The sequence below is a fragment of the Equus asinus genome, chromosome 23, assembly GCF_041296235.1.
Source record: "Equus asinus isolate D_3611 breed Donkey chromosome 23, EquAss-T2T_v2, whole genome shotgun sequence".
Lineage (NCBI taxonomy): Eukaryota > Metazoa > Chordata > Mammalia > Perissodactyla > Equidae > Equus > Equus asinus.
This window is the reverse complement of record NC_091812.1, coordinates 67,735,528-67,859,015: the sequence shown is the minus strand read 5'-3', so window position 1 is coordinate 67,859,015 and position 123,488 is coordinate 67,735,528. Positions and strand designations below refer to the sequence as shown.

Sequence of the window (123,488 nt, the reverse complement as noted above, 5' to 3'; positions counted from 1 at the left end):
AGCACGGCTCTCGCGGGGCGCAGGGTCCCCTTGCGATGGTCGTCCCGGGCGCAGACCCCTTGAGACGAGGCAGACACCCTGCCGATCCTCAGACTTCCCCCCTCGCTGGGTTTCGTCGGCGTTTCTTGGCTAAATGAATGGCCATCCTCCTGCTTTTCTGTTCCCATCGTCCCTGCTCCACGCGCTAGCTGTGTGGTCTGGCGAAGGCTGCGTTCGTTAGCCTGCGGATCCGTGGATTCCTGTTTTACTCAGTCCGTCACTCTCCTCGTTGACTGACATGCTCAGATGGCGGCGCGTTTAGCCGGTGGGAGCTCCTCCAAGCGGGCTCCGTGTCCTTGCAACAGGTCGCAACTTGTGAGCACTGCCTTACTTTCTAGTACCACTTGTTCCCGGATCGTCTTATACTGTCTGTATCCCAGACTTGGAATCAGCCGTTTCTCCAAGGAGCCCTGGTTCCTTTTACTGGTTTAATGTTTTATTTGTATGAGAAGAATGTGTCATAATTTTACTTGCGAAATTAAAAAATAATTTTTAGAGCATTCAGTCACAGTAGGAGTAGGACTCCCAACCAGCTCAGTTTGCCTGGGACCGTCTTGGTTTTAGCACTCAAAGTCCCAAGTTCGGAGAAACCCTCAGGCCTGGGCACGCCCTTCAGCCTCAGTGGGAGAGATGTACCGACAAGAAGGGAGAAGGAACAAGCGACCTATTGGCTATTCACGATCCCTTGAGATTCCATATGAGTTTTAAGAGGGGTTTTTCTATTTCTGCAAAAAATGCTGTTGGGAGTTTGATAGAGATTGCATTGAAGCTGTAGAATGTTTTGAGTAGTATTGTCACCTTAACAATATTGTTTTCCAGTCCGTTTACACTGATTGTCCTTCCATATTTATGTTTTCTTTAATTTCTTTAAGCAATGTTTTGCAATTTTCCCTGTACGTCTTTTGCCTCATGGTTAAGTTAATCCCTAACTATTTTTTCAAGTTATTGTAAATGGAATTGTTTCCTTAATTTCCTTTTCAGATTCATTGTTAGTGTATAGAAATGCAACTGGTTTTTGTGTGTTGATTTTGTATCCTACGCCTTTGCTGGATAAACTGTTTATTAGCTCTAATAGGTTTTTTTGGCATTAAATCTTTAGGGTTTTCTGTGTATAAGACCATGTCATCTGTGGACAAAGATAATTTTACTTTTTCCTTTCCAATTTGGATGCCTTTTCTTTCTTTTCTTGCCTAATTCCTCTGGCTAGGACTTTCAATACTATGTTGAATAGAAGCACAAAAATGGGCATCCTCGTCTTGTTCCTGATCTTATGGAAAAAGTTTTCAGTCTTACACCACTGAGTATGATGTTCACCATGGGTTTTCATATATGGCCTTTATCATATTGAGGAAGTTTGCTTCTATTCCTAGTTCATTGAGTGTTTTTATCATGAAAGGGCATTAAACTTTGTCAAAAGGTTTTTTGCATCAATTGAGATGATTGTATGGGTTTTTTTTACTCTTCATTCTGTTAATGTGTTGTATTACATTGGTTGATCTTTATATGTTGAACCATCCTTGCATTCTGGGAATAAATCCTGTTTGGTCATGATGTAGAATCCTTTTAATATGCAGCAGAATTTGGTTGGCTATTGTTTTATTGACAATTTTTGCATCAATATTCATAAGGGATAATTGGTCTATAAGGAGGGTATTTTTAAAGGTATATGAAAATCATCCCACTCCCCTGGTTAAGATGATGGGGCTGCATAGAACTGAACATGACACAATGTTAAGAGGGGGAGGGAACAAGGGAGAGTCCCTGTGCTTGCGACTCTGGAACCGAGCCCTGCACACTCCTGCAGAACTGGGAGGGGAGAAGTGCGATCACAGGGGTTTGAATGGTGGTGGGAGTGTGGGGAATTTTTTTCCTTGAAGATTTTTTAATAAAGGAATTATTGTTAATTTTAGGTGTGATTATGTAAGAAAATGTCTTTTTGGGTAAAAACACATCCTGAAGTACTTATAGGTGGAGGACATAATGTTTGGCATTTATTTTGAAATACTCCAGAAAAAAGGAGAGATGGGGATAATGAAACAAGCAGAAGTTGTTGATGGTAGTTGAAGCTGATTGGGGCGGGGGTGGGGGGGGCGCACCCTACTACATTGTGCTCTTGACTTTGGAGTCTTTTGAAATTTTTTTAATAAAAATTTTCAAATGTTTTAATCTTGTAATGATATCATCTTCATAAAGCTAGAAAAGAAAAAAGAGAAATCATTTACTTGTCTGCTCTGAATGTGTCAGGCTGACATCTGAGTGCCACTTGGCTTCTACGTGGCTGCCCCTGCTAGGGACAGAGTGCCTGACGAGTAGACATGAATTCTGACCTCATGCTTCGACCTACTTCTTATTTTAAGGGGAATCTGCTGGTATCCCATTTGTCAGTTGCTCTTACGTGCCTTTATTTTTTAAAATACTGTTACTGTTTGTAGGTAATATGCACATGTTTAAAATTTCAGTTTAAAAGAACATACAACTACACACCATCAACTTAAATAAATCAGCTAGTTGTTTTATCTGCAGAATGAGTTTATTCAGGAACAACCAAAAGAATTGCAATTCAAGATGTACAAGCTGTGGTGCACAAGTCCAGAGAAGCCGAGGAAGGGGCTTGCTTTTATGGAGGAAAAGGGAGTTGACATGGGCTGTAATCAACAAAGAATCCACTGGAGGAAACTGGGAGTCCAAAGTGTGGAGGCTTCTCCTCGGTTGGGTTGCTGCAGTCTCTCATTGACTGAGTTGTTGCTGGGCCATCAGAGAAATCTTCTTTCTGCTGGGTAGTAAAGTTTAAGACGCCTTCCTGTTGTAGATGCAAATGCACCTCTTTCTGGTTGGAGTAATTGACGAGGTGTGATAGGGTCTGAGCACCCTCCCTCCAGGCCTTTCCCACTTCAATTTAGTTGAGATTTCCTATATTAATTTTCACAACACCTATCAGGATAGCTAAAATTAAGAAGACAAAAACCCAACAGCAGTGACAGCAACAAATGCTGACAAAGATGTTGAGAAACGAGATCACTCATACACTTTTTGGGGAAGGCAACATGGTGTAGCCACTCTGGAAAACTATTTGGCTTTTTCTTTTAAAACCAAACATGCAGGGGCAGCCTGTGGCCAAGTGGTTAACCTTGAGTGCTCCGCTGCTGCGGCCCAAGGTTTCGCCGGTTCAGATCCCAAGCATGGACATGGCACCACTCATCAAGCCATGCTGAGGTGGTGTCCCACATGCCACAACTGGAAGGAGCCACAACTAAGAATATACAACTATGTACCAGGGCAGCTTTGGGGAGAAAAAGGAAAAAAAATAAAATCTTTAAAACCAAACATGCCATCACCATCGAACTCAGCAATTTTACTCCTGGGCATTTATCTCAGAAAAATGAGAACTTGTGTTCACGTAGAAACCTGTACACAAATGTTCATAGCAGCTTTATTCATAAAACTGGCAAATTGGAAAAAAACCAAAATGCATTTCATTGGGTTAATGGTTAAACAAACTGTGGTAGACCCACACCATGAAATAGTACTCAGCAATGAAAAGAACGAACGATGGATATACACACCACCTGGGTGAATCCCCAGAGAGTCACACTGAGTGAAAAAAGCCGGTCCCCAGAGGTTACCCAGTATATGATTCCATCATGACACTCTCGGAAGGACAAAATTGCAGAGATGGAGAACACATCAGTGGTTGGGTGGGGGACGGTATAAAAGGGCAACAGGAGGGGCCCTGTGGTCACAACTGTTCTGTGTCTTGCCCTGACATGGATAGACACTGGCGATGAACTTGCACTCACCACAGGGAGCACACGTAAACCTCGTGGGTCCTGAATTAGAAGGGCGGCTTGTGTCAAACCAGCTTCCCAGTCGTGATACTGTACGATAGTTATGAGAAACAGAACTGAGAAAATATGGTGTGCAAAAATTTGATGAGCAAGTTTTTAACCCAAAGTGCTCATTTCCGTCAAAGAGAAAAGAAACTAATAATATTAAAATTATACGTATTTGTACACAAAAAAATACAGAGGAAAGTAAGCTCCCCCACAAGGAGATATACAAGCATATATTTTCATTTAGAAAAATGATAATGTACAGTACACACTGTTTCCCGTCAGCACATGATGTGTGACGGTATATGGTACACACTGTTTCTTGTCCGAATATAATGCGTGATGGTGTTTGTGTTTCTTATCAGCATCTATTTTTAAGGCTGCATAGTACTCCATAGTATACATATGCCATACTTCCACTCCACTGATGGACTTTTAGGTTGTTTTTGGTCTTTTACAAATACACCAGTGCAGCAATAACTGTCTTTGCCCATCATCTTCAAGGCCTGAGCTCTGTCCTTTCCCGGAAGGAGGCCGTTCAGTTAGTGAAGCTGTTGAATTAATACTGCCGCCGCTGTTCAGTGATGTAGCTGCTGGGATGCGAGCTGTTTGGGTGGCCCTCCTAATCCAGCTTCTGACTGTTGAATGGACACCTCTGTCCCTGGGCTTTTCTGCCAAGACCTCACTTCTGTCCTCTGTGCCTGGTAGCGAGGGGTCCTTTTGCTTGAGCCAGGACAGCTCTGGAGAGGGCATTCATTGGGGACAATCATCCAATAGTCAAGATAGTCTGCAAGACTCTCTGCTCCTCCACATGGCTACTTCTGCCCTTTGAAGTTTTGACATGTTCCCCAAATTGCTCTATGGATTCAACACAATCCTGATCAAAATTCCAGCTGGCTTGTGGGGTATTTTTGCAGAAATTGGTCAATGAAATAGCATCGAGAGTCCAGAAATCCAGTCACATCTTTATGATGAGTTGATTTTCAACAAACGTTCCTGGGACAACAGGAAATCCACACACAGAAGAATGAAGTTGGAACCCCACCTCACACCAGATGAAAATTAACTCAAAATGGACCAAAGACCTCACTGGAAGAGCTAAAGCTATGATTCTCTTAGAAGAAAACATAGGCATAAATCCTCGTGGCCTTGGATTAAGCAATGGTTTCTTAGATATGACACCAAAAGCACAAGCAAAAAAGAAAAACAATAATTGGACTTCATCAAATTTAAAATTTGTGCTTCAAAGGACAATATTAAAAACAGAATGGGAAGAAATTTTCAAATTATGTGTCTGATAAGGTCTAGCGTCCAGAGCTCCCTGAGCGCAGGTGGACTTGAAAGTCAGCCCGAGGCGCTGGTGTCGGCGCGGCTCTCAGGCCGGCGCCCCGCCCTCTGCCGGCCGCAGGCGGCTCTGCCCGGAGGACTGGCCTGGACCGAAGGGGCAGGAGGGAGAGGACCCGGGAGGGCGGGGAGGAGGGAGGAAGGAGGCGGGAGGGCGGGGGAGGGAGAGGGGAGGGCGAGGAGGAAGGAAGGAGAGAGGGCAGGGGAGGGGGCAGGAGGGAGAGGGAGCGGGGAGGGCGGGGGAGGAGGGAGAGGGGAGGGCGGGGGAAGGGACAGGAGGGAGACGGAGGGGGAGGGCGGAGGAGGAAGGAAGGAGGAGAGAGGGCGGGGGAGGGGGCAGGAGGGAGAGGGAGCGCGGAGGGCAGGGGAGGAGGCAGGAGGGAGACGGAGCTGGGAGGAGGGAGGAGGGAGTGCGCAGGTGGGGAAACCTTCCCGCGCAAATGCTGCGTTTAACACCACCGCGACACCGAGGGTCTTAGCTCAAGCTGCCGTAACAAAAACCGGCAGACAGGGGCCTTAAGCAACAGACATTTCTCTCAGGGTGCTGAGATCAGGTGCTGGCTGGGTGGCGTCCGGGGGAGAGCCCTCTTCCTGGCTTGCAGACAGCCAGCTTCCTGTGTCCTCACCGCGCAGAGAGCACTCGAGTCTCTTCCTTTTGTACAAAGGTGCTGACCCTGTCACATTAGGGCCCCGCCCTAATATCCGCCCCTAACCGTTACCCTCGCAGGCCCCAGCTCTACATGCAGGCACACCAGGGGTTGGGGCTTCAACCTGTGATGTTTAGGGGAACACATTTCAGTCCGCGGCAACAAAAACAGCAGAAGTCACGTGGCGTGCTGGCAGATATTTAACTACCCGTTTTCCTGTTAAAAGTAAACGCCCTGACTGCAGGATTTTGTGATTTCTGCGCTCCGAATACTCCCCATGGCCAATTTCAAGCGAGCAATGGCAGCTACACTGAGTGGCCGTGGGAAGAGATGCATGCGAGCAGCCACTCGTGTGTCCCCCGCACAGATAAATACGGGTAAATAACCTCGAGCACAGTGATAGGAAAACGTAGCAAAGTCACTAGGAGATGAGGTGTCTCGTGCATTTACTGTGCTTTTACTGTAATCTATTTAGTCGTGTGTATATAATTGAACCTTTAATGGAGGCTGAGTGTAACAACAGGCCCCAGCGTTTCTGCGGATTTAACAGTGGGCTCTTGCAGCCAGTGTGGTTGTTGGACGCAGCACAGGCGTCATGCTGTGCGCCACACACCTGGACACTTGATTACCATTGCTGTTTCCATAATAATAAGTTATCATTTGTTGAGCACCTACTTTATTCTCGGTTGTCTTGAAACTACGAGCATTTATCTTATTTCACCCTTACAAAAGCCTTATGGGCTAGCTATTATCCTCACTTTTCAGACAAGGAAACCGAGGCACAGAGTTGGAATGATATGGCCGTGGGTTTGAACCCCTAAGCAATGGAAGGTGGGGAGGGGAGTCTGCAGCCCCGCTCATCATCACCCCACTGCCCCCTAAACTGTTCTTCATGTCTTACCCCTTCCCTGGGTCCTCCTGGATCCCCCGCTGACACGGCCTTTTTGACTGGATTTGCAAGGCTGCGTTAAACACATCACCCCGTGGAGGCCCCCTGTCTTTCCAGGCTCTCACCCAAACTGCTACCGTGAAGACCTGTGCTGCTTCCAGGCCCCCAGGATCGGAACCCTTTCTTGTGTTAGCAGAAATCCTCGCCATGTGAGTCTTAGTGGAAGATGAATTGACCTCCCAGTTTTGAAGCCCAAAAGAGATTCTTACCTCCCAGGCTCTGCACAGCAGGAGTCTGGGCACTTGAGCTGAAACATTTGAGATTTTGACAACAAACTGGTCTTCGCACCACTCCTTACCCATATAGCACTTTGAATAACACCCACGCCTACATAAAATGCATACCAGCCCTGCGCAAAGGAGATGACTCAAGTCTCATCCATTTGCTGCATCCTAGCCCAGGAAGAATGGGTGATCTGTGAGCTCAGTCAGAGCTGCATGCAGCTCCCCAAAGGACGGTGACCATTGGCTCATAGAAGAATTTAATCACCCCAAGATCCCCAAAGTATAATTGCATGGATGAAGTTGTAATGCAGGAAATAGAAATCACTCTAGATGTTTCAAACAGAAAGGGATTTAATACAGGGAACTAGTTGCTTGCACATCATGGAAAGGACTGAAAGAGTCAAAGTCAGCAGGGCTATGATTAGACCTCAGAGTCATGCCATGGCAGCTGTCATCCAGAGATCAAGAAGCTACAAAAAACCATTAGCACAGGCACAGCTGCCCACACCCATAAAGCTGGGCGAAAAGTCAGTGGGACATGGAATCAGGCCATTGCAAAAGTTTACATCAGCCAGAGCCTGCACATCACGTGCCACCACTGCCGGGAGAAGGGCACCCTCCTCCCATCTGCCTTCCATATCTCATGCAATCATATCTTGTTGGCAGAACCCAAGTCAATCAGTCCAGAACCCTAAGAGCAGAGGTCTCTGGGAAATGTAGTTTTAGCTTCCAGCCCTTGCAACACAGGGAATGGGAGAATAAATGTTGTAGAAATAGATGGTGAGTGAAAATAGACAAGGTCTGGCACTACAACAGTAGAAGAGAATTCTTGCAATAAAAATGTGATCTGGATTTTTTGACAAGACAAAGTGAGCAGGTCCACGAATCTTCTCCCCAAAAATCATCTATTAAAGCTGGAGGAAACTATCAAGAGAGTCCAAAACAACTATTTCAGTCCTTGGAAATTCACCAAATGTACATGTCAAACCGAGAAGTGTTTATTCATGAAAACTACTGAAATTCAGCTACAAACAGCAAGAATCTGTGATGTTCTTGCTTGTGGGAGCTGCCATCGCCTCCCATCACTGTAGTTTAATAAATGTGGGGACAAGTCAAGAAAACGATTATCTTTGATTCCACTGCCAGAGAGATCTCATTTGATTGGGAGTTTTTTCAGTTAAAGTAGATCTCATTGGCCGGTGGTCAGGGAAGGCCAACAGTTCTACAAACAGTTCAGGGCTGTTTTGAGCAAGCAGTGGACCAGAAGGGGAGTTAGAGATTACTAGGGAGTTCCAGCAGGTGAGACAATAATAGGGGGCTTGGTAAACCCTCGGCATATCTCAGATTGACCAGAGGATGTGCATATATGTGGGAAAGACTAGAGCAGGCTGAAGACACTCACACATCCCTGGCCAGCAGAGTATGACTTCGTATGGAAAGAAGATGCAAGACATCCTAGTGGAATGTGAAAGCCAATGTAGACTTGAAAGTCACCTTGGCTTATAAGGTGCTGCCCTGCCCACACACAGATCCATCAGCAGGACGTGGAAGCTTTATTGACTCTGAGCGTAATCTGACTAATAGTTGCCTGAATGCTAAGCTATGCAGTCACAGGGACAAAACCTGGGAAGCAGGGCTTAAATATGAAAATAAGAATAAATAGGGCCCGGCCCCGTGGCCAAGTGGTTAAGTTTGCGCGCTTTGCTGCGGCAGCCCAGGTTTCACTGGTTTGAATCCTGGGCGCAGACATGGCACCGCTCGTCAGGCCATGCTGAGGCGGCATCCCGCATGCCACAACTAGAAGGACCTGCAACTAAGATATACAACTATGTACTGGGGGGATTTGGGGAGATAAAGCAGAAAAAAAAAAGAATAAACAACTCTGCAGATACATCAGCAGCCATACATTGCTGGGGAGAAAGAGTTCACAAACAAAACAACCCCCCAGTAATAATAGATGAGAGAGGGGAACTGGAATCCAGAGTTGCTACAATACATTATCTTTTTAACAAAACTTTACAAGACATGCAAAGGCACAGGAAAGTGTGGCCCATACTCAGAAAAAAGAGAAGTCAATAGCAATTGGCTCTGACTATCCCCAGATATTCGATTTATCAGACAAAGCCTTCAAAGCAGCTTCTAGAAATAAGTTCAAAGTGCTAAAAGAACTAAATAACTACAGGAATGCATTTCAGCAATGACTCAACAAACAGAGAATCTCAATAAAGATACAGAAATTATACAAAAGAACCAAGTGGAAAACTACAATAACTGAAATGAAACTTTTACTAAAGGGGCTCAAAAGCAGAATTAAGATGGCAAAATAAAGAAACAGTAAACTTAATAGATAAATAAAAATTGTCCAGTCTGAAAATAAAGAGAAAAAAAGATTAAGGAAAAAGGAAGATGGCCTCAGGCACCTGTGGGACTACATGAAGTGTGCCAACATAAGTATAATGGGGTCTCAGGAGAGGAGAAAGGGGAAAATATTCGAAGATCTAATGGGCCAATTTCAGAAATTTGATGAAAAACATGAATCTTCAGATCAAAGAAGGATAAACACAAAGAGATCCACACCTAGACACTTCATTGCCCCAGCTCTTGAAAGCCAGATACACTCAAGTAATAGGACAATTGACAGACGACGTCACACCCGACGCACTGGAGAGCGTGCGCGTGTGGAATGACGTATTTAGCATGCTGGGGAAGATCAACAAACAAGAATTCTATATCCAGCAAAACTGTCCTTTAAAAATGAAGTAAGAAAGCTTTTTCCAGATAAATAAAGATCAAGAGATGCTAGTGTATTAGCCTAACAAGAACTGCTAAAAGAAGTCCTTCAGGCTAAAAACAATGATACCAAATAGTGACTTGAGTCCATAGGAAGCAATGAAGGAACATATAAGAAAATATCAAAGACTCCATAGGTATATTTTTTCTCATTTATCCTCTTAACTTAATTAAAATGCATAACATATAAAGCATTACATACAACACTGTATTACTGGATTTGTAATGTAAATGACTATAATAATATAAAGGACAGGAAAGGAAATGATGATCAATTTGAGTAGGTGTTCTGTCTTTTGCCATATTTCAGTTAGTATAATTTTGAAGTACCTTGTGATAAGATAAGATGCATACTGGGCCAGGCCTGGTGGCTGAGTGGTTAAAGTTCCATGCGCTCCACTTCGATGGCCTGGGTTCACGGGTTCGGATCCCGGGTGCAGACCTACTGCACTCACTCACCGACTATGCTGCAGAGATGTCCCACATACAAAAAGTAGAGGAGGATTGGCACAAATATTAGCTCAGGACTAATCTTCCTCAAGCAAAAAAAAAAAAAAAAAAAAAGACAAGATACATATTGTAACCCTAGAGCAATCATTAATAAAATAACTAAAAAATATAGTAAAATAATCAACAGAAGAATTAAGAGTGTTCTCTAAAAATATTGTTTAGAACAAATGAGGCAGAAAAGGAGAAACAGAGGAACAAAAAAGATATGAGACCTACAGAAAACAACCAGCAAATTGACAGATGTAAATCCAACCATATCTGTAATCACCTTAAATGTGAATGTACTAAACATTCTACTCAAAGGCACAGTCTGTGAGACTGGATGGAAAATCAAGACCCAACTCTGCTTTCCACAAGAGGTACATCTTAGATTCAAATAAATAGGTGTGGAAAACATATTCCAGGCAAACAGTAACCATAAAAGAAGTAGAAGGGCTATATTTCAGTTGGTCCTGACATCAGACAAAATAGATTTAAGGAAACAAATGTTACTAGAGTCAAAGAGAGTTATTTCATTATCAAATAAGCGTCAATAAGCAAGGAAAATACAAAAATTAAAAAATATACACACCTATGCACAGAGTCCCAAAATACATGAAGCAAATCTTGACAGAATTGAAAGGAGAAATACACAATTCGAAAATAATAGTTGGAAATTTCAGTGCACCGCTCTCAGTAACTGAAAGACTAAGCAGGCAGCAAACCAGAAAGGGCAAAGAAGGTTTGAACAGCACTACCAGCCAACGAGACGTTTAGAGGACGTTTAGAGGACATGCACACAACTGCAGCACGATCCACTCTAGAATTCATGGGACGTTCCACAGCATAGGCCATGTGTTGAGACACAAAATAAATCCTACTTAGTTAAAAAAGATGAAAATTATTGGGGCTGGCCCCGTGGCTGAGTGGTTAAGTTCGCGCGCTCTGCTGCAGGCAGCCCAGTGTTTCGTTGGTTCGAATCCTGGGCGTGGACATGGCACTGCTCGTCGGACCACGCTGAGGCAGCGTCCCACATGCCACAACTAGAAGAACCCACAACGAAGAATATACAACTATGTACCGGGGGGCTTTGGGGAGAAAAAGGAAATAATAAAATCTTTAAAAAAAAAAAAAAAAAAAGATGAAAATTATGTAAAGTATGTCCTCTGACCACAGTGGAATTAATAGAGATCAATAACTAAGAGAATACTGGGAAAACCTCAAATATGTGGAAAATTACTACAAACTTCTAAATAATCCATGGGCCAAAGAAGATATCAGAAGATTCTAATTTAAAAGATTTAATTCAATTTTAACAAAAACACAACAAATCAGAATATAGGGGATTCGGTGGATGCAACGTTTAGAGGAGAATTTGTTGCTTTGAATGACTATAACAAAAAAGAAGAAAGATATCTCAACCCAACACCCAAGAACCCACCCTGAGACACTAGAATAAGAGGCGCAGACTGATGATAAAGCGCACAAAAGGAAGAAATAACAAAGAGGACGAGCAGAAACCAGTGAGAGAGAAAACAGCAATCAGTGGAGATAACCACTGAAACCAAAAGTTCATTCTAGGAAGAGACCAGCAAAATTGACAAACCCTCAGCTATATCAACCAGGAAAATAAGAAACAAATTGCCAAAACCGGAAATGAAAGAGTAGACTTCACAACTGACCTTGCAGAAGTCAAGATGATTATGAGGGAATATTCTGAACTACTTATAGCAACAGATTACACAACTTAGTTAAAACAGACAAATGCCTAGAAAGACACAAAATTACTGAAATTGACTCAGAAAAAAAAGAATATCTGAATAGACCTATAATAAGGAAAGAAGTTTAATTGGGAATAAAAAATCTTCCACAAAGAAAAGCATGGCCCAGATGGTATCATTGGTGAATTTTTATCAAACATTTAATAAGAAATAATAATAATTACACATTGCAAATATTTCAGAAAACTGAGGAGGAGGCAGGCTCCCCACCTCTTCAATGAGGCCTTGATCCTAAATCCAAACAAAGACATCACAAGTAAAAAATTTAGAACAATGTAGCCTGATCATAGCCACAAAATTTCTTAACAAAATATTCCTGAATAAAATTCAGCAATATATGAAAAGGATTATACACCATGGTCACATGGGGTTTATCCTAAAGAAACTTTGATACCTGAAAATCAGTTAATGTAATACACAGTAATAGAATAAAATATAATCATAACATTCATTTCAATTCATGCAAAAAATCAAACACTTGGGAAAATCCAATATGTGTTCATGATAAAAAATCAAGAATGTACAAGCAGAAGGAACTTCTTCAACTTCATAAAAGGTGTCTACAAAAAACCCTACAGCTAGTGTCAAAGTTAATGATGGAAGACTGAAGGCTTTCCTCCTAACTTTGCAGCAGGGCACGCAGATGCATTCCCACCCCTGCCGCTCAAATTAGTACTGGAAGTTCTGGCGAGCATGATAAGACAAGAAAGTGAAATAAAAGGCATACACATCAGAAAGGAAGAAATAAAACAGTCCCTATTTGCAGATTACATGGTAGTCCATGTAGAAAACCCCAATAAATCTACCAAAAAAAATCCTATAACTGATAAGCGAATCCAGCAAGGTTTCAGGATACAAAATCGACGTACAAAAATCCACTGTATTTCTGGATACTAGCAATAAAACACTGAAATCAAAATTTAAGAATAATTACAATAGCTCAAGATGAGATGAAATATTTAGGCATAAACCTAAGAAAATATGAATGGAACTTCAATGCTTCAAACTACAAAATTCTGAAGAAAGAAATCAAACAAGATCTAGATAAATGGAGATATACCCTGTTCATGTTTGGAAGACTCAACATAATAAAGATGTCAATTGTCTCCAAAGTTATATACAGATTTAGTGCAATTTCCATCAAAATCCCAGCAAGGTTTTTTTTTGTAGATATAGACAGGAGTGTTCTAAATAATAAAATTTTGAAAAACAAGAATAAATTGGAAAGCAATCTTAAGACTTTTTACACAGCTACAGTAATCAAGACTGTGTGGTACTGGTGCAGGAATAGACACATAGGTCAGTGGAACAGAAGGAATAGTCCAGAAATCTCCTCACAAGGATGGACAGCTGACTCGACATAGATGCAAAAGCAATTCAATGAAGGAAGGATAGTGTTTCCAACAGACGGTGCTGGAGCAACTGGATGTCCATAGGAAAAAGAGTGAACCTTGACTTAAACTCACACATCATACAAAAACTAACTCAAAATGGGTCATAGACTTAAATGTAAAACTATACAAATTTTAGGTTAAAACAAAGGAGGAGGTGTTGGGACCTAGGACTTGGTGAAGGGTTCTTAGACATGATGCAAACAGAGAGATTATTTTTTAAGATGTTTTTAAAATTGAGATCATAATAGTTTACATGAATGTGAGATTTCAGTTGTACATTTCTTGACTGTCACCACGTAAGTGCTCCCCTTCACCCCCTGTGCCCAACCCCCATCCCCTTCCCCTGGTAACCACTCAACTGTTTTCTTTGTCCATGTATTTGTTTATATTCCACATATGAGAGAAATCATCTGGTGTTTGTCTTTCTCTGTCTGGCTTATGTCACTAAGCATAATTCCCACCAGGTCCTTCCATGTTATTGCAAATCAGATGAATTTGTCTTTTTTTCTGGTTGAGTAGTATTCCATTTTGTATATATATACCACATCTTCTTTATCCAATCATCAGTCATTGGGCACTTGGGTTGCTTCTGTGTCTTGGCTATCGTGAATAGGGCTGTGATGAACATAGGGGTGTATATGTTACTTTGGATTGTTGATTTCAGATTGTTTGGGTAGATACCCAGTAGTGAGATAGCTGGGTCTTATGGTAGTTCTACTCTTAGTTTTTTGAGGAATCTCCATGCTGTTTTCCATAGTGGCTGCTGCAGTTTGCATTCTCACCAGCAGTGTGTGAAGGTTCCCTTCTCTCCACATCCTCTCCAACATTTGTTATTTTTAGTCTTAGTGATTATAGCAATTTTAACAGGCGTAAGGTGGTATCTTAGTGTAGTTTTGATTTGCATTTCCCTGATGATTAGTGATGTTGAAAATCTTCTCATGTGTTTAATGGCCATCCATATCTTCTTTGGAAAAATGTCTGTTCATCTCCTCTCCCCATTTTTTGATCAGGTTGTTTGTTTTTTTTATTTTTCAGTTGTGTGAGTTCCTTATATATTATGGAGATTAACCCCTTGTCAGATATGATTTGCAAATATTTTCTCCCAGTTGATGGGTTGTCTCTTTGTTTTGATTCTAGTTTCTTTTGCCTTGCAGAAGCTCTTTAGTCTGATAAATTCCCACCTGTTTATTTTTTCTTTTGTTTCCCTTGTCTAAGAGGACATGGTATTTGAAAAGATCTTTTTTAGTTCAATGTCAAAGAGTGTACTACTGATATTATCTTCCAGGAGTTTTATAGTTTCAAGACGTATCTTTAAGTCTTTGATCCATTTTGAGTTTATTTTTGTGTATGGTGTGAGACAGTGGTCTGTCTTCATACTTTTGCATGTGACTATCCGGTTTTCCCAACACCATTTATTGAAGAAAGTATCTTTTCTCCATTGTATGTTCTTGGCACCTTTATCAAAGATTAGCTGTCTGTAGATGTGTGGTTTATTTCTGGGCTTTCAGTTCTGTTCCATTGATCTGTGTGCCTGTTTTTGTACCAGTACCATGCTGTTTTGATCACTATGGCTTTGTAGTAACTTTTAAAGTCAGGGATTGTGATACCTCCAGCTTTGTTCTTTTTTCTCAGGATTGCCTTAGCAATTATGGTTTGCCCCATATGAATTTTAGGATTCTTTGTTCTATTTCCGTGAAGAATGTCATTGGGATTCTGATTTGGATTGCATTGAATCTGTAGATTGCTTTGGGTAGTATGGACATTTTAACTATGTTTATTCTTCCAATCCATGAGCAAGGAATCTCTTTCCATCTCTTTATGTCATTATCAATTTCTTTCTGTAAAGTCTTATAGTTTTCATTGTATAGGTCCTTCACCTCCTTGGTTAAATTTATTCCTAGGTACTTTATTCTTTTATTTGCAAATGCAAATGAAATTGTGTTCTTGAGTTCTCTTTCTCTAGGTTCGTTATTGGAGTATAGAAAAGCAACTGATTTTCGTAAGTTGATTCAGTATCCTGCAACTTTACTGTAGTTGTTAATTATTTCTATTAGCTTTCCGATAGATTTTTGGGGGTTTTCTATACGTAAGATCATATCATCTGCAAACAGCAAGAGTTTCACTTCCTCACTCCCTATTTGGATTCCTTTTATTCCTTTCTCTTGCCTAATTGCTCTGGCCAAAACCTCCAGTGCTACGTTGAGTAAGAGTGGTGATAGTGGGCATCGTTGTCTTGTTCCTGTTCTTAAGGGGATGGCACTCAGATTTTGCCCATTGAGTACACTGTTGGCTGTGGGTTTGTCATATATGGCCTTTGTTATGTTGAGGTAGTTTCCTTCTATCCCCATTTTGTTCAGAGTTTTTATCATAAATGGCTGTTGGATCTTGTCAAATGCTTTCTCTGCATCTATCGAGATGATCATGTGGTTTTTATTCCTCAGTTTGTTGATATGTGGTGTATCACATTGATTGATTTGCGGATGTTGAACCATCCCTGTGTCCCTGGTATGAATCCTACTTGATGTATGATTCTTTCGATGTATTGCTGAATTTGGGTTGCCAAACTTTTGTTGAGGATTTTTGCATCTATGTCCATCAGCGATATTGGCCTGTAGTTCTCCTTTTTTGTGCTGTCGTTGTCAGGCTTTGGTATCAGAGTGATGTTGGCCTCGTAGAATGTGTTAGGAAGTGTTCCATCTTCCCTAATTTTTTGGAATAGCTTGAGAAGGATAGGTATTAAATCCTCTCTGAAAGTTTGGTAAAATTCCCCAGGAAAGCCGTCTGGTCATGGGGTTTTATCCTTTGGGATGCTTTGATTACTGTTTCAATCTCTTTCCTTGTTATTGGCCTATTCAGATTGTCTGTTTCTTTTTGACTCAGCTTTATTTTATTTTATTTTATTTTATTTTATTTTTTTATTATTAATGTTATGATAGATTACAACCTTGTGAGATTTCAGTTGTACATTTTTGTTAGTCATGTTGTGGGTATACCACATCCCCCTCTGTGCCCTCCCCCCACCCCCCCTTTTCCCTGGTAACCACCGATCAGATCTCCTTATCAATATACTAATTTCCACCTATGAGTGGAGTCATATAGAGTTCGTCTTTCTCTGACTGGCTTATTTCGCTTAACATAATACCCTCGAGGTCCATCCACGTTGTTGTGAATGGGCCAATTTTGTCTTTTTTTATGGCTGAGTAGTATTCCATTGTGTATATATACCACATCTTCTTTATCCAATCATCAGTTTCTGGGCATGTAGGCTGGTTCCACGTTTGACTCAGCTTTTTGAGGTTGTAAGAGTCTAAGAATTTATCCATTTCCTCTAGGTTATCCATTTTGTTGGCATGTAGTTTTTTGTAGTATTCTCTTATAATCTGTGGTATTTCTGTGGAGTCTGTTGTTATTTCTCCTCTTTCATTTCTGATTGTGTTTATCTGAGCTTTCTCTCTTTTTTTCTTTGTAAGTCTGGCCAGGGGTTTGTCAATTTTATTTATCTTCTCAAAGAACTAGCTCTTTGTTTCATGGATCCTTTCTACTGCCTTTTTTGTTTCAATAGCATTTATTTCTGCTCTGATTTTTATGATTTCACTCCTTCTGCTGACTTTGGGCTTTGTTTGTTCTTCTTTTTCTAATTCAGTTAGGTGTAGTTTGAGATTGCTTATTTGGGATTTTTCTTGTTTGTTAAGGTGAGCCTGTATTGCGATGAATTTCCCTTTTAATATAACTTTTGCTGCATCCGGTATGAGTTGGTATGGTACGTTATCATTTTCATTTGTCTCCAGATATTTTTTGATTTCTCCTTTAATTTCTTCAATGATCCATTGCTTGTTCAATAGCATGTTGTTTAGTCTCCACATCTTTGTCCCTTTCTCAGCTTTTTTCTTGTAATTAATTTCTAGCTTTATAGCATTATGATTGGAAAAGGTGCTTGTTATTATTTCAATTTTTTTTTAATTTATAGAGGCTTGCCTCTTTTCCCAACATATGCTCTATCCTTGAGAATGTTTCGTGGGCACTTGAGGAGAATGTGTATTCTGCTGTTTTTGGATGGAGTGTTCTGTATATGTCTATTAAGTCCAACTGGTCTAGCTTTTCATTTAATTCCACTATTTCCTTGTTGATTTTCTGTCTGGATGATCTATCCATTGATGTGAGTGGGGTGTTGAGGTCCTCTACTACTATTGTGTTTTTTTAAATATCTTTTTTAGGTTTGTTAATAGTTGCTTTATGAACTTTGGTGCTCCTGTGTTGGGTGCATAGATATCTGTAAGTGTTGTTTCTTCTTGATGGAGCGTCCCTTTGATCATTATACACTGCCCCCTTTGTCTCTCTTTACCTGTTCTATCTTGAAGTCTACTTTGTCTGATATAAATGTTGTGGCACCTGCTTTCTTTTGTTTGCCATTAGCTTGGAGTGTCATCTTCCATCCCTTCACCCTCAGCCAGTGTTTGTCATTGGAATTGAGATGTGTTTCCTGGAGGCAACAGATTGTTGGATCTTGTTCTTTAATCCATCGCACCTCTCTGTGTCTTTTTATTGGAGAATTCAATCCATTTATGTTTAGGGTGATTATTGATGTATGAGGGCTTAATGCTGTCATTATATCACTTGTTTTCTGATTTTCCTGCATTTCCTTTGTTTCTCGTCCTGTATGTTTTGGTCTACCCATTGAATTATGTGGGTTTTTTATGATGTGTTTCTTCTTTTTTCCTTACTTATTTTTTGTCTCTGTTCTGCTTTTTCGTTTAGTGGTTACCCTGAAGTTTGTATTCAGAATCTCATGTATAAGATAGTCCATTTTCTGATGGCCTCTTATTTCCTTAGTCTAAACCGATTCAGTCCCTTTCCTCTTCCTCTTCTAAGTTGTTGTGCTCATATCTTATTCCAACTTGTGTTGTGAGTTTCTGGTTAAAGTGACAAGATTGTTTTTGTTGGTGGTGTTTTCCTTCCCTTTAGCTAATGCTATAGTTGACTGTTTGCTATCCTATTCTGATTCTGTCTACCTATTTATCTCCTTAGTCTGTGTTTTGTGTCCCTTTTCTCCCTTTTTTCCTTTTTTTCAGGTATGAAGGCCTTCTTGAGGATTTCTTGTAGTGGGGGTCTCATGTCTAGGAAGTCCCTTAGCTTTTGTTTGTCTGGGAAAGATTTACTTTCTCCCTCATATGCAAAGGCTATTTTTGCTGGATAGAGTATTCTTGGCTGACGATTCTTGTCTTTTAGAGTTTTGAATATGTCATTCCATTCTCTCCTAGCTTGTAAGGTTTCTACAGAGAAATCCGCTGAAAACCTGATAGGGTTCCTTTCTAGGTTGTTTTCTTCTGCGTTGCTGCCCTGAGCAGTCTTTCTGTGTCATTCTTTTTTGCCAGTTTTACTACTATATGCCTTGCAGTAGATCTTTTTACGTTGACAAATCTAGGAGATCTGGAAGCTTCTCCCACACATATTTCCCTCTTTCCCTAGATTTGGGAAGTTCTCTGCAATTTTTTCTTTGAACATGCTTTCTGCTCCATTCTCCTTCTCTTCACCTTCTTGAATACCTATAATTCTTATGTTGCATTTCCTCATTGAGTCAGCTATTTCTCGGAGACTTTCTTCATTTCTTCTTACTCTTGGTTCTCTCTCCTCCTCTGTCTGGAGCACTTCAACATGTCCATCTTCAATTATGTTGATATGCTCCTCTATGATGTCCACTCGAGCATTCAGGGAATCTGTATTTTGTTTGATCTCTTCCATTGTGTCTTTCATCTCCAATATTTCTGATGGATTCTTCTTTATATTTTCAATCTCATTTGTGAAGTAGCTCCTGAACTCACTGAGTTGTTTCTCTACATTCTCTTTTACTTCGTTGAGTTTTTTGAGATAGCTATTTTGAATTCATTGTCATTTAGTTTACATATTTCCGTGTCCTCAGGACTGAGTTCTGGGTGCTTGTCGTTTTCTCTGTGGTCTGGAGATTTGATGTAGTGTCACACGTCGGAAGCTCGGTTCTTCCTCATTCTGATATGATTCTGTTGCAGTTACAGCCTATGTCACTGGGTGGGGGTCGAGAGCCACGTATTCTAAGCCCTCCGCCTTCAGCGGAGATGCTGTGGCACAGCGTGCGTGGGGGCACCTTTTCTCTAGTGCGCAGTCCAGGGTTTCTCGATTAGGTCTCACTATCTGGTCTCCTGGGGTCTTGGCTTGATGAGGTCACACCCCATGAAAGCTTTCGCCCTGTTAGAGGGCTTCCCTCTAGGCTGAAAGGGCGCTAGGGAGTCCTTGATGTTCCGGTGGATGAGTGACCCATGTCCCCTCCTTCCCTGACGGGTCCTCCTACGGCAGCGATCCCAGTCTTCAGGGGACGGAGTGAAGCTCTCTCTTACCCCGTCCCAGCTCCTCCGGGGGCTCCAGCCTCTCCAGCCTCCGTCCTGTGGCTGCGTGTCTCTCCAAGGACTTTGTGTTGTTAGGATGTCTTCTGTTGGAGTATGGATGTCCTGTTTTGTTGTATGTTGGAGGGGAGAGAGTCCCTGGCAAGTTCACTCTGCCATGATGCTCATATTTCCATTCTTTATACATTTTTTTTTTGCTGGGAATTGAGGCAGGGAATGACATCAAAAAGCAAGATCTTTAAAGGAAAAACCTTGATAAGTTAGTCTTCATCAAAATTTAAAACTTGTGCTCTGTGAAAGACATTCAGAGATGGAGGAGGAAAAGACAAACTAAAGACTGGGGCAAAATATTGACAAAACGTGTTTCACAAAGGACTAGAATATTTAAAGAACTCTAAAAACTCAACAGTAAAAAAAGTCCATTTTAGAAAGTGGGCAAAAGATTCAAAGAGACATTTCACAGCTGTGGATATACAGATGGTAGATAAGCACATGAAAAAATCTTCAACTTCACTAGTAATTAGGAAAACACAAATTAAGACCATAACAAGATAACAGTACACATCAGTTGACCAGCTAAAATGAAAAATTGTGGGGCTGGCCCCGTGGCCGAGTGGTTAAGTTCGCGTGCTCCACCTCAGTGGCCCAGGGTTTTGCCAGTTCGGATCCTGGGCGCAGACATGGCATTGCTCATCAAACCATGCTAAGGCAGTATCCTGCATGCCACAACTAGAAGCACCTACAACTAAAATACACAACGATGTACCCGGGGGCTTTTGGGAGAAAAAGGAAAAATAAAATGTTTAAAATAAAAAATTGTGACAATACCAAACACTGACAAGGATGCAGAGAAACTGAACCTCTCATCTATTTTTAGTGGGAATTTTAAATTGTACAGCCACTCCAGAAAATAGTTAAGCAATTTCTTTAAAAAATAAATATGAAGTTGCCATGGGTACCCCACAATCACATTCTTGGGCATTTATCTCAAGAACCATTTGCTGAAAAGACTATCTTTTCCCCCATGAATCGCTTTGGTATCTTCGTGGAAAACCAATTGACCATCTATGTGTGGATCTATGCCTGGATTCTTGATTCAGTTCCAAGAGAACAATGCTACACTGTCCTGATTACTTTAACTTTACAGTAAGTCTCAAAATCAGGCAGTGTAGGTCTTTCATCTCTGTTATTATTTTTCAAAGTTGTTTGGTTATTCTAGGTCCTTTGTATACTCATTTGAATTTCGGAAGCATCTTGTCAATTTCTACGAAAACCTCTGCTGGGACTTTGATTGGCGTTGGGCTGAGCCACAGATCAGTGAGCAGAGAACTGACTCTTTTGATCCACGAACACAGTATCTCTTCATTAGTTAGGTCTTCCTTAATTTTTCTGAGTGATATTTTGTAGTGCACAAGTCATACTCATCTTTTGCTAAATTTACCCCTACATATTTCCCTAGTATTTTTGATATGATTGTAAATGGTGTTTTAAAATTTTGAATTTCGTGTTTTTCATTTCTGTTATATAGATAAACAACTGAAGTTTGAATATTGATTTTGTGTCTTACTACCTTGCTAAATTCACTATTGGTTCTAGCACTTTTTTCGTAGATTATGTAAGATTTTCTATATACACAATCACGTTGACTGCAAATGGAGAGAGTTTTACTTCTTCCTTTCCAATATGTGTGTCTTTTATGCGGAGGAGAAGTGGTGAGAGCAGAGATTCTCACGCTGTTTCTCATCTTAGGCAGAAAGCATTCAGTCTTTCCCCATTAAACGTTAGTTGTACTTTTTAATGAATGTTCTTTATCAGGTTGAGGAGTTCCCTTTTATTCCTAGTTTGCTGACAATTTTTAATTTTTAGTGATGGATTTTGCCAAATACTTTTTCTTTATCTATTGTGATGATCGTATAGTTTTTATTTCCTAGTCTGTTCATGTCGTGAATTACATTGGTTGATTTGTTTAATGTTTAACTAATCTTGCATTCTTAGAAGAAAATTCTACTTGGTCATGATGTATTATCTTCTCATATACTACAGTCATGCACTGCACAGTGACGTTTTGGTCAATGTCAGATGGCATCTACAACGGTGGTCCCGTAAGATCAGTACCATACAGCTTAGGTGTGTAGTAGGCTGTGCCACCTAGGTTTGCATAAGTGCACTCTGTGATGCTCGCAGTGACAAAATCACCTAGCGACGTGTTTCTCAGAACGCATCCTTGTCATTAAGTGACACATAACTGTGTTGGATTTGATTCTCTAAAATTTTGTTACAAATTTTTCCACATTTGTCTGTGGTTTTCTTCCTTTGGAATGATTTTATATGGTTTTGGTGTCACAATAATGCTTGTCTTGTGGAATGAGTTGGTTCACATGTCTGGAAGAGCTTGTGAAGATCTGGTGCTCTTTCTTCCTTCAATATCGAGTTAGAATTCACATTGAAGCCATTTGGGCCTGCACTTTTTGTTGTGAGAAGGTTTTCTAAGTCTCAAATTTAATTTCTTTAATATCTATAGGGCTATCTCAATTATCTATTTCTTCTTGAGAAAACTTTGGTAGTTTTATTTCCTATAAATTGTCAAATATATTGACTGAAGTGTTTCATACTATTCTCCTATTTAAAAATATTTGTAAAATCTCTGAGGCTATCACCTCTCTCACTCTTGATATTGGTAATTTATCTCTTCTCTTTTTCCTAACCAGTGTGTTGAGAGGTTTTTCAATTTTGTTCTCAGAGAAACAATTCTTGACTTCATTTATTTTTTCTATTGTTTTATGTCTTATCAATTTTTGCTTTTTATTATTTCCTTTCTTCTGTTTGGTTAGTGCTAATTTGCTCTTCTTCTGTTTCTAGTTTTTAAAGAGGAAATCGAGTAGGTCACTGACTTGACCTCCTGCTCCTCTGTGACAAGAGTCTAGTGCTGGAAACTTCTCTGGGAGCACTGCTGACTACTGAACCCCCAAGTTTGAATATATTTCAGGGGTTTTTTTCACTCAGTCCAAAATATTTTATACTTTCCCTTTTGACTTCTTCTTTGACCTACAGACTATTTAGCAGTGCATCATTTAGTTTCCAAGTGTTTGGTGATTTTCTGGATATCTTTCTAGCACATATTTCTAGTGTAATTTTGTTGTGACCAGAGAACACACTCTGTATGATTTAAATTATTTTAAATTTATTGAGACTTGTTTTATACTCCAGAATATGGTCTGTCTTCATACATGTTCCGTGTGCACTTCAAAACAAGGCCTCTTCCACTGTTATTAGGTGGAATATTTTACAAACGTCAGGTCAAGTTGATTGATAATATTATTCAGGTCTTCTATGTCCTTACTGATTTTCTGTCTGCTCATTCTTCCAATTGTCCACACAGGGATGTTGGAATCTCTGATTACTATTGTGATTTGTCTAGTTCTCCTTGCAGGTTCCAATCCCATATCATTTTCTTCTGCTTGAAGGACTTTTAAAAATATGTCCTATACTACAGGTCTGCTGGTGACAAATTCTTTCAGTTTCACTATGTCTGAAGAAGTCTTTATTTTGTCTTAGTTTCCAAAATATTTTTGCTGGTTAAAGAAGTTATAATATATTTGCTATAGAAGTTATGTATACATGCTGGTTATAAGGCTGACGGCCCCGGTCTCAGCCCCCGTGCTTTAAAGGTGTCGCCGCTCTGTCTCTGGCTTGCATTGCTTCTGAGAAGTTTGTTGTCGTTCTTATCTCTGTCGCTGTACATCACGTGCCTTTTCTTCTGGCTACTTTTACAGTTTCTCTTTGTTACTGATTTAAGCAATCTGGCTGTGACATGCCTTGGCCTTGCTTCCTTCTCTTATTTTTGCTTGGGGCTAATTGAGCTTCTTGAACCTCTGGGTTTAGAACAGTTTTCGGTCTCAGCACTATGGGGTGTGGTGGGCTGTCTACACATTACAGCTGTTTAGACGCATCCCTGGCCTCTACCCACTAGATTCCAGTAGTGATCCCCCTAACTGTGACGACCAGAAATGACTCCAGACATTGCCAAATGTCCTCGAGTGCAAACTGCCCCCGATTGAGAATGACTGGCTTTGAGTTTTATCAGACTGAGAAAATTTGGGGATGTTACTCTTCCATCATGTTGCCCTCCCCTCTCTGTCCTGTAGGGACTCCAACTGTATGTGTTTTAGTCGGACTGAATCTGTCCACAGCTCACTGAGGCTCCATTAATTTTTTTCAGTCTTTTCCCTGTGTGTTTCTCTTTGGATGGTTTCTATAGCTGTTTCTTCAAGTTGACCTGTCTTGGCTTCTGTATTGTCTAATGTGATGTTAATTTCATCCAGTGTACTTTTCATCTCAGACATTGTATTTTCATCTTGAATAGTTCAGTTTGGGTCTTTTTCACATTTCCCCTATCCCTACTAACATGTTCAATCTTTTGTGAACATATGGAATCCAGTTATGGTAATTCTTTCAAGGTCCAATCTGCTAATCCTACTATCTATGACATTCCTGGGTCAATTGTTATTAACTGACTTTTTCTTCTCATTTTGGGTCACTTTGTCCTGTCTTTGCATGCCGGACACTGTGAGTACTGGCTATGTTTGGATTACTGTGACTGTCCCTGAGCATCGTTCAGGGACGCAGCTTGATTCATGCGATGCTTCTGTGACTGGACTCACACAAGTGCTGACACATCACAGGTGGCTTTGCAGCGAGTTGAGAAGGGAGAAAGTACGACTTGGTTCTGAGTTACGTTAAAACTCCAAACCATGTGTTTACTCCTAAGTTAAAATAAAATGGAGTATTTTGTGTGGGTCTTAACATGTGCAGCTGAAATATGACTCATTTTTGAAGATCACAAACATTATAAGGAAACAAAAATAAATCAAAGGAATAGTTTTTGTCCTAATGTTTTAGGGTGGTAGCTAGTGTTCTGTCTGTCTCTCTGTCTCTGTCTCTGTCTCCTTTTCTGTCTCTGTCTGTCTTGGTCTCTTCCATTTACTTGGTTTTTGCATTTTACAGGTTATCTTTTCTGCCTTGATTTTGGAAAGTAGAAAGAAGGGTGAGGCTTCTAATTGGGAAGAGGCTGTCAAACTCTTCCACTGAATACCAATAACAATCATAACACACCACATGGGGCAAAGCAACATTTAATTCAGATGCTGGATATTTTGTTTAATAAGAACTGTTGATAGAACCTACTGGAAAACCAAGCCCTACACTGGTGGCTTGCCTAGTCTTGTCGGTACCGTCTGAACGGCCGGGATGTGTAAGTAGAACCATCAGGACTGCCATCTCCCCAAACTCCGTCGTAAGAACTTTAGGAGTTTAGGCTTTTCCTAACAAGTAATGAAGTAGGATGTTTTTCATGCACTGCTAAGAGTTAAAGTCATCTTGGAATTTAGATTTTATACTGACTGCGTTTTTTTGTACTGACTGAATTTGGTCTTATTGAATCAACAAACACCTTGAATGGTTATAAAATAAATCAATTTATTAGAATTTTTTCTTAGATTCACTGAGAAAATAGGTTCTGTATCATAAATAAAGCATTTTAGTAAACCTGCTGAGGGAAGAGCCATATCTCCTCCACTTGACACACTGTGCGGTCCATATTCCGCGAGTGTGTGTTGAGGCGTCGCACACATCCCTTCTTTTTGCACGAGCGGTCGCTCTCTACCTCCCCATTGGGATCAACGCTCTCTCTGTGTTTTTGACCTCTGTCTGATCCTTTATCACTGATTACTTTCTTCCCAACTTTCGAGCCTAAACTCTTTAGCTTAAAGTGGGATATGATCTAAGGTTATCCTGCTCGATTTGAAATGAGAGGATCCTAGATCTGGGAGGCGTCCTCTGAGCGTGCTGGTGCGTGGCCAGAGCTGGGCACCAGGCAGGGAGGGCCCAGGCAACACTGCCCAGATCTGAACTTCACAAATTCCAGTGCAGCGTGCATGTCGTTCCCACTGAGGCACTTTGTGGACAATGCAGGGTGTTGGTGAAGCATCTTCCCCAGGTTATGGAGAGGACTCGGCAAACATAACAGGCTCCCCTCCCCAGGGCCATGGTGGCCACCTGCATCCATCCTGCCGTGTGCTCAGGCCTCAGCACCGCTGCAGGGCTGCTGTCACTGGAGGGAGCAGGAGGGTGTCAAGGGGGCCTAGGCTGCCGGGTGTGGGGTGCTCCTGAGGCCACCTGGGGAGGGGCTCTCACCCAGAGACCCCGATGCCCCAGGCTGACGGTGTGAGCGGCTTCGTCTGGGCCTCCCTGGGAGAAAGGGGCTCACCAGGTCCCGCCCACCCAGGACCCGCCAGCCTTGACTTGAGTCTTGCAGCCGGGCAGGAGGGGCAGGAGCCCAGCTTCACTTGCCAGCTGTTAGGATTGGGGGCATGGCTGTGTCTGTCCTCCTGCTCTCAGGGGGTGGTAGCCCCTCTGGGTGAGGTTTCTCTATGGGTTTGGCTCACAGCCATCTTCTGTGCCTAAGACAGGCCAGCAGTTTGACCTGTCTTCCTGGTTACGATCCTTTAGAGAATTCTGGGTGTGTCGTGATGGAACTGAGAGATTGGGTGTGTGGGGAGCACACATGTGCATGTTTGTGTCACACACGTGTGCACATGATGTGTGTGAGCGTGTGTAGGTAGGTAAGCACGTGTACATGCATGGATATGGGCGTGTGTGTGGTCCCACCCCCCTGCCATTGAGGTGGGAGCCTTGGTGGCGCCCAGGTAAGCCAGCCCTGAGTGCACTGGCCCCCGTGCTGAGGTCAGTGAACCAGGAACCCAGGAGGGGAGCCTGAGCCACCGTGCCAGGAGGTGCCATGCTCTCTCCCCAAAACTGCTCTTCCAGAGGCATTTACACACTTCACAGTTTCTTCACCTGTGAATAGAATTAATGATGCCCATCTCCCAGGGGGCAAATGATAATATCCTTATGTGAGGGCCTGGCACACACCTGTTCAAACGATTTGTTCACTATGTATTCAAGACGTCCATATTTGGTAAGTGGTTCCTATTTAATATTTATTTAATATACAATAATAGTTTATTTGCAGTCATGTGTGCCCAGGAAGGTTGATTCAGTTTCCGAGGGATGCTGCTGTTTTCTGGGCTGTTGGCCTGGGAGATCTCAGACACCCAATGCTGCAGGTGGGCATTGTCCCAGCTCATCAGACTAGCGCAGGAGTTTGGACCTCATTGGCACGACCTCTGTTCTTTCTGCTCCAGGGTCAGAGGCCAGGTGGGTGCCCGCGGGAGTGGGTGTGAGACTGAGTCTGCAGAGTGACAAAAAGGCTCCCATCGAGCTTCTGTAAAATGTCAGAAGGTCAGGGGAAACGTGCAAAGAAAATAAGGTGTGTCCAGCTTATTGGGGAGGATGCACCTCTGCCCTTGATGCTCCTGGGTGGCACGGAGAAACATCCCATTGACGGGGCAGCCGCCTGGATAGTTCCACGCCCAGCAGATAAGTGCTTGGAGTGAAAGTATTTCTGCCGTTTTTCTACGTGCCACGGGAAAATCACTGCTCAAACCTCAAATAAAGGCGGCTTTTCTTGGCCGAGGTTTTTGAACAAAGATGTCACCCGTGGGTTCAGGCTGCTGGGACTGCGTCACCTGGTGACACGGGTCAGGTGGGACTCCTCACGGACAGGACTCCCGGAAAGCTGGGACGCCGCCCCCCTCCGGGTTTCAGTTGTGAAGGAGCGCTTCTCAGAGAGGCAGTCAGGTGTTAGTTTTGGGTGAAGACACTGGATTTGGACGGTTAAATGAAGCCACCAGGAAAATGCCTGAGACTCACAAGTGCCCAGAAAACGGAGGAAATTCCCTTCTGTCCCAGTTGTTGTTGATCACACATTTTTCATCGCAACAGCGTGGAAAAAGAACATTTGCGGAGTCCCACCGGCTGTCTCCTCTCGTTGCAGAACCGCCGCTTCTAGACTCTGGTTTTCCCCCATGTTTGCTCCGTGGCTACGCGACCCTCCCAACTACCCAGCGGCCGGAGGCGCCCCCCCGCGCAGGCCGCGCTCGCTGAGCCCGGTTCTCTCCTCCCCGCACCCGGTGCTTCCATTCGCGGGCTTTCCGGGCAGAGTACAGGCCACGTGGGCACGTTCGAGTCCCGGGCCCGAGCTGTGTCCGGGGGGCGGGGGCACAGACGTTTCTCACGCCGAGGGCCTCCGTGTGCGGGCGTGTCCCCCACTGAGCGTGACGGTGGCCGCGGGGGCTGGCGCTCGGGGACGCGGGCGCGGGGCGCAGGCCTGCAGCGCTGCCTTCGTTCCTGGGAACACCTCGGAACGCGCAGAGCCCGGGGTCGGGGCTCCGCCCACGCGGTCTGGGCAGCCAGCGGGAGCGAGGCTCCGGGTAGCTTCCCCGTCCGCGGCGCGTATGCGGGGACGGCGTTCGCGGGGTTGGGCGGCGGCCCGGCGGGGCGGGGCGTGGGGCGGCGCCGCTGGAGAAGGAGGGATCGCTGGACGCCGGTTCCCACCATTTCCGCCCGCTCCGCCGGCAGGCGGCGCCGCGGGCCGAGGACGCCAGGCCGGGGTCTGCCTCGCCTCGGGGACCCGCAGCGCGCCGTGGGCGGGGACTCCGTGGGGAGACTGGGGGCTCGCGTAGACGCGGCGGGGCGGCTGAGCCCGAGCCGGGTTCCGTGCGCTCAGGGCGTCGCTTTCCCGTTAGACGTTTCTCTTCTTGCGTTTGTCCTCAGTGTCAGGAGCAGATCTTAGTGCGCCCTCTTCGCCAGGTGCGTTGGTTCTGCCGGAGGGTCTGCAAACACGTGGAGGGGAGGGAGGCCTTGCGAGCCCCCAGGGACCCTCCACGCCCCACCGGGTCCCTAGAGGGAGCCTGGGGCGGGGGATCGCGGCTTGCGGACGTTCCCCTGAATGGCAGAGATGCTGGCGAGACTGTGGGCGTGAGACACGTGGGTGTGGATGGACACGTGGGTGACGGACACTCAGAGTCTGTGCTTCGGACGCAGCGGGAAGCCGAGGCCCCGCCGCTAGTACCTGGCCAGCCCGGGCAGCCGTGGGTGCCCGTCCACCTGGGCCACTGGTGGGGTCTTGGCACTTAGGGCAACGTGCAACGTGGCCGTGCCGTCCACGCTCCTCGCTTACACAGGGATGACCTCGGGGCACTTACCTCCTTGGCTCCCTTAATGATGTAATAATAGCTCACAGGTGCGCTGCGGGGAGCAAACAGGTACGTGGTGAGCGTCCACACAGACAAAAGGCGGCTCATCACGCTGGAGGGTTTAAGACCCGCCCTGCTGCCTCGGGACCTTCTAAAAGTGAGCAGAGGGGGAGCAGAGGTGTCCAGAACAGTAAGCAACGCCCCTCTGGCCGGCCAGTGGCTGTCGGACCGGCTGCGTCCCCAGGCCCGCCCCCCCCCCCGCGTTGCCATGGTGACAGTGGCGTTCCCAGGCTGCGCTCCCTTCCTGCTGGCTCTGGACAGGAGGGTTTGTCAGGCTGTGTCTCCTGTGGCTGCTGGACGGGCGCAGAAGAAAGGGGGCCCTGAGAGCCGAACAGGGAGCTGACCATCCGGACTGCCAGGCTGGCTCCTGACCACCCCCGGTGCCCACAGGGAGGAGGCCGGTGGTGTCCTGCTCCTGGGTGACCCTCTGGGGCCTCCTCCAGGAAGCCGTCCTGTGGGCAGAGTGCCACGGGGAACCTTGGCTCTGCCTGTTGGTGTTTGTCATGATCTTGCTCTCCAGGGGATGGTGGTGAGTAGTCTGGTGTGTGAGAAGGAGCAGTGGAGGCCCTGGGTGGGCCCCTGTCCCGCTTTCCCTGGTGGTGGGGGCGGCCTGTTTTGACTTGGGAGGAGGTCTTCCCCAGCAGGTGGCTCCAAGTCGGCCTCAGCGCTGGGGTCAGGGCTGACCCCCTGGGCCCTGACACTTGAACAGAACTGCCCAGGACACTCAGAGAACAAATGGGCGCTGTGGGCACCGTGGGAGACCTGGTTCACTTCTGGACTCCCCACCCATGTCTTCTAAATGGACGGGAAGGGGACAGAGCGTGTGCTCTAGACGGATGTTGCCTGAGGTTGCTATGACAGCAGGGACCCCATTTCACATGCCAGGACTGTCTTTTCTTAAAAACAGAGTTTATTTCTTAGAGCAGTTTTAGTTTCACAGCAAAACTAAGGGGAAGGCACAGAGAGTTCCCACCCCCGAGACGCACAGCCTCCCCCACTATCAACATCCCTACCCGAGGGCGCGTTTGTTGTAATCTGTGAACCCACAGTGACAGGTCATTGTCACCCAAGCCCATAGTCACGTTAGGGTTACTCTTGGTGTTGGACATCCTGTGGTTTTGGATAAATGTATAATGACATGTATCTTTCACTATAACATCATACAGAGTAGTTTCACTGCTCTAAAATCCTCTGTGCTCCACTGTTCCTGTCCCTTACCCCCGCAGCCCCGATCCTTTTACTGTCCCCATAGTTCTGCCTTTTCCAAGATGTCACAGAGTTGGAGTCACACAGGGGTTCCCTTCTCAGTGATGTGCATTGAAGGCTCCAGGACTGTGTTTTTCTCCTTCTCTCTTTCTTTACTCTTTTGGTGTTACTACCTGCTCAGCATCTCTCCTAAGTGTGGCCTCTTGTAACAGAGGAAACGAAATCGGGGAGAGGGTGCCTGTGGAAGTGCGAGGTTCACTGGGAAGACCAACTTTTGCTTTACTGAGGCTGTAAGATGCGCCTTCCAGGTCCTTGGTCACCAGCTGTCCCTGGCTCCTTGGCAGTGTGTTTCTGACGCACTAGTCTGTGAATCTGGACAGCGAGAACCTCTTGGCCGCCGTGTGGATTTCCAGGGTGTCCCGGACAAGCAGCACCATTGTTTGAATCAGCTGGGAGTGAAAAGAAGGAATGTGTGCTGTGTCTGTGTCCACACGCACACAGATCCAGTTTTTAAACTACTGAAACAGCAGCACACGCTGGTCCCAGAGTGGCTGTCACGGGAGCTTACGTCGTGCAGGAAAGTCAAGCACGCCTCAGGGGGTGGCTTTCCCTCCAGCCATTGTCACGCCAGCGGATGCGTTGGCTGAAGGCCAGCTGGCTTTGGACGCAGGGTCTTCTCTGTGCTGGGTAAGGGTCCTGAGGGCCAAGGTTGTGACGGGGTGACAGGCGAGTGGGCTGGGCTGTGTCCACAGCACGGAGACCCCTGGGCAGAACTTGGGTGGGCCTCGGTTCCCTCATCTGCATCGCAGGGTTGTGACTGCTCCTCCTCGGCCCCATGGGCTCGCTCAGTGACCTCAGCCTGTGCTGCGAGGGCCTGGCCTTGCTCTGGGTGCCGGGAACAGACCAACTCACACACGTCTGGGGTCAGAGCAGCATGTGTCCGCCTGCAATGGGGGAAGGTGGCCCCACCCCTGCCACGTGACCTTGGGGCCACTGCCTCAGTTTCCCCAGCCATCCAGTGGTGCTTTCTGGGGGAAAGAAGCTGAGCGGTATGCTCTCACCCTGTGCAGCCTGTCCAACTGAAGGGCCTGCCCTGGCCGCAGGGACACCCTTCCCATGCTCACAGGCGCTGGTTCTGCTCAGTCCTGCAGCCTCAGGTCAGCTTTAGGGTGTCTGCCTTCTCCAGGACATCGGCGGAGGGGCCCCAGGGGCCTTTGGGAGCTGGTGGGTTGAGGTGCCATCATGGCTCAGTGTTCACCGCCCACCTGGGGGCTGCCTGGCAGCGGTTCTCCACCTGCGTCCGTCTGCCTGGGCCCATGTGTCCAGCGAGAGGCGAGGTGCCTGTGTCGGCCGCCTTCTGCCCGAGAAGGACCAGAAGGCTGTCACCTTCGAGGCAGCACCACCCGCTCTGTGTGCAGGGCTCCCCATGCGGGCAGCAGAGGGCATGGGCACCCGTCCTCCTGGCCCACTCCCCAGAGCCTCAGAGTCCTCTTGAGGGCTCAGCTAACTGACCAGCCAGGTGCTGCAATCCCGAGCCAACCGGGAGCCGACTTCCTGCTCCACTGCTCCCTCCTCCCTCCCACCTCCTCCCTCCTTCCTTCCTCCCCTCCTCCCTCCTTCCTTCTTTCCTCCTCCTTCCTTCCTTCCTTCCTCCTCCCTGCTTCCTCCTCTCTTCCTTTTTTCTCTTTCCTCCTTCCTCCTCTCTCCTTCCTTTTTCCCCCTCCCTCCCTTCCTCCTTCCTTCCCATCTTGTTCCAGAAAGGATGTGGTTCAGCCTACAGTGTGGGATAAAGAGAAGCAGGTGCACACCGTGGAGCTGGTGTATTTACAGACAGAACTTGTGGGCAGAGGGGCCCTGCCTGAGTTTGGGGGAGTTCTGGGCTTGGGTGGACCCTTCTGAGAGCCTGCCTGGTTGCGGGAAGGAAGGGAGAGTTAGGCTCCCCACCTGTGCATGCAAGGCTGGCCAGTGCAGACCCACCCTCTCCTCACCTCAGGCAGGCCCCCGTGGGCACCTGTGACCTTCAGTCAGAAAAATGGAGCCCAGACTTGTGCCCGACGAGCCCACTCAGAGGAGTCTGTGGAGCAGGAGCCCCTAAAAGGCCTCAGGATGGCCCCAGGACAGCGCTGCCCTCCCGGCCCTGGGACACGCGGTGAGAGAGCAGAGGAGGATGGGCAGGACCAGCCTTCCCTCTCCAGTGTGGAAGCGTTGACTCGCCCCAGCCCCTCCTGGCTCCTGCTGCCGGGCAGCTCAGCCGCTGAGAGTCTGCGAGCCCTGGAAAGAACAAGGGAGAGGGACACCCTGGGGTGGCCGGGCCTGTCCCTTCACTTGGCTGGGAGAGGAGGGCTGCACCCTGAGGCCGAGACCCTGAGGGCACATCTGTGAGTTCCACCCGGCTTTCCAGAGACTCAACTGGGATGTTTACAGCGAAGGTACTGGTGATGCACACTGCACAGATAAAAGAGGAAGCCCTGGGGCCGGCTCCGTGGCCGAGTGGTTAAGTTCGCGCGCTCCGCTGCGGCGGCCCAGGGTTCGGATCCTGGGCGCGGACATGGCACCGCTCGTCAGGCCACGTTGAGGCGGGGTCCCACATCCCACAACTAGAAGGACCTGCAACTAAGATATACAACTGTGTGGGGGGGAGGGTTGGGGAGATAAAGCAGAAAAAAAAAAAAAAGATTGGCAACAGTTGTTAGCCCAGGTGCCAATCCTTGAAAAAAAAAAAGAGGAAGCCCTTTCGTTTTTGGTAGTTTCTAGTAATTCCTGGCCTGTCTTCTCCGGTATATAGTTTTGCATCTCAGAATATCCCACCTGGACCCAGCTGGACCAGGCTGGAATTTTTTGTTGAATACATCTTATGCCGAACTTGTAACATCCTGAAATAAATGTCTGTTCGTGCAGATGTGGGGTTACTTCTGTCCACCCCAGGGTTCTTAGTCCTTGAAATATCTGTGTCTGAAGGATCCCATATAGCTGCCGCTGTGGCTGCAAAATGGATAAACCACTGGCCTCTGAGATGTGGGCTTGGGGCACCGGGTCAGCAGGCTGTGACTTGGCGGCGGCCACCACTGCTCCTCCAGAGAGGGGTCCGAGGGCGCGTGTCTGTTGTCTTGCCCTGGGTGGTGGGTTAGGGACGCGGTGTGGGCGAGGATGCGGCCTGCGTTGGGGCGTGCCCTGCATCCTGTGCATTTGGGTCTGCAGTAGAGCGCGGCCTGGCCGGCCAATGCCGGGAGCTGCTGCGGAGCTGCCCCGCCCGATGCGGGGGGTGGAGGCAGGCGCAGTCTGAATCCAAGATCTTCGGTGGCAAAGGGGCATCTGGTTCTCTGATCTTCCCACGATTTTGTTTAAAAACCAGATTCCAAAACATTTTATCTGCAAAACAAACTGTGCTGCTTAAGAAATAATTAATTTGGGGGCGGGCAGCCTCTCCTGAGCCTGCGGTTGCTTCGTGAGAACGTCCGGGCTCCAGACGCCCGCCGAGGGACACTCAGGTCCCGTCTTGCCTCCCTGCTCGCGGGCGCGGTGCGGCTGCGGGCGCCCTTGGCGCCTCCGGGCCGGCCTCCCCCGTCCTCTCCCGGCGCAGCGCCCCGAAGGGCCGCCCTCTGCGTCGGCGGGCTGTAGGGTTCTGAAACCCCCGGGACCGCAGGAGCCGAGCCGGGGTCTGGAGTCGAGAGGGCGGCCCCCGTGGCGCGCAGACGGCGCCGAGCGAGCGCGGGGCGCGCCTCTCCGTCCACACGGCGACCTTTTTCTTACGGGGTGAAAACCCAGGCGCAGCGCCGAGGTGGCTTCCACTTCCACAGAGGTGGCCTCTGTGTGCCGCCCTGCCCCGCGGGGACCTCGTCGGGGGGGGTCTGAGCCGCGCCCACCGGCTCCTTTGCTGAGACGACTAAATGTCAAGTATTTTTAAAGAGATCCTGGTGGCGTGGGGTTTGGGTGATAAGGCAGTAAAGCGACGGAGGATCAGTGGCCCTCCCGGCTCACCCCTCGGCACCGACGTGCACCTTCCGGGAGCCCCGTGCCCGGGTGCGGGGTGGCGGCTCCCCGTGCCACGCGATGCGGCCTCCAGGCTCCGGTCCCGCCTTGTCCACCCTCCAGCCTCCCGACCCGGGCGAGCGCCGTGAGGTTCAAGGCGGCGCCCACGTTTGGGGAGTATTTTCATCTTTGAACAAAACGCAGCCTCAGGTCAAGGGAGCCTGGAGGACCTTCTGCACGAGTGTCGTCAGAAAGCAGAACGACACTCAGCCTCCCTCTTTTTTGGTTTCTGACCACTTTTTTGCTGAGAGATTTAGGATGCTAAGTAGAAATTCATAAACAGACATGGAGACAGCCGGCTCCGACTGCAATCCCTGGAGGTTTGGGCTCTCAAATGAGCAACCGAGCTTTTATTCTTATTTTTAAATAGGTTGGCTTTTCTCCTGATTGCTAATATAATGCCTGTCCTTTGTAGAGATTTGTGTCTCACCAAGAAGCACAGAGAGGAGGACGACCCTTCCCAGGAGCCACCCCCAGAGGCAGGGTCATCAGCTCCCACACATTTGGAAAGGCCCCTGTCCCTTCCTGGCCCTGTCTGCTGCCTTAGGGGAAGGGAGGACCTTCACTATGATTGTCTTGGGGCCTGAAAGCCCACAAAGGGGCCTCAGCTGAAGTGTGTTGGACCCCAGCCTCCCGGCCTGGGTGGTTTGGCATTTCTATGGCTCTCGCTTGCCTTGTGGGGAGAATGACAGCACTGGACACTTGTCCCATCCTTGGGGTCTGAGGGGTGCCCCGGGGCCCGATGCTCCTGTGGCCTCTGTGTCCAGTGAGTGGAGGGATGGGGGCACAGGGCGACTCGTGCAGGGGGAGCCAGCAGCCTCTACACGCCTCCCACTGACATGGAACCTGAAGCGAGTTTGCTCACGCATCACGCAGCAAGCCAGTCTCTGACACCAGGTGCAGTGGAAGAAAGTCGGAATTTCACTGCAAAGCTCTGAGCAGGGAGAGCGGGCAGCTCACGCCGTGATCCCCAACTCCCCGAAAAGCTACAAGCAGGGGTTTCTATCTGGGGTTTTAGGTGGGGGAAGGGGAGCACGTGGCCTTGGGGCTGGGGTTCCGAGAGGCCTCTGCGCAGGCGTGACTGTCTGTTCTGCATGTTGCACATGGTGGGTTTTCAGCCTGTGACGGCTAGAGTTGACCATGAGTCACTTTAGCTTCTCTGTGCTCAGCGGACGCTCAGTCAGGCAGCGGCTGTCAGCAAGCTCCTCTCTTATCAGTGTCCTCCTGCTGTTCTGCAGAACGAGCTCAGAAAGGAATTTTGGTCACTTTGTTTCCCACGTTAACCTTGTGGGTACAAGCACAGTGTCACCCTAATCCAGGGAAAGTTTAACTCCTTCATCCTCAGTTTCACCTCTGCGGGAGCTGCTTTCAGAACCTGCCTCATGTTCTTCTGTACCTGGTGGCTGCTCGGCAAATGGTTGTTGACTGACTGAATGAAAGCATCTGGCAACTCTGAACCTCAGTTTTTTCATCGGTACTAAGGCTCTTACTTCCAGGGCTTTCGCTTGCCCTCAAGCCTGCACGTCAGGCTGTGTCCTAGTGGCCAACTGTCCTGGCTGCATCCTTTGCCGGGCTCTGAGCAGAGTGGCTGTGGTGGTTACTTCTCCTTCTGGGCTGCATCTTCCCCTTCTGGAAATGGGGAAAGGAGGATGGTTCCGAGGTTCATCTTCACTTTGTGTCTGCGAGGACTCAGTCTGGCTGGAGAATGACTGTGACACCAGGTCTAAATGTCCATAGGGGAAGGTAAAAGAGCTGGCCTGGAGGACAGGAGTGACCACCCCTGCGGACCCTTGAGCTGGGTGTGGGCGGGTGAGAGAGGACTGGCCAGTGGTCCAGGAGCAGCGCCCCTGGGCAGAAGGAACAGGCCTGAGACAGTGGGCCTGTGCGAGGCAAGGCAGAGGATGCCAGGGAATGCAGGGGTGCAGGGGAATGTGGGTGCATGGGAATGTGGGGTGCCGGGTGATGTGAAGGTGCCTGAGCGGGCCTGGGAGGTGGGAGGGGTCCAGTTTCAGAAGGGCCCTGGGTTTCGCCGCCGCCATCTCTGGTTTTGCAAAGGTTTCCGGGAACTCCTGTGTTTCACTTGATGGCTCATTGTTTCCCCAAGAGCCAAGGGGCTCCACTGACCTTTTCTCTAGTTGAACTTTCTGGTTGAAAGAACTGCGGGTTCACCTCAGTTGGAAGTCATCACACCGGGATCCCCAGCACCCTTTCCGTGGCCTCCTCCAAGCATGGCGCCCGGCAGAGCTGTGGCGGGCCATGTCACAGCCAGGATGTCGGCACCACAGAGCGGAGCTGCAGACTGTCCCCCCACCCAGGGACCCCCCGATGCCCTTTGATCCACCCCGAGTTCCCTCCTCACCTGACACCCACAAACCTGTTCTCCATGCCTGTAATTTGATGTCGAGAAGGCTCTCTAAGTGGACTCATGCAGGATGGAAGCTTCTGAACTGGCTTTTTCACACAGTGTTCACTGAGGGTTCCCCCGGATTACAGCATCAGGAGCCTGTCCTTTCTACTGCGGAGTCGTGTCGGGTGTAGACGTGCCGTGGTTCAGTCTCACACCCTTTGAAGGACATCTGTGTTGTTTGCAGTTTGGGGCTGTTGAGATCGAAGCTGAACGACAGGTTCCGTGCAAGCACAGGTCTTCATTTCTCTGGGACGAATGCCTGGGGTGGGTCTGCTGAGTCGCATGTTTCCTCTTAAAAGAATCTGCCAGGCCGTTCTCCAGAGTGGCTGTCTCATTTTGCATTCCCACCAGCAGAGTGTGATGACGGGCTTCTGACACATCCTCTCCAGCATTTGGTGTTGTCTCCATTTCTTATTTCAGCCATTCCAAGCAGCGTGCCAAGATCTCGCTTGTGGGTTTAGTCAGCATTTCCCTGACGGCTGATGACGAGGATCGTCTGCCATGTGCGTCTCCATCACCCGTGGACCCTCTTTGGTGCATGTCTCTCAGTGTCTTTTGCCCATTTTCCAGTTGGATTGTTCGTTTTGTTTTACTGTTGAGTTTTGAGAGTTTTCTATGTATTTTGTAAACTAGTCTGTTATTGGACATGTGGTTTGCAAACGTTTTCTCCCGGTCTGTGGCTTGTGATCTCGTCCTCTTAACAGGGTCTTTCACAGAGCAGAAGCTTGAAATTTTGAGGAACTCCAGTTTGACAGTTTTTCCTTTTATGGATCGTGCTTTTGGTGTCAAGTCTAAGAACCCTTTGATCAGTCCTGATCCCAAAGATTTTGTCTTATTTTTTTCCAAAATTCATTTAGTTTTACATTTAAGTCTGTGATCCGCTGGAGTTGATTCTTGTATGAGGTGTGAGCTTTGGCTCGAGGCTCGCTGTTTCGTCTGTGGATGTGCCGTCGCTCCAGCATCACTTGTTGAAGGCTGTCCTTCTCCACTGAGTTGCTCTTGCACCTTTGTCAAAACCAGTTGGCCGGGGCTGGCCCTGTGGCCGAGTGGTTAAGTTCGTGCACTCTGCTTCAGCGGCCCAGGGTTTCACCCGTTTGGATCCTGGGTGCAGACATGGCACCACTCGTCAGGCCATGCTGAGGTGGTGTCCCACATGCCACAACTAGAAGGACCCATGACTAAAAATACACAACTATGTACTGGGGGCTTTGGGGAGAAAAAGGAAAAATAAAATCTTTAAAAAAAACAAACCAGTTGGCCGTACTTGCTGGGTCTCTTTCTGGGTTCTCCGTTCTGTCCCACTGATCTGTGTCTCCCCCACCAGCTCCACACTGTCTTCTTCCCTGTGGCCACAGAGGGGCCCCTAATATTGACGGAGTGACTCTGCCCACTTTATCCTTCCTTCTCAAAGTAGCTTTAGCGACCCTATGGCCTGTGTTTGTCCATGTAGATTTTAGAGTGACCTTGTCTATATCTACAAAAAAAATCTTCCTGGGATTTTGATAGAAATTGAATTAAACTTGTGGATAATTTTGGGGAGAACTGATATCTTTACTGTGTTGTATCATGAATCCATGGGCACAGTATGTCTTTTTTTAGATCTTTTATTTCTTTCATCAACATTTTGTAGTTCTCAGCATATGAGCTTGGTACATGTTTTGTTAGATTTACGTTTGAGGTTTGTTTGTTGGGCTTTTTTTAGTGTAAATGGCATTGTCTTTTTAAATTTTGGTGTCTGCACCTTCATTTCCAGCATAAAAAAATCAAGCGGTCTTGAATTGATCTTGTATGCTTGACCTGCTGGACTCACTTATCAGTTCTCAGAGTATTTTTGTAGATTCTTGGGATTTTCTTTGCAGGCAGTCACGTCATCTGCAGATGTGGACATTTCCATTTCTTCCGTTCCGCTCTGCGGGCGTGTTGTTCCTCGCCTTATATGCTGGTCACAAGCTCACCTCGCTGATGGGCAAGAACAGTGAGAACATTCTTAGGGGGTGTGATGGGCTGAACTGTGCCCCCCGAGATTCCTCTGTGGAAGTCCTAACTCCCAGTCCCCCGAAATGTGACAGTATTTGGAGAAAGACCTTTAGAGGGGTGATTAAGTTAACAGGAGGTCATATGGGTGGGTTCGAATCCAGTGTGACTGTGTCCTCATAAGAAGAGGAGGTTAGACACAGACAGGCACACAGGGATGACCTGTGAGGACACAGGGAGGACACGGCATCTACATGCCCAGGAGACAGGCCGCAGGAGGAACCAGCCCTGCCCACACCCTCATCTCAGACCTCCAGCCTCCAGGGCTGTGGGAAAATAAGACTCTGTTGTTTCTGTGGTATTTTGCTCTGGCAACCAGAGCAGGCTCACACGCCCGCCCCGGAGCACAGGTCACCGCTGCCCTGGCTCCGTGGCTCTGCTTCATCCAGTTGAACTCGTTGAGCTTCGTCGAGTGTTGTCTTTGGTTTCTCGCTTCCTTTGAGAGCCACCCATGTCATTGGTCAACAGCAGTCCGCTTCTTTCTGCTGCTGAGCGACGTTCCTTGTCATGGCCATACCAAGCTTTGCTTGTTCTCCAGTGGGAGGAGGTGGGTTGACCGGTTTTGAGTTGTTAAGAACAAGGCTGCTGCAGACGTCTGTGCGCAGCTTTCTGTGTGGACAGGTGTTTCTTTTTTCTTGGGTGGGATCCTAGGAGCGGCACTGCCGGGTCACAGGGCAGAGGTACGTGCACCTCCAGGAGGAAGTGCCCAGCGGTTGCAGGGTTTCGTGCTTCCTGGTACGGTGAGAGTTCTGTCCCTCCACTTCCTGTTGGCACTCGGTATTGTCGGCCTTTTTCATTGTGGCCGTTCCAATGGGGCGTGGGGAGATCCCGCCGTGGCTTTAGTTGGCATTTCGCTGGTGACAGGTGGTGTCGAGCACCTCCCCATGGGCTCACTGTCCATTTAGGTAACTTTTCTTAGTCAAGTGCCCAGTCTAGTCTTTCCCTCAAATTTTTTTATTGATCATTTATCTTTTTCTTATTGATTTGTAGGAATTCTTTATGTATTCTGGAACAAGTCCTTGGTCAGATAGATGTATCACAAATATTTCCTCCCAGTCTGTGGCTTGCGTTTTCATTTTCCTAGTGGGCCTTTTGATGAGCACAGATTTTTGTTTTGTTTTGTTTTGTTTTTTGAGGAAGATTAGCCCTGAACTAACATCTGCTGTCAATCCTCATCTTTTTGCTGAGGAAGGCTGGCCCTGAGCTAACATCCGTGCCCATTTATACGTGGGACGCCTGCCACAGCATGGATGGCGAAGCGGTGCCATGTCCGCACCCGGGATCGAAACCGGCGAACCCCAGGCTCCCAAAGCGAAACGTGCACACTTAACCGCTGAGCCACTGGGCCAGCCCCTGAGAGCAGGTTTTTGTGTTGACGAAGTTCAGTTTACTGGGTTTTTCTTCTGTGGCTTGTGCCCTTTATGGCCTAAGGAGCTCTGCTTGCCTCAAGTGCATGAGCGTTGTGACCTGTGTGTCCTTAGAGGCTGTGTAGTTGCAGTGTTTGCAGTTAAGACTGTGACTCGTTTCCAGTTATTTTTAGGTGTGTGGGGAGTGGGGGTCAGGGTCGTTTTTCCCTGTGGGCGTCCACTCGTTCCAGCACGCTTGCTGACACAGCTTTCCTTTCCTTTCCCGCTCATGCACGTTGGCACCTTGGCTGAAAATCAACTGACTGTATGAATGTGAGTCCACTTCTGGACCCTCTATCTGCTCCATTGGTCTATTTCTCTATCCCTATACCGATACTGCACTGTCTTGATTTTAATTTAATCTTATTGTTATAGAAATTATTTTACTTGTTATGGTGAGTCCTTGACTGTGGTAATGTATCAAACTAGTTCTTCGCTGTGGGACGTTCAGCATGTCTCCAGCTTTCCCTTTGCAGACATCGCTGTGCTCAACGTCCTTGCTCGTCTGTGGTGGTGAGAGGAGTGACCCCCAGGGGCATGGCTGGGTGGGAGGGGTGGGAGCTGTGTGCTCTCACCACTGTTTTGGTTGAGGCTCCAGACGGTCTTCCACAAGGTGGTAGGGGGCACCCCAACAACGAGTTTGCCCCTTTTCAGGCCTTCCTGCCTTTGGGGTGCTAATGCTCCCTGTGCTCCGTAGTGCTCCCTCCTGCTCTCTGTGCTCCCCCGTCTCCCCATCCTTCTATGCGCTCCTCCTGTCTTTATGCTCTCTTGTGCTCCTCATACTGCCCCATGCTCCTCAAGCTCCCCATGCTCCCTCACACTCCTCATGCCCCCTGTGTCCCTTGTGCTCCCTCTGCTTCCTCCATACTCCTCATTCTCCCTCATGCGCCCGTCCTTCCCTGTCCTCCTCCTGCTTCCCCTGTCCTCGTGCTCCCCTGGGCCCCTCCATGCTCCCTGTGCTCCCGTCCTCCTCTGTGCCTGCGTGCTCCTCTGTGCTGTGCCTGTGGAGCACTGTCTCATGTCTCAGCTCTGTGCTGCCTTGTCGTGGTGACAAGCCCTGGGAGGACGTGGAATCTCTTGTTTGTTCTTGTTGTTATCATAGTCTTATGAAAGTGATTATATTGAGAAAATAGACAATATGATTACATGGTTGTAAAACCAAAGAGATACAAGAGAGCTCTCACTGCCACCCTGTCTCCGTCCACCCTCTCCCTTGTTCTCTATAGAGCAGTATTTTTAACTGTTTTTAAACATTTTCAAACTTATAGAAAAGTTGCAAGAATTGATTCACCGTGTCCGTATTTCCCCATATTTACTCTCTCTCCCATACACATAGGTAGACACTTGTGTCAGAACCGTTTGAAAGAAGACTTGCTGACCTCACAGTGGAGCACTTGGCGGCCAGGCCCTTCACCCGTGGTCGTGAGGGTGTCATGGCAGGTCCTGCCCCGCCTTGGGCAGGTGCCCCTGCAGTTGGTAGGTGGCCCGGGTCTGTCAGCAGGCCCCTCCACTGGCCGAGTTGTTTCCCAGACGCAGGAACCACCGGCACGCCATCGATGTGCGCTGTGCAGAGGCACCGGCTGCACCGACTGCCAGAGGGTGCACGCGGGGTCAAAGGGTGATCATCCCTGTCACCTCCCAGCCACCTGTGCGGGACCTCTTCCCCTACCTCACCCAGTCTCTGCTGATATGATGGGCCAGTTCTGTGATCTGCGGTCCCTTGGTGTGTGTGAGGTGGAGCCGTGTCTCAAGTGTAAGAGCCTCTTAGAGTCTCTTCTCTGAATTATCTGTTCCTACCCTTTGCCCAGAGTTACTGGTTTCTGGATCATTCCACAGTCCGCTCATCCCCCAACCCCTACCTGGACTGAGTGATGAGGGTGACTCATGGGATGGGGGTCAGCCACCTGAATCTTTAAAAAAATTAAAAACTGAGGCATTTTGCACCTACACCAAATGTGGGTTGAGTTGGATCCCCTTGTCTACCTCTGCATACGGATCCCAGACAAACGTCAGACTTCTGTCTGGTGGCCGTTTTCACCGCCTGCTTGTCTCTCCTGCTGCACTGAGGTGGACACGTGAGCCAGGAGGTTATTCGGGGTGTGAGGTGCCAGGAGGCAAGATCTGCGAGGAGCTGCCCCCCTCATGGTCCCACGATAGGGCTGATCCACCTCAGTAAAGCACTGGACGCTGGACTTCAAAACCTCTTATTTTGGAATAGTTTTGTGTGTACAGATGATCCCTGGTTCCTGCGCCTTCACCAGCTTCTCCACCAACAGCCAGCTCTGTGTGAAGCTGGCAGAGTGCCATCAACAGCCGGATTCCACGGGTGTCGGTCTGGGCTGCCACACGGTGTTCAGTAAATATTGAATTTCAGCGTCATCTGTGCCCAGAATTCTGCTGAAAGACAGCAGAGAGAATTAGGTTCTCTCGATAAGTTTTTTTACAAAGAGATAAAACACCTTAATTCTCCATATTTCTAATCTTTTAAGTCCCAGTGTACTTAATAAACGTTGGTTTTGCCGTTTTTCATCTCTCTACATTTATAGCGACAGTGAGAGAGTTCTCAGGCGTCTGGCAGATGTTCTACAGGTCCCGGAACAAACATCGTTTTCCCTTTGGTCAGGACCCTTTGTGGCCATTTCGGCCGCCCTGCATGGCCGTGTGGCAGGGACCACCCATGCCAGCTGCTTAAGATGGGTTTACTGAGGCCGCTCTGGGTCGCCGTGCTGGCGCGGGGACACCCCATCAGGGACACTGAAGTGGTATCGGCCCCGCGGCCTGGATCCACAGCCAGGGACACCCTCTGTGTGCCCAGGTGAGTGACCTGATTCTGAGCATCTTTTGGGGTGGGTCCAGCTTACCCCACAAATCCAGCCCAGGCAGGTCTGCCTGTGCGCGTGTACTGAGTAAATGCCGCTGCTGTCCCCTTCGGATCTTCCCTCAAAGGCTCCGACACCACCGTGGGTGACGGCTCCACTGAGAAGGCACGCCAAGTCTCACCTCTGGACGCCAGCAGGATGTGTCCCCCAGGAGGGTGACCTGGTAGCAGCAGTGGGCAGGAGATGTGTGTATCAGTCGGGGTCAGCTGGCTCCGGAGGCTCCGTCGTGGCCCAAGGCCGCAATGAGAGGGCTCTGCTCCACGCAGGCTCACAGGGACTCAGGGGAGCAGCCAGCTTTGGGGGGAAGCTGTGACTCCCCAGCGGGTGACGTGGAGTAAGGGGTTGATTGTAGGAGCCAGATGGTCCACAACATGAAGACACCAAGAAGGAAGGTTCTGGCATGCCTAACAGCAGACCAGGCGGGAACGAGGCGGGCTGTGGACCCGCTTTTGGGGCAGGAGTGGGGGTGCTGTGGCTCCTGTCTGGTGCTCGTCCTGTGTTGATGGTGGTGGCTTTGGGGGTGCTGGTTTGGGCACCGAGCAGAGAGGAGTGGGGCCGGCTCGAGCCTGCCAACATCCTGAGCGGGTCTCTCCCCTCTAATTGGAGGGAGGTGCTGCTTGCTTCCGCCCCTGGATCTCTTTTCCCAGAGCTGCCCTGACTCACCCACAGGCAGAAGGGAACCTGGGAGACAGCAGTCCAGCTAGCCCAGCGATGGGCCAGCCCCAGTCTATCCATCTGGCTCCAGGTCCCGTGTTCCATGCGTCTGCCCGGCAGATGGGGGAGAGGGAGCTGGACGATGGCATGGGGCTTTTGAGGGGCCAGCCTGTGGGGGTGCATCACTCCCTGTGTCCAGGGCTGGGTCACACAGCCCCACCCCGTGCAGGGGAGGCCTGAGTGATAAGACATGGACACTCCACTCTCCAGAAGAAGGCGGGGGTGGTTTGCTGTCCGTACTCCTCGCTCGCGAAGAAGTGCAGATCAAAAGCAACACGAGGGACCGTTTCATGCTGTTTAACGTTTCATACTATGAAAATACTCGTTTCTGGCAAAGCGTGTTGCAACGGTCACTGTGGGTTCTAATGTCTGTTGTTCTGATGCTTTTGCATGGCGGCTTGTCAACACATGCCAGGCATCCCCTCACTGCCTCTGTACAGCCCCAGGGGCCGGGGACCCCGTGAGCCGTGTCTGGAACGTGCCCGAGCGTTTGCCAAAAGGGTATTCACAGTGGTGATGCTGTTTGAGCTCAGACCCTCTCAAATGGCCAGGTCCTAAGAACATTAAAAGACTTGAGGACTTTCCCAGAACCTGGTCAGTGCAGCCAATGTGCACAGCGCAGTGTGTCCAGCACTCCAATTTTAGCCAGTGGTGCCGACAAGGAGTCACCGTCCCCACGCAGAGAGGAGCCCAAAGCTACCAGGGCGGCTGGCAGTGGAGGAAACCGGCCAGGGTGGGGCTGGGAAGGGCACCAAAACGCTTCTCAGGGACAAGTGTGTCTCCTCGGGCTCAGAGGGCCAGCTGCTCCTGGGTCGTCGGCAGGAAATTCGGGATGCCAGACAAAACACAGGACACCAGTTAAATCAGAATTTCAGGTGACCAGTGAATAGTTTTCTAACATTATATCCTAAATATTGCACGGGATATTCTTGCACTAAAAAATTATTCGTCATTTGCCTAAATTTTAAATTTAACTGGGTGTCCTATGTTTTTATTTGCTAAATCTGGCCACCCTAGCCAAATGATGTTTCAGTGGAAAAGTTTGTTTTTAAACACGTCCCTGCCTGCAACTCCAATCCCGACCCCAGCAGGGATGGCAGACATTGGCTGGGGAGGCGGCTACTCGGGCCATCTTGCTTGTCTGCCGCCCAAAACTGCCGGTCTGCGTTATGGCAGGGGCTCCAATCCGGACTCGAGACCATCCAGGGATCTGAAAGTGTTAAGCTGGGATTCGGAAGTTCTGTGCATCCATCAGAAAACTTGGGCTTGGACAAACGCTGCAACAAAATGCTCAAACGCGTTCTCCTTTCAGAGCCGAACGACTCTGGTGCTGATCTAGGGAGGCGGCTTGGAGAGTCTTAGGTGTGGCTGTCCTCGGGTCTGAGCGGGGCCTGGGGGTGGCCGCATAGAGAGGAAATTGGCCCGGCAACCTGCCCCGGTGTCTCTGGGTCTCCCCTGCTGGAGCCCCCCTACAAGCATCCTCCCAGCTCCCCCACCTCTCAGGTCCCGGCCCCTCCCAGCCTCCTTCTCTCTCATTCACCAAGATGTGCTGCCAGGTGGGAACACCCTGGGTCCAGGTGGGGGAGCGTGCACCACTGCAGGGTGCATGTGCACCCAGGAGGGGACGCGAGGCTGGCCGGGCGGGGCTGGGAGCGGGGATTCACTTCACACTGTGCACACCCAAGCCTTGTGCGACGTTTCCTGTCTAAAACCAAGGCCGCCTAAAGACACTCGCCCTGGATGACGGAGCCCAGGAGCCTCAGCCTGCCTCCTTCAGGCCTCATATTCTGGCCAAGATCAGCCCCGAGCTCTGTTAACGCTCCGTGGCCCTGAGAACTGGTCAGTGCGGCTCCCTCTCTGTGCCCGCTGTGGCTGTGCGCCGCAGGAGACCTCCCGGGCCGCCCCTGCCCTTTCTACCTGAGTTTTTTTTTTTTTAAGTGGCATTTAATTTTAATTTTTATCAAAGTCATATGTGTACCTAGCTCAAGAAAGTATAATGCTTAGTGTAAAAATTGGCCCTTCCCAGCCCATCTCAACTTTAGTTTTCATTCCCCGGAAGCCATCACTTTTTTCTCTTAACTTTGTCTTCTAGTATTTAACTCCACTTTTCTCTTTCTTGATTATTTCAATTTTTAACACCATCCACTGATTTCCTACCATCAAGATGAAGATTCAGTTCTCTTACACCCTCAGCTCCTCAGTTTTTAAGTCATAATTTTTTGTTAAAATAGTACTCAGTCACGACTTTCTTTTTAACTTTTTATTGAGATTATGATAGTTTACAATCTTGTGAAATTTCAGTTGTCCATTATTGTTAGTCATGTTGTAGGTACACCACTTCACCCTTTGTGCCCACCCTGCACCCCCCCCTTTCCCCTGGTAACCACTAATCTGTTCTCTTTGTCCCCATGTTTAACTTCCACCTATGAGTGGAGTCATACAGACATTGTCCTTCTCTATCTGGCTTATTTCACTTAACACAATTCCCTCAAGGTCCATCCATGTTGTTCTGAATGGGACGATTTTATCCTTTTTTATGGCTGAGTGGTATTCCATTGTATATATATACCATATCTTCTTTATCCAATCATCAATTGATGGGCACTTGGGTTGCTTCCACATCTTGACTATTGTAAATAATGCTGCAATGAACATAGGGGTGCATGGGACTTTTGGAATTGCTGGTTTCAAGCTCTTTGGATAGATACCCAGTAATGGGATGGGTCATATGGTATTTCTATTTTTAATCTTTTGAGAAATCTCCATACTGTTTTCCACAGTGGCTGCACCAGTTTGCATTCCCACCAACAGTGTATGAGGGTTCCTTTTTCTCCACAACCTCTCCAACATTTGTTACTTTTTGTTTTGGATATTTTTGCCATTCTAACTGGTGTAAGGTGATATCTTAGTGTAGTTTTGATTTGCATTTCCCTGATGATCAGTAATGATGAGCATCTTTTCATGTGTCTATTGGCCATCCGTGTATCTTCTTTGGAGAAATGTCTGTTCGTGTCCCCCCCCGCCCATATTTTGATCGAGTTGTTTGATTTTTTGTTGTTAAGTTGTGTGAGTTCTTTATATAGTATGGAGATTAACCCTTTGTCGGATATATGACTTGCAAATATTTTTTCCCAATTGGTGGGTTGTTTCTTTTCTATATTAGTTTTGAAATTTTTTTTGTTGAGTAGACAGTCTAAACTTTCATGTCAAATGCATTGATCTTTTTCCTTTATGGTTTATGCCTTAAAAATTCTTCTTACCTGAAGTCCTAAGGACATGTCTACATATTTTGTTCTGGAGGTTTTAAGTGTTCTTGCTTCTCATATTTGGTCCTTTATTCATCTGGAGGATATTTTCATGTATGGTGACAGGCAGCAACCCCGTTTTATCCCTCTCCATACTTGCTGAGTGGTCCATCCTTTCCACACTGATTCAAAATGACGTCTCTACTGTGTGTGCATCTGTGCATGGGATGCACACGCACACACACACCTGCACACGCATGCACATGCCCTTCTCATCCACGGCCTTGCACCTGGCACTGTAGCTGGGCCTGTTTGCCGGTCTGTCTCCTCCAGCTTCTGAGCAGCCCTCAGAGGGCGGGCCTTACATTCTCACTCTCCATGAGCGGTGCAGTTTGTGGCATGAGACTCCATCCTTCATCTGTGGAGCGGGGACCTGTGCCAATTCGTGACTTTCTCGTGAGGACAAGAGCAGATGGTACTGGAAGGGCTGATGTGGTGGTGGGCAGTGGGCTGGGAACTCCATACGTGTCGTCACGATGACCTTGGTGTCTGGAGAGCTGGCACATGGCGGGGTGTACGTGCTCACGGAGAGAGCTTGAGCCAGGGCTGGACAGGAAATGCGCCTGCGGTCTGTGGACTCTCTGAACCCTGGACTTGGCCCCACAACTCTGTCCCCATGCTGTCCACTGCCCCTTGTGTGGACCTTCCTGGGCTCCTCACCGGCCAGTCCCTGATCCCAAGAGATGCCCCACGCCCTCCTCTTCCAGGGGCAGGCACTGGGCGTGAGGCTTTCTCGGGATGCAGGCGCTGCCCAGTTCAGCGTCCTGGGGCTGCTTCCTCTCAGCCAGCCTGGGGCTCCATCCCTCTGAGTGCCCGGCCTCCAGGGTTCCTCTGCCTTCTGCAGATGGGCTGCCCCCAGGTCATTGCCAGCTGGCCCAGCAGGTGGGGCTGGGGTCCCTGGGGCAGAGCCAGGGCCCTGGGAAGACCCCTCCCCATCAGAGCTGCCCCCTGTGCAGAGAGCTGTCTGGGGGAGGAGCGAGCAGCCCCCAGAGGACAGGAGAGGGGGTGGTGGACAGCAGGCACGCGGTCCTCCCCTGAAGAGCCTCTAACCCCTGAAGTTATTTGGGGTCATGGGAAGTGAACCGCACAGCACGGGTCTTCACTGTTGTCACTAGGGAGCTCTGCAGGGTTGACCACTCGGTTTGGACCATTGGGTCATTAATGAAGTAATTGGATAGAGAAATGGTAATGTGCCCATTGATGCCCGTGGCCGTGGCTCTACTGGGGGCTGACCCCTTGACCTCCAGGTCGCCCCTTGCCCTTCTTCTTGATAACGGTCTTATGTCACCTATCACTGTGTAACAAACTACCCAGAACTTAGTGGCTTACAATGACAGTAAACACTTAACTCAGTTAGTTTTGTACCCACTTCTAAGTCATTTGCTCCCTCGCAGGAAGTTGGTGCCGCTGTTGGCCGGGTGCCCAGCCCCTCCCCACCCGCGGCTCCCGTAGCGCTGCCTGGGCATCCTCAGGACGTGGCAGTGGGCTCCCTGGAACAAGTGACCCAGGAGAGAAGGCAGAAACTGCATGTGGTATGTGACCTGGCTTTGGAAGTCACCCCGTCATTGCCATGGAGTCCTATTGGCTACGGGACTGGATCAGCCCTATTCAGGGTGGATGTGGCCACACAGGCTCAGGGTCACCAGGAGATGACCATCACGGGCCACCTTGAGGGTGGCTGCCTCATGGTGGAGACACCCCCCAAGATGGGAGGACTCTGGACCCCAGTTCTGCCTTCCAGCCCTGCCCTGCCTGGCCTACTTCTTGTCTGTCCCCTGCCCGGACCCTCACCGTTTGGGTCCTTACACCTGGCCTGCTGCTGTGTGGCCGGCATTCATCTCTGCTTTCTCAGTTCGTTTCTGTACAGTGGGGACCTGGCCTGGGTCCCAGGCCCTGACGGGGCCCTGCTGCTGGTCTCCAGGCTCAGGGGTGTCAGTGGGGAAGGGCTGTGCTGGGGAATAGAGGAGGTGCTGTCCTTTCCAGCCTGGGCAGGAAGCATCCAGATGGCCCACCTGCCACAGGCCAGGCTCTTGTTCCTCACAGACGCCCACAGCAAGTCCCCTGTTCTCTTCACTTTATGGAGGAAGGACTGGGGCCCAGTGACGTGTGCAGGTCACACACTCATCCTTTGCCACCTGCTGGGGGCAGGGGAGCAGCTCTGGGCCCTCAGTGGTGGGGGCCGCTGGCTGGGCCAGACGGAGCTTGTCCCCACCTGGGTCTTCAGGTCCCTGGAGGGGTTGCACCTGTGTCCCAGAGCAGGGCCTGGGCCCAGGCTGCTATGTGTGTGGCCTGCTGGACCTCCTCAGACGCCCCTCTCTGAGGGTCCGAGTGGCCCTCAGTTCTGCTCAGAAAAGCCCACAGAGGTAGAGGCAGGAGGGCTGCGACCTCCACGCCCAGGACCCCTCAGGGCCGGAGCGGCTGGTTAAACTTTAAACGGCCACAGGCTGTGGGACCTGGGCCTCAGACTGCGCCTGGCTGGTTTGGGCTGCATTTTTGCAAGACCGGTGGCTGGAGAACCAGCGAGCTGGGCGGGCGGCAGTGCGGAAATGCACCTCCGTTTGGGGACCCATGTTGCGAAAACAGCAGGAGGAAGTTGTGTCTGCTGCCGCCAGATCAGCCGGGAGGGAGGCGCCGCCGAGCGCAGGTGAGTGGGGCTGGCTCCGGGGTCTCCTGAGAGCCAGCACTGGTCCCATCGTCCGGGCACTCCTGGGATGGGGCCGGTCGGAGCGGGAGTCTGGGTCTTGTGTCTTTAAGGCGGGAGCTGCCGAGGGGGCCCCCTGTGGCGTCTGGTTGCCCTTGGCTTCCTGTGCTGCCTCTGGCCCTGTTTGTGGAAAGTCGGTACCGCTGGCGTTGTGGGCAGCAGATCCTTCATAAACACCGAGGGCCGGTGTCTTCTGGGGCGGCCCAGACTCTAGCGGAGACTACCTGGAGCCTGGGAGGGGCTGGGGTCCGCGGCTGACCGGTTCAGGGTGATCCCTGCGTCAGCCGGCCAGTGCCCCTGCCCACGGCCCAGCCCCCTCTGTCGCTGAGGCCCCAGGGCAATACAGGTCGTCTTTTGCCTGAGCCTGGAGGGCGGGTGGTCCCAAACGCAGTCCCTAGGGGACTAGGCCTTCCCACTCGGAGGGGGTTCCGGAAGGTTCCTCTGCAATCTGCAGTTTAGATACTGACAGACAGGCCCATGTATGGTGGCGCTTCTAAGAGGGAGGCCCCAGCCCACCAGGGCCTCCCAGGGTCCCCCACTCGAGGGCAGTGGCCAAGCCACTGGGAGGGGCTCGTGGGCCAGGGGAGGGTCTCGGATAGCGGTGGGAACACCAGAGGCTGCCGTGTCTGTGCGCGCGGTGCAGATAGCGCGACGAGCCATGCAGTGGGGTGGTTGGAGGGCACAGCGCACCCAGTGCACTGGCTCCTGCACCCTCCTGCTTGGCGGTGCGGGGCTCCCCGTGACAGGATGCTCAGCCTGTCCACGGCTTCCCGGGGCGGGGAGGTGCTGCGGGGTCCCCCTGGTGGAAGGAAAGACAGGCCTGGGGCCTTCTGAGACCCCGCTGGAGAGGGCAGACTGGGCATGGGCCGCAGGGGCTGGGCTGGGGTGATGCCTTGGCCCACTGGGACGCTCGGCGTGGGCCCTGCTCCGTGACTTTGGGCAGCTGCTCCCACCGCTGCTTTCCTGTCCGCGAGGTAGAGCTGAGTGGAGCCCGGCTCCGAGCGGAGCACACGCCTGTGGGCCGGCATGCTGAGGGCAGCTCTGCAGTTGCTCAGGGCCTCCCTCGGATAACGCCAGGGCCGACTGGCTCGGCCGTTCTTTCGGGAGAGGAAACTGAGACACACAGAGCCCCACTACTTGCCCGGGGCTGCAGCCTGCACCTGCCCAGCTGGCCCAAACCCCAACCTTCAGAGCCTGACCACTGGCTCGGCGACGGCCCCCTGGCTGAGCTGGGCTGGGTGCTGAGGGGAGGAAGTGGTTTGTCCCCAGCTGGGTGGCTTCAGGAGGCCAGAGGCCCCGCTTCCGCTCCTCCGGGCTGACGTGGTCTCCGCACAAGACCAGCACCTCCCACAACGCAGGGCCCCAAAGCTGGACAGGACGTGTGCTTGTGCACGCACAGGCCTGGCCTGCGCTAGTCTGTCAAGGTCAGAGTGTAGATGAGGCCTGAGAGGAGCCCCAGAGCACAGCCCGGCTTTGCTGCCCTGAGCCCCTCAATAGTCCTGTCCCCGGATGCAGAACAGTGACCACAAAGAAGTTGCTGGTCCCAGAGCCAGGAGCACCCGCCTCGGCACATCCTGTCTACCTGCCCCAGGTGGGCTCTGACAACCCCCAATGACAGATGAGGAAACTGAGGCTCCGCAGTAAAGGGGGTGAGCATGGGAGTCAAAATGCAGCCTTGGGTGTTACTCAGTGTAGGACAGATGTAAAACCCAGACCTGAGCAGGAGTCACCCACCTGCACAGCCATCTGGCTGCCTGTGGCTGTGAAATCCATCCTGGCTCCAACCCCTGGGTCCCACCTCCTCCCTTTCTGGACTCGTCCACCGGGGCTCACTGCCAGCTCTTCAAATGGCCTGGCTCACTCTGGTTCGCCTTCATGCCCTTCCCTCTGTCTGAGATGCTGTCCCCTCTGTCTGAGTCCCCATGTGTGGTGGTGATGACTGATCACCTAGGTGCCCAGTGAGGTGGGCGGTGATGGACCTTACGAGTCAGTTCTGGGGGCTTTGGTGGGGCACACGTGCAGCCTGTTGGTGCCCAGGACATGGGGCTCTTGCTGCTGCAGGCGTGTGGTTCCAGGAGGGTGCATCTTTGAGCTGGGCTGCCCTTACCCGGGAATAACCGGGCGGGGTCACTGTGCAGTTAGATGAGACACGGGGGAGCCAAGCCTCGTGACAGACGAGAGAGGGGGACTTGACCTTCCGTAAACTCAGTTTAGATTTATAGTTTCAAAATCTGGACTCAGCTGAAGCGTGTGTGTGTGCTTCTGTGGGAGCGCACATTAGAACGGAGTGAAGATGCTGACTCAGTCCATCTACCCTCTGTTCACCAAACACACTCACCAAGTCCTGCCATTTGCAGGCAGGCACCTCGGGAAAGAGGCCTACATCCTGGCAGGGAGCAGGGTGGGAAGGTGTGGGCGTGCCTGGGGGAAGGCCTGTCACGGAGGCGGGGAGCCAGTGCACAGGTAGCTGGGCCAGGCTGTTCCTACAGAGGGAGCAGCTGTGCAAAGGCCCTGAGGTGGCTCCTGGAGCCAGGGACGTGTGGGAGAAGTGTCAGAGCCACACTGGTGAAGGATTTCTGTAACATTGGGAAGCTGTTGGAAGGTTCTTGTTTGTTTTGTTTCATCACCTTTTTAATGAAATATTTCCAGTCTAATCAAAAGTCGAGAGAATTCTGTAGTGAACCCAGGGTGCCCAACCGAGGGGGTCAGAATGGACTGAAGAGCCCCCTCCCTGGCCCCAGTCATGGGCCTGGGGGTCTTGGTGCTGTGGGGGTAAACTGTTTTCCCCCAAAACTTGGTTATGAAAAGTTTCAGACACAGCAAAGCTCCAGGAATTTTGCAGCGAATCAGCCCTGAGAGCCCAGCTCCCTCTCCCAGTCTGTCCCGCAGGAAGGCCTCTTTCTATTTTAAGGTCTGATTTTATTTTTAGAGCAGCTGTGAGGGGCGTGGGAATGGACAGTGACTGTAACGTTTACGTTCTTCCTCGACGAAAGCAGAATAAAATCAGGAACAAAATAGGAAATAGCAATAAAATAAATAAGTACAGAAAATTAAAGTAGGAAGTAAAAGAAAACTATGAAGTCAGGATGTAAGCACAGAGGGAAGCGGGGGAGGCGTGGAGTCCTGGCCCAGCCCTGCGAGGCCCGTGCCAGCCCCGGGGGTTTGCGCGCGGGGGGTCGGCCCGAGCTCGCAGTGGCCGCCGGGCTCCGCTCTGAGGGGCCCAAGCCTGCAGCGCCCGAGCCCGCGCCGGCGAGGGGTCCGGCCGTCGTGTCCGTCTAACAGACGAGGAAACCGAGGCCCGCGCAAGTCGCGCTTGTCCCCGGCTGCCGGCCGTGAGCGGAGGCCGACCATGCCGACCGCAGCCGCGGGCCAGGCCGCGCGCTGTGGCCCCGGGTCCGCGCAGGGGGGCGGCCGTGCGCCCTGCGGCCGCGGGCTGTCGCTGGGAGACCCACGGGCGGCCTGGACGGAGCGGGGCGTCCAGGCAGGGCCTCCGCGCCGCAGGAGCCCCGGACCTCGGGGTGCGGGCGCTGGCCCGCTGCTCTCACGCCCGAGGTGCCTCCTGGGGAGGCTCCCACGGTCTCAGGAACGCGGTCCAGCAGGGAGTCATGCCACGTGTCCCCACGTCATTTGTTGGCCTCAAAGAATGACACCCAGGCTCTGCGCGGGCCTGAGCCTCACCCCGCTTGGGGGACCCGAGACTCCGGCTGCAGGCCGGGGCCAGGGCCACTGGGAGCGCAAGCTCAGTCCACCTGCCCGGGTCTGTGCGCTGCCTCGCCTGGGGTCTGAGCCCCCCGACCGTGTGCAGGCGCGCCCAGCCGTGTCCTGAAGGGCAGGGTGGGCATGGCGGGCAGGACCGGCAGGGCAGGGGGGCAGGGGCAGGGCAGGGCCAGCAGGGTACGGGGGGATGGGGGGCCGGGGCAGGGCAGGGCCGGCAGGGGAGGAGGGGCAGGGCAGGCGCAGGGCTGGCAGGGCGGGCAGGGCGCGTGCGTCAGCGGCCGTGGAGAGGTTTCAGCAGCGCTGGCTCCCGCCCAGGCCTCCCACAGCCGCAGGTCTCACAGCCTTAGGCTTCCACGGGGGCGTGTGGAGAAAAGGGCAGGGGTGAGGCCCAGGGCAATGGGGGCAAGGCAGGGAGTAAGTTTTAGGTGGTTTTGAATCGCTGTCCCCTTGGTGCTAATTTACAAAACTTCTGATGAAAACCTTTCTGAAATGCATTGGTTTTTTTTTTAAGCTCTTTTTTATTGTGATAAAATACTCATCACATAAAATTTACCATTTGAACCAATTTTAAGTGTACGGCCCTGTGGCGTTAGGCTCATTCACAGTGTTGTGCAAACACCACCATCTGTCTCCAGAACTTTCTCATCCTCCCAAACTGAAAGCTTGTCCCCGTTTTTCCCCAAACTGAAACACTCACCCCCAGCCGCCTCCCCCAGCCCCTGGGACCAACGTCCTACTCTCTGTCTCTATGGCTTGGACTCCTCTAGGTCCTCATGTGAGTGGGATCACAGAGTCCTTTTGTGACTGGCTTATCCCACTGAGGGTAGTGTCCTTGAGGTTCGTCCATATTGTGGCAGGTGTCAGAACTTCCTTTTCAGGGCTGAATCATATTCCACTGCAGGATAGACCACTTTTTGTTCATCCGTCCATCTGTCCATGGCACTTGGGTCGTCCACCTCTGGGCTTTTGTGAATAATGCTGCTGGAACACAGGGGTGCAGACCTGTTCGAGTCTCTGCTTTCAATTCTTCGGGAGAAACATGTTCCTGAGGACGTAGCGGTCTCCTGCTGGAGTTTGGTGCTGGCGGAACTGCAGCTGGAGCCCCCTGAGGAGCACTGAGACCCCCACCTGCTGTCCAGCCTGCAGCGCCACACATTCACAAGTCTCTCGGCGCATGTGTGATGGGAAATTTTTACTTCCTTTTTGTTTTTCCGTATTTTCTAAGTTTTTCTAAGAAGAACTCGTCATTCATATGGTTTAAAAAAGCCAGAATAGCTTTCAAAAGTGATGGTGTGAGCTGTTTGGGGAGCGTCTGGTTGGCATCTAAGCAAGCAGGGGCAGTGTGTGCTGATCGCCTCCCTGCTCCCAGCTCGGCTTGCCCTGCTGCCCCTCCCGCTGACCCCACCACATCCCGGAGCAAGTGGCGCCCACGGCGTCTGCGTCCATCTCCGTGTTCTCAGCTCACAGGGTGGGGACCAGGCCACCTGAGCAAGTAGCGTGCTTTGGAGCCTGCTCCTGGAGCTGGTAGCTTCACTGACCGGCCCTCACTCCTTCCGTCTGGCACGGCCAGCGCAGTCAGGCCCTCGTCACTGTGGACACGGCCTCTAGATTCTGCAGCCCCATCTTCCAGCCTGCGCCCCACAAGCAGGTGTGCGCAGCCCAGCGGTTCTGATGCTGCCTCCTGGGGCTTTCAGCATTGTTTGGACTACCTCCCGCTTGTAAAGAGCAACCCCACTGAGCACTGTCGTCTCTCAGGGTGCGGGGACCCCAGGCTGGCCAGGCGCAGCGGGCGGCTCTCACTCAGGGCGTCTGTCGCCAGACGGTGCTGGAGCCGTTTCAAGGGCTCTTCTCTCACGCTCTCCGTCTGGTGGCTGCTGCTGGCCGTCAGCTGGGGCTCCATATGCCGGGGCCCCTAGGCCACATCACTGACAAGACAGTGGAGCCCCTGCCTGCCCGGGGCCTCCGGGGTGCAGGTGACAGCAAGTGGAGGGATGCGGTGGTAGTTTTAGCTGGGGCTCCTGAGGACGGGATGTCTGAGGCAGGTGGAGCTGGGTGGTGGGTGGACTCGTGGCCCATCTGCAGGACCATCCCTGTCCATCCCGAGTAGCTGCTGAGCAGTGTAGGGGCTCCAGGGCAGGAACCTCAGCATTCATGCTGCCCTGTCTGCTGACTGCTTTGGATGGAGCCACTAAACGGTCCACGTCACCCTGGGTGGTGGGGCATTTAATTTCTCTGTACTTGTGCAGTCCCCACACCTCCCCTAGTCCCAGTGTTGGGGCCTTTGATGCTGGGTGGTGGCAGCCTCGGGTGTCGGGGACCCCTGGACCCTGGCTTAGTCCTGCAGCAGGCACAGCTTACCTGGGCCCGGCTCACGTGGGGTTGGCAGGAGCCAGCCTCACTCAGCTTAAGCAACTCAGGGCTCCTAAAGGGAGAGCTGAGTGGCCTGGTAGAGAGAACCAACAATGGCTCTTGGGCTCCCACGTAGTGACATGTCCCCGGCCCCAGCTGTCAGAGTGAGCCCGGAGCCCAGTCCAGGGCTTCAGAGCAGCACGTCTGGTGGGCCCAGCTCCTGGGCGCCGGTTTCCTCCAGGCCAGCGTGGCCAGGGTCAGCCTCGCGTCCCCGTCTGAAACACAGAATGTCACCCACCTTGATGATAGTGACTGAGCGAGTGTGCAAAAGTGCTGGGCACAGCTCCCAGCACATGGGGTGTGTGCGTGGGTACATATGTGCACATGTGTGTATTGTGAAGGCATGTGTGTATATGTCCGTGTGTGTGTGTGTATGTGCATGTGTGTCCCCTCCGAGACCTCCTGTCCCCCTGAGCAGTGTGGAGGGGAGGCTGGAACTGGACTGGGAGACCAGTGCTGAGGTGGGCAAGGCCGTGGCTGTATCTCACGGCTTCCTGAACCAGACCAGGGGGTGTTCTCGGCTGTTGGCATCCAGGACCTCCCTCTGCCGGCATCCACTCTCCCTGGAGGACATGTTCGTGCTGAGCCTTGGGCTTTCCTGTCGGCGGAGCCTGGCTCCACTGCTCTTGCACAAAAGCCCTTGGAAGATGCGATGGCCACGGGTCAGGGCCTGCAGGGGAGGATGCTCCCCTCTCCTCTGGATGGAAGCGCTGCGCAGGCACGGGGCTGCTGCAGCCTTCCCAGGCTATGTGCCTCCACACGCCTCATCAACGTCCCCTCTGTAAGGAGAAGGTGAACCAGGAAACTGTCGGCAATGCGCCAAGCTGGCACAACTCAGAGGTGTCACCTTCTAAGAGGTGTAACTGATACACAATTTGTTGTGTGCGTTTAGGGCATAAACGTGATGTTTTGACACATGTGTACCGACCCTGACGCCACCCCACAGTTGTGATGCCAAGCATGTCTTCATTGCTCAAAGCTTCCTCGTGCCTGTTGTAACTCCCACCCCCGCCCCCCCGCCCCTCCTGCCAGGAACCCCGTGCTTTCTGGCACCAGGGATTGGTGAGCATTTCCTAGAATTGTGTGTGAATGAAGAAACAAGGAGGCTCCCTCCGTTTGTCTCCTTTCACTTGGCATAATTATTTCCAGATTCATCCGTGTTGTTGGAAGCAGTCTTTTTCCCTCGATGTTCTGGAAAGGTTCGTGCAGAATTGGTGTCATTTCTTCCTGAAATGTTTATAGAATTCACCAGTGAAGCCAGCCGAGCCTGAGTTTTCCACGTGGAAAGATGTTTAAACACCAACCTGTCTCGTGCTGGGTGTCCACTGAGCTCCTGAGGTCTGTGGATTCACAGTTTTCATCAACTCTGGGAAAACTGGTTTCCTCAGACATTGTCCCATCCACCCTGTCCTTGGACTCCGATTCCACGTACGTGGTGCTGCTTGAGGTTTCCCTTTCACGCACGTTCTCTCTTTGGGGAGGCTCCTGTCGTCTCTCCAGATCCGCTTGCTTTTCTGCCACGGTCAGTCCTTCCGGTGGGTCTTGCTCTCACACTTTGTGGTTTTCTCCCGTAGACGTTGGGTGGGCATCTTTTTGTACCTTCTGTGCTTCCAGCCCCTCTTGAACAAGACGGACTGCAGGCCGCCCGGCCGCCTTAATGACCTGCTAAGCCCCGCTTGGCACCAGCTGCAGGTCAGTTTCGACTCTGAGTTTTCCTCCTCTGGCCTCTGTGCGCCTGGCAACCTTTAGTTGGGTGCCCGACGCCGCGACCCTCGCCTCGCTGGGTGCAGATGCGCTGGCTCCTGGAACTGTTCTTGAGCGTTGTTCAGGGATGCGGTTAAGCTGCTTGTAAACAGGTCGGCTTCATGCTAAGATTAGTCAACACTTGTCACGCAGGACTGGGCGGAGCTCACTCTGGGGCTAATTAGCCCCACATCAAGGCAAGATCTCTGACGGCAGGCCAGGACCGTGGGTTTCCAGTCTGGCTGGTGGGAACAGGCAGGTGCCCTGCCCTGTGTGAGCGCCAGGCAACATTCCCTCTGACCTCTCGGGCCGTGTGGCTTCCCCACAGTGCTCTGAGCCGCCCCATCCTGGCCCCTCCTCAGCTCTCTGCTCTCTCTCTCTCTGCAGCCCCCTCGTGTCCTCCAGGGCCTGCTCCTCCTGGACTCTCCGCCCCATCTCCTCACTCAGGGTCCTCCTGACTCCACTGGGGTCCCCTTCTCCCAGCAGGAAGCTGGGGCGACAGAGGGCTTCCCTCACCTGTGTGACCTCAGGAGCCCCGGGCCGGCTGCCTGGCGTGGGCGTCTCTCCAGCTGTCGTTCCGTCAAGTGTGTCCATGTGTTGGTTGTTTCAGGCGAGATGATAATGCGGCTTCCATCACTCCGTCTTGACCGGAAGCAGGAGCCCTGCGGTGGGGCTGCAGCGGGCTCCACCTGGTGCCAGACACCGCGCTGGCACTGAGGCTGACTGCGCACATGCATTGCATCTGGCATATTTTTACTGTGGTGTTGGGTCTGATTGCTGGAAACTGGAGTTTATCTCCCATGCTATGAGAGGAATGCAGCAAAGCACGTATTTTCTCTTTAGAAATCTTGATATTTTCCCGTTAAGCTCCTTAGGAATTTGGCCGTGGCCAGTGACCAACCCACACCCGGCACTGGTTTGGTGTCGCTTAAGGAGAGGTCCACTCGCAGGAGTTTGGCCACTGGAGAAAGTGAGCCAGATGGTCTCGGGGCGGAGTTGGTGTTGGTCCCGGCCTCACCAGCCCTGGGCGCCGGGGGAGGCAGCTGACGCCCCATGTCCCACCGTGCTGCCCAGCCGGCCAAGCGGCAGGCTCTGGACGTCTCTCTGGTCGAGCGTGTGAGACCTGTGCCTTCGCCGGTGGTTCTTTGTTCTGTTCAGTGAGTGAGCGCTGAGTGTGTAAACAAACTGCCGGCAGCTCGGCTGAGTGTGAGGGCAGGGCTGCGCACGCCTGGAGGGTCCGGGAGATGTTGGGGTGTGGCTGGGAAACACGTGTGCAGGCCAGGCCCTCCTCACACTGGGTGGGCTCCACACCCTCGAGGGGAGCCTGCCTCCCTGGCTTGGGTGCGCGTGGCTGGGGACGCGCTCGGTCTGTCGAGTTTCAAGCTGGCCCTGGGGCAGCCCCAGGCCTCCTGCGCTGCTCTGGGTACCACCCTGCCCCAGGGCAGGAAGCGGCCTCTGGCCACCCTGCAGGCCTATGACCAGCCCAGGTGCCCCTCACCTTCGGAGGCACACAGCTGCCTGTCTACCCTCTCCCTTTGGAACTGGGCCCTCGCCCCTGCCATCCGGCCCCAGGGAGGAGCTTGTCATTGTCCCCTCCTGTTGTTTTAGAACCTACTGAACTGCTCCAACACTGCTGGACCAGATTTTCAGTGACCTCTCAGCCTCACGGCCTGAGCCGGCCAGCCCAGACACCCCGACGCAGCTAGCGGGGAGCCTGACGCCTTCCCGCCTCAGCACCCTCAGCGGAGAGTCTGCTGGCCCAGGTAACCAGCCTGTCCCCCAGGGTCAGCGACCCCGGCTCCTGGTCCCCGTTCCTCTCTGCAGCTTCGCTGTGGGTTCAGGAGGAAGGTCTCGAGGAAATCGATCTCCCTCTGGCCCATCCTGCCCTTGAGGCCCCGAGCTGATGCCCGGGCAGTTCTCTGTGCGTGTGGACATGCTCCTGCTCCTCGGGGCCCAGGAGAGGCTGGGGTGGGAGCGGAAGCCGGTCCAGCGCGGGTGGGGAAGACTTTGGGGTGAGACCAGAGTCTCTGGAAGGTGCGTGGCACCTGTGGGGGATCCTGAGTCACCTGGAGCCGCGTCACAGGATGAAAACCACACCATGGACCTGACGTGCTGCGCTCACGACGTGAGCGCGGTGACTCTGTTCGGTGACTTAATTCACTGAGCTGAGGGCGTCTTCACACTACAGGATCCTTTCCCTTCTCTCTCTCTCTCTCTCTCACCCCTCCCCTCTGTCTCTACTTTCCTTCTTTTTTTTTATGTAGAATAAATTTATTTTTAAAATAAAATGCTTTCCATTTGTCCTTTCCCAAAAGCCTGTCTGGACAGGCCCCAGTGGAAAGTGACGGGAGGCTCACTTCCACACACAGCACCAGCCCACCTACCCCTGCCACCTTTCTCAGGGGCTGCCCCGGGGGCGGGTCTGGTCCTGCTGGCATTGACTGTGCTCGTTTCTCCCCGACAGGAAGCCCCAGCCAGCCCCCCACGGAGCTCGGGGAGCTTTCAGGATGGAGGCAGATGGGGGGTCCTTGACCCCCCTGGGTGCCACTGCTGCCCAGGGGGTGCTGGACACTGGGCCTGGCTGCTCCTCCCTGGAGCTGTGCGACACAGCCCCGGGGAAGTTCCGAGCGCTGCCCCTCGGGGACCCTGCCAGCCAGACTGATGCAGGCTCCAGCCCGCCAGACACGGGCCCTGCGGGGGAGCTGAGCAACAGCACTAAGATCCCCAACCGGGACAGCGGGATCGACAGCCCACCCTGCAGCGTGGCCGGCGAGCACTTCCCCTGTGAGGAGGGCAGTGAGGCGGCCTCCCACCCCCCGGTCCCGGGGCTGCACCCAGAGACGGCCCCGGATGGCAAGGCCCCACTGGAGGAGGCTGAGAGCGACGTGGGCGAGGGCAGTGTCGAGGAGCCTGACCCCAAGGACGGCCCCCCGAGGGCCAACACGGACCCGGCCAAGGTAGGCTGCTCTCCCGCCCTGGGTAGCGGGGCCTCCTGCCTGGGGGCTTGAGGTTTCGGTAGTGTCACCCACACCTGGTGCTGGCAGTCGGGTGCACACCCTGACACTGTGCTCAGAGAGGCCCCTGTGGCGGGTCAGTGGCAGGCCCTGAGGGAGATCATGCAGTGGGGTCCCCAGCACCTCGGGTGACAGACTCACTCCTGAGCCTCAGTTCCCGAGGCCGCACAGTGGACCCCACCCAGGGCGGCCACAGTGGCCTGTCTTAGTGGTGACAGTGCCACCAACGCCCTTCGCTGGTGCTTGCTGCCCACCTTGCGGAACCCCTGTGAGGAAAGCAGTGTGAGTATCACCCCAGTTTATGAGTAGAAAACCCCAGGGTCACCTGCGGACGTGGCAGTGGTGGGAAGGGAGCCCGAGCAATGAGCGGAGCCCCAAGCAGATGGCCGCCCGGGAAGCAGGTGTGCCCGAGGCCGCGCAGGTCGCCTTGGGAGGAAGCCCGTCTGCGGCGTTTTGGCCTCTTGGGCTCTGGGCTCTGTGCTGCGACTCATGGGGATGCGGATATAAAGCAGACGGCCCCCGGCCGTAGAGAGACCGCCTGTGCACTGGGAGAACGGCCTAGATAAGTTGCACGTGACTGGGTCCCAAGAGAAGCACAGGTGGCATCTGACCAGGGTATCTGACACGGCCAGCGCTGGGAGACAGGACTGTCAGCGAAGGGCGGCTGCGTGCCTGCACTGTTGTGAGCCAGCTTCTGGGGGGCAGGCTGGGGCTGTGTTTTAATCTAGGTGTCATTATTATTCAGGTGCGGTGAGGCCAAGAGATGAGGAGGTAACTGCCTCTGAGACATAGATTGGTACTCAGATCCCAAGAGGAGGGGGCAGTGCCACGCCACAGGGCCACACAGGGAAGCACAGGGTGGGTCAGGAGGTGGAGGGAGAGCAAAGTGTGAGCGAGAGCCTTTCCTGAGGTTTCTGAGGGAAGGAGCAAACGAGGCAGGGTGAGCAGGCCAGTTAACATCACTTGAGCTGTCTCTGGGCACAGGGGCTGTCCCTGGGCGTCTGCACCCAGCCTGGGTGACTAGGGGGCCAGCGGAATAGCAAATAGAAAGGAGGTGGTTGGGATGTGGGCTCCGGGTGGTTGGTTTGCATTTGAAAGACCCTCTTGCAGGCAAGTCCTTTCTGTCTCTAGGAATCAGCTAACACTGGGAGGCCCCAATGTCAAAATATCATAAATACAGGGAATAAATGACGTGGTTAGTACGGCTGTACCTCCTGTGGCTCTCAGGTGTGCTCCAGGGAGAGCTCAGGGGCTGCTCAGTCTCCCAGGTGCGGGGGAAAACGCAGACGGGCCTGGCCCAGTCGTGCCCTCAGAGGCTTGCTGGGGAGCGCCTGGGTCTGTGTCTGCAGTGTGAAGGTGCCGACACTCCTGTGGCTGGTGGAACGGCTTGTTTTCTCCGTCACAGAGTGTCTGGTTAGAATGCCCTTCATCACATGCTGGCCCATCCTCGGGATGGAGTGCCGGGACCGTGTGTCTCGCATCCCTGACCCGGGTAGAATGAGGGGGTCTGAGGTGGGGAGGTGGTGCACATCAAGTTGTGTGGGGGAAGTTCCCATCTATTCATAATTTGTTGACAGTTTTAATCATGAAACAGTGTTGAGTCTTATCAAATGCTTTTTCTGTATCAATTAAGACGATCATGTGTGTTTTTTTTCCTTCATTCTATTAGTGTGGTGTATTACTTTTGGTTAATTTTCATATATTGACTCATTGGTGCGTTCCAGGAATAAATCTCATGTGGTCATGGGATAATCCTTTTAGTGTGCTGTTGAATTCAAGTTGCTAGTGTTTTTTTGAGGATTTTTCCATCAATATTCATCAGGAATAACGGTCTGTAGTTTTCTTTCCTGTAATGTCTTTGTGGCTTTGGCATCAGTGTAGGTCTGACCTCAAAGAATGAGCCTGGAGGGGTTCTCTCCTCTTCAATTTTTTGGACGCATTTGAGACAGATTGGTGTCAATTTTCCAGTGAAGCCATCTGGTCCTGGACTTTTCTTTGTTGGGAAATTTTTTACTGCTTATTCAATCTCCTTACTTGTTAATGGTCTTTTCAGGTTTTCTGTTTCTTCGTGACTCAGTCTTGGTAGGTTGTGTGTTTCTAGGAATTTATCCATTTCTTCTGGGTTGTCCAGTTTGTTGGTGTAATTGTTCAGAGTAGCCTCTTAACGATCCTTTGCATTCTGTGGTCTCTGCTGTAGTATCTCCTCTTTCAAGTGTCATTTTAGTTATCTGAGTCCTCACTCATCTTTCTTTGTAAGTCTAGATAAAGATTTGTCGATTTTGTTTATCTCTTCAAAAAACAACTCTGAGTTCTGTAGATTTTTTTCCATTGTTTTTCCGTTCTGTTTCATTTATCTCTGCTCTGATCTCTAGTATTTCCTCCTGTCTGACTGCTTTGGGGTGAGTTCTTTCTTTCTTTACTTTCTGGAGGTGTGAAGGTGGGTGTTGATTTGAGACCTTTCTTCCTTTTTCACACTTGCATTCACAGCTATCAGCGTCCCTCTCAGCACTCCTTTTGCTGCATTCCAGAAGTTTTGGTGTGTTGCGTTTTCATTTTCATTGCTCTCAAGCTGTTTTCTGATTTCCTTTGTGAATTCTTTCACTCTTGTTTAGGAGTGTGTTGTTTGATTTCCACCTGTCTCTGGATTTTCCAGTTTTCCTTGTGCTATTGATTTCTAGCTTCATTCTGTTGTAATTGGGAAAGATCCTTTTATGATTTCAGTCTTCTTGAATTTGTTGATGATTTCTTTGTGGCCTAACCTGTGGTCTGTCCTGGAGACTGTTCCATGTGCCCTTGAGAAGAGTATGTGTCTGCTGCCGTGGGGTCGGGGGCTCTGTGCATGCGTTAGGGCCATTTGGCCTACAGTGCTGTTCACGTCCTCTGTTTCCTTACCGATGTTCTGTCTGTGTGTCCTGTCCAGCCTTGAAAGTGGAGTTTTGAAGTTTCCTCCTCTTGTTGTGTTGCTATCTGTTTCTCTCTTCAGTTCCGTCAAAGTTTGCTTCATGTATTTATGAGCTCCGAGGTTTGGTGCATAAATATTTGTAATTGTTATATCTTCTTCATAAATTGGTCCTTTTATCATTATGTAATATCCTTCTTTGTATCTTGTAGCAGTTTTTTATTTAAAGTCTATTTTGTCTGAAATGAGTATGGCCACTCCTACTCTCTTTTGGTTTCCATTTGTGTGAAATATCTTTTTCCGTCCTTTCACTTTCAGCCTATGTGTGTCCTTAAATCTGAAATGAGTTTCTTGTGGACAGCATGTGGCTGGAAGCTGGTTTTTTATCCATTCAGCCAATCCATGTCTTTTGATTGGGGAATTTAATCTGTTTACATTTAAGTAAACACTGACAGGGAAGGACTTGCTACTGCCATTTTGTTAATTTTTTTCTATGTCTTGTAGCTTTTGTCCCTCTCTAACTGCCTTACTTTTGTTTCATAGACTTTTGTAATGATATGCTTCAATTCCCTGCTCGTTTTGTTTTGTGTATATTCTATACGTATTTTCTTTATGGTTACCATTGCAATTACATAAAACATCTTAAAGTCGTAGCATTCTTTATTAAACTTATAACAACTTAACTTTGATCACGTATAAAACTGTACTCCTGGGGCTGGCCCGGTGGCACAGCAGTTAAGTTTGCATGTTCTGCTTCGGCAGCCTGGGGTTCACCAGTTCAGATCCCGGGTGTGGACATGGCACTGCTTGGCAAGCCATGCTGTGGTAGGCGTCCCACATATAAAGTAGGGGAAGACGGGCACAGATGTTGGCTCAGGGCCAGTCTTCCTCAGCAAAAAGAGGAGGATTGGCAGCAGATGTTAACTCAGGGCTAATCTTCCTCAAAAAAACAAAAAACAAAAAACAAAAAACTCTACTCCTTTACAGCTCCCCTCCTACACTGTGCTATTGGTGTCACAAATTACATATTTATATATTATATACCCATTAACAAAGATTTGTAGTTTTTAAATGTTTTCATCATTTAAATTCTATGTACCAAAATTGCAGTAGTGCAGGTTACTATATTAGCCCATGTATTTACCTTTATTGGAAAACCTTATGTTTTGTACAGCTGTACATGGCTGTCCACCATCTTTTCACAACTTGAAGGCCTCCCTTCAACATTTCTGGTATGGCAGATCTAGTGGTAATGAACTCCCTCAGCTTTAGTTTATTTGGGAAAGTCTTAATTTCTTCTTCACTTTTGGAGGACAGCTTTCCTGGATATAGAGTTCTTGGATGACAGTTTTTTCCTCTCAGCACTTTAAATACGTCATCTCACTCCTTTTTTTGGTCATAGTGGGTCTCAGTGTGATTCTTTTTGGGTTTATTCTAGTTGAAATTCTTTGAGCTTCTTGGATTTGTATCTTAATTCCTTTCCTCAGATTTGGGGAGTTTTCAGTCCTTATTTCCTCAGATCAGCTCTCTGTCCTTCTCTCTCTCTTCCCCCTTGAGGACTCCCATAATGCACATGTTGGTCTACTCGTTAGTGTCCCCTGTGTCCCTTAGGCTCTCTCAGCTTTCCTTCATCCTTTTTTCTCTTTGCTCCTCTGACTCAGTGATTTTGAATGACCTGTCTTCAAGTCTGCTTACTCTTTTTTCTGCCTGGTCAAGCCTGGTGTTAAGCTCCTTTAATGAGGTTTCTAGTTCATTTATTGTATTTTTCAGCTCTAGAATTTTCATTTGGGTCTTTTTTATAGTTTCTATCTCTTGGTTTATAGTCTCATTTTGTTCATGCATGATTTTCTTGATTTTGTTTAGTTGTCTATCTGTGTTCTTTTTTAGCTCATTGAGCATCTACATGACATCTACTTTAAATTCTTTGTCAGGCAACTCATAGATCTGTGGGGTTTTTTGGTGGAGAAGATTGGCCCTGAGCTAACATCTGTTGCCAGTCTTCCTCTATTTTGTATGTGGGTCGCTGCCACAGCATGACCTGATGAGCAGTGTGAAGGTGCACACCTGGGATCTGAACCAGTGAACCCTGGGCTGCCGGAGGAGAGTGCAGGAACTTAACCACTATGCCACTGGGCCAGCCCAAGATCTGTGTTTTTTTAGGGTTGGTTTCTGGAATTTTATTCTGTCCTTTGATTGAACCATGTTTCCCTGTTTCTTTGTAGTTTTTTGCTGGGATTTGGGCGTTTGAAAAACAACCACCTCTCCAGCTCTCCCGCTGGCTTTGTGTGGGGGCAGACCTTCACCAGTTGGCCTGGCTGGAGGGTCTAGGACTTCTGAAACGTTCTCTCATCTCTTGCTGCCCTGGCTTCTGCCTGCACAACGTCAGCTCTAACATGCTGCTCACTGCTGTTTTCGGTGGCTGTCAAACTCTGGTGCTGGTCATGACAACCCTCCAAGTCAGGCAAGACAGAGGCTAACCCCTCAGGCAGCCCCCAGACAGGCCGGGACATTGAATGCTCTGTTCACTCTTGGAGCCCCAGTCCGGGGGTTTCCTCCCAGTTATGCTGTGCTGCGTGGGGCGGGGGACACAAAAGGGCCAGTGCTGCCGATTTTCCTATCCCATTTGCTGGAATCTCTTCTTGGCTTTACAGTGACTTGTGGGCCATAGCTTCTCAGCTGGTCTCTAGAGTTCTCACTGAGGCATTCTGGCCCATATATTGTTAACTCCGTGTCTCTGGGGAGGAGGGCCTGTAGCTTTCCAGTCTGCTGTCTTGCTGACATCACTCCACCACGTATTTGAATGTGGCTGCTGCAGTCATAGCCCAGGAGGATGACCGTAGAGTCGTCTCTGGGCTGCAGTAGCTTTGCGGGATTTGCAGAAACTGTTGTCTTTCCCAGAAACCTCCCTGGAAATTCCATCTGTGAGAATGAGCCCCACATCCCAGTCCCGGGGGCCTCCTCTGCCCTCTGGGCCCCAGTCACCCCTGGCTGCAGCTGGTGGCCCTCGGCAGACCCTGCTTCCCGAGGCTCGTCTGCCCGGGGTGAGCTGTGGCTCTTCTCTCCACAGTGCTCTGAGCCCCAGAAGCTGCTTCACATTGCTCAGGAGCTCCTGCACACCGAGGAGACCTACGTGAGGCGGCTGCACCTGCTGGACCAGGTAGCCACATGGCTGGGTCCCACCTCTGTCCACTTCCAGAGTCTCAGTGATGAACTCCCATTGCAGTGTTGGCTAGGCCTTGCAGTTGGAGTATGAATGACTTGAATACTAAAACTGGGACAAATTCACGTCTCCTCCAGAAACTCCTACTTTTTGCTTTCAGAGCCTGGGGCAAACGTCTTGTCCAGTCACCTTGGGGCCTTTCTTCCTGGCAGTCGCACTATCTGAGCATGTAAATGGCCCCTGGACATCTTTCTGCATAAATAGTTGGGACAGTGGGTGGCACCCCCCCCCCCCACCCCGTTCACGTGGCTACATGGGGTTTGTGAGCACAGGAAGTAAAGCTGCAGTGGAAACCCAGGGTTCTTAAAGGTGTCGCTTCTGTTTGTAGCTCACAAAACAGAGAGGAAATGGGGACCTTCTGTTTCCCACAAGATGTAGATGGAGGAGAGGTGGCCTGTCCCCATCCAAACGGCGCTGTCGCTGCCTCACCCCCGTCCTTAGCCATAAATAAGCTTGTGTTAAGCCCATAAGGTTGTTTGAGCCAGTCTGATGAGTGGGCGTTTCACTAAGAAAGCAGGAGATGTGGGGGCCTCTCCTCAGCCCCCACACTCACAGCAGAAGCACCATCATAACCGTCCCCCGTGACCCACACTCCGTGACCGTGTGTGGGCTTCTCTGTGCCCAGGTTTTCTGCACCCGGCTGACGGAAGCGGGAATCCCTCCAGAAGTCACCACAGGGATCTTCTCTAACATCTCCTCCATCTATTGCTTCCACGGGCAGTTCCTCCTGCCTGAGCTGCAGACGCGGATCACGGAGGAGTGGTGAGTGTGGCTCGTGGCTCCTGGCTCCTGGGAAGTGGGGGGCCAGTGTCTCCAGGGGAGTTTGGTTCCAACCCCTTTGGCCACTGAGGGTCCTGGTGATTCTGTCAGGGTAGTTTTGTTGAATTTTCAGTGCCAAGTGGCCTCTAAGTCTGGAGTTCGCATGCCTGAGAGGCAGGCAGGCACTGAGTGCTGTCTCAGGTGCCCGGCCCTGCCCTCACAGTTTCTCAGTGTCTCCAAACCCTAGCTTCTTCATCTGCAAATCAAAGGGACTTGAGCACCTGCTCAGAGGCTCAGGGTTTATGGGGTTTCCACTGAGGTTTGACGATCTGCAAACACGCACCAGAGGAGAAAGCGAGCTGGTCGGGTTCTTTTCCTCCCAGGGTGCACTCCACCTACGCTTTAAAACGTGAGAGCCCCTCAACAGTGCGCCTAGGCCCTCCCACTGCCCCTGCGGCTGTCCTGTCCCTCTGCCGCTTCTGTTCATCCTTAGCAGAGGGACAGTTTGGCGGTGGCAAGTCAAGATAATAAGACGTCCTGGGTGGGCCCCGACTCCCGTTCTCGCGTGCCTGCTTCCTCCCATCCAGGTGCTGCTGCAGCCTCACTCTGGCAGCCCTGCTGTGTCCAGGCTTCACGGGCCTGGCTTGAGCCAGCACGCGGCTCTCCTGTGGCATTGGGAGCATCAGAAGCTGGGCCCCCTGGGGTCCCGAGGAGCTCGTTCCCCGGCTGAGGCTGGGCCAGGGACACCGCAGAGGCCAGGGCTCGACTGGGGGTCTCCCTTCACCAGTGAGGCCCAGCGAGGGTCCGGGTCAATTTGTAAATCTTCAGGAGGACACGCTCTGCCTGCAGGGCAGGCTGCACTGTGGGTTAAGGCTCAGGGCTGGACTGGCCTTCTGGCTAATAGTCCTCACCTGCTAGAAGCGGGCTTTCTCCTCCAGGCCCCGGAGGGGACATCAGCACACAGATGCTTGTGCGGCTCCTTGTACCATAAGTGATGATTCTTTAGTCAAATCGCACACAGTCTGAGGTCACTGACTTGATGCGTTTATGCTTCTTGAATCTTACTTCCAAATCCCTGTGCAAACTGCCGTCAGCGCACGCGTGCTGCCTTCCCGTGGCGTGGCCAGCGTGGGATGCCCCACTGCTCCTGATCTTGGCTCCCCGAAAAGGAGTAAATGGGGTTTTGCTGATTCTCTTTGACAACTGTGCCCTCATTAGCATGGTCCCGTTACCACTAGTCCCCTGGTCTTGAGCAGGGGTTCTGTGCCTGCACCTCGAAGGGCTGTGCACGATCTTCTCGTTCCCTCCAGGTAACATGATGCTCCACCCACGTGATACAGGGAGGGCACTCAGGCTCAGGGGAGGGTGACCAGTCTGCCCACCAGCACACGGAGCTGGGAGTCGGGCTGTGGCCCCGTAACCCCCTAGTGAAGTCCCCATCACACCCTGATCCCTCACCCGAGCTAGTTCTCTGATTATCTCACTCCCCTATGAAGGGACTCAAACCCCCGGCTTGGGGACATCCTGCAGAAGCTGGCCCCATTCCTCAAGATGTATGGCGAGTACATCAAGAACTTCGACCGGGCCATGGAGCTGGTGAGCACCTGGACCCAGCGCTCACTGCTGTTCAAAGACATCGTCCACAGCATCCAGGTAGGGCAGCCCTGCCACGGCCTCAGGGGCACGGCGCTAGGTTCATGTTCAACATGGAGAAAGTCAGGGACATTGTGGGATGTGTCCGGATGCCCTATTGATGCTTTGATCCTTAAAATAACTCCCAGAGACAGATCATTCTATTTCACAGATGGGAGAGTCATGGCTCAAAGAGGTTGTGCCATCTGTGCCATCATGAACTGCCATATGATAGAACCTAGATCCAGATGCCGGCCTCTCCCTCCGCAGTGTCCCTCAGTGGCCGGTGCAGGCACTCCGGACAATGCCACATTCGTCTTTTCTTTCTCTTTTTCTGCAAACAGCTTGCTGTTGTCTCCTGCCATGGTGGTCTCTTTCTTATTGATTAACCAGGTTTTTATATGTTAAGAATGTCAGCTGTTATCTGTCATACATGTTACAAATTATTTTTCCCCGTTGATCTTGAATTTTTAACTTTATTTATGATGTTCTTTGCCATACAAAACTTTTGGTTTTTAAGTGGGCACATTCACCAATTTTTAAATGAAGTAATGCTTTAAAAAAAAATCTTCAAAATAATGTTTATACATGCATTTCCCACCCCATGATTATGTAAATTATGTTTTCTTCTAATGTTATGACTTCATTTTAAAAATTAAAAATGCTATCCCAGAATAGTTTCCAGATGGATTGTGGTATGAGGTAAAACCCAGTTTTATTTTTGTGAATAGTTAGCTGCTTGTCCCAACATCCTATTGACCCCGGGCACCATGCACACACACACGTGCACACATGCATAGAGTCAGCCCTCTGCATCCACATCCGTGGGTTCTGCATCCGGGGATTCAACCAGCCATGGATTGAAAGGCCTGCAAGGGTTGCATCTGTACTGAACATGTACAGACTTTTTTTTCTTGTCATTGTTCTCTCAACAATGCAGTGTAACAGCTATTTACATAGCATTTACGTTGTTAGGTATTATAAGTAATCTAGAGATGATTTAAAGTATTCGGCAGGGTGTGTGTGGGTTTTATGCAAATGCCACGCCGTTTTCTATGTTGGGACTTGAGCGTCCACAGATTGTGGTGTCCACGGGGGTTCTGGCACCAATCCCTGCGGACATGGAGGGACGACTGTACGTTCACATGTGAAATACAGACACGTGTGCATACCTGCATCTGTACACACACGCACATCCCTCAGTGTAACCTGGAGGGCTAATGGGCACTGGGCCTGCTGTGCTGAGAGTTGGAGGCCAGGCCCGGGTTTGGGGTGGCCCCTCGACAATTTTCTGCATTTTCCCCAGACCCTGCTGTCGTCAGGTCCCCCATGATTTCCTAGTGTGGGGTCCCAGGTTCCCCTGGTCCCTCGGCGTCCTGTCCCCCCAAGAGGGGACAGTTCTGACGCTGAGTCCTCCCTCCGCCCCACACCCCACCCCTCACTCACGTCTGGGCCCCCGGCTGTCCCCACTGAACGCTCTCCTGAGCCTCCTAACTGTGCCTCAGCTGACCCACAGCCCTGAGTGCCAGGCAGGACCGGGCACTCAAGCCGCCTGAGTCTGCAGGGGCTGGGGTGGGGGTGGGGCAGAGGGTCACCGAGCAGGCGTCTGGGAAGGAGGGTTAGCCAGGCTTCTGCACTCCTGCCGGGGGAACCAACTGAGAACAAAGCCCTGTTTTCGGGGACACGAGTTACAGCAGGGTTCCTTCTCCAGGAAGCGTGTGCCCCATACCATCTTAATAAGTTTCCTGTGGGGAGGTACTGTCAGCTCATGTAAACACCCTCTACCTCGTGGTCCTTTGATGATATCCGCCCCCAACGCTAGTTTTTATGACATGCTCTTCCAGCCTGTTGTGTCTAAGGCCCATCTGAGCTGGAGGCCGCTCTGTCGGGGCCCTGAGCCTGCGAGGGTGGCAAGTGGGTGGGGACGCGGCTGGCTAGTGCTGCAACCTGGACGATGCAGCGACCTCCCAGGCCAGCGCAGGGGGCGGCTGACAGCCTTCAGCATGCGTGGTCTGGGGTCTGCACAGGGGTCTGTGCTTCAGGAAGAGGGTGGGGAGCCCGTCGTGGTGCTGGGCAGGAGCCAGCTGCCAGAGCCCCAGCACCCCCCACAAACACTCCATGCGGCGTTTAGAAGGGAGGAACCGACAGCCCTTAGAGGCTTCCGGGCCTGCCCCTAGGAGAGCTGGGAAGGCAAGTGGGGCAGTCACCCCAAGGAGGGGGCAGCCTGTCCGAACACTGATCTGCAGTGAGGCCCGGTGGGAAGGAGCCGGTGCTGGGCCTAGAGCAGGCTCACACGGGGTCTGGGGTCTGCTCCATTGTTCAGCCGCTTCAAGCCTCAGTTTCCCCTACTATAAATGTGGTCTTCAGTCAGCTGGGTGCAGGTGCTCCGGGCACACTCCTGGGGGCTGTGGTGGCCAGAGGGAGAGGTGGGGCCCGGGGTCCGCGTGTGCCCTTGGGTGCCCCACGGCCCCTCTGTGTCCCCACAGAAGGAGGAGGTGTGCGGGAACCTGACGCTGCAGCACCACATGCTGGAGCCCGTGCAGAGGATCCCCCGCTACGAGCTGCTGCTCAAGGACTATCTGAAGAGGCTCCCAGGGGACGCCCCCGACCGCAAGGAAGCAGAGAGTGAGCCGGCCGGCCGCCAGGCCCAGGGGCTCCTGGGCAGTGGGAGCTGGGTCCATGCTGAAAAGCCACATCAAGAGAGAGACAGGGACAGAGACAGAGAGAGACAGAGGCAGAGGCAGAGACAGAGAGAGGCGGGGACAGAGGAGGTAGAGAGCTCCAAACGCCCCCGAACACGTCTTGGGAAGTGACTGAGAGCCTCTGAGGGCAGAGGAGAACGGGCCCCGCCCCCACTGCAGTGCGAGGCGTGGACGCTGGTTCCCAGAGGGGTCTGCTGGGTGCGGGCAGAGCTTAGGAAGGGCCCCAGCAGGGGGCGGGAGCTGCTCTTGGTACAGGGGCTGCAGCCAGCAGCCAGCACTGGGAGGGGTCTGTGCAAGGGATTGGGGTGCCAACCCCAGCAGGCCCCCAGCAAATGGGGTGTGGGCAGGATCACACCCCCTAAGCCTGGTGAGCAGCCCCGGACGCTGAGAGAAAGGGCGGGAGCAGGGCAGCTTCCGGCGCAGGGCCTCAAGTGGCCAGGACCTGTGTGGAGCCACCGACAGCCCCGCAGCCTGACTTTGCCCTCCTCCTGCAGGGTCCTTGGAGCTCATCTCCACGGCCGCCAACCACTCCAACGCCGCCATTCGGAAAATGGTGAGTGTGGGGCTCCTGGAGGATGCCACTGGGCCGAAGTGCGGTGCAGGGAGGGTGCAGAGCGCTGGGCGCCTTGGCGTGCACACTTACCCCCCTGTCCCCGGTGGACAGGGGCTCGTGGGGAGCTAGACAGGCCCGCCCCTCACTAGCTCGGCGGTGGTGGATGAGTTACTTAGGACTCCATTTCCCCACCTGCCAAGCGAGGTCACTGACAGAACCTGTCCCCTTGGGCTGCTGTGGGGATTCCATCACTCTAACAAAAGCCAGGACAGGAGCTGGTGCAGCAAGGGTTAGCTCTCAGTATTCCCATCATTCGTTCATTCCTTCATCAAGCTGTCTTAGCTGGGGCTGCCATAATGAGCTACCACAGACACGTGGCTTCAACAGGAGATTGATTTCTCAGTTCTGGAGGCTGAAAGTCCGGGATCAAGGTGCCAACTGGTTCGGTTCCTGGCTTGCAGGGCCACCTTCTGGCCGTGTCCTCCCGTGGCAGAGGAGAGCAAGCTCCCTGGTGTCTCTCCCATGAGGTCCTAATCCCATTGTGGGGACCCCGCCCTGGTGTCCGTGACCTCTTCTGAACTTTATCACCTTCCAAAGGCTCCACCTCCAAATACAGCCCGAAGGCCGAGGAGACAGCGTCCCCTTGTTGACCGAACATCTCCTGTAATGGGGTCTGTGGAGCGTCCTCTTGTTGATCGAACACCTCCTGTAATGGGGTCTGTGGATTGGGGAGGTGTCCCTGAGCCCAGGCTGATGCCCTGTGATGCAGGTGGCCTTGTCCTCATGGGGCCATGTTTGGCCCAACACTGCTCAGGGCAGGGTGTAAGAGTTTCTAAGTCCTTGCCCAGAATTACAGATCAGGGCATTTCACAGGAGAATCCAAATTCCTGGCTTTACTGGAAAACTGCAGAAGCCCCAGGCCCGCACTGCAACCTGTGGCTTTGTTGGGGTGAGGCTGGCATCCCCCAGCAGGCCAGCTCTCCAGGTGCCGCAGTCCCCACCCAGCCCTGGTACTCCCAATCTTGAGACCTGTTTACCTTCACACAAGCACTTTTGTTTTGGGAGGAAAAGAAAGTGAAATATTTCTTTGATCCTACATCTCTCAAAAGTGAGAAATAAGAGGCAGCACGTGTGTCCTCTGTCCTTGTTACCAGCTTGTCCCTGGATTTGGGTCTGGGGTCCCCGGACCAGATGGGCCTGCGGTTGGGCCCACAGTAGGGCATCCACATTTCACTCTGGGTCCTTTTTATTTAATTTCCCTTTTTTCCTCCCCAAGACTAATCTAACGGAGGAGAAAGAGCTGCTCTTTCTGTCTCTGAGCTCACATGGAGCCCATGGACATTTGGGGAAGCCCCCACAGGCCTACATCTCTGAGGGGCATGGATGAGGCCTGGGTGGACTCCGGTCCCACTCATAGCATGCCCGCCGCATGGCAGTTCTCTCCCCAAGTCTGGTGAGGCCTCTGCCCACCGGGTGTGAAAGGCAGGGGACTCTGGTGTGGGCGAGGTCTGACCCCTAAAATTATCAGTATGTGCTCATGGGAGTCTGTTCATACTTCCACCTGCCCCACCCCCCAACCTGGACCACCACTCCAGCTTCCCCAGCCTCTGATCCACCTCCTCTGCTTGGAGCTCCCTGTGGGCACCAACGTGTTGGTGTTGGAAGCCAGAGGGAGATGACCTGCGGACTGGCAGAGGTCCGGGCTCATGATGGCGTTGGGCCACGTGGTCTGAGGGTGGAGCCGGAACCAGGCAAGGCCAACACAGGAGGTGTGGCCTCCAGGGTGAGCTGAGCTGCCCGATGTGTCCTCTCTGACCCGATGCCCTTTGCTGCCGTAGAAGGGAGCCCTAGAAGGAGCTGCGTGCAGTGCGGAGGCTGAGGAACAAGCCCAGTTCTCCAAACAAAACACCTCCAGCAGCTCACTGACTTTTCTGTGGCTGTTTCCTTGTTTGTCACCCAGGGAGAATAATGGCACCCACCTCTTTGGGTTGGTGCTGGAATTAAATGAGTTAATACCTGTATTGTGTACAGGACAGGGCCTGGCACATAGCAACGGTGTTGGCTGTTGCTGTTCCTCTTTATTGTTCTCTGCATGGTGAATGTCTTTTCATCCTTCAATGCCCAAATTGAATGTCATCTCATATGCTCCTCCGACCCTGTTGTCAGCAGGCTCCATCTTGGTTCTGGACCACGCTTGCAGCGCAGGGCTCAGCTCACCTCTAGGTCCCCAGCAGCCCCTCGCAGGCCTCTGGTCCCTGTGCCGCGCAGCTGCCAGACCCGTGTCTCTTGCAGGAGAAGATGCACAAGCTCTTGGAAGTGTATGAGCGCCTGGGGGGTGAGGAAGACATCGTCAACCCGGCCAACGAGCTGATCAAGGAGGGCCAGATCCAGAAGCTGTCCGCCAAGAATGGCACCGCCCAGGACCGCCACCTCTTCCTGGTGAGCCCCGCCAGCCACACTGGGGCCAGAGACGGAGCCCAACAATGACCCCGCCCCCGCCCCCCCCCCCCCAGAAACACGCCCCCAGCCCATCCTCAGAGCCTGCCCCACCTGGCTCAGCCAGGCCCACCTCCGAGCCCCGCCCCACCGAGCCACACCCCTTCCAGCCCATCCTCAGATCTGGCCCCCACCCAGCCACGCCCAGCCACAGAGTCCCATCCGATCCAGCCCTCCTGGTCCCCGAGCCCTGCCTGGCCTGCTCCCTGGGGCGCCCGTTCTTTGGGATGGCCCACTCCTCACCGTGCCCATCCCTACCACAGTTCAACAGCATGATCCTTTACTGTGTGCCCAAACTGCGGCTCATGGGCCAGAAGTTCAGTGTCCGGGAGAAGATGGACATTTCAGGCCTCCAGGTGGGTGAACCCCCTCCTTCCCTACCTGGTCTTCTAGTAGGGCACTGAGCAAGGGCAAACCCCCGGTTCTGGCCCCTTGCACTCACAGCACTGTACCTGGCTGCCTGCCCTTCTCTGAGCCTGTGCTCTATCAGTGACCCCGGTGTGGCCAGATATCTCAGAAGGCCCTGGGTCCTGGCACCCTGGGCCGGGGGGCAGGCTGCCCCAGCTCTCTGCTTGGCTCACCTGCCAGGGTGCTGCCAGCCTCGTGCTCACAGGAGGAAGGACAGTGCCAGGACCTGGGCTGAGCCCTGTCCCCTGTGAACTCAGCACTCAGGGCTCCATTTACAGACCCGAGGGTGAAGCTCGCAGGAATGCAGACGGGGTGCCCGCCCTGCCTGGTCCCCAGCACCCAGTCCTGGGCTTTCTCATTTCCTGTACCACCTCGGAGCCGGGTCAAGGCTCTGTAGGTCTGTGCCTGAGGTCCAGACCACCCTGTTGTCCTTGCTGTCCCCATTCCCTGAGCCCACCCGTGTCTCCTGGCTTGGGGGCCGGGAGCTGGAATCAGTCCCCCTCTCCCGTGGGGAAGGGCTTTGATTTAACAGGTGTTCCCAAAATACTGGCTAATCAAAGTATCTAATCAGTTCTAAAGAGTGAAGGTTTGCCTTAGTGACACAAAAATTCCGTCTTACCTTGAAATTCCCTGAATCCAGGTTTAAGAAACATCGTTAAAAGCAATGACTAACTAGACAAAAAATTCTTTTTTCCATAGTTAGAGGAAACCATCTTTCTAGTGTTTCTCTGTAAGAAATCAGTCGTATTTAATCAATTGGACATGTTAACACAGAAGTTCTCGACTCTGGGGACTTGGGGAAAGTCCTGCTGCGAGGCTCAGCCCGAGATTCTGGGTGGCCCTACAGCTCCGTCAGTGGTTCTGATGGCAACTGGCCTGAGAGCTGCTGGGAGCCGCCATGCCTGCCACGTGCCCTGTGATTCTGTCCAGCAACAGTGGGTGGGGGTCTGTGAAGAAATCACCCTGTTGCATCCGTTATCCTATTTATCATCTCTAAACTCAGGGCATGGGGTGCGTCCTCGTCACCTGCCCAGCACAGCCCTTCCTCTCTCGGGACAGCCAAAGGCCGTGGGGGTGGGGCATGGGGTGATGAGGGTGCTCCCCTTCTCAGGGGCTGGTGGCTGCGAGGCGCCTGCCCACAGGGGCTCAGAAACGCCTCAAGTGGTGGAGATCCTCCTGGCTCTTCTCCTAGGACTCCCATCCCTCAGTCAGGGGGCGCACGTGCCTGTGGGCACCTTGCTGGGCAAAGCCTCTGCCTGTCCAGGGACTGGTGGCCGACTTCCTGGGAAGCCTGAGGGCAGGTGGGTTTGGTCTCAAAGTTCCACGTGGCAGATGGGCAGTCCTACCCTCCCTGGGCAGGACAGTGGTCCACCCTTCCCCACTGACCAGCTCACGAAGTCGCCAACCTGCTGGGTCACCTCTGCCCTACTCAGGCGAGACCTCCAAGTCTGAGAGCATGAGGCCTCACGTGGGTCAGGACTGCTAAGTGACCAGCTGTTTTTGTTTGGTCCTTGGTTGTGTGCCTTTAGGTGCAGGATGTCGTCAAGCCAAATGCAGTACACACATTCATCATCACGGGGAAGAGAAGGTCCCTGGAGCTGCTGACCCGGTACGCGCTGGCTCCCTGTCCACTGCTGCACGGGCATCTCAGACCTGGAATTTTAGCACGTGGCTGTCTTTTCTAAACTGGATAACTTTGCGATGTGTTTTTAGTTTTCCTTTCATTCACTTATTTGTGGTTTCCAAACATAAATGTACCAAAGGGAAGTCGATGAAAATTAAGCCTCTGCCCACCCCTGTTCCCTGCCCCAGTGGACACTTTTAACAGTCTCTGAAGTGTCCTTCCAGAATTTCTAGGCTCATACATGGGTGTCTATGTCACAGATGGCTGTTTACCATACAGCCTGTTCTGCATCTTGCGTTTTTCACCTAATTTATCAGGAATCATCCCATATTTGAGCGTCATTTTCTGAAGCAGCATAATTTTCCTTTGTGATCCTTCACCAGCTCCCATTGAAAGGCACCTATTCCCCTCTGGGGTCTTGCTATTACAAATGGTGCTGCATGCAGCATACTCAAGCCAGCTCTCGTGCATATGTGTCGTTGTATCCGTCAGATGGATCCCTTTGAGCAGCACGTCTGCTTTAAATCTTGGTGGCTCTTGTCACACTACCCTGTAAGGCAGTGACAGGCTTGTACTCTGCGTGCAAGACCCCGTCTCTCACTTCTGCCAGGGATGTGAGATCTTTGTAGTGACCCATTGTGGTCCAGAGAAGTGTTTTTCCTCCACTGCTGAGGGCTCTACACCAGACCTGGCCACACCTGACCCCACCTGGCTGTACCTGAGCCCACCTGGCCACACCTGGCCACCATGTTCCAGAGCCGTCGGGGCCAGTCTTCCAGCCTTGACCTGCACTTCAGGGCAGTGAGCGGCTCAGGCACATGCTGCAGGACTGAAAGGAATCTGGCGGTTTACCAGCAGTGTCCAGACTAGATTAATAAAATACTGTTTTTGCTTTTATAGGACAGAAGAGGAGAAGAAAGAATGGATTCAGGTGAAACTCCTAAAGTTTTAAAGTAACCAAATGACCAACTTCTTGGGCAGTATGGCCGTTTCATGTTGGAGTAGGGATGGGTGGCCCCGTGACCCCAAGACACCCATCTGTCTGCCTTGGAGGGGTGGAGTGGCCTGTTCATAAGCACCTTCAGACACCACAAGCCTTTCAGTCTACTCGCCTGTTTGGGGCCCCAGTAAATAAGTAAACATAGAGGGGCCTGGAGAGGTGGCATGTGGGGAGGTGCCCCCACCCTGGGCCAGATCTCCACTGGCTGGCGGCTCCAAGGGGAGCCCACTTCGCCCTCTCTCCGCGGTGGGTCGTAGGGGAGAGGATGAGCAGTCTGACGTGCAGGATGGAGCCTGTGCTTCCAGAGACAGGCTGGGCAGGGAGGCGGGCAGCGTCCTGGGGCAGCCAGAGCAGACTTGGCTCAGGACGGGCCATGGTGGGGACGCCAGGGACAGAGACAAGCCTGTGAGAGCCAAGTCAGGGGGGCGGTGGCAGAGCAAGGGACAACTGTAAGGAACAGCTGCCGCCAGCCCAAACGTCGACCAGGAGGGACTCAGCTTGCAGAAGCCCTACTACAGAAGGGATGAGGCGGGAACGCTGACACAGGGATGGAGACCGTCCTGGAGTCTGAGTAGAGCATTTCCAGGAAGCGTGCGCTCGCGGCCTGCAGCACTGTGGGAGACCCGCCACGTGTGGGGAGGCACGGGCCCGTGGGGCTGGGGTGTGCGAGGTTGCTGGTCGGGGAAACGTGGTGACCACGGGACCCCATCCCACCCATGGGACATGCTCTCTGAGGGCCTGTGCTCTTCGGGGTTTCTTTTCAGGTCATTGAGGCCACCATCGCGAAGCACAAGCAGAACAGCCAGACCTTCAAGGCCTTCAGCGGCTCCGGCGGCCAGGATGAGGACCCCTCCCTCACTCCAGACCCAGCGGTGAGCGCCACACCCCTGGGGGAGTGGGAGGGACCTCCTGCCTGCTGACAAGGGGGACGTGGCTGCGGGGAACTGGTGCCCACTGTGGAGGCCCAGGCCTGTGGCACAAGGGCTGGTGTCTGGGAGGGGAGCTGGTCCCCCAGCCCTCCTGGTGACAAGGACCAGGGGCTGGTGGACGGGCGATGTGCCCTCACTGCCCACCCTTTCCTGAGAGCCCCTGGGGGACGGCTGGATGGTTGGCTGGGCTGTCGGCACTCACTCCCCACGTGGAGCGGCCCCGGGGCCTGGGGGAGCAAGGAGCAGGGTCCCCACTCAGGGCCTGGCCGGGGAGGTCAGGGCTGCAGCTGCCCCGGGGATGCTGGCCTGGGCTGCGGCCACCTCCTCTGTCTTGGCACGACCACGTGCGGCTTCAGAGTGAGGGTCCCTCACTCCCTGCCTCCCATCAGGGGCATCCCAGAGGCGGAGGGGCCCAGCCCAGCCCCCCAGCAGCCCCGAGTCCCAGACGCCAGGCCTGGCTGGCCCTCCCTGCGGCCTCACTAGGTCTGCAGCCCGCATGCCACCTCGTTATCCACTTAATACTTGAGTCAGATCTGCTCGCTTTTTTCTGCTTTCCGGACTATTCTGGAAGAAAACTTGCATCACTCCTGGGCAGGGAAACTACTGTGCCCTGTCTGGAGTGGAGGGGACTGGGAACCCCTCATCCTGCCGCAAAGGCGCTGAGGGGGAGCCTGACTGTGGCAGGGGTGCAGGGCTCTCCACGAGGACGCCGAGAGCGAGCGAGACCCAGGGCTACCTCACCAGGGGTGTGGTGTAGGCGGCCGGGCCTGTGGACCGCCAGGAGCTTCCCGCCTGCCTGCCCCCGAGCTGGGGCACGATGACCCTCCGGAGAGGCCCTCAGTGACCAGGGAGGAGTGACTCCCGAAGTCACAGCGAGCACTGGGCCCCGTGGTCTCCTGCGACCTTGGTCAGACAGAAGTGCAGGGTGTTCCCCACGGTCAGTGCTGCACTGGACTCAGCGTGTGGCTGGGGAACCTCCCCTCACCCGGCTGCCTCTGTTCCTTCCAGACGCTGAGCGCCAGCTCCGGGGAGCCCGCCGCTGCCGATGGTGGAGGGGGTGCAGCGGTGAGTGACCCCAGATCTCAGCAGGGTTGGGAGGTGGAGAATGGGCTCAGACACCTGAGGCTGGGGTCAGACCAGGGTCATCTGAGGGGAGGCCCCATGGTCAGCCCTCCCGGTGTGTCTGCATCCCCTTAGTGATGTCCTCTGGGCCTGTGTGGAGGGCTCTGCAGAGCCCATGGGACCTGCATGTCCATTTCCTCGGGTGGGTGGGGGTCACACAGCGAGTTCTGGAGATCGGAGTAGATGGAATATGCTGGGATAAATGTGAATCGAGGCGCTGCCCAGCAGTTAGGAGACTCAGTACCCCAGAGAGGGAAGGTCAGCCCATGGACTGGGTGTTGGCCGGGCAGGCAGGGGCCCTGCTGGGAGGGCTTGCAGGGGTGCTATCAGAGAAGGCTCTTCAGAGTGGCGACTGACGCAAGAGTGTGGTGGAAGGTCTCAACGCAGGCCCAGGTGGGCGGGCCCAGGGAGGCCGTGCGCTGAGGCCCTCACCCCCAGCCTGCGCGGCTGTCTCCCCTGGGCAGTGCAGGTGGGAAGGGATGTGGACACATCCCCCATGCCGGGGCCAGGCTGGGGCACACAAGCATGCACATCGTCGGTGGTTTGGAGATTAGGCAGGAGGCGAGGGGGTGCCTGGCACGGCCAGCGCCCTACAGTGCGCGTTGTCACTAACCCGGGGCGCCGGGGCCGAACTTGGCGGCCGTTAAGACTCTGGACCGCCCTTCTCCCGCCTGGGACATGTGGCTGGAGGCCTGGCCCAGCCCAGCCCTTCCTGCGTGGGACCACTCCCCAGGCGACGTGTCCCCCCATTCTCTCCTCCGTGTCTGCCTCCCATTCTCGCCACCACCCCCCACCCCAGGGAAGGTGCTCCCAGGTGGACGGGTGTAGACCAGCTGAGTCACCTGAGTTTAACACCAGTACCTAGAGCTTCTCCTTTTCTGGCTCCAAGCCCACCATTAGGTTCTGGCAGCCGTTCTGGGTTGGAAGTCATCATGGTCAACCCCGTTTCAGGAAGAGGAAACGGGCTTGATGGGCACAGGGCCTGGCTGTCTGGCTCAAGACCCCGCAGCTTGGGGCATACATGGGGCAGCACTGGAGGCGGGCCAGCAGTCTAGCTGCCAGGGGAGGAAGCACCCCTGTCTCAAAGTGGGTTTTTAGTAAGGAAGCGTTAGTGCCCCTCCTGTACCCTCCATGTTTCCCACGTGAATAAGCCCAGCAGCTGCTCTCTGACTCGCTAAACGTCAGTGCAAGGCTGGTGGTGCTCCACTGGGCTCCTTTCTGAAAGGTCTAGGAACGTTGTGAAAAGCAGCTTTCATGCTCGTGTGTCATGCATTTGACTGCCAGCAGCAGAACCACACATGGGGCCTCACACACATGTGTGTGAGGAGCTCCCTGATCAGCTTCGGGGAGCCAAGCTGGACCCCCTCTCAGGATCCTCGCCATCCATCCCCCGGCCCTGGGCCAGGCCCTGAGGCATCCAGGATGGTGATCAAGGCCGCCTCGCACCCCGCTGTTCTTTGTGGGGTACACTCTCCTTGGGGTGAGTCCACAGGCGGCTGGAAACGCGGCCCAGGCCCCCATGCAGGGAAGTGGGAGTGGCTGTAGGCCACGTGGTCAGGAAGGCCGGCCAGGGAGGACCCCACTCCGAGGCAGGGAGAGAGGAGCAGGAGTGGGGCGGTCAGTGCCCATCACAATGTTCTAGCTGGAAGGGGCCTGAAGGCCACACGTACATGTTTTAACTTGTGGACTGGGCGAGTCCCTCCTCCTCTGGGCCTGGAGATGAGAGGGAAGCTGAGCCAGGTGCCCCTCCGATTGGCAGCCCAACTCACCTGACGGGTGCAGAGGTAACTGGGAGTCCCAGAGGCTCAGGACCTCAGCCCAGTGTTGGGGTCAGCTCCGGCCAGGCTGTGGTGAGCTGGGCAGTGACAGCCGCGCTCTGCTAGGTGGACGCGGGCCACCCTGCCTTCTCCAGCCCTCGGTCTCAGCCTTCCGTAAGCTCCGCAGCCCCCCAATTCCTGAATGCTTGGGTCACAATCCAAGATCAGGCCTCCTTGTCCCTATCTTCACCCACCCCAAGCTGGGGCTGGCCCCACAACAAACGGCCACAGACACACGGCTCCGCCCCGGCACACGTGGCCTGGCCAGTTTTTCTCGTGAGTGTCCCCCGGGAGCAGAGGTTTTGGTGGGTCCAGGGCAGCTGAGTGTGGTTGTGGAGTTCCAGTGTGCAGAGTGTGACTGAGACGTGCTCAGTGGACGTTTGTAGGCGTGTAACCAAACTCAGTGGGCTCCTTTCTTGCTGGGTGTGGAGCCAAAAAGCACAACCAAGGCAGAAGTGAGTGAAGAAAGGTTTGTTGCTCCACAAGCGATGGAGGGCACCCGGCATAGCTCCCAAGGCAGCGCCTCCCCGGCCCAGTGCTGCTGGAGACCACCCACAAGAGAGCAGGGGAGGACAGGGTTATTTGTAAGAACTGTGCTCCTTCAGGCACGTCCATAGCAGGTAGACACGCCACTGCATGCATCGCCCGATCTGAAAGTGGCTGCTGGGACCCTCGCAGAGGAGGAGAATTTAAGATGCTAATGAGTTTAAGGTAACTTCGAGATGTTACCTTAACATGGGATGCCTGGAGCTGGGACACTTTGCAGGGGTCTTGCTGCAAACGTGTGAGTTTCTCTGCAAGGTGGCAACATCTGCCAAACGGGGACAGCAGCTGCTGCAAACCAGGACACCTGGTTTCTTCCTGTCTGAAAAACATCTGACCATGTTAGTTGTTGACCAGATCCTCAGTAACCATTTCTTTGCCTGGTTCCCTGGTGACAGAAGGCGCTCAAAAGTGACTTTTAATGCTGACACCAAAAAGAGCGATCTTTGCTACAATATACAGACCTAAGCTTTTTCTTAGTACATTTGCAGAGCAAAAGTCAGCCCACTTGTTGTGTGCTGGTCTGCTTTCCTGAGCTTTTGCGTCCTCAGACGCACAGTCTCCTCCAGCCCCTCTTTCCTAAGAGAAGCTAAACCCAAACCAGGAAGTTTCACAAGGGGGCCTTGCAGAATCTGAAGACTTCCTCGTTCTGCAAAATTGCATCACTCTTCACAGAAGCACAGAAGTGTCAGAGTCTGAAAGGCCTCCTGGGCCCCTCACCCACCGTGGTGACACGTGGACCCCTCCGCGATGCTGAGCGAGCCCCACGCCAGACACTCCGACCTGGCCTGGGGATGCACAAAGCTGGCATTGCCCTTCCACCCCGTGTCCACCCTCCAGGGCTCCTGGATGGAGCTGCTGCCAGGGACAGAGGTGTTGAGCAGGGCCTAGAGACCTGAGGCCTGCGTTCACGCCCTCTGGGACCCCAGGGTAGCAATGCGGCTCCATCCTCTGTGGCTGTTTGTCAAAGCCGATGTTTGGGACCCGATTCTAACTGGATGTTCCTCCTGCCTCCCCGCTGTGAATTTGCTAAAGAGAAAACACCAGGTGAAAAAGGCTTGGCTGGCCCTGGCGCAGACCTGCTCCCGGGTCCACACTGGCACCGTGGACACAAGTGGAGTCACTTGCCCGTTACTGCAGAAGCTGGAGTTGTGCACTTCCTGGGGAACCCCATCCTTTCCAATGTCCAAACATCCAGACGGAAAGTCTGAGCCCTGCCCCCGGTCGAGCTGTCCCACATCCTCACCCAGAAAGGGAGTCGCTCGGCCAGGAAGACCTGCCCTAGGCGACACAGGTGGGCGCCCTGCCCCTCAGCCAGGTCAACGGCCCTTCTGCCAGTGCTGCCCACCTTGGGGTCGGGAAACTGCGTGGCCTGCTGGAGCCGCATCAAGGGTGGGCCACCATAGGCCACGGGCCTCAGCACTGAGGGAGCTGGTGCCGGCCAGGACCCCATCTGAGCTCTCGGCTTAGCTCAGCTGCCGTCCATCCGTGGGAAGCCTTGCCTGATGAAGGAAGCTGGGTGGGACGCCCCACCAGCCCCAGCTCGAGCCACCCTGCTCCAGGAACTGCCCTCTGTCCCTCGGGTCACCCTGGTAGCCTCCACAGCCCCCCATGTTCTCAGCGGCCGTGCACTGTGGCCCATGGGGTCCTGAGAGCTGAGGATCTGCATTGGGCCCAGGCATGTGTTGGGGCTCGTGGGTAAGTCCAGCCACTGTGTGCTGACCACGCCCACCTCCTGGGCCCCCAAGTCCTCAGCTGGAAAACGGGGATCGAGTGGTCACCCTGAAGGTTGGTGGAGGGCAGGGGCTGCTGGGCCATGGCAGACCTCTGCTGGCCCTCGTCTCTCCTCCCCTTCCTTCCCCAGGCCCCACGCCCCTCCTCTGCGGCTCCTGTCTGTGGAAGGATCCCAGAGGTGGACTCTAGGGGAGGAGCCCTGAGCGGGGCGGAGAACGGGGGCACAGGCTGAGGGGCTTGGTGTGGCTGGTGGCTGAGGCTGGGTGGCAGAGTGGCCTGGGGGAGCGCGCGTGGCCTTGGGGAGCATCAGTTTTGCTCATTGGGTCTATGATCCCCTCTCTGCCTGGCAGGGCCTGTGGTCCTGAGCTGCATGGCATAAACTGAGAGGGGCATGAGGCTGTAGTACACCCCGTGTCCCCCCAGGGGTGGGGGTCTCGAGACAGAGGAGGAGCTGACTCCGTGTCACCCAGGGTTGCCAGGTGGCAGTGCTGGCGCCACAGTGGTGGGCCGGGGGTTGTGGTGCACGGACACCACACAACTGGGAGGCACAGGCCAAAATCTGGGCCGAGACATCAGTATTGGTGAGCCCGGGCGGCTGTGCCACACACTAGGTGACCTAAACCACAGACGTGTTCCCTCTCATCCTGAGGCCTGTCTCCTGGAGTGCAGACGCCTTGTCCTTCCTGTGTCCCCATCTCCTCTTCTTCCAAGGACCTGAGTCACACTGGATTAGAACCCACCCTAATGGCCTCGTTTTAACTCAGTCACCTCTTTAAAGGCCCCGTCTCCAGACGCGGTCACGTTCTGAGCTGCCGGGGGTCAGGACTTCAGCCTCTGAATTTTGAGGGACACGGTTCAGCCTGTAACAGCCTCCAGTGCACAAGCCCCACCTGAGCCCTTTCTGGCCCCCGACCCCTGACCCGTGCACCTCTTTCTCTTTAAAGCCACAGACTTTGTGTTAAACAGATTTCCAGCTTATGTTGTTCAGACTTTTGTTAGGGAAGTTTTGGACACACACAAGTAGAGATAACGGTACAAGGAGCCAACCGCCCCCCCAGCCTGGAGCAGCTTCAACCTTGCGCTGTTCCTGTTTCATCTGTCATTCCCTCCCCGCACCCCCAACATGCTCTTCTTTTTTCTGGAATATCAGCAAATCCCAGATCTCATTTTATTTTGCTCAGAAATACTAATGTTAACTTTAAGTGTCCTTCTTTTAAACAGAAAACAATGTCTCTGGGCCTCAGTTTCCCCATCCGTGCAGGTGGAGGTTGAGATAGGCACTTGCAGTGGCCATTCCAGCTCTGACACCCCAGAGAAGGCCATATGCATCTTTGGCATTTCTTAAAATCTTCTTAAGTTTGTGGTGAACCGGCTGTGTTTTCTATGCCAGCAGCAAGGAGCCACCTGGGCCCCTGCTGGGACCCCAGCCCCCAGAGAGGAAATGTGGGTGGGCAGGGGCCTTTCAAAACACAGGAAGTGATTTCATCTTACTACAAGGGGTATTTCCAGGACGAGAGCCAGGGTGACACGAAACGGCAAAACCAGGCAGGACTCCTGTGCGTTGATGGGGCCCAGGGCCCGGGAGCAGATCCTCACCCCACTTCACAGGAGAGGACACCAAGGCCCGTGGAGTCTCACGGCTGATGAGGGGCGGGGCAGGGGAAACTGAGGCGGGGCTGGGTGGCCCTGCTGAGCCCCCACCCCAGCCTCACACTGCCTGTCGGTGCCCCCTCCCACCTGCCTCCTGCTCAGTTTCCGAGCCCTTGCACCAAGTGGGGCTGGGGGCCTGGACACAACTGAGGTCACTGTGGCCTGGGGACAGGCGCCTGGGAGCAGGCCATGCAGGTCCCCCCGCCCAGCTCTCAAGCTGCTGCCCACAGTGCAAAGGGCACCTGGTCCCGGGGGTCCGGGCAGCACGGGGCGGGGGGCTCGAGGAGGGTCGGGGCTGGTCACATTCTACGTGTTCATTGATTTTTTTTTTCTCTTTCACAAACCGTTCTTGGTGAGCAATTGAGAAAACCCAGGTGAGAGAGTCAGACAAGCATTTACCCCAGCCCCAAACAGCCAATAGGGGCATCTGGGTGTGCTTCCGTCCAGGCTTTTCTCCGTGCTTATAAACATCCTTTTGGTATAAACATTCGAGGCTGCTGTATGTGATTTGCAGCGGGCTCTTTTCCGTTAGCAACATAACGTGACGCCTTTAAACAGTCTCCCAGCACGTCACCTGTGCCGTTCATACAACCCGCTCCCGAGTCTGGGACAGCATAAGATTTTTTAAAAATTTTAAGCATCCTAACTATAAAGGGAATAAATACTCTTTTAAAGGAAACTAAAGTGATAGAGTAAAATGGAAACCCCTCTCTGCCGCCCTCCCACCCCCCAATTCCTCTTCGCTGCGAGTTTCCATGGAGTTCTTGCAAATCTTTTTGAGAAATCTTGTACAAAACAGCTTGTTTAGCCTGAAAGCAGTTTGAAGTGTCCTTTGACTGTCTGTGAACACAAACCGTGTTGAGTTCACGACTTCCTGTTGTGGCTCCTGTCGACTCAGCACCCCGCTCCTGTGTGGGAAGGTCAGGTGGCGTCACAGGAGCCCTGACGGCCCCAGAGAGTCTGTCACACGGGCGTGAGGTGGGCCCCTGCACGCCCCTGAGTGCCCGGCAGGCACGGGTGCCGTCCAGTCCCTGTCTGGGCATCTGTGCAGTTCAGCAGCCATCGCCCCCAGCTCTGGCCACCATCCTTTCAGTCGCACCAGGTCAAGTCACTGGCACAGAGGTCCGAATCCACTTAGAGTCTCAGCCCACGTGACAGCAGGGCGGCCTCTGGGGAGCACGCTGGGCAGGAGCCGTGGCTGATGCAGCTCCTGCCTCGCCCCCTTTGGCACGTGTGGCGTTTTTGCCCGGCGTGTGCCTTGTGTCTCTCACAGAGCTGCCCGTCCGCCTGTGCTGGGAGCTGACGGCAGCCGTTTGCCCCCTGTAGCTCGAGCCCAGGAGAGCGTCCTCTAAGACCAGGCGTGACAAGGAGAAGCCGGGCTGCAGGAGCTGCGGCGAGACCTTCAACTCCATCACCAAGAGGAAGCACCACTGCAAGCTGTGCGGGGCTGTGAGTCCAGGCGGGAGGCGGTGGTGGCTGGGCCTCCGTGTGCTTGGTGGCTCCTCCTGGGCCTCTTTCCGTGGGTGCAGACCCTGCACCCCAGACCCTCCAGGCGAGGAGGCGGGTCCTGGAGGCCCACTGGGGGCCAGCCTCGGGGTCTCTGCCCTCCGACGAGGCTCCGGGCCCCATGGCTCTCTGCGCACTGTCCCATCTCTCCTGGCCCTGCAGCCTCCCAGCCTCTCCCTGGCGGAGTCTTCTGGCTACGGGAGGCGGGGTCACAGGTACCCTCTGTCCTGCAGGTCATCTGTGGGAAGTGCTCTGAGTTCAAGGCCGAGAACGGCAGGCAGAGCCGTGTCTGCCGACAGTGTTTCCTGACTCAGCCGGTGGCCGCCGCGAGCCCCAGCCCTGAGGAGCCTGTGGAGCCCAAGCAGGGCATGGAGGTGGGTGAGCTGCATCCCAAGACACAAGCCGCCATCCCCAGCAGGCTTAGCAGATGGTGCTCCCAGGGCTGTCGGCTTCCCTGGGCCCAGGACTGACAGGGTTCGGGGGGCCCACGGGCCCTGGGGCAGCCGAGAACTGAACGCAGAATATCACATGCATGCTTGTCGGGCCTCTCAGGATTGCATGTATGCTTGTCAGGCCTCTCAGGATCGCGTGTGTGCAGGTTGGGCCTCTCAGGATCCTGTGCATGCTTGTCAGGCCTCTTGGGATCCAGGCACAGTGAGGGCTTGGGATCTATTTGCACCTGGGAGTTAGTGCCTCAGTCGGCTCAGCTGTGTAACAAACACCACACCAAACAAACACCGCTTAAGCAGCAGAAATTTATTATCTCATTGCCCTGGGGGCTGGAAGTCCGAGATTAGGATGTGGGTAGGGCTGGTTCCCCTTGAGGCCTCTCTCCTGGACATGCAGGTGGCGGTCTCCTCCTGTGTCCTCAGGTGATCGCCCGCCTGTGCGTGTCTGTGGCGTAACCTCCTCTTCTTATGCGCACTCAGGTCACACTGCGTTAGAACCCACCCTGATGGCCTCTTTTAACTTAATCAACTCTGCAGAGGCCCATCTCCAAGCACAGTCACATGGGAGTTAGGGCTTCAACACACGAATTCAGGGGTGCACGCTTCAGCCCATGGCAATGGAAGCAAGCGTTGTCTTCACGCATGGTCACCCTGATTGGAGGCCTGGAGGCCTCGGTGAGGGGAGGGGCTGCCCAGGCCTTGCTGAGCCTCGGGACGGTGGGGGAGCACCAGCTGCCTCCAAGCCCCTGCCTTCCTTCAAGGGCACAGTCCCTATTTGATGGGGGGGCAGGACAGCGGGAAAAGAGAGAACGGGGCTTTCCGAAAAAGTGCAGAGGTATGTGTGAGTGTGTGTTGTGTCTGTAAGCGCATGGTGTGTGTATGTGGGGGTGTGTGTAAGTGTGTGATGTGTATGTGAGTGTGTGTCTGTATGTGGTGTGTGCATGTGTGTGAGTGCACATGTAGTCCGTAGTGTCCGTGTACAGCGGAGTCACACCCAACCCTTCCCCTGTGAGCCACACTCTGGTTCCTGCTGTTCCCTTTTTCCAGTTTTATCTTTATTTTCAGCCTGACCCCGTGGTCTCACTCCTCTAGAGGGTCTGGCCCGTTACCAGGCAGCCTTGCAGTGACCCTGGGGAGGGTCAGGCTGGCCCAGGCCCTTGTCTATCCGTCTCCCTGTCCCCCCTCTGTCCCTGGAGCCCTGGTGCTGGTGCAGCCCCATGGGAGGGACACCCGCTGGCAGCGAGGCTTCCCTGACCTGTCCTCTGTGTCCCCAGAAGCCGGCCACTGCGGACCCCCTGCCCAGCCTGTTCTGCGGCCCCCTGCGGGTGTCAGACTGCGGCTCAGCCTGGAGCGAGGTGTGGGCTGCCATCCCCGTGTCGGATCCCCTGGAGCTGGTGCTGCACCCACAGGGAGGCAGCCAGGTGTGTCCCCCGCCTGCCGCCCACACTGGGCCCGCCCTGCTCCTGGAGCCCAGAGCCCCCAGCCCGTGGCGCCCTAAGGGTGGGGCCGGGCCGCCGGGGTGACCCTGCCTGGAGGGTGGCTCACGTGACCCTGGGGCCCAGTCTCCCCTGCCGCCCAGAACCAGCGCCATGCGGCCCACTCATGGGACATGGGGTCAGTGATGCCAGGACTCCGGAGGCAGGGTGCTGACTCCCTCTCCTTCGCTGCAGGACGGCCAGCCACTCCGCGCCATCCCCCTCTCCGGCTGCATGGTGAGCGTGCTGGACCCCGCGGAGAAGCCAGAGGCTGGGCACGTGTGGCGGTTGCACCAGGCCCAGCGGTCCTTGTACCTGAGCACCTCGTCCGAAGAGCTGCAGCAGCAGTGGCTGGAAGCCCTGAGCACAGCCGCCCTTGGGGACTTGGCCCGGGCCAGCCGGGGAGCCCTGCAACCCCAGACCCCGTGAGCTGAGTCTCGGCTGTGTCTCCAGCTCTGCCGCCACCACGGCAGGGCCTGTGCTCACCTGGGAGATGGCGTTGGAGGCCACGTGCTTGCGTGAAAGGCACTGGGACTGCTGAGGAGCTGACAGGTCACAGGGCACTTGGCCCTGGAGGGTCCCTCTGCTTCAGAGAGGAGGAAACTGAGGCCCAGAGACGGGTGGCCAACTGCCCAGGGTCACCCAGCACACTCCCAAGAAGCGCCTGGCCTCTGCCCCAGCCCCAGCAGAGTGGCCTGGAGTGGGGCGTGGGCGAGTGTCGTGAGTGGCCCTGCGGGGGCACTCAGCTCTTAAGGGCAAGAGAAGCATCCTGGGTGGTGCCCGGGGACACTTGGTAAACGGCTACAGTCATGCTGGCCCTCCACACTGCTGCCTGCCTGTCCACACTGTCTACACTGTCTGCACCGTGTGAGCTGGATGGAACTGGCCCTGGGACTCCACCCCACCTCCTCCATCCCATGCGGAGCCGCCCCTGGAGGAGGGAGCCGTAGGCCTGGGCAATCCATACGGGGCTCGAGGTTCCTGAATAACCTCTCTGCGAAACTGGACGGGAGGCCCACCCTGGGTCGTGTAGTGCCTGTCTCCCCTGGTGGGCGGCGGGCGGCGGGCAGCGGGCGGCAGGTGGTGCTTGTCTGCATAAATAAATGCTGGCAGCCAGCAAGTGGGCACAGCCTCGGCCATCACCCCCGGGTCCCGCTGGTGGTCGAGTGGGATACGAGAGTGACAGACAGGCACAGCCGGCAGTGGGGCCCTGGACCCCAACCCAGGCTTGCAGCGTGCAAGTCCTACCCCGTGGGGGCCCCAGGACTTAGGGGCATCGGACAGCTGGGCCTAGGGCCAGGTGCTATGCCTGCCAGCCTGCTCTATGGATGGGCATGTGCCATGTGGCAGGTGGGGTCAGGCCCAGAGACGCTGTCACAAAGTCTTAGGAAGGTCGGGGTCAGGGTGGGGGATGCTGTTTGCGCCAGAGCCACAAGGGCCTTGGGAGAGAGCAGAGGGATTAGGGACTGATGACCAAGGACTGTCCATCCCTCGGGACCCCCATCCTTCTAACATCCACACAGCACCCTGTGGGGACACCTGTCACTGCCCAGCTGTGGGCAGACTTGCAGGGCACCAGCGTGGGAGCCAGAACTGGGCGACCAGTCACGGGCGAAGGTGGGGCAGGGCCCAGGTGAGGTGGGCGGGGTATAGGTGAGCTTATGCAGGAGCCAGTGCCACCCCCACCTCCATGCATTCACAAACCGGCCTGTGTCTGGATGCTGCCTCAGTAGGATACCTGCTGTTGACCTGGGCCCCCACCATCTGAGAGCTCACCACCTTGCAGTGGGTGTTCTGGCTCCAGTTCACACCAGGAAACAGGCTCATGAGGCAAAGTGACTTGCCCAGTGGGAGGGGAGGCTGCCCTTTCCACGGCTCAGGGCCCTGGCGGGGTTCCTGCCCCATGTCCACGGGGCCTGGGCAGGGCCAGCAGGTGGCTGAGGCAGTGAAGGCACCTGAGGTCCAGCTGGCCCCTCCTCCTGCCCCTTCCATCCGTGAGCTCTGCTCTCTCTGCCTCACATCTTGACTGAGTGCCCACTACCTACAGGGGGACGGCTCCTTGGCGCTGCCTCTGTCCCCTAATACGCCAGTATCACCACAACCCCAGGATGTTCCCATTTGACAGCTGAAGAAACTGAGTCACAGAGAGGAGGCCCCCAAGTCCCACAACTCCAGACTGAGCAGGCAGCTGGAATTGACTCTCTGGGCATGGCATCACTCGGCTGGGATCTGCGGGGGAGAGACTGGGCCCCCACCTGGGATCCTCCCCCAGGGTCCTCACCTGGGGTCCCCACGGATGGTCCCCAGTGAGCTCTCTGTGGGCTGGGGCAGACCCGGCCCTCTCCTCTCCCGCCCTCCAGCCTGGGGGCCCTGTCCTCGCAGCAGGCTTCTGCGTGAGCTCCCGAGGGTTCTTTCCTCCCTCAGCACACCTGAGGGCGGGCGAGGTGGGTACCCTGCCCCCAGCAGCTCGAGGGCCGCCAGAACGCTGTGTTCCCTCTCGTCCATCAGAGTGTCCGGGCCAGCCTCGAAGGTGGAGGCAGGAGTGTCCCCAGGGGCTGTGACTGCATCAGGACCAGGAAAAATGCCCGTGCTGCCAACTTCGATCGGTGCTGGGCCCTGCGGACGCAGAGGGAAGGAAATGCCCCATGTGGAGCCCCATTCCCATGTGGAGACACTGAGAACGGAACCTGGTTTTGGAGCAACAGAGGCAGGAAGAGGAGTGGGGCACGGCAGGGGCAGGGGGTCCCTGGGAGCCCCCCAGGGGAGGGGTGGCAGGAAGAGCCCCCAGGCTGAGAGCACGGCCAAGGCCCGCAGGGGCCAGTGGGGCTCATTGGGGAGCCGGGGAGGCGGGGCTGGTCGTGGGGCCTCCACAGGCCTCCTCTGGCGCTGCTCTGGGAGGCGGGAGCCACGGGGCAGGCTTGGGGGTCTTAACATCCCGCTGGACGCAATGGAATCGTAGGGGTCGAGATGGAGGCATGGCCTTGCATCCCCAGCGGGTCTTGACGCAGACCCCTGCGATGGGCAGGCCAGAGGCCGGTGGCCCCGGCAACGTGAAGCCTCCACCACTGTCCCCAGGCAGGCACGGACCCGTGTACCCAGCTTTCCGGAGGTGAAAGAGGTCAGATGTTCTCGTGCAATATCCTGGTAAATGTTAGTAACCACTCTGGAGTCTGAAGTCACCCCAAGGCGGGTCTGCCCCAGGGACCCCTTCTGCTCCCTCTGGGCACCCCAGGGAGGGCACTGGGAAGCAGGCTGCCCATCCCGGGGCCTCCACACCACGTGTCTGGGGGCTCTTTGGGCCTGGGCTCCTTCCCACCCCCACACTGCCCACCCCGTCCGCCGTCATCCTGCCTGGAAGCCTGGAGCCTGGGCACGCTCTACTGCCCATCCACAGAGGATAGAGGCCAGATGCTCACTGGCCTTCAGCCTCTCCGCTGTCCTCCCGCCCCATCCTGTGCCTCCTCCTCACCAAGTCCAGCCCCCACCCTACAGGCACAGGAGGCCATCCCTTGGACAGGAGGAGAAAGGAGGCCAGTGGGCTGGGCGGGAGGTGGCCCCGGGGGTCTCTGGGGTCCTGAAGAACGCCGGATGGGGAAGGACAGGGTGTGAGATGCCCAATCGCTGCAGGAGTCCAGGGCCTGAGCCAGGGTCTTTTGTGCCCCAGAGACTGCTGCTGGCCCAGCCTCCTGGCTGGGGTTCCTGGTTCCAGGCGTAGGGGCTGCAGTTGAGCGTGGTGCGTACCTGAGCAGCAACGTGCCCACAGGAACAAGGGCAGAAGAGAAAAGAGAAACGGGAGGCCAGCGAACGACACTCTGAGGGGCTCCAAGTGGTCCCAAGGCAGCCAGGCTGCTCTCTCTCATGCCTCCTCTCTCTCTGCTCTGCTCCCCCATTTATGAGGGAGGAAACTGGAGGCCATAGGAGCTGGGTGGGCCTGGGGCAGACTGTGGGGAGCAGCCAGGTGTCCACCCCACATTCTGCACATTCCGTCCTGGAAAGCCAGCCTCCCGTAGCGTCTGGTCACAGGGCCCTCCTGGGCTGGCCCCACTGACCCTATGGACTCTGGGCTGGGTGCCCTGCTCACAGGTGTGAAGCTCTGATGGAGGCCTGATGCCCCAGAAAGGCATGTTCCACAGCTCCACGGCCTGTGGGTTCCTCCCCTTGCAGCGCAAGTGTGTCCAGCCCCCTGTGAGGAGCGTCCCAGGGGTCCCTGGGGACGGTGGCACACCCATGCTGCTCCCTCAGCCCTGTGTCACCCTCCCAATGGCCCCAAGCTGGACCAGCAGGGTGACAGACACGAGGCCATGCCAGCGGACTCTCTGCCAAGGAGAAGAGCTGGTGGCTGTGGTGGGTCACCTGAGCCCGAGATCCTGGAAAGGGAAGGGACTCGCCTCGGCCTCCTGCAGCACAGGCTCGCCGATAGCACTCGCGCTCCCTTGGCCAGGAGGGAACAGGACGGCTGTGTGGGCCAAAGTGGCCCTCAGCTGCAGGTGGCGGAGCGAGCTGGCCGTCCTGGAACCAGAAGGAAGGGCCCCCGGGGGGGTGGGAACAGGATGGGTGAACAGCAGCTGGAGGAGGCCGTCTGACTCCACCTGAGCGGCCTGAGAGAGAAAGTCCACATGGAGTCGATGTCCTGCTCCAGGCCGCCCTGCCCACCCCACAGCCCATCTACAGGAGCCAACCTAAACCCCAAACGCCCTGCCTTGGCCCTGTCTCCTTATGGGAATCCAGGCTGCATGTCCCTGAGAGGGACAGGACCCCCTTCCTGCCAGGGCCAGACCTGCCCTGGGAGCCCGCGCTTCAGCACTCCAGCTCTGCCTGCCGTCACCGCCCACGCCACCCACCGCACGCCACCCACCGCCTGCCGTGCATCTCGGTCCCCAACGGGAGCTCTGCTTCCCTGTGCCCTACCAGGACGCAGAGAGCCAATTACACCCCAAACAGCATCTGCCCTCAAATGGGAATCAGAAAACTGCTGACAGCCGAGCAGCCCAACCTCTTCCAGGAAGAACAGTGTCAGGGTCATTGCCAAGGCACCCACTTCCCGGTGGGGGGAGGGCCATTCGCGGGGACAGGCCCTGAGCCCAAAGCCCCATAACACCTCTCCTCTGTCCTCCCAAAATCCGGGGGAGTGTGGCCTGCAGACACCCAAGAAGAGGTCGGGACGACCTGGTCCAGTGCCTGGCCCCCACGTCGCCCTCCAGTTTGCCGAGGCTTCTCTCACTGAAAGGCGAGGTCTGTCTGCGCCCCTTGAACCTGAGCTCCATGCCGTGGGATGGGGAGAACACAGCAGAAGGGACATCCGGGCCACGGCCTCGAGAAGCGGGCAGCCTCCGCTTCCTGTCTTCGGGATGCCAGCGACATGCGGCATAAAGGCTCTGGCAAGCCTGGGGATGGGCGTTGACGCCCTGCAATGAGTGCTCTAGGCGAGGCCTCACCCGGAGCAGAGCCCAGGCCCGAGCCGGCCCAGACGGAGTCACAGGCAGGAGACCCGACTGTCGCTGTTGGAAGCACACCTGCTGTCGGGGGGGACATGTGGGAGCCCTGGCCCGTTGGTGCCTCTGCTGGCCATGGCGACTGGCCCAGGGATGAGCATGTGGTCCAGCGGGTCCCTAGGAGGGGTGCTGGACGACAGGAGGACCACGCCCCTGCCCTGGGACCCTCAGCCACAAGGCCTTCCTGAGAACTCTGAGCTGCCAGCAGCCGTACCCCCAGTTTACGCTGGGCTTCTGTCCCTAGCAGACGACAAAGGGAGCCACTTAGCAAACCTGTGACTCACGGGCCTGAGTCTCAGTTTCTCGCTGTAAATGGGGACAACTGAGCACTCAGGATGATTACTGCAGGGGCGCAGCTGTCAGCACAGGGAGCGAGGGGCCCAGGGCAGACCCGATCCGTGCTCTGCTGTCCTGCAGACTCCAGCCTCCAGCTGCGGCACGAAACCCCTCCTCCAGCCCCCACCGTGGGCCTCACGCGCTGGACATGCCGTCCTTCCTGCAGCCCTGGTAGGAGTGCCGTGTGCCCACTGTCGACAAAAATAATCCATAACCAATCTATAAATGAAAATTTGGGTGAGTTTATTCTGAGCTGAAATCTGAGAACCATGGCCCGGGGCCTTTCTTCCCGAAGGAAGAAAGGGCACCAAAGAAGTGAGGTATACAGAGTGGTTATATACCCCCAACGAGGACATTTCACATATGATTGAAATGTCCCTCCCAGAATAGTCACGAGATTGCCCTGTCGGCACAGCACTTGATGGACACAGCAGATAGTGGGTCTGCTATCTCGGTGGGTGTAGCAGGAGGCAAGTCTATTGTCTTGAGCTGGGTGGTCACAGGTGAGCACAGCAATCAGTTTCTAGCCTAAGGAAAGATACTTAATCCTTAAAGAAATGCCAACGTTGGGAGGGGGAGGGAAGTTGCACCTTTATCTCAAGGGCCTTTGCTCTTGCCATAGGGAATCTCTAAAGCAGACATACAATGCATGCTCAACAGCCTCGGTCAGGCCCTTTTGGAAAGACAAGGTCAGGGTGAATTAGGTTTACACCAAATGGCTTCCTCATATTCTCCAATATGTCCTATTGCTTGCCATTTTTATTTGTCACCCCATTCAGGTGGGAGAGCTGAGAGGCACAGAGCCGGGCCCCAGAGCCCGGGCCTTGCGGAGAAGGTCTGGGATGAGCTGTGCTGCTAAGGACAGACCCTTCCTCCAGGCCTCAGTCTCCCCATCTGAGAAATGGGAGCCCTTCAAGCAGCCGCCCCAGGCCAGGTCTCTCTGATCTGTCCATCTGGACGGCCTAGGCCAGCCTTCCAGGCCTCGTGAGAGGCCACCCCCAGGAGGCCCCAGGAATTCCTCCCCCCAGGCCTGGGCCTCTGAGGTGACCCTGAGCAGATGGAGCCTCAGAAGGCATGGCTCCAGGGGGTGAGAGCCAGAGAGGGGAAGGGCTTACCCTGGCAGGCCAGCAAGGGAAGAGGCACTAAGACATCCTGAGCCTGCAGGGCTGGTGAATGGGCTGGGTCTGTGCTGGGTGGGGGGGCAGGGGGCAGGGCCAGGGGGCCAGCTCGCACACTTCTCAGGTGACAGGAACTCTCGGACTCCACCGCACTCTCTGGGCAGGTGCCGGGCCTCAAAGAAGCTTAACTGGCTCCTAAGCACTAAGCCTCTGGACTGCCCTTGACCCGCCTGCGCCCTGCTTCCGTGAATCCCATTAACCGGAGTGGCCCTCAGGCCACAGCCATGAGGCACAATCCAGCAGGCCAGTGGCCTTGGACAGGACAGGTCCCTTCCCTGAGCCTCAGTTTCCCCGTCTATAAATGAGGGGTCAGCCCACTTTTTTCACAGAATTCAGAAGGGGTCTTGAATGTGTGCAATCATTTACACACACCCCACCCTCCAAATCTTTATTAGTCTCCTGTTGTCTGATTAGAGGCCAGACGTGTGCTCATTGCAGAAAATTCAGGCCATACAGAGAAGGGTCACGAGGCAGGGACCACTGACCCACAGCCTGGGCGCAGAGGCCAAGGAGGAGCCCCAGGGGCGGGTGGCCAGGCGCTCCCCCTCCTGCGCCCAGGGCCAGCTCCCCAGGCCTGGCTGCCCTCCAGGAAAGCGAGGCTCCCTCCCCTCCTCCCAGGTGTACATGTCCCTGAGCCACCTCCCCATCCCCCTCCTCAAGGCCCAGCATCGCTTGTGCAGCCAGCCCAGCGGTCAGAGCCAGGCGGGCTCAGTGCAGGAGGGGTCAGCTCACGCAGAGGGCACCACAGGGCCTGGCAGACAACAGGTTTGGGAAAATTCTTTTCTCCCCAGATATCCAGCTCCTTGGAACCACAAGCTCAGGTTAGTTTTTTTTTTTTACTTGCTTATAATTTTAAAAGGTGAAAAAGAAAAAAAGAGATAAAGTCCTGGAGGTCCCTTTCCTTCTCTGACTCTTAATTTGCGATAGAACTTTCTGGACTTGGTCCTAAATTATGAGAGGTTCTTAGGATGAAAATCTCATTTTCTATTGAGTGGAAGCAAAAATGAAGAATATTTAAAGAAAAACAAAAAGCAGTTTACATTTCTACAGTTATTCCCCAATTTGAGGGAAACACAGCAACAACCACCCCTCCCCCCACCAGGCTTGTGCCTGGTCCCGAGGCCACTGGGGCCCAGGGACACTGCATCAGGGCATCAGGGTGGAGGAGGCTCCCCGGGACGGTGACGCCTCAGCTAAGCCCTGAGGGGAGAGGAGACCCCCCCCAGACTCACTCTCCGCGAGGTCTTGGCCTCCGTCAGCCCTTCTGCAGACGGGGACACTGATGCCGCTCTCAGACCCCACCCCCATCTCCCCAGTTCCTTCCTGCCATTCATTCACTCAACAAACGTTCCTGTGGGGGTACTGTGTGCTCCCAGTTGCAAACGGAGACCGGAGCAGTAGTGGGGTGGGGGCTGAGCCCCCAAATGCAGAGAGGCCAAGGCTGTGGTCAGTTCCTCAGGCGTCTGTGCTGGGTTCTCCTTGCCTCCCTGCCCACTGCCCACGCGTCGCCTCCACTGGGGAAGCCATGTGCACTCTCTGCTTCACAGACGTGGCACAGGCCTTGGGGCCACGCACACGGGGTGGCTCTGTCGGTTCAGGGCATGAGGGAGGACTCCCTAGAGGAGGAGGTCAAGGCCTCAGGGCAAGGAGACACTGGCCTGGCATAACCCAGCCCTGTTTCCGGTCTGGGCCATGACGTGGAGAGCTGGGGGGAGGGGGCGGGGGGAGAGGGTGGGTGCAGGGCTAGTCCAATGCTGGCGGGGCCTGCGCAGCTGGCTTTGCAGCGCTGCCCCATCCTAGGTGGCATCAGGGTCTCCCCGCCTCGGGGGGCGGTGGGGAGAGAGTTGGGGCAGGGGGGCAGCAGGCCCTCCTCCACCCCTCAGGTGAGAACATGAGGCCCGGGCCCCCGGGAGGCCTGTCAGAGCCGCGGGCCCTGATGTGGATGGGGGGCGAGGTGGCAGGGTGGCCCATGAGGTCTGTCCTCTGAGGTGGACTGGGCGCCTTCCCCTGCCTGCCTCAGTTTCCCTCCCTGCACAGGGTTGGTGGTGTTGGCACTCGCGTGCCATTGCAAGATGCCCCAGAAAAGGTGGACAGGAGGCGGAGACAGCCGGGCTCGCAGTTCCTGTCACTGCGGTTCCTCCCGCAGAGCCCGCCCCGGGGGCCTCCCACTGCTTCTGAAGGTGGCTTGGGCGGAGTGGCTGTTCTGAGGTGTGACAGTGGTTTCCTGTAGTGCATGGCAGAGGTCTTGGGCCACCCCCGCCCCCTAATGGCACAGATGGAGGCCTTCGCTGCGTGTAAGCAGGCACAGGCTGCCGGGAAAAGAGGCCGCCCCCATCCCCTCTGTTATGGGCTGGCCTGTGTCCCCCCACATTCCTATGCTGAAGTCCGAACCCCCACCCCTCAGAACTTGACCTTGTGTGGAGACAGGGCCTTTACAGAGGCAGTCAAGTTATGTGAGGTCATTGCGGCCCTAATCCATTAGGACAGGTGTCCCTATAACAAGGGGACACTTGGATGCACAAAGGGAGGATATGGCCCTGTGAAGGCCTGGTGGCACAGAGGTTAAGTGTGCACGTTCTGTTTCTCGGCAGCCTGGGGTTCACCGGTTCGGATCCCGGTTGCAGACATGGCACTGCTTGGCAAAAGCCATGCTGTGGTAGGCGTCCCACATACAAAATAGAGGAAGATGGGCACGAATGTTAGCTCAGGGCCAGTCTTCCTCAGCAAAAAGAGGAGGATTGGCAGCAGTTAGTGCAGGGCTAATCTTCCTCAAAAAAAAATAACCAATAAGAAGACTGGAGTGATGCCGCCACATGCCTGGGAACCGTCGGCAGCTGGACAGGGGCCGGGATAAGCGCCGTTGGAGGGAGCGCGGCCCGCCAGCACCTTGGTCTCAGACTTCTGGCCCCAGAACCCTGGAACCACACGTTTCTGCATCCCAGGGCACCCAGTGTGTGGCGCAGTGTCACGGTAGCCCCAGAGCATGCCCACTGTGAAAGACAACATGGGTGGAGCCACATTAAAATAGGGTCGGAGCAGCTATTTCAGAGGAACTGCCTCGCACGTCTGTGTTCTGTATCTTCCAAACTGGACCAAACCGCCAACATTACAAGAGTCAGTAAGGACAAGAACATCTGTGACCCGGTCACTAGCCGATCGATGAAGCACAGGTCTAGCCTTGTGCCTGATGACCGGCCCGCAGGCCCATCCGTGAAGCACAAACCCAGCCTGATCTCATCCAGCCCCAGTGAACTTTCCTCAACACAACTCACCTCCTCTGCCTCCCTTTTTCCCGTACAAACCCTGAGCCCCTCCTGTGATCAGGACACTACTTGGGTTTCTGCCTGAATCTGTGCTCCCCCAGCTGCAACCCTTCGACCCCCAGTCAACGCTCTGCCTCTCCAACCGGTTTCTGTTTTTGTAGGTTGACACCACCCTAAATGGCCGGGCTCGAACTCAGCATTTCTGGGCTCCTGGCGGCCGGGGCCAGAGTGCGGTGATGTGGGCAGCCTATAGGCAGCTCCCACCAGCTCCATCCTGCAACTCCAGGGTGGCCCCAGACCTCCCCTTGCAGCCCTGACCACACGCCGGCAGGCAGCTGTCGTCTGCACAGCAGTGTGCACTGGGGGCCAGACTGAGCGGGAAGGCCACGCGAGGCCCTGGAAGTGGGCTCAGGGCATCTGGCAGGGAATTGTGGGGTCCTGGTCCCCGAGTGTGGTCTGGGGAAGGCAGGGTCACAGTGGGCACTCACCTGGCTTCCGATGTGGCAGATGGACACACATGCCTGGTTGTACATCAGGGAGTTGAAGAAAGTCATCACATGTGGTCCACAAGCCTGGAGTGGGAACCAGATATTATGGGTAACACCAACCCTGGCCCAGGAAAGGGCCCCCTGCATATCATACCAACCTCAGCCTCTACAGGGCTTAGAAAGCAGAGGTGGGAGGGGCTGCCCTGCTGGAACTATGCTCTGTGGCCCCAGGAGAACACCCACCTCTTCACTGCCACCTTCCAGGCCCTCCAGAGCCACCCTGTCCACCTGGACCACCTTCCCAGACTTCCTGGGCTGGCCACACTGGACTTCCGGCTGTCACTCAAGCTTCCAAAGTATTCCGACCTCAGGGCCTTTGCACCTGCTGTTCTCTCTGCCAGGATGGCTTTCTCCAGCTCTGCTGGGCGGGTCACCTGCTCAAAAGCCACCCCAGCTCTGGCAGCTGCGGTCTGAGAGCCCCCTATCCCTTGCCTGGGCTGGGCAGGGTCCAAGGGAGGGGAAGGGGCAGTCAGGGGCCACGGAAGAGGGAGCTGGGCGGCAGGGGAGGAGCCTGGAGAGGGCGGGTCCCCGGGTGTGTGCTGGACTCCGGGGGGGGGGGGGGGGCCCCCAGTGAGGATTTGTGACATCAACAGCACTCAGAGGGCCCGGCCCACAGAGGCACCGGTGGGTCCACACGTGCTGCTCACTGAGGACACCTGGCCTGGGGGAACCGGGGGTTGGAGGGCGGGGTCAGAGGGCACTGCCAGCGCAAGGCCCTGGAGCGAGACTTCCTGCCCGGGTGCCTCACCCCCTGGGGGATTCGGACTCTCGCGGGGCCGGCCCCGCCCCCAGGCCCGCGGGGAGTGACCCTGGGGGCGTGACCTTGGGGGCGTGGCCCGGGGCGTGACCCTGGGCGTGTCCCCCCGCAGTCCCAGCCGAGCGCGGCCGAGCGCGCAGGATGCACCCCGCGGCGACTCTCCGCCGCAGGACGAGGCCCGGGGGGCGCGCGGGGGACGCCACGGCCGCCCCGGGGAACCGCACGGGTGAGGGGCTCTGCGCCCGTTTCACGGAGGGGGAAGCCGAGGCTGGGCGCACTGGGGCGGGGGGCGCACTAGTATTGGTGGCGGCGCACAGCCACGGTGGGGGCGGCCCGGGGGCGCGCACAACCGGAGATTCAGGGGGACGAGCCTCCCCGCCCCTCCGCCGGTGCAGCGGGCCCCCTCGGCGGAGCCGAAGCCCGGCGGCGAGCGGCCCGAAACCAGGCGGCGGCGAGCAGGTGCCGCCCTTTCCTGGCGGGCGTGGGCGGACGTGGGGAAATCGGAACCGGCCTCACCCCGCGGGAGCGCTCAGTCTCTGCTGGCGCCCCAGCCCACGCGCAGGTGGGGAAACTGAGCCTGGGAGGGAGGGGGCCACCGCCCGAGGTGCCGGCAGCCCACCTGGGGAGGCTCCGGGGTCTCCGGAGGGAGCGGGGCTGGCTGTTGTCTTACTTGAAGCCTTTGGTTCGAGATCATTGGAGGAGGGCTCACCTTTGGCCCTGGCTGGTGGGGGAGACGCGCCTTAAGCCGCGGTCCGAATGCCGGTTTGCTCCATGAATGCGCCTAAAATCTAACCTCCTTACGAACAGCCACACCTGGACCCTGGGCCTCCATGTCCCCGAGGCTCACGGTGGTGGACACTGACGCCTGAGGGTCTGGCGCAGGCCAGGCCGGCTCGGGCTCTGCGCAGGTGGAAGCGGGGCCTGGAGGGGGCGGGCTGACCCGGGTCACATCCCAGGTGCAGCCACTTACCCTTAAAACAGACACCTGCCACCCTGGGGGCACAGCAGGGCTGCTCCCTTCCAGGTGGGGAAACTGAGGCCCAGGGGGTATGTCGCTGGGCAGAGCAGAGGTGCTGAGACCTGCGCCTGGCCTTGTGGGATGCGTTCATTTTCTTTGACTCCCCCAGACAGACTGCGGCCCTGTCCCAAATTTGGTACTTTGTCCGTGTGTGTGTGTGTGTGTGTGTGAGTGTGAGTGAGTGTGAGGGGAGCAGTATGTGGCCGTGCACTCCGCCTGGGGACTTGGAGGGACTTAGGGACGCGGAGGCCCTAGTGTGTGTGCCATGCAAAAGGCTGTTCGCAGAGGACTCTCCCGGGGGAGAGGGTGTCAGAGTCCAGTCCCCGCCTCGGGCCTGCCCAGCCGGCCCAGCCCTGCTTCTGACCCTGCAGCTCAGCCTCCTCCTAGACTCGAGCCCTTCCCCAGGATTTGGGGTTGGAACCCCCTTCTGACCTGGGTGCATCTCTCTGCCCCTGTGGCTCAGTTTCCCCATGTGCTGAGTGGTGGGCACTGTACACCTGCTCCCAGGCTTGTGGACCGGCCAGGCGGAGGAGCCAGGGAGGGCCCAGTGACCCACCCCAGCCGAGGTTGCTCTGCTCCGGGGTGACGCTGTCCAGACTCCGTCCTCCCCTGCCCTGGCCTTGTCTCTCGGGCTGTGAGGCGGGCCCCTCTCTCCCTCTGGGGCTATGCAGTGAAGGTGGGTGTGGGGTCTTTTGGAGATGGTTTGGCATTGTCTGAAACAGAGCAACAGGAGGAGTGTTTTCCCCAAATCTGTAAGTTGGGCTCCTTACTGTGCTCTTCCTAGAGCAGGAATGAAAGTCAAGCCGACGGACACAGCATCCTGGGGTCCCAGTTCCTCCCTCCTCCCCTGTGCGCGCTTGTGAGGGACAGATTAGGGAGGCTGGTCAGGGCAGGGGTGCAAGTGTTTGTTGAATGGCTGATTGGGAGGGGGCGCCCAGCGCGCCATGGAGGCCGCCCTCCTACCCCCACAGCCTCTCCCTGCTCCCAGGGCAGCTGCAGCACACTCCCTGATCCTGGAGTTTGTCCAGGAACACCGCCCTGTGGAGGAGGAACACAGGGTTCCAGCGGCCGGAGGTGCCCCCCAGGACCTTCAAGGAGGGGCCCGGAAAGGGGCAGGGGGAGGACTGTGCTCCGTGGGCATCCTCTTGGCTTCCCTCTGCAGCCCTGCCCCACGGCTGGCCTGGGCCGCTTCACAGAGACAGAGGCCCAGAGGGGGTGGGTGGGAATCCGCACACCGCCTGTGTGCCCTTAAGCGCGGCTCTGGCTCCTGCAGTGTGGGCAGGGCTGCTGGATGGGAGAGGCTCCCGGGAGCCTCCGTGTTCTCCCCGGAGGGGTTTGGAGGCACACCTTCCTGGGCTGGCGTGAGCCTGTTCTTGTGGAGGAGAATGTGAATTCTGTACTGTGAGCTGACCTGCCATCAGGAGAGTCCTGGGAGACGCAGGTCTGGACAGTGGCCAGGGTCCAGGCCTGCAGTGGCTCTTACCTCGTGCCCACTCTCCCATCCAAGTACTAACCAGGCCCGACCCTGCTTAGCTTCCGAGATCAGACGAGATCTGGCGCGTTCAGGGTGGTATGGCCATAGACTCGTGCCCACTCTCCATGGGGAGAGGAGATGGGCTCAGAGAGGGTGAGGGTCTTCCCTAGGACACACAGCCAGGTCTGTGGGCCTCCTGCCTGTGGCTGTCCCCACTCTCCAGACAGCACCTGTGTGTGCATGTCACCCTTTGAACTCCGAGAAATTCCTCCTGAGGGTTCCCCTTTCCATTTGGGGAAACTGAGACTCAGAGTGAGGAAGTGACTCTGGTTGTGCAGGGACCCAGGCCCGAGGTGGGCTGGCCCAGCGCCCGCCTTCGTCTCCCGGGTGTACCCCTCATCCACGGCCGCAGCCAGTGTACAAGGTGACTTATTTACCTCGTGCCCAGGGGCTGAGCTCAGGGTTGGGGGCTGTGTGGGCTCCAGGAAGGAGGAAGGAGGCCCGGCCTGTGATCCGAGTTTCCAGATAAAAGATTAACAAGCCAGCTTGTTCTCGCCCCGCTGGTGCTGGCTGGGCAGTCTGTGGGCAGCGCGGGCCGGGAGGATGGGCGCCCAGGTCAGGCCGTGCCCCACCAGTGTGTGTGGGGGGGGTTTGGGAGGGTGGAGGTGTCGGCCGCGGCAGCCCTCACGGGCAGGTCTGCCCACCACTGTCCTGTGGGCCCCGTAGGGTTTGTGTTTGGCTTGCATCAAATCCATTCTCTTTTTTCGTTGTTGTTTTCCTTCATTTGAGATTTATCTGCATATAATAAAAAAGAGTGGGTCGTAAAGGGTGGCGAGGAGAAACGCACCCAAGGTTGAGGCTTGCGTGGGTCCAGCTGAGGAAGAGCTGGGGAAATGCAGCGTCCACACGGGGCGGGAGGGGCAGCCAGGGCATCCCTGCAGGGCCAGGCCTGGGGCGCGTCCAGGGGGGTTTCAGCAGGAGGGGGAAGAGGTGGGATTTGCATCTTAGACAGCAAATTTGGGGGGGGCAGGGAGGGGTCTGGGGGTCTCCAGGTTGGGGAGGGTGCGCTGCAGGCTTGAGCGGAGGCTGGCTTTGTGCTGGTTAGGGAATGTGCTTGCTGGAGCCAGCTGGCTCCTCTGCCAGGCCTTGGTGGTTCCTCGGAATGTCCCTGGGAGGGGCCCAGGTAGATGTGACTGCGGCCCCCGCCCCATGCCGCCTCCTCGTCCCCTCCTGGCTGCATGTCATCTGTCCTGTGGAAAGGTTGCAGGGTGCTGCCAGCTGCCAGTGTATCCCGGGGCCTTAGGCAGTGCTGTGGGCCTCAGTTTTCCCCTCTAGAAAGAGGGCTCAGCCCAGAGAAGCATTTACTGGCTTTCCCGGCCCAGGTGGGGATGCAGCCTGGGGGGGGCAGGTGAGGGTTCCTGGACCCCGTGGACTGGGGGATTGGGTCAAGGCATTAAGTCTCCTTGTAGGGGTGCTCCTGAGCTCCGGGCAGTGCTCTGAGGCCCCCAGGTGGGCCCACTCCTCCCATGACCCTGAGGGGCAGGTGGGGAGATTGAAGCTGAGCAAGGTGAGGACCGGTCCGGGGTCCTGCTGGCAGTGGCGGAGCCGGTCCGACCCGGTGTTGAGGGCGCATTCCCCACAGAGCCGGCCACTTGGCTTCTCGCCTCCGCCTCCGCGGCTGAGCACCTGGTCCCCCAGCGGGCAGGGAAGGTTCCGGAGGGAATGCTCTCACTGGCAGGCAAGGGCTCACCCGCCCCCACCCTCCTCACCTCTGCCTCAGACCTTGGACCTTTCGGTTCCCATTTTCAAGGAGACCCGTTCACACAGCCCCACGCTGGGAGCAGGGCTCCCTGCCTCCCGTGGGCAAGGGCACCACAATCCCCTAAAGACCCCCAGCTCTAGGCCTGGGGCCCCTCCCACGTGCAGCTAGGCCCGCGCCCTGCTTTCTTGGGCCTGTCCCAGGTCTAGGTGCCCAGGCCCCCCCCCTCCCCCCCCCCCCCGCCCAGGAGGCTCTGGGAGGCAGGACAGGCTCTGGGTGTCTGGGGCTGGGTCAGCTCTGACCGCCCTGGTGGTGACCCCACCTGCAGTACCATCTCGGGAAGGCGCCCTGCAGTGGCCCCGGCAGCCCGGATGTGGCTGGTGACAGCCAGTCCCCCATCCCCCCACGCCCCAGTCCCGGCCGCGCTCTTTCTGAGGTGACAGTTGGTGTGTCCTTGAGAGCCTGGGGCTGTGCTCATCTCAGTCAGCCCCGTCCCGCCCGCTGCAGCGTTGATGGGTTCACAGGCCCAGAGCCATGCCCAGAGCCATGGCTGGTCGCCCTGCTGGTGTGTGTGGCTCACACCCAGGCCTCTGTAGCCTCAGAGCTGCCCTGTGGCCTCAATTCCTGAAGCCTGTGCTCACGCCTGCAACTCGGGTAGAAGGACGGTCGCGCTGGGCTGTCAGTGCGGGCAGTGCAGGCTCAGCAGAGGTCTGCCGGGTCTGGGCTGGGCCGGGACGGGAGTGGGGCGGCCACCATCTGGGACCGGCGGGCTGGGCACACCCAGGGGGTCAGCTACGTCCAGAGTGATGCTTGGGGCTTTCTCCCCACATTTTTAGTTTCGTCAGACATACCACAGCGTGGAAAGAACTTGTAACCACACCTCCACTAGGTGCTACCCTAACTGCCTTGGCCGCTTCATCTCAGCTCCTGCCCCCTCTGTCCATACCGCGTGGCTTCTCACTTCTCATGATGCTCCAGCTGTGTCTGCAGGAGGAATATACGTCTGTCCCTTCCTCCTTTCATTCGCCAGGTGCTGCTGTGGGTGCTGGGCACACGGCCATGAGCCCCCAGAGCTCTCCCCCTGCAGACTCTGGGGCCTCCCCTGAGGGGAGGGGAGGGGAGAAAGAGGTGCTTAGCCACGGGAGAATGGAGAAGTCGCATCTCTAAACTGGGGACTGGGAAGTGCGGGCTGCCTGGCGACCCAGGGGAAGGGGCCACGTGGCCGGTCTGTGGTTTTCTTCTTGTGTCTCTACCGGGTTCTAAAACCCCATGTCCACCTCCCTGGCTGGAAGGACAGCACGTGTCCAGGTCCACAGTCCTGGAAAAGAAAAGAGGTTCTTCCTGGGGAGTGCTGACCACAGCTCTCATCCATTAGGTCATTCATCCATCCATCCATCCATCCATCCATCCATCCATCCATCCATTCATTCATTCATCATCCATCCATCTATCCATTCAGTTGGCTTTAGTGCCTGTGGAGACAGCATGATGGTTAATTAAGGGCCCAGACTCTGGCCTCAGAGTTGGCCTCCTGCTGTACCACTGAGTGCCGGGTGACCCAAGGCCAGCGTGGGTAGGGGGAAAATGTCCAGATGTGGAGCACAGGGTGGGCGCTGCGCCCTCCTGGCCCTGCCTCTCTAGGCTTGCATCTCAGCCCCCTGCTGCAGGGCAGACAGCCTCTCCAGCCCACCCTGCCCTGCCCTCCACCCTGGGGGTTATGTACCCCTCCTCTGCACCCCACCAACCTGGTGGGCTAGTCTTTTTAATCGTGACCAAGCTAAGGGGCCAGAAATAATGTCTTAGGCTTCAAATTTGCATTTCTCTGATTGACATAAATGTTTCTCCTGAATTTCTCTAACAGCTTTGAGATGTAATTCACCCACCTCACGATTCCCCTGTTTAAATTGTGCACTTAACGTGTACAACTCAGTGGCTTTTCATACATTCACAGATATGTGAAACCTTCAGCACAGTGAAGTTTAGAACATTTTCATCAGCCCAAGAAGACACCCCACACCCCTTGGTGGCCACTCCCCACTCACCTCCCCCCAGCCCCTGCCTCTGCTCCACTTTGTCTCTGTGGAGTTGCCTGTTCTGGACCTTTCACATAAATGGAGTCACACACTGTGGTCTTCTGTGCCTGGCCCCATGCCCGGAGCATCACGTCCTCAGGGTTCACCCACATTGTGCGTGTGTCAGTGCTTCACTCCTTTTATTGCCCAGTGACGTTCCCCCGTGTGCATGGACCCCATTTTATGTACCCATCGTCAGCTGAGGACGTTGGGTTGCCTCTCCTTTTTCGCTGTTAAGAACAGTGCTGCTTTGAATGCTGGTGGTGTGAGGTTTTGTGCGGACGCGTGTCCCCTTCTCCGGGGTATTTAGCGAGGAGGGTGTCGCTGCATTGTGTGGTAATTCTTCGTGTCACTGTTGGAGGAGCTGCCGCAGCTGCTGCCCCATTCACAGCCCCCCGGCAGGGCATGAGGGCTCATTTCTGCCACCCTGGCACACCTGTCACCCTCTGCCCTTCGCGGGTACAGCGGGTGTGGGATGGGGAGCAGGGCCACCTGCTAAGGGGACCTCCCTTCCCTGCAGGCTGACGATGCTGAGCATCTTCTCGGGGTGTATTGGCGGCCACTGGCCTCTCTTTAGAGAAATGTCTGTTCAGATCCTTTCCCCCTTTATAAATTGCTTTGTCTGTTTATAATTCCATGTAATAACTTAAACGTTCTGGATACAAGTCCCTCATCAGACATGATTTGCAGATACTTTCTCCCCTCTGTGGGTTGTCTTTTCACGTTCTCGGTAAGGCGCTTTGAAGCACAAATGGTTTTAGTTTTAATAAAATCCAGTTTGTCTGATTTTTTCTTTTCTTATTTGTCTTTTGTCGTCATACCTAGGAAACCCTTGCATAATCCAAGGTCAAGAGGATTTATCCCTATGCTTTCTTCTAAGAGTGTCATAGTTTTAGCTCTTATATTTAGGTCCTTGAGTTAATGTCTGTATGTGGTGTGAGGAGAGGTCCACCTTCATTCTTTTGCGTGTGGATGTTATTGTCCCAAGATCAATCGTTGAAATACTGTTCTCGTCCCGTCGAATGGTCCTGGCAGCCTTGTCGAAACCAGCTGACTCAAACTTGAGCTTATTTCTGGGCGCTCAGCTCTGCCCCCAGCCCTGCTCTGCCGGTCACCTAGCTTTGTGTGGGAGGTTTCGAAATGGGGAAGTGTGACTCCTCCATCTTTGTTCTCCTTTTTCAAGATTGTTTTTGTTTGAGCCACTCCAGGTCTTTTGCATTTCCTTATGAATTTGAGGATCAGCTTTCAATTTCTGCAGAGATTGGGGCTGGAAGTTGACGGGATCCTGCTGAATGTGAGCAGAATCGAGGTATTGCCATGTGAACACTGTTAAGTCTTCTGACCCAGGAGCATGTGGTGTTTTTCCATTTATTTAGGTCTTTAATTTCTGTCTGTGTTTTGTAGTCTTCAGAATTTAAGTTTTGTACATTTTTGTTAAGTTTATTCCTAAGTAATTTGTTCTTCCCAATGCTCTTGTAAAAGGAGTCGCTTTCTTGATTCCATTTCAGTGTGCGCATTGCCACGTCCTGAAATACAGTGGGTGTGAGGGTCTTGCATCCTGCAGCCTTGCTGGCCTTGTTTGTTAGTTCCCATACATCTTGAGCAGATTCGTGAGGACTTTCTGGACACAAGATCATGTCATCTAATAGAGAGGTTTTGCCTCTTCCTTTCTGATGTGGATGCCATTTAGTTAACTTTCGTTTTTTTTTTTGAGGAAGATTAGCCCTCAGCTAACATCTGCTGCCAATCCTCCTCTTTTTGCTGAGGAAGACTGGCCCTGAGCTAACATCCGTGCCCATCTTCCTCTACTTTATATGTGGGACGCCTACCACAGCATGGGTTGTCAAGTGGTGCCATGTCCGCACCCGGGATCCGAACCAGTGAACCCCAGGCCGCTGAAGAGGAATGTGCAAACTTAACCACTGCACCACCAGCCTGGCCCCCTAACTTTCTTAACCAATTGCCCTGCCCCTGGTTTGGGGGTCATCTTTTTCTTTTCTAATTTACCATTCTTTTCTGTTGTGATTTTTTGTCATGTTTTATTAACATGTGACTGCTGTTTATATAGGATAGACACCCTCTGTTACATGCATATTGCAAACACCCACACCTGGTTCTGCTGTTAAGTTAGGAGTCAGCCCTGTGTCCACCCCCGCTGCCCCTCCATCTGTGGCGTTGGGCAGGTCAGCCACCTCTCTGAGCTTGGTTTCTTCGTGTTAAAATGGGGATGATAATGATTTCTTCCCGACTGTTCTCTGTGGATGGTTGTGGGTGCTGCTTGAGGTCAGGAATGGGGGTGCTTCCTGACCGGAAGATTCCATCAGACCCGCACTGCTGCTGTTAGTAGTGATGCTGATGACGGACATCTGCAGACAGAGGCCCAAACCCGCCCAGCTCTGGGGCAGGCTGGGACATGTGGTTCTGTGGCAGCCATGGCCCAGCCCAGTTGCAGCTGGACCACCTTCCTGCTGGGTGACCCTTGGCGTGTCATCTGGCCTTGCTGTGCCTCCGTTTCCCTGGTAGTGAGGTGGTGGTGGGCAGCGTTTCTCATAGGGCTGTAGCACGGTGAAGCACCCGTTAAGCACCCAGTGTCATTTGTGCTGGTTCTGACGTCAGCCCCCGCAAGTGCACCAACCACAAGAGCCCCCCAGGCTCACACTCCCCCCAGTGTTTCAGCGTGATGGGGCCCCCAGGTTCTTGGTGGGGCAGAGCTGGGGTGAAATAAATGCGGCTTTGCCAAGCGCAGCCAAATACGGTCCCTCACCGTCCCTGCCCACAGTTGGGGCTTGGGCAGCCTCAGCTTCCCCAGCGGCAGAAAGCAGGGCCAGGGCTGAAGCCTGGCTCTCCCGCTGCCCCATTACCACCCTCGCCCTAAGTGGGTCAGGGCCAGCATGGCCAGGCAAGAGGTGCCTTGACCTCCCTGGGCTTCAGTTTCCCCTCAGGATGGGGCTGGTTGTGCGCAGACGTGTGAAGCCCTGTCATGGGTGTGTGACCATGTGCGCGGCCCTCCCCAGTGACTGCCACTGCCCTGGGCACTCCTGGGCATGCTCTGTCCCCACAGCCTTCGCAGAGTGGGATGCTGTGCCTTCCACATGGAGCCCCTGCACGGCTGCTTCCAGGTGGACGTGAGTTTTGGGGACTCTCCAGCCTCTACAGATGTCCTGGGTGTATATTTTGAAAGCAGGGTCCACAGGGTTTGCTGATGAATTGGTTGTGGATTCAGAAAAAGAGTCCAAGTAGGTTCCAAGTTTTGGGGCCATAGCAATGAAGGATGGAGGGGCTGATGCCTGCATCAGGGTGAGGACAGGGAGGATGTGATGAACAGCCTGGGAGTACAGGACTGGGCTGGGTCGTGGCAGGCGGGGTGGGCAGCAGGACATCCATGCCTGGCATGGTCCTGGCAGGAGGCCTTGCGCGGAGGACAGGTGAAGGGTTGTCTCGTGTCTGCATGGAGTAACAGGGTCCTCAGCCTGGGTGGAGCCGGCCTCTGTCCCTGTACCCTGGCTCGTTGCTCCTGCCTTGGCCTGTCTGTGCGTTGGGAGGAGCATGGGCGCCGAAGCCCCTAGGAAGGCGCGGAGGGGCCCCTTCAGCGTGAGGCTGCCTCTGGGTCAGTGTTGCCACGGGCACAGGCCGGACTACCAGTTTCCCTGTTCTCTGAGACCCACCACTCTGCCTTTACGTGCTTGTAGTACAGTCAGTGCTGAAAGTCAGAAAATTCCAGAAAGCAGAAGGAAGAGCCTCTTCACTCGGCACCAGGAGGCATGCTCGGGAACATCCACGGCAGCTTTGTTTCACACTCTGGAACACTCACGCCCATCAGCAGGGAACAGGGAAGCAAACAAGGCCATCTGGAAACTGGGGCTCTACTCCACCGTAAACAGGGATGGCCGCCCACTGTCAACTTAAAAAGCACAGTTGCCTGTTGTTTATCTCAAAGTGAGTTTATTTGGGAATAGCCAAAAGAACTGCAATTCAGGATGTGCAGGCTATGGTCGACCACAGGCAAGTCCAGAGGACAGAGGAGGGAGCTGCATTTATGGAGAAAAAGGGGGAGAGGGAGGGGCTGCTCTAAAGGAAAGTCCACTGGGGAAGTGACAGTTCAGGGAGGCAAAGGCTTCTCATTGGCTGAGCTGTGCGTTTCTCATTGGCTGAGCTGTGGCATTTCTCATTGGCTGAGCTGTGTGTTTCTCATTGGCTGGGCTGTGGGATCTCTCATTGGCTGAGCTGTGCGTTTCTCATTGGCTGGGCTGTGGGATCTCTCATTGGCTGAGCTGTGCGTTTCTCATTGGCTGAGCTGTGCGTTTCTCATTGGCTGAGCTGTGTGTTTCTCATTGGCTGAGCTGTGGCATTTCTCATTGGCTGAGCTGTGTGTTTCTCATTGGCTGAGCTGTGGCATTTCTCATTGGCTGAGCTGTGTGTTTCTCATTGGCTGGGCTGCAGCGTTTCTCATTGGCTGGGCTGTGGGATCTCTCATTGGCTGAGCTGTGCGTTTCTCATTGGCTGAGCTGTGTGTTTCTCATTGGCTGGGCTGCAGCGTTTCTCATTGGCTGGGCTGTGGGATCTCTCATTGGCTGAGCTGTGTGTTTCTCATTGGCTGAGCTGTGGCATTTCTCATTGGCTGAGCTGTGTGTTTCTCATTGGCTGGGCTGCAGCGTTTCTCATTGGCTGGGCTGTGGGATCTCTCATTGGCTGAGCTGTGCGTTTCTCATTGGCTGAGCTGTGTGTTTCTCATTGGCTGGGCTGCAGCGTTTCTCATTGGCTGGGCTGTGGGATCTCTCATTGGCTGAGCTGTGCGTTTCTCATTGGCTGGGCTGCAGCGTTTCTCATTGGCTGGGCTGTGGGATTTCTCATTGGCTGGGCTGTGGGATTTCTCATTGGCTGAGCTGTGTGTTTCTCATTGGCTGGGCTGTGGGATTTCTCATTGGCTGAGCTGTGCGTTTCTCATTGGCTGAGCTGTGTGTTTCTCATTGGCTGGGCTGCAGCGTTTCTCATTGGCTGGGCTGTGGGATTTCTCATTGGCTGAGCTGTGTGTTTCTCATTGGCTGGGCTGTAGGATTTCTCATTGGCTGAACTGTGTGTTTCTCATTGGCTGGGCTGCAGCGTTTCTCATATTGGCTGAGCTGTGTGTTTCTCATTGGCTGAGCTGTGCGTTTCTGATTGGCTGGGCTGTTGCTGGGTGGGGAGAGAAGTCTTCCTTTTGTAGTAAAGTAGTTGTACTTCCTGTCCGAGATGCAAGCCTAGGTCTCTTCCTGGTTGGTGTAATTGACAATGTGTGATGGGTAAGAGTCCTCCCTGTAGGCCTCCCTTAGGACAGCTTCATTAAGGTTTCTTTTATTCATTTTCACACTGCAGGCAGCCCAGCGCCTCTCTCCTGCATCATGCTAAGCAAGGGAATCCAGACAAAGAGTACGTGATGTCTGCATGTGCGTGCATGCATGCCTGCATGTGTGTGTTGAGAAGGTAGGAGCCACCTTTCCTGGTTCCGAATCTTGGCTCTGCAACATAGGAGCTGTGTGATCTTGGGAAATGGCTCCCTCACTCTGTGCCTCAGTTTGCTTGCCTCTCAAGTGGGGAGAATGGGGTTCTTCCTCGGAAGGTGCCGTACGGACAGATGAGTTAGTGTGGGTGAAGCATGTGGAACAGTGTCCAGTGCACAGTCAGTTCATAGAAGTGCCGGTTGCTGTTGTTAATATCTTACAAAAACGCTTGATTGCCACCTCATCTGGAGCGTCTCTCTGTGTCCTTACACAGGGACATGTTGTAACCTGTAGGACACTCTTGCTGGCACTCATGGTCAGATGCACCTTCATTAATGCACCTGCCCCACAGCTGGGCTCATAGGTGGTTCCCGCTTCTCACCATCTGTACGGCTCTGAGGCCGTAGAAATCCTGGCAGCAGATTCGGCATCACCTCCTCTGGCTAGACTCGCAGATGCACACACAGCATAAGGCTCTCAAGATATTTTACCAACTCGGTCCAGAAAGATTTGGAGGAGTGGCTGTTGCCCTTGCTGACTCCGCTCATTGTCTTTTTCTTTTATTCGTTGCCCTGTTGACGAGGGGAAGACTCGCACTGGCTGGATTTAGCATTTCTTCAATCCTGTGGGGCAAGCATCCGTTCACGTCTGTTGGCCACTTGCATCTCTTTTGTGAATTGCTTGTGTGTCTCTTTTTGTGATTGTTTTATTTGGATGTTCGACTTTTCCTGCTGTGTGAGGTCTCTCTAAATTCAGGGTGCAGGACCTTTGTCCTCTGTCTTCCAAATGTCTGTTCTTCATTTTTCATCTGAGTTGATGCTTCTCAGTTATCAAGGAGTAACAACAAGTGTTGCTTTGACCTTTCACGAATCACGCCTGTCTGTCCCCCTCGTTTTTCTCGGTCCTGCCTTTGGGGCTGTGCTGGCATGGTGGCTGTGTATTTGCTTTGGTTGTCTTGTGATGCATGTTTCTTTTTCAGTACCATGGTCTTCAGAGCATCCGGAGTTCACTTAATGTAGGGATGAGCTCCATGTTTGTCCCCAGGACACCGGCCATGCGGACAGCACGCCACTCCCCGGTGGTCTGGGTGGCCTTGTGACCTTCTCCAGAGCAACATGTGGCGGTTGGGGCACTGGCGCCCACCCCAGCTGGGGGCTGCAGCCCAGCCACTGCCCTCCAGGTGGGATCCTCAGCCGTCTCTCCTCTCTCCCTCCCTAGGCACGTGCGCACAAGTGCAGCCGCCCCCGCGGGGCACGCTCCAGCTCCTTCGTGGTGATGGCGCTTCTGTGGGGACTGTCATCGTGTTCCACTGCCCCTCAGGCCACCAGATGGTGGGGTCCGGCCTCCTCACCTGTACCTGGAAGGGGAGCATTGCTGAGTGGTCTTCAGGGACCCCTGTGTGCAAGGGTGAGACCCGTTCCCCTGAGCCGCCCCCAGCTCAGCAGCTGCCCTGGGGCTGCCGATTCTGTCGCATGGACAGCGTGGGTGTCCATGGTGGAGGCGTGGCGCGTGGCCAGTCCTAGCTGGGCAGCTGTGTAGGGTCCTGATTCCGGGGCTGATGGCCGGACAGTGGCTGGTGGCCCTCAGGGCTCCATGTCTGCAGTGTGGACTTACATCCTAGCAGGTGGCCAGAACCCCAGCTCTGCCACTGACAGGGCCTGTCACCTCTGAGAGGTGACTTGTGCTCTCTGAGCTAGCACTTTGTCACCTGCGGGGTGGGAAGGTATACTCATGTGTTCATTCATTCTTTCTTGCGTGCATATGGCAAATTAATAGGATATTCCATGTGCCAAGAATTCTAGAACTGGGGACACTAAGGGCCAGGATGTGCCCACCCTGGGGCCTCAGTCAGGGGAAGAGATGGTTTTCTCATGTCTGTTGTATGGGGTGTTAAAGGATAATACCCAGCATAGTGTTTTCCAAGTTGAGGCCATGTGTATTGGGTTAATCTGTGTTGTGCACTACAAATGGCTCTGTAGTCAAAACAGTTTGGAAAAGGCTGGGTTAATAGGCTACAGGACTTCTCAGAGGCTTTAAAACACTCACGTGTTGGGTGAGTCTCTGAGAAAGATGGTGTCCATCAGGATTCCATTCCGAGAGACATAAAACCCAAGATAACAGGGTTTGGCCGAGATGGAGCTTTCTCTTGCCCTTGGCCCTCAGGTGGGCAGTCCTAGGCTCACATGGCTCGGATGGCTGGTCCCATTGTGGGAACCCAGGCCCCTTCTGTGTTGTGGCTCTGTTGGGCATGACCTCAACTGCGTGATCCAGGATGGCAGAAACTGTGTCCTAGGCAGTAATTCTGGGTGAGGGTCAGGGCAAGGAAGCCTTTCAGACGTTGTCCCACTCCCCTTCCCCTTGTCCACCACTGGACAGAACATAGTAGTCATATGACCACAGGCAGCTTTAAGGGAGGCTGGGAGATGTAGTCTTCATTCTGAATGGCTGGTGTCCAGCCAGGGCAGGGGACGGGGCACTGGGGGATGTGAGCCGTCCGGCACGGGGGAGAGTATGCAGCATTGCTCAAATCAGGATCCCAGGCCTTGTTTTTCCAGAATGTCCTTTAGAAGCTGATAGAACCACTTCTTGGTGCATGGCTGATGTCACATGGTTGATATGTGGTGAAGGCCCTTTAACCCCAAACATGGGCATTGTGCTTGCCTTCGTGCCTTCCTGGAAAGTGACCTGTGAAGACATGTAGGCCCCTGAAGGGTTTTGCCAGCTTAGAGCATTGTGACAACAGACCATGGGCCATCTTCTGTCATCTGGTCTCAGAGCCCCAGGCCAAAGTGGGTGGGAACCAGGGGGGCCATCACTGAACTCCGTGTCAGAGCTTCTCCCATTGTGCCACCATGAAGTCCTACACACCCTCCAAAACCCTGCTCAGACACCCCTCCTTTGGGGGCAGTCTTCCCTGACAGCTCCACCCCTACAACAGTTTGCACAGACCTTCACCTTAGCCACCAGTGCCTCCCTGCCTCCCCTACGGGATGGGGCTCGCTGAGGGTGGGCTGGGCCTGTCCACCGCTGGGCCCAGCAGGTCTGGGCGAGCTGCTCCCAGGAGCTGGTCATGTCTCCCTCACAGCCGTGCCTCCCTCCGAGACCTTCGGCTTCAGGGTGGCTGTGATTGCCTCCATCGTCAGCAGTGCCATCATCCTGCTCATGTCCATGGCCTTCCTCACTTGCTGCCTCCTGAAGTGCGTGAAGAGGAGTGAGCAGCGGCGCTCAGACAGGTGCAGCAGCCTGGGCCGCTCTGGGCCTCCCGAGGGCATTGGGGACGCATGGAGTGGGGCTTCCGGGGACTTGGCATCTTGCTGCTCATGGGGAACTGTGGCCTGGAGGGCACATGGGCACGTGGCCTTCGCTGAGCCGGGACGTGGGGACGTGGCTTGTGCCATCCTGCCGCCTGTCCACTGTGCAGCCTGCGCCCTGCAGTGGGGCATGCGAGCCGGCCAGCGGGTCGACTGCAGCCCTCAGGCCGGGTCTGGCCCACGTTCCACTTCTTTTTCACTGAAATGTATCCTTTCTTTGTAACTTTTAATTGTGGCAAAATATTTATAACACAAAAGTTACCTTTTGACCACCTTTGTGTACATTCCGGGGGCATCAGTTACCCTCGCGGTGCTGTGCCACCATTGGCACGTCCATCGCCAGACCTTCCCCGTCCGTCTCTGTAAGCAGACTGTCCTGGCACTGACTGATCACCCCGCCCCATGGCGGCAGAGCGGTGTAGTTGTGACAGGGACTGTATGGCCCTAAATTACGGGCAGCCGGCCTTGCAGGGGCCGCGGCCATGTCCTGGAGACAGGCCCCTGACTGTCTTACCCGTCTCTCCCCAGGGCGGCCCAGCTGTGGCTCCAGCTGAGAGAGGGGGACTTGGAGACCGTGCAGCCCGCCTACCTCGGTCTCAAGGGCCTGAGAAACAACGGCGGTGGTGGCGGGGAGCTGGGGAGCCGGCACGGCCAGGCGCACGACAACCACAGCTTCACCACGTGGGCATGGGCCTGGAGGCAGGGGGGAGGGGGGCGGGGGCGAGGGCCACCCTGGCTCGGTCAGGACACCGGGCCTGAGAACCAGGACCCGGGGGTGCCACCGCCCCACGTGCTGTCCAGGCTCACTGGGACCTCAGCCACCATCCCTAAGATGGGGGCTGGTTGTCCTTCTGGCCCTGGTCCAGACCCCACACCCCAGCGCCTGGCGCTGACCCCACCCATGCCCTGTCTTGAGAATTCAAACCTGCAGAGAAGGCGAAGCTTCTGCACAGGAGTACTCCCTTCGCCAGGACTGGCCAGGGCTCCAGGGCGTGGGTCTGCACCTCTCCTTCCCCCTCCCTCTGGCCTTTGGGAGCAGAGACTAGGTGGATGGGGTGGGACCAGCGTCTGAACAGCCTGGAGAATGGGTTGGTGTGTGTTTGGAGGGTTCGGGGGCCACAGGGAACTGAAGGGGGTAGAAGGGGGTGGTCTGGCCCCAGACTGCAGAGGACCGCCCAGCCGGAGCAGAAGTATGCCAAGGACGTGCCTGGCCTTGTCCCTTCTCTGCCTGGGCATCCTGGCCGGCCGGGCAGCCTGGCCCTTGGTTTGCCTACCCTCTGAAGAAGCCCTTCCCCAGCACAGCTCCGGGAGGCCCTTCCCGCCCTTGCAAGGCAGGCATGCTGCTCCTTGGACCACCTCCTCGTGTGGGAAAAGGGCCTCTTCAGGCTCAGGGCAGCTCCAGCGGGAGAAGCGGGCTCCCCAGCCTCGGGTCAGCTATCTGCCCAGGCCCAGTGAAGGCTGGGGCCTGGGTGCTCAGCACGGGATGGAGTTGGGGTTAAACAGGGTCCTTGTTCTTCCCCCAGCTCACACCTCCTCTCTCTGCAGAGACATCAGTGAGGGCACCAGAGAGCTGGCCGGCGTGGCCTGTGGCGTGGACAAGGACCCCTGGGCCCCCAGTGGCCCCGCTGACTCACCCTACACCCAGGTGATAGTGCACACGGTGTACCCAGGGCAGAGGCTGCCTGCCTCCAGGCCCACCTCAAGGATGCCCAGACAGCCCGCCACCTACATCCCAGGGTGACTGAAGCCGAGGCCGGAGCTTGCCCTGCACAATGGAGGGCCACGCCAGCCCCACCAGCCCCACCAGCCCCACCAGCCTGCTGCCTGCATCTTGACATGTCTCCAGCTCCAGATGGGTCAGTGAAAGAAGCTTCCGGGTTTAGGGATCCCACCGGGTGCCGAGCTGGGACCCCGGCTGGGATGCCCTGTCCCGAGGGAGCCCAGCTGTAGCAGTTTTTATAGGCAGGCTTGAAGCCGGTGAGGGTCACAGAACCGCTGCCCTCCCTCTGCCCAGGCTCCTTTCCAGATGCTGGGGACGTTTTAAGCGCATCTAGTTTTGCATAGCGAGGGGGAAGGCCACCAACTCCTCCGCAGCGGTCGCTGCCGCCTCGCCCCCTCCCCGGCCCGCCCTCCCGGGGCTGCTGCCTGTGCGCAGGGACCCAGCGGGGTGCCGCACCCTCTCTCTGGAAGTTGTGGTAAGGGGTGTGACATACGCAGTAATTTTTCTAATCCTGAAAAATACAAAGGTAAAAATCACCATCTCGATTTTTAATCCCTGAGAAAGCAAACCTCAAGCATAGGGAGCGGCGTGAACTGGAGTCCCGTGTGACCTCCGTGCCCAGCCGGCTGGGCGGGTCTCCTGGGCCCCGCGTGGCGCCCGCGCAGCTGCCGGCTGGCCCTGGGTCACCCCGGCGCCGCTCGCACGCTGCTGCCGCGGGGACCGCGTGGGCTGGGCCGCCTCGCGCCCGGCAGCCGGGGCCCCACATGGACGACGCGCTGGGGCCCCGCCGCCGGGTCCCGCTCGACGAGGGCAGGCAGCCGGGCGCGGCTCCCGGGGGCGCCAGGCATGGAGGCCCCTCCACGGCCGCCACAGCCCCGACCCGGCCCCTGGTGGACGCAGGAAGATGGAAAGCGGCCAGTCTCTTTCCCCAGCTCCGCTCCGCGAGGGAGCGCTGGCGGGAGCCCGGGCGGGACGCCGTGTGCCCGCGACCCCATCCCCCGCGGACGCCCCTGTGTCCCCGTGTCCCTGTGTCCCCGCGGTGCCCCCCCACCGGCGCCCCTGTGTCCCCATGTCCCTGTGTCCCCGCGGTGCCCCACCGCCGGCGCCCCTGTGTCCCCATGTCCCTGTGCCCGCGACCCCCGCCAGCGCCCGTGTGTTCTCAGCCTCCCCCCCCCACCCCCACCGCCGGCGCCCGTGTGGACGCCCCGCGGGTACGCTCTAGACGTCTGCACCTGCCGGCGCGCAGCTTGTGTGCTGCGTCTAAAACGGTCTCGGGGCTGTTCTGGAGCCACATCCACCTCGTCCGCATGGCTGAGGGCAGCCTCCAGGCCGCACCCTCTGTGTCTCCCTCACCAGCGGAGCCCACGTCAGTCCTCCCTCCAGCTCCCTGCGATTTGGGGTGCGACCTGTCTGGCCACTGAGGATCATCGCTGAGGTCTGCCCTCTGACTTTCCCTGCTTCCTGCCTGGACGCCCCGCAGCCACATTGGGGCTGCGAGGAGGGGAGCCTGGTGAAGAAGAGCGAGCCGTCCTGAAGGATTCTGTGCTGCCCCCTGAAGCCACCTCTGTCATGTTTTCCCCTCACTTACAAACACGTCCTGATACAGGGTATGCAGAGCAGTCGCCTGTCCCGTGATTTGCATGGGAAGCCCCCACTGAGGGACGCTTGGGTGGTTCCACGTTTTCGGCTGTTACCTTTTTCTGTTCTGGGATGCTGTTCGACAGCGTGGGTTCTGGAGTGGGGTCGTGAGGCCCGAGGGTGTGTGTGGTGCTTGCTTTGGCACACGGAGGTTTTCACCTCGTGCTCCTTGGGGGATGCAGTGGGACCGGGGTGGGCAAGCTCAGACCCAGCCCCAGCCAGAGCAGCAGGGAGTTCACATGCTGGGTCACAGCGGACTCAGGCTCCCCCCAGCTTTTTCAGGAGTGGCAAGTGGTGCCCCTTGCCAGGTGCCTCTGAGGGTCCTGTGGGCTCAGCTGTGGGGGTTGGCGGGGTCTGCCGCCCTGATCCTGCGGAGGGTGACATCAATGCACACTGATGCTGTCAGGCTCCGCTGGCTCCTTCCAGGGCCTCAGCAGCTCTGCAGCGGTTGGTGCTGACAGGAAAAGGCTCGCAGTTCTTGGCTACGCTCTAGCCCCCCCCAGGCACTCTCAACTCCTAGCCCTTGTCCAGATGAGGTGATGACAGGCTTGTCACGAAGGCTTGCAAAGGGAGGTGGGTTTTATCCCTGGTGCCTGACCCTGGGCTACTGGAGCAGAGGACAGGAGGGTTGGGGGGAGGTGGTGAAGGGTGGGCAGCCCCACCCACTCCAGCTCCCTGCAGCTGAGAGTTACAGAGGTGGGTGTCCAGACGGCCGTGAGGGGGCTGCAGGGCAGAGGGGCAGGAGGGAAAGGACGTGGTGCCCAGCTGGAGAGGGTGCAGCCAGGATAGCAGAGCCGTCTCCCAGGAGAGCTGGGGGCGGGAGGCCTCGGCAGTGTATCCTGCTGCACCCCGGTCTATCTGTGCTGCGGTCCGGGGAGCTCAGCTGGAATGGGAGCCATCCCGGCCAAGCAGGGAGGAGAGAGCTGTGACCTCCCACAGGCATTTCAGAGCAGAGGGGCTTCACCCAGCCCTAGAGGGGGAGGGAGGGGACCTGGGCCTGGATCCCCTCTAAAATCAGTTCCAACTCGTACTGGGAAGAGAGAAGAGTAAAGCTTTTCTTGCTGTTTCTCAAAACCCCAAGCTCACTGCCACCAGGGGTCCTAGCACCTGCTGTTCCCTTGCCGGCCACACGGCTCCCTCCCACTCAGGTTCACCCCTGCTGTTGTCCTCACAGCATCCAGCAAGGCCGGGTTATGCTGCGGAAACACACGACCCCTGTCTCCGTCAGCTCAGGCTGGGCAGCCCAAACAGCAGAGACTTATATCCCACAGTTCTTGAGGCTGGGAGTCTGAGATCCAGGTGCTGGCCGATTTGGTTTGTGGTGCCGGCTCTCGCCCTGGCTTGCAGGTGGCTACCACCTCACTGTGCCTTGCGGGCCTTTTCTCAGTGTGCGTGCAGAGAGGGTGGCAAGCCTGAGTGTGCTGTCTCCTTATGAGGACACTAATGCCGTGGGATCAGGGCCCACCCTCACGCCTCATTTCACCTCCTTACTCCCTTAGACACCCATCTCCAAAGGCCACACAGCGGGTAGGGCTTCAATACATGGATTTTGGGGGGACACATTCAGTCTATAAGAACCCCCCAAGTCGCAGGGTCTCCAACAGCCTCGTCTATTCGTTGCTCACACTGTGTGTCCAGAGCAATCCTCAGTCTCCAGGAAGGGGAGGGGCGCTGAGTGTCCTGTACCAGGGATGCAGTGGTCTGGCCTGGTGGGGACGCTCCTCACTTGTGTGCATGACATGTCAACCAGACCAACCTCACAGGCCAGGAGGGTGACCCCCATGTGCGAGAGGAGAGGGGACAGCTCATGTCCCATGCCATCCTTCTCGTCACCCACGTCCTCTGAGGCCTGTGTCAGCTCTTTCACAGATGGTGCTGGCGAGGCCCGTGGTTTTCAGTTGCTTTGACAGCTAAGTCATCAGAGAAACACCGGTCAGCCCTAAATACTGGAGCCGTGCTTTTCTTGTCCCCAGAAGTGGCTGAGCAGAATCAGGCCAAGATGTCACAGAGGGGACCTCATTACCAGGCAGAACATCCCAGTTGGGGGTGCAGTTAGCAGAGGCCAGGCTGGAATCTTCTAGAGGCCTCTCCACCCACATGTGTGGCAGCTCACGCTAGTTGTCCTGGACTTCAGCTGGGGCTCTTGGTGGAAACACCACATGTGGCCTGAGTCCTTTCTGCCTGGTGGCTGGGATTCAAGAGTAAGGGTCCCAAGAAACAGGAAGAGGGGCTTCCTAAGGCCTGAGCCCAGAACAATCCCTTGTTGGCTGAGCAGTGGAGACTGAAATGTGTCAGACTTCTGAACTCAGCATGCCAGAGAACTCCTGACTCTCCCTCCCTCCCCCCACCCCCAGGCCAAGAAGCCGGAGTCTACTTTCTCTTGGACCTCACATCCCATCCCACAGCAAGTCCTTTTGGCTCAACCTCAGAATCCATCCGGAACCCACCCCATCTTCACAACCACCCCTCTGGTTCCAGCCTCCCCTCTGCTCACCTGGATCTCTGCAGGAATCTCCTGGTCTCCTCCTAGCCCCACTGCCTCCTCTCAAGCCCCCCAACCCCCACCAAGTGACTTGCCACACAGCTACCAGAGGGTTGCTTTTTTAAAAAAAAAAATTGTAATTGTGGTAAAATATACATAACATAAAATTTAACATCTTAACCATTTTGAAGGGTACAGTTCAGTGGCATTAAGTACATTCACACCATTGTGCAACCGTCACCACCATCCATCTCCAGGACTTTTTCATCTTCCCAAAATGAAACCCTGTCCCCATTAAACAGTAACTCCCCATTTTTCCCACCCCCAGCCCCTGGCACCTATGATGCTACTTTCTGTCTATGAATTTGCCTCCTCTAGGTCCGTCATATAGGTGGAATCTACGGTATTTGTCCTTTTGTGACTGGCTCATTTCACTTGGTCTTTTGTGTTCTGAGCACCCAGTTTCCAACGTGTGGAGTGGGGGCTTCCCCACACATCCAACAAGGTATTCTCAGACACCAGCTGGAGGTCCTACAATTCAACTCAATTCTGACACTATCTACCCAGAGATGGCATCAGATCCCACAGGTTAAGGGTTCAGTCCACAAGATTGTCCCCCCTCCCAATTTAGACGCCAGTTGCAAGTCCAGGTTCTCACCTGTGCCTCTGACCGACTGGCTATAAATCAGAGGTTCCCAAGACCCTCTCTTCAGGTTCAATTAATTTGCTAGAGTGGCTAATGGAACTCAGTTTACTGACTAGATCACCAAGTTATTGTAAAAGGACATAACTCAGGAACAGCCAGATGGTGCTGGCGAGGCCCGTGGTTTTCAGTTGCTTTGACAGCTAAGTCATCAGAGAAACACCGGTCAGCCAGATGGAAGAGATGCATAAGCCAAGGTAGGCACACCACTGTCTCCAAATCTGCACGTGTTCACCAACCTGGAAGCTCTCCAAGCCCCATCCTTTTGGGGTTTTTATGGAGGCCTCAGTACATGGGCATGCTTGATTAAGGCCTTGGCCATTGGTGATCAATTCCCCCGAGCCCCTGTCGCCTCCCCAGAGGTCAGGGGTTGGGGCTGAAACGTCCAACCCTCCAGTTATAGGGTTGGTTCTCGCGGCAACCAGCCCTCATCTTAGGTGACCTAGGAGCATTCCAAAAGTCTCCTCGTTAACACAACGAAGGACACCTTCAGTTGCCTACCAGCCGGTTACACCTTCCCAAGGCCCCCACGTGTACACGCACATACATGTATGCAATTGTGGAAATTAATAAAAGGAACCTCAACTAAATTGGAGTCAGGAAGGCCTACAAGGGGAGCTCTCACGCCCTATCACACATGGTCAATTACACCAAACAGGAAGAGAGAGAGGCTTGCAACTCGGACAGGAAGTACTACTACTTTCCTGCTGAAGGGAGCCTTCTCTTCCCACCCGGCAACAGCCCAGCCAATGAGAAGCCGCTGGCCCCCTGATCTGTTACTCCCCGCCAATGGCCTTTCCTTTAGGACGGCCCAGCCCTGCTCCCCCTTTCCTCTATAAAGGCAGCTCTCCTGCTTTGTCTGGATTTGTCTCTGGTCTGCCAGAGCATGCACATCCTGAATTGCAATTCTTTGGGCTACTCCCGAATAAACTCGTTTTGAGATAAAGTAACAGGCAGATTTGCTTTTTAAGTTGACAGGCCCCTGGGGAGTGGAGCGTTCCTGTGCTGTCCGAAAGTGAACCCAGAGCTTGAGCCCCAGTCCAGGTCCCAGCATCTCAGATCAGAGCTGGCGAGTGGGGGAACGCGGCACAAACCGACTCTGTGGCTACCGGAGAAGGCCCCTTCCCTCCTTGCACGCTCTCCGTTCTGCGTTGGGACCGGG

General features: G+C 54.5%; 2 protein-coding genes and 2 long non-coding RNA genes across 8 annotated transcripts; 3 read left to right on the top strand and 1 right to left on the bottom strand.

Annotated features, from left to right (window-relative positions):
• The first annotated feature begins 48,389 nt into the window (after positions 1 to 48,389).
• FGD3 (FYVE, RhoGEF and PH domain containing 3) lies at positions 48,390 to 90,241 on the top strand. 4 transcript variants are annotated; one of them, XM_044756693.2, is made up of 18 exons: positions 48,390 to 48,528; positions 59,175 to 59,329; positions 60,031 to 60,523; positions 66,547 to 66,636; positions 67,325 to 67,461; positions 68,955 to 69,111; positions 71,577 to 71,715; positions 72,287 to 72,345; positions 74,638 to 74,784; positions 75,105 to 75,197; positions 76,779 to 76,858; positions 77,774 to 77,804; positions 78,638 to 78,745; positions 79,811 to 79,867; positions 86,995 to 87,117; positions 87,408 to 87,548; positions 88,898 to 89,044; positions 89,294 to 90,241. In XM_044756693.2, exons 3-18 carry the CDS (start codon positions 60,074 to 60,076, stop codon positions 89,525 to 89,527), a joined length of 2,193 nt encoding a protein of 730 aa, XP_044612628.1. In that variant the 5' UTR covers positions 48,390 to 48,528; positions 59,175 to 59,329; positions 60,031 to 60,073; the 3' UTR covers positions 89,528 to 90,241. The 4 variants fall into 4 exon arrangements, with proteins under 4 accessions (XP_044612628.1, XP_070351774.1, XP_014720296.1 ...); XM_070495673.1 differs by lacking the exon at positions 48,390 to 48,528 and adding an exon at positions 49,127 to 49,640 and having other exon boundaries at positions 88,901 to 89,044; XM_014864810.3 differs by lacking the exon at positions 48,390 to 48,528 and adding an exon at positions 49,127 to 49,640.
• Positions 90,242 to 95,149: 4,908 nt separating this feature from the next.
• Positions 95,150 to 100,380, bottom strand: LOC139041691 (uncharacterized). The gene is made up of 3 exons (XR_011497361.1): positions 100,099 to 100,380; positions 99,856 to 99,939; positions 95,150 to 95,454 (listed from the first exon to the last, which is right to left on the bottom strand). It is a non-coding gene; the product is annotated as an uncharacterized lncRNA (long non-coding RNA).
• A 360-nt stretch (positions 100,381 to 100,740) lies between these two features.
• On the top strand, positions 100,741 to 118,040 carry SUSD3 (sushi domain containing 3). 2 transcript variants are annotated; one of them, XM_014864807.3, is made up of 5 exons: positions 100,741 to 100,898; positions 113,691 to 113,879; positions 115,558 to 115,705; positions 116,312 to 116,464; positions 117,329 to 118,040. In XM_014864807.3, exons 1-5 carry the CDS (start codon positions 100,814 to 100,816, stop codon positions 117,522 to 117,524), a joined length of 771 nt encoding a protein of 256 aa, XP_014720293.1. In that variant the 5' UTR covers positions 100,741 to 100,813; the 3' UTR covers positions 117,525 to 118,040. The 2 variants fall into 2 exon arrangements, with proteins under 2 accessions (XP_014720293.1, XP_070351775.1); XM_070495674.1 differs by having other exon boundaries at positions 100,799 to 101,234.
• Positions 108,178 to 110,811, top strand: LOC139041690 (uncharacterized). The gene is made up of 3 exons (XR_011497360.1): positions 108,178 to 108,304; positions 110,057 to 110,120; positions 110,685 to 110,811. It is a non-coding gene; the product is annotated as an uncharacterized lncRNA (long non-coding RNA).
• Positions 118,041 to 123,488: the final 5,448 nt, after the last annotated feature.

Coding starts and splice junctions, on each gene's coding strand:
- SUSD3 (XM_070495674.1), top strand. CDS start 100,814: ATGCACCCCGCGGCGACTCTCCGCCGCAGGACGAGGCCCGGGGGGCGC. Junction 115,706..116,311: donor GAGCAGCGGCGCTCAGACAG/GTGCAGCAGCCT, acceptor GTCTCTCCCCAG/GGCGGCCCAGCTGTGGCTCC. Junction 116,465..117,328: donor GACAACCACAGCTTCACCAC/GTGGGCATGGGC, acceptor CTCTCTCTGCAG/AGACATCAGTGAGGGCACCA.
- FGD3 (XM_044756693.2), top strand. CDS start 60,074: ATGGAGGCAGATGGGGGGTCCTTGACCCCCCTGGGTGCCACTGCTGCC. Junction 71,716..72,286: donor CGACCGCAAGGAAGCAGAGA/GTGAGCCGGCCG, acceptor CTCCTCCTGCAG/GGTCCTTGGAGCTCATCTCC. Junction 74,785..75,104: donor AGGACCGCCACCTCTTCCTG/GTGAGCCCCGCC, acceptor TCCCTACCACAG/TTCAACAGCATGATCCTTTA.